The 117,824-nt window shown below is 43.4% G+C and overlaps 4 protein-coding genes across 6 annotated transcripts; 2 read left to right on the top strand and 2 right to left on the bottom strand.

The window, feature by feature from the left end:
- The first annotated feature begins 10,981 nt into the window (after positions 1 to 10,981).
- Positions 10,982 to 37,509, top strand: CA11 (carbonic anhydrase 11). Its single transcript, XM_060780365.2, has 9 exons — positions 10,982 to 13,174; positions 15,560 to 15,634; positions 26,042 to 26,184; positions 27,330 to 27,515; positions 31,736 to 31,831; positions 31,944 to 32,016; positions 32,798 to 32,952; positions 34,999 to 35,164; positions 36,495 to 37,509. The coding sequence occupies exons 1-9, from the start codon at positions 13,111 to 13,113 to the stop codon at positions 36,527 to 36,529; spliced, it is 993 nt and encodes a 330-aa protein (XP_060636348.1). The 5' UTR covers positions 10,982 to 13,110; the 3' UTR covers positions 36,530 to 37,509.
- Positions 37,510 to 53,156: 15,647 nt separating this feature from the next.
- On the bottom strand, positions 53,157 to 88,301 carry SULT2B1 (sulfotransferase family 2B member 1). Of its 3 annotated transcripts, none has more exons than XM_060780363.2 (7): positions 87,937 to 88,301; positions 70,222 to 70,455; positions 67,989 to 68,197; positions 61,332 to 61,458; positions 61,110 to 61,204; positions 58,285 to 58,465; positions 53,157 to 53,461 (listed from the first exon to the last, which is right to left on the bottom strand). In XM_060780363.2, the coding sequence occupies exons 2-7, from the start codon at positions 70,355 to 70,357 to the stop codon at positions 53,346 to 53,348; spliced, it is 864 nt and encodes a 287-aa protein (XP_060636346.2). In that variant the 5' UTR covers positions 70,358 to 70,455; positions 87,937 to 88,301; the 3' UTR covers positions 53,157 to 53,345. The 3 variants fall into 3 exon arrangements, with proteins under 3 accessions (XP_060636346.2, XP_060636343.2, XP_060636347.2); XM_060780360.2 differs by having other exon boundaries at positions 88,116 to 88,301; XM_060780364.2 differs by lacking the exon at positions 87,937 to 88,301 and adding an exon at positions 78,978 to 79,066.
- Positions 88,302 to 100,337: 12,036 nt separating this feature from the next.
- LOC132779489 (uncharacterized) lies at positions 100,338 to 104,416 on the top strand. Its single transcript, XM_060783174.2, has 3 exons — positions 100,338 to 100,436; positions 102,168 to 103,017; positions 103,804 to 104,416. The coding sequence occupies exons 2-3, from the start codon at positions 102,439 to 102,441 to the stop codon at positions 104,134 to 104,136; spliced, it is 912 nt and encodes a 303-aa protein (XP_060639157.2). The 5' UTR covers positions 100,338 to 100,436; positions 102,168 to 102,438; the 3' UTR covers positions 104,137 to 104,416.
- A 1,274-nt stretch (positions 104,417 to 105,690) lies between these two features.
- RPL18 (ribosomal protein L18) lies at positions 105,691 to 115,703 on the bottom strand. The gene is made up of 7 exons (XM_060780359.2): positions 115,607 to 115,703; positions 111,225 to 111,311; positions 109,704 to 109,811; positions 109,090 to 109,188; positions 108,325 to 108,448; positions 108,142 to 108,211; positions 105,691 to 105,833 (listed from the first exon to the last, which is right to left on the bottom strand). Exons 1-7 carry the CDS (start codon positions 115,607 to 115,609, stop codon positions 105,758 to 105,760), a joined length of 567 nt encoding a protein of 188 aa, XP_060636342.1. The 5' UTR covers positions 115,610 to 115,703; the 3' UTR covers positions 105,691 to 105,757.
- Positions 115,704 to 117,824: the final 2,121 nt, after the last annotated feature.

Here is a 117,824-nt window from a genome sequence, read left to right as displayed (position 1 = left end):
ATATATCACTCTTTCGCAACCTTCCTAATCCCGCAACACCTTAATACAGTTGCTCATGTTGTAGTGGCCCCCAACCTTAAAAATATTTTAGTTGCTACTTCACAGCTGTTATTTTGCTACTGTTATGAATTGTAATTTACATATCTGATATGCAGAATGTATTTTCATTCACTGGACCAACTTGGGCACAAATACCTGATACGTCCAAATTTGAATACTTGTAGGGTTGGATGGGGGGACTGACTTTGTCATGTGGGAGTTGTAGTTGCTGGGATGTATAGTTCATGTTGTGGTGACCCCCCAACCATAAATTTATTTAAGTTGCTACTTCATAACTGTTATTTTGCTACTGTTTTGAAACGTAATGTCATTATCTGATATGCAGGATGTATTTTCATTCACTGGACCAACTTGGGCACAAATACCCAATACTTCCAAATTTGAATACTGGTGAGGTTGAGGGGGATAGATTTTGTCATTTGGGAGTTGTAAATGCTGGGATTTATAGTTCACTTACAATCAAGGAGCATTCTGAACTTCACCAATGATGGAATTGGACCCAACTTGGCACACAGAATTCCCATGACCAACAGAAAATATTGGAAAGGTTTAGTAAGCATTGACCTTGAGTTTTGGAGTTGAAGTTCACCTACATCCAGAAAGCACTATGAACCCAAACAACAATGGATATGGACCAAATATGACACAAATACCTGATACGCCACAATTTGAATACTGGTGGTGTTGAGAGGGATTGATTTTGTCATTTGGGATTTGTAGTTGCTGGGATGTATACTTACTTACAATCAAAGAGCACTCTGAACCCCACTAATGATAGAATGGAGCCAAACACAGAACCCCTGTGACCAACAGAAAATACTGTGTTTTCTGATTGACTTTGGAGACCCCCACCCCCACGCAACCCACCCATCCTCTCGCAACCCCCCCCCCATGGGTCCCGACCCACAGGTTGAGAAATTCTGCCTTATAGAATTGCAATGGAGCCCCCAGTGGCGCAGTGAGTAACGGCGCTCCATGCAGTCATGCTGGCCACATGACTTTGGAGGTGTTTACGGACAACGCCAGCTCTTCAGCTTAGAAACGGAGATGAGTACCAACCCCCAGAGTCTGACACCACTGGACTTTACCTTTACTATAAATTGCAATATGAGTAGATTATAAACCTGAGGGCAAATTAACATTTTGCAAGCCACTCTGATTGCCTTTGTATAAAAATAACAATGAAATATATGTAGACACAACAAAACCTTACGTGTGTGTGTGTGTGTGTGTGTGTATAATTTATTGCTTATTTGACAGATTTAGAGTTTTCTTGTTATGTTCCCTGCAAGGAGAAACACACCTGCAAACTACAGCCAACACGCTAGCATGGTACGACACATAGCTTGGAAAGCTCTGTTTTACATAATTAACAACAGCAAGCAGTTACAGACAGAAGATATGAAGCTAAGTAATAAAGCTGGTAATGTGGGAGACTTGCTGGTGAATGCTGGAAGTGGTCTTCCCCAAAAGTAACTTGCCCAAACTCTGTTCTGGTCGTGCCCCAGTTTGTCAGTATCCTACTCAAAATGTAGGGCATGATGGCACAGACTAGAGTGAAACTCTTACTTTTGATCTCTGCTCCGTGCTTCTTTTAATGCAGCTTCCGAAAGTGCATTAGCTTCATAAGGGCCGCATCATATTGCTGGCTCATGTTCCGCTTGTGTTCTACAAAGACACCTGGAACCTTTTCACTTGTCTCGCTGCCAAGTTGGTCCTTTCACCGCTCTGCACTCCCACCTTTGACGTTTTGTACTTAAAGTGGGACGCTGACATTCCCACTGCTTGAGCTATATATGCAGCAGAATGTGGGTTAGGAATAATCTGGCAGAATCTGTGAGATGGTGAAACAAATGCTTTGACTTAGCACTGCACAGGATTGTTCGAGACTACCAAATTCCCTGCAAGGAGAAAGATACCAGACTGGGCTGCAATCATGGTATTGATATGCCATTGTTCCTTGTTTACGAGGAACCTTCCAGATAATGCAAAGATGAGTCACACATGCCCTAGAGCAGTCATGGGCAAACTTTGGCCCTCCAGGTCTTTTGGACTTCCAACTCCCACAATTCCTAACAGCCGGTAGGAATGGGCAAACTTGTGGTTCTGTTCTTCTGTGACATGTTGGGGGAATTGGTAAGGCAGGCTTACATGTCCCCTTTTCTCTCTGTTTTGCTGTTTTCTGCTTCCCTAGAGACTAGGATGCGGAAAAATGGCTTCAAACTACAGGAAAAGAGATTCCACCTGGGCATTAGGAAGAACTTCTTGACTGTGAGAGCTGTTAAGCAGTGGAACTCTCTGCCCTGGAGTGTGGTGGAGGCTCCTTTTTTGGAGGCTTTTAAGCAGAGACTGGATGGCCATCTGTCGGGGATGCTTTGAATGTGATTTTCCTGCCTCTTAGCAGAATGGGGTTGGACCGGATGGCCACAAGGTCTCTTCCAACTCTATGATTCTATGGTTCTATGATTCTATACTGGTTCCTATATGTATCAGTTGGCTCAGACAAAAGCAAACTCCTGTAGCCTATCCTAACTTGTGCATCCTTCCATGTTCATAACTTTTGGCATTTTGACCACTCCAGGCCTTTTGAAATGTCTGAGGGTATGTCTTTGCCTCAGGCAGAAAAACAACTTGAGCTGGTGCAAAATGTTTTGAGTGAGCAAAAACATATTGAATGATATCCATGCACACTTGGACAATTAATGCTGGAACCCTTAATTCCAAACTAACTTATCAAGTAACTCTGATCTTTCCTGCTACATCTGATCATACATTCATTCCCCAAAACCAAGCCTCATTCTGCTGTTCAGTCCCCTGCTCCCCATCTCAACAAGACTTCTGTGCCTTTGACAGATACGCATGATGAAATAATCCAACAGGTTCAACTATTCTTTCCTTCCTCCTTGCATAGACTTGCAGGGTCAGCAAACAATCTGAATGTCTGTTAGTTATACTACTGCTAAAGCCACAGGAGCTCTATCAAAAAGCACATTTGGCAACCCTGCCTTATTTCCCTCTCAGCTTGTTAGAACATTCAATCTAACTTCTAGAAGCCCTGTCTTTCATCTTCGCTGTAATCTATTCCTCTCTGCATCTTGTTTTTCTTTCTTTCTCTTGACCCCAACCCAACACCTGTTTTAACCCCTTCGACACCATTATTTCCTTGATATGAATCTCTTCTAGGCAATGTTTTTCCCCAGCTCCTCTTTCCTTGTAACATCCCAGCTTCTTTCCTAAAACATTACTGAATCCGTGGCTTTCTCATCCCTTTTCATAACCTACTAAATTTCCCTTCATTCCCAATGGACCCAGGAGTCCTGATTTTGTGATAACCAATCCAAGGAGGGCAACATTGGCAGGTTCGTCATAGATGCTTTTCGCCATAGATGCTTTTCGCCATAGATGCATTTTGCCATAGATGCAGGCGATTCACCATAGATGCATTTCGCCATAGATGCACATGATTCGCCATAGATGCAGGTGAAACATCAAGAAAAAACACTTCTGAAATATGGCCATACAGCCCAAAAAACTTACAGTAACCCAGTGATTCTGGCCATGAAACAGATAGATATAGATAGATAGATAGATAGATAGATAGATAGATAGTTCGACAACAAATAGATAGATAGTTTGAAGCATTAAGACAATGCCTGAGTAATTTCCATGTACTTCCTCTAATTCTCCAATCCATTCAAGATTCGTTTGGCGTAAGTAAACACAAGTAAGCGTTTGAATTAATTAGAACAGAATAGATCAAATCTGAGATACTACCAGCCGTCTTCAGCAGCCGGCTCCTTTGGGCTTTGTTTCTCACCCCAATTGTCATCTTCTGTCTACTTGGAGAAACACCTCAGCAAGCAAGAATCCAAATGTGGAAGGTTAAAACCTGGCACCTTAATCAGTAGCTGAGACCTGTTGAGAAACTCCCTCCTGGGCACACAGAAGATTGGGCAACGTGGCAGGTGCTGAACAGACTGTGCTCTGACACCATGAAATGGAGAGCCAACCTTAATAATTGGGGCTATAAAGTGGAGTCCACAACATGCGAGTGTGGAGGAGAGCAAACCACAGACCACCTACTACAATGTAGCTTGAGCCCTGCCACATGCACAATGGAGGGCCTTCTCACAGCAATACCAGAGGCACTCCAAGTGGCCAGCTTCTGGTCAAATGACATTTAGCATAATGCCGAGTTTTTAAACTTTGTTTGTGTTTTTAAATACATTATAACTGTATTGTCAGCTCTCCTCTGACACAATAAATAAATAAATAAAATATTCTGTCTACTTTTCCTTCTTTCCTCTTCCCTCCCCATCCACCTTTTCTTTCGTATTGTGTCTTTTTTAGATCATAATTGCCTTGTTTTCTTTTGACACGTAAATATTTGAGAGATTTTCCAGGTAGAGGGCAAATTTTAAAGACTCAAAGCGCGTAATTAGCTGCCGCTTATTTTGGCTCGGAATCAGTTCCACACATTCGAATCTGTAATCTCCATAATAAAAACGCAATAAAGCAGTAGGGAAACATTACTTTTTGTTAGCTTTAATTATGATTTCTGTAGAGTGTGATGGGAAAGCTAATGCGGTACCGTGGTTAAAATATTGATTTTGTCCCATTAGCCCCAGCGAGTGTGGTCAGTGGTCAGAATAATGGGCTGTGGAGTCCAACAACATCAGGAAACGCCACAGGTTCCCTGCCCCTTGCTACAGCATTGGATTAAGTCTAGGAAGAATTGTATTTTACTCCTCGCTGAGTCATGAAAATCAATGGATGATCCAGGCTAGCCCCTATCATGCAGCCTCAAAGGGTTGTTATGAGGATTAAATGTGTGCATTGGTGGTGAAATCTGTACTTCTTGCAATAATTGGGGGATAAGAAAGGTTGGTTTCAAATGAAATAAATGAGTGAATAAAGCCTTCGACAATACAAAAAAGAGGAGAAGCTTAACAAGACTTGAACCCACTCGCTACACAAAACTTCCACAGTAGGATATTTTGTAAACGTAAATAAAGATTCACACACATTGATAGAACAGACTCCAGAATGTGCATGGGCAGATTTTGGTCCTCCGGGTGTTTTGGACTTCAACTCCCACATTGGAGTCCAAAACACCAGGAGGGCCGAAGTTTGCCCATGCCTGCTCTAGCCGCAGTAACATTGTGGTAAATGTTGAAAATGCAGACACTCATAATGATATTTGCGACAGTCTCAAAAACAGCGACAACTGTGTGCTGACCCATTACTCCATTAACAAAATACTTCTGCAGTTTTTATCAGTACTTGGGACTAGTTGTGTGCGTTCGGGGTAAACCTTGGTTCGTTTCATGTCTCGGCTTTTGGTGCCCCCCCCCCCCCAATCTGTTTCTACTGAGCCTCCTGAAATTGTGAGGGCAGATATTTGTTTTCAGGTGGCAAAAGATTCATTTTCTTTTGGCTCATTATTAGAGGGGGGGGGGGCTTCTCATCCAGGCTCTCTTTCCCAGCGTGCACTTTTGGACGGGGTTTACATCTTCATCTGGGGAGTCGAAGGGATCCCTGGCTGGGACTGAAGACCCATTGTGTTTACTGCTGGTAGCCTTGCTCCGCAACCCAAAGCGTAGGCCCAAAGTGCCCGGGCGTATAAGGGCCTGCACCTGAACGCTGAGTAAGCAGCGCACCTTACTTGGCACTCAGGTGCAGGCCCTGGCAGGCTCGGGTACTTTGAGCCTCTGTGTACAGCAATGGATCCGAAAAGCAGGCTTAGAGCCAGTACCCGCTCCCATCTGCCTTTCGTGTCGAGTTTATTTTTGTTCCAGGAGGGGCCTTCCCATTCTGTGCCATTTGAATGGATGGAACAAAATGAAAACACAAATCAAATGAATGATACAGATACTGGACTCATGACTACTAGGGACAGGCCCTTAAGTTAAGGGATCTTGATCCCCACCTTCTCAAAACCAACCCAACTTTGCATTACAATAATAGCATTATCACAGCTTAAGCGGCTGAAGGGGAAAAGGAAAGGGTCTGAGGCTGTTAGGAATTGTGGGAGGTGAAGTCCAAAACACCTGGAGGGCCAAAGTTTGCCCATGCCTGGTATAGATACAACCCACAACACTATCAAACCATCTGTTTGATGGCATAACAACACACCCCATACTGAATTTGCTGTGTTGGTGGTTCTGAATGCCTGGCACAGAAGAAGCAATAGGCCATTGCCTTCATCCCTGCCACATAAGCTACCTCTTTGGCCACCAAGAGAAACAAGGCACTGGGATACAAAGTCCCATGAGGCTCATCCAAATGGATGTAGGATTTTATGGACAAGGAAGAGATTTATTTATTTATTTATTTATTTATTGTCAGGAGTGACTTGAGAAACTGCAAGTCGCTTCTGGTGTAAGAAATTTCGCCGTCTGTAAGGATGTTGCCCAGGGGACGCCCGGATGTTTTGCTGTTTTATCATCCTTGCGGGAGGCTTCTCTCATGTCCCTGCATGAGGAGCTGGAGCTGACAGAGGGAGCTCATCCGCGCTCTCCCCAGATTTGAACCTGCGACCCGTCGTTCTTCAGTCCTTCCAGGACAGGGGTTTAACCCACTGTGCCACTAGAAGAGAGGAGCACAGCTAAACAAGCCTTTCCTGGAAACGGTGTGTACTAAATTTCATCCCCATTTGCCACCCTACAACTGCAGGCTGCTCTTTTTCCTAATCATGCGCACATGTATCATGACCATTAGGCAAAATGCAGAGACTGCCTCGGGCAGCAGGCTTGTGCCATAAAGGGCAGCACATGTTTAGTTATTCACCCTGTTATTACTGTATTTTTAATGCCAGGGATCGGGAGAGGAAACGGTGGACTTTTCTCATGTGCCAAAATAACTTGGCTGGCTTAGGAAGCTATGCAGCCTGATGGGTTTGTGTCCACATGCCGTTTGCTGCTGGACCTGGAGGAGGAAAAATAATATGCCTTTGTGTTTAGCGGAGTTTACCCTGCCTTCAGCAACACCAGGACCACAATTTATTCTTCGTGTTGCAAGCAGGGCTTGGGAAATGTCTTAGAAGAAGAATGGCTCTAATGACGTGCTGACCCCGTGGATAACCAAGCGGTGGAAGGATCCCACAGCATCATCCTGCCGCTGCTTCAGTTTAAGGATGTCTTTGGTGTGTTGTTACACTCGCTCTTCTTAAAAATAACCTTCCAAGCACTGATTCTAAGTGTGTGTGTCAGGATATGCCTTCGAGTTGCATGTTGGCTTATGGAGACCCTATGAATTCCATAGGGCTTCCTTAGACGAGGTGATTTTTGCCAGTTACTTCCTCAGAAATATAGCCTTCAGCACTTGGTATGTGTTGGCGGTGAATACCACGAGCTTTAGCTAAAGTAATTGAGGGGGGGCGCATGGGGGGGCAGGTCCATGTTAAAACCAGTTGCTGGAATCCAGTTTCTTAATTTACTACTTCTTGCACTCAGATCCTTCAAGGACATATAGTTACATTACGCAGAGATATTTGTCCATTTGATGCTCAAAATCTTGTTTTCTCCATCATGGAGTTATACAGCATGACAGAGTCTCTTTCTTTGGAGATTGTTGAGCAAAGGCAGCATGGCCATTTGTTGGGAGTACTTTGATTGTGTTTTCCTTAATGGCAAGGGGTTGGATTGGATGGCCTTTGTGGCATCTTCCAACTCTATAAGTCTATGTATAACCCTTGTTGCAGTTTCTCAAGTTGCTCCTGACATGACAAAAAAAACCCTTGTTGTTGTTATTGTTGTTTATTCTCTCCGTTGGTTCTGATTCTTCGTGACCTTTTTACCAGCCCATGCCAGAGCTCCCCATCGGCTATGGCCACCCCCAGCTCCTTCAAGGTCAAGCCAGTCACTTCAAGGATGTGATAATAATGGTCCCAGTGGTGATTGGCGCATTGGATGTAGTGCCTAAAGACCTTGGCCTGCACTTAAACACAATTGGCGCTGACAAAATTACCATTTGCCAGCAGCAAAACGCCACCTTACTGGCAGCTGCACGTATTATTTACCAATACATCACACCATCCTAGACACTTGGGAAGTGTCCCATGTGTGATCCAACACAACAGCCAGCAAAGTGACCTTGTTTGTTGTGGACTCATCTTCTTGTGTTTCAAATAATAATAATAATAACTTTATTTTTGTACCCCGCCTTCATCTCCCCGAAGATACTCAGGCAGCTTACATGGGGGCCAAGCCCAATCAGGACAGTTACAACGTAACTCATTAAAATATATAACAACTGTATAAAACAAAATAAAACAACATTGTAACAATATAGAACAGACAGCAAAATCAAAAACCAATTACAAAATTCAGTTTATCATCACGAGTGGGCAGACTGGTGCAACAATAACTTAAAGGATAGGGCTAAATAGTAAAGTGCATGGGTCATCTACCACCCATCCATCTTGCCCTTGGTCGGCCCCTCTTCCTTTTTCCTTCCATTTTCCCCAGCATCATTATCTTGTCCAAGCTTTCCTGTCTTCTCATTATGTGGCCAATGTTCTTCATCTTTGCCTCTAATATCCTTCCCTGTAGTGAGCAGTCGGGCTTTATTTCCTGGAGAATGGACGGGTTTGATCTTCTCGCGGTCCGAGGCACTCACCTCCAAGACCCTTACTGCTCCAGATTTCCTGGTGGACCATTTTGAGAAACCAACAGGAAATAGTGGGTGGAGTGGCATGTTTTAATCTCTCACCATAAACTCATTCTCTTTGTGGCCCCTAGATATTGCTAGCTGATAGCTCTCATTATCAACAGACAGCTTGGGAGTTGTAGTCCAATGAGACCTGGAAACCCAAGTCTGGAAACCAATGAGGTAGGCCAGTCTTACTCAACTGGTAAGGAGCCACGGTGGCACAATGGGTTAAACCTTTGTGCCAGCTGGACTGCTGACTTGAAGATTGGGTTGCTGACCTGAAGGTTGCCATTAGGCAGGGTGAGCTCCCATTGGTCAGCTCTAGCTTGCGTGGACATGAGAGAAGCCTTCCAGCAGGATGGTAACACACCTGAGCGTCCCCAGGCAACATCTCTGTATACAGACAATTCTCTCACACCAAGTATGTTCTCAAGTCACTTCTGACATGAGGAGCACCGGGTGGAGCAATGGGTTAAACCCTTGTGCAGACAGGACTGAAGACCGACAGGTCGCAGGTTCAAATCCAGGGAGAACACAGATGAGCTCCCTTTGTTAGCTCAAGCTCCTTATGTGGGGACATGAGAGAAGCCTCCCACAAGGATGGTACAACATCAAAACATCTGGGCATCCCCTAAGTAACGTCCTTGCAGACGGCCAATTATCTCACATCAGAAGTGACTTGCAGTTTCTCAAATCGTTCCTGACACACACACAAAAACCTTCCGATACAATTTAAAAAGCCTTGCTTGGTGATCATAGAATCATAGAATCAAAGAGTTGGAAGAGACCTCATGGACCATCCAGTCCAACCCCCTGCCTAGAAGCAGGAATATTGCATTCAAATCACCCCTGACAGATGCATCCAACCTCTGTTTAAAAGCTTCCAAAGAAAGAGCCCCCACCACGCTCCGGGGCAGAGAGTTCCACTACTGAACGGCTCTCACAGTCAGGTAGTTCTTCCTCGTGTTCAAATGGAATCTCCTCTCTTGTAGTTTGAAGCCATTGTTCCTTGTCCTAATCTTCATAGAAGCAGTAAACAAGCTTGCTCCCTCCTCCCTGTGGCTTCCTCTCACATATTTATGGCTATCATATCTCCTCTCATCCTTCTCTTCTTCAGGCTAAACATGCCCAGCTCCTTAAGCTGGTCCTCATAGGGCTTGTTCTCCAGACCCTTGATCATTTTAGTCGCCCTCCTCTGGACACATTCCAGCTTGTCAATATCTCTCTTGAATTGTGGTGCCCAGAATTGGACACAATATTCCAGGTGTGGTCTAACCAAAGCGGAATAGAGGGGTAACATTACTTCCCTAGATCTAGACACTATGCTCCTATTGATGCAGGCCAAAATCCCATTGGCTTTTTTTGCCGCCACATCACATTGTTGGCTCATGTTTAACTTGTTCCCCACGAGGACTCCAAGATCTTTTTCACACGTACTGCTCTCAAGCCAGGCATTGTCCCCCATTCTGTATCTTTGCATTTCGTTTTTTCTGCCTAAGTGGAGTATCTTGCATTTGTCACCGTTGAACTTCATTTTGTTAGTTTTGGGATGATGAAGGGCACCAGCTTGGGACCATGTATTCTAAAGGGCATGCTGGTTGGGGGATTCTGTTAGTTTCTGTCCTGAAAGTGGGTGGGGATTCTGGGAATTATCATATAAAACAACATGTCCCATCCTTTATATCTTTATGATCATGAATCAAAGTGTACATGGAGACATAGGGCCCCTCCATATGGCCATATAACCCAGAATATCAAGGAAAAAAATCCCACAATATCAGCTTTGAACTGGTATCTGAGTCCACACTGCCATATATATGGCAGATAATGTGGGATTTTATTCAATTGTGTGGAAGGGGTCGTACTCGAGCCCATCTCAGGTATAATATTTGTGTACAATCTGAGGCACACAAAGCTGCTGCTGTGCTTTGCAGGGCGGTAGAGCGCCTGGAAATATGAATGTGAAATTGGTTGTGTCAACTTATTAGGTTATCTTCTCCTGGATCAGGGAAATGTGCTCACAATGCTTCAGTGCAGGTAGGCTGATGATGATACTACAATTAGGTTTCATTTTATTTGAGGGTGATTCCAGATATATTCCTTTTCCCCCTCCTCAATCCACCTTAAAACATTCTCTTTTCCTTCTCTGGCTCTCTCTCTCTCTCTCTTTCTCAATTGCATCTCTTTGGGTCCCTTGGGAGCCGGGAAGGGAAAGTGAGAGAGAAGATCTGTGCATTTTAGAAAAGGAGGAGGGGGGAGGAAAAAGGGGGGAAAGGGAAGCCGAGGCTGGGAGATGCGGAGCAGGAGGAGAAGGAGAAGAAGAAGAAAGGAGAGGCAAAAAGCAAGCGAGGGAGGAAGAAGAGGTGCCTAGGAAGGGAGGGAGAGGGGATGAAGGGGCCAGCCGGGCAGAGGAAGGCTGGGAGAGTTCAGAGGAGAGAAAGGTAAAGAGGAAAGGTACCCCAAAAAAGAGGGAAGAGGGGAAAAGGGGGTGAGCACAAGAGGACAGGGAGAAAATAGAGGAAGAGAAAGGAGGGAAGGAGAGTTCAGAGCAGAGGAAGATAAAGAGAAAAGGGGGGAGGAAGGGGAAAGGGGGAATAAGAAGAGGACAGGGAGAAAAATAGACTGAGGAAGAGAGAGAAAGGAGGGAAGGAGAGGAGAGTTCAGAGAAGAGGAAGGTAAAGAGAAAGGGGTCCCCCAAAAGGAGGGGGAAAGGGGGTGATCACAAGAGGACAGGGAGAAAAATAGATTGAGAACGAGAGAGAAAGGAGGGAAGGAGAGGAGAGTTCAGAACAGAGGAAGGGAAAGAGAAAGGTTACCCCAAAAGGAGGGAGAAGGGGAAAAGAGGGTGAGCACAAGAGGACAGGGAGAAAAATAGACCGAGGAAGAGAAAGATAGGAGAGGAGAGTTCAGACCAGAGGAAGGGAAAGAGAAAGGTTACCCCAAAAGGAGGGAGAAGGGGAAAAGAGGGTGAGCACAAGAGGACAGGGAGAAAAATAGACCGAGGAAGAGAAAGATAGGAGAGGAGAGTTCAGACCAGAGGAAGGGAAAGAGAAGGGGGGGTCACCCCAAAAGGAGGGAGGAAGGGAAAAGGGGGTGATCACAAGAGGACAGGGGAAAAACAGACCAAGGAAGAGAGAGAAAAGAGGGAAGGAAAGGAGAGTTCAGAAGAGAGGAAGGTAAAGAGAAAGGGGGTCACCCCAAAAGGAGGGAGGAAGGGGGTGATCACAAAAGGACAGGGAGAAAACAGACCAAGGAAGAGAGAGAAAGGAGGGAAGGAGAGAAGAGTTCAGTGGAGAGGAAAGTAAAGAGAAAGGGGGGTCACCCCAAAAGGAGGGAGGGAGGGGAAAGGGGGTGATCACAAAAGGACAGGGAGACAAGAGACCGAGGAAGAGACAGAAAGGAGGGAAGGAAAGGAGGGTTCAGAGCAGAGAAAGGTAAAGAGAAAAGGGGGTCACCCCAAAAGGAGGGGGAGAAAACAGACTGAGGAAAAGAGAGAAAGGAGGGAAGGAGAGGAGGAACAGAGGAAGGTAAAGAGAAAGGGTCCCCCAAAAGGAGGGAGGAGGGAGAAAGGGGGGGTGTTCAAACGAGGACAGGGAGGAAAAATAGACCGAGGAAGAGAGAGAAAAGAGGAAAGGAGAGTTCAGAGCAGAGGAAGGTAAAGAGAAAGGGTCCCCCAAAAGGAGGGAAGAGGGAGAAAGAGGGTGATCACAAGAGTACAGGGAGAAAATAGACCGAGGAAGAGAGAGAAGGTGGTGAAAGAAAGGAGAGAAGGAGGAAAAGAAAGAGTGGAGAAAAGAGAGAAACAGGAAGGGAAGCGAGGAGGAGGAAAAGAAGTGAAGTTCGGGGACTCCACAAAGAGCCATCTCCCTTGGCGACTTCTCATTTCCCTTGGCGACTTATCATCCACAGAGAAATCATGCAGCAGGGGGTCCCACAGATCCCCGATCCTTTTCTTTAAAGGGGGGAAGGAATCGAGAGAGAGAGAGAGAGGCTGGATGTGGGCACCCCTTGAGGAGTGATCCTACAAGCCCCCTCCTCAGAACAAAACAGCCCACCCTTTTGCCTTGCCCACCCCATCCTTATCTCCTTCCCCATCTCCTCCACATTGGGCGAGGGAGGGGGGGTCCCCTGGAGAGGGGGCGGGGGGAAGATGGAGGGATGGAGGAGGAAGGAGAGGGAGGGAGGAAGGAGGTGAGATAGAGAGGGAGATAGAGGGAGAGAGAGAGGGCATGGAGGAGGAGGTCGGGGGGCTCTCAGGGGTGGGTCCGAGGGGGGCTTAAGGGCTCACCGGACCCGCGCGGACACGAGTGGGGCGCCTTCTCTTTCCACGCGGGATGCTGAGAAAGGGGCGCCTCCACTTCTGACTAAGGGGGCTCCCTTCTCTCCCCACGCCCCACGATGAGGACCAGGATGCTGGGGGTGCTTTGCCTGTTGGGAGTCCTGACAGCAACTTGTATGGCTGGTAAGAGAGAGAGAGAGGGATGAATGGATGGATGGGGGGAAAGCACGCGTGGGTGTGGGCTGTGGGGCGGGGGGACGGGGTGGGGAGGCATCTCTCCTTGTCTGGGGAGCTAGAGTTGCAAGGAAGGGGGAAGAAGAAGAAGAAGATTCCTCAGAGAGAGAGAGAAAGGCAACTGGGACAGCTCTCCATCCATCCACCCATCCATCTCTCTGCCCATCTCTCCATCCCTCTCTCCATCTCTCTTCCTCCCCATTCACACACTCATGCTGTGCATTCATCTTCATAAGCAGGCAGATCCTCCTGATGAATTATGGAGATGAGCTAATCTGTATACAATCCTGAATCCGCCCATTCCTCTTAGATCTAGCCTCCTGCATTCACTCTACCTGTCTTAGTTTTGCACCTATTCTTCTATACCAGGCATGGGCAAACTTCGGCCCTCCAGGAGTTTTGGATGTCAATTTCCACCTTTCCCAACAGCCTCAAGCCCTTTCCTTTTCTATTACTTTTTCCACCCCTCTGGTTCAATCCCCATCAAAACTATGACTTATGAGCTGCAACAGTGCCTCTGAGCATGTGCAGGGTGCCTCTTCACCCAGAGCCAGGTCAAGTGGATGCAAGCAGGTGAAATTTCAATGTGCTTTTCACCTGCCAGACCACCTACTTTCTATTATTTTTAACTATCTGGTTCAAGCCTCATCAAAACTATGATTTATGAGCTGCAACAGTGCCTCTGAGCATATGCAGGCTGCCTCTTCACCCAGAGCCAGGTCAAGTGGATGCAAGCAGGTAAAATTTCAATGTGCTCAACACCTGCCAGACTATCCACTTTCTATTATTTTTTCACCCTTCTGGTGCAAACCCCATCAAAACTATGACTTATGAGCTGCAACAGTGCCTCTGAGCATGTGCAGGCTGCCTCTTCACCCGGGACCAGGTCAAGTGGATGCAAGCAGATGAAACTTCAATGCACTCTCCACCTGCCAGACCACCTATTTTCTATTATTTTTTCACCATCTGGTTCAATCTCCATCAAAACTATGACTTATGAGCTGCAACAGTGCCTCTGAGCATGTGCAGAATGCTTCTTCACCCAGGGACAGGTCAAGTGGATGGAAGCAAGTGAAACTTCAATGTGCTCTCCACCTGCCAGACCACCCACCTTCTTTTATTTTTTCACCATCTGGTTCAATCTCCATCAAAACTATGATTTATGAGCTGCAACAGTGCCTCTGAGCATGTGCAGGCTGCCTCTTCACCCAGAGTTAAGTCAAGTGGATGCAAGCAGGTGAAACTACAATGTGCTCTACGCCTGCCAGACTATCCACTTTCTATTATTTTTTCACCCTTCTGGTTCAATCCCCATCAAAACTATGATTTATGAGCTGCAACAGTGCCTCTGGGCATGTGCAGGCTGCCTCTTCTCCCAGGGACATGCCAAATAGATACAAGCAGGTGAAACTTCAATGCACTCTCTACCTAGCAGACCACCCATTTTCTATTATTTTTTCACCACCTGTTTCAATCTCCATTAAAACTATGATTTATGAGCTGCAAGAGTGCCTCTGAGCATAAGCATCCTGCCTCTTCACCCGGGACCAGGTCAAGTGGATGCAAGCAGGTGAAACTTCAATGCACTCTCCACCTGCCAGACCACCCATTTTCTATTTTTTTTTTCTCCATCTGGTTCTTCTATTATTATTTTTCACCATCTGGTTCAATCCCCATCAAAACTATGATTTATGAGCTGCAACAGTGCCTCTGAGCATGTGCAGGCTGCCTCTGCGCCCAGAGCCAGGTCAAGTGGATGCAAGCAGGTGAAATTTCAATGTGCTCAACACCTGCCAGACCATTCACTTTCTATTATTTTTTCACCCCTCTGGTTCAATCCCCATTAAAACTATGATTTATGAGCTGCAACAGTGCCTCTGAGCATATGCAGGCTGCCTCTTCACCCGAGGCCAGGTCAAGTGGATGCAAGCAGGTGAAATTTCAATGTGCTCAACACCTGCCAAGACCATTCACTTTCTATTATTTTTTCCACCCTTCTGGTGCAAACCCCATCAAAACTATGATTTATGAGCTGCAACAGTGCCTCTGAGCATGTGTGGGGTGCCTCTTCACCCAGGGACAGGTCAAGTGGATGGAAGCAGGTGTAACTTCAATGAGCTCTCCACCTGCCAGACCACCCGTTTCATCCATTCAGGTGTCTTCTGTGAAATCCGTCTCGTGCACATTGATTGTCCATTCAGAAAAGGGAGGCGGAAGGTTTTCCAAGCAGAGATGGATGTTGGTGTTGCACGCTTGTGCCTCCTTTTCTCGAAGCCCTTTGATAATTAACCCTTTCCCTTCCCTCTCTCACCTCCTTCCTTTTTCCTTCTCCAGTGCAGTTTGTCCCTGCAAAGACCTATGAGGACTGGTGGGCTTACAAGGAGACCCTTCATGGTAGCTTTGTGCCAGGTACAAAACTCTCACTGGTTATTATTACGATCCTGCTTTTCTGTCTTAATTGAGACTCGTCGTGGCAAGGGTGTTTATCTTGATTGCGATGATGGGGAGATTCAAAGATTGAGTAATGACGCCCCAGTCTCATTATTCTTGCTTCCCTTCTTCATATTTCCAGCCCAAGCAGCTCTTTAAGTGTTATGGTCGTTTAATGCAGCGTTTCTCAGCCTTCCTAATGACCCCTCAATACAGTTCCTCATGTTGGGGTGACCCCCAACCATATTTTTGTTGCTACTTCATAACTGTAATTTTGCTATCAATCGTGATGTAAATATCTGATATCCAGGATGTATTTTCATTCACTGGACCAAATTTGGCACAAATACCCGATATGCCCAAATTTGGATACTGGTGGGATTGGGGAGGGGATTGATTTTGTCATTTGGGAGTTGTAATTGCTGGGATTTATTGTTCACCTGCAATCAAAGAGCATTCCGAACTCCACCGATGATGGAATCGAACCAAACTTGGCACACAGAACTGCCACGGCCAACAGGAAATCCTGGAAGGGTCTGGTGGGCATTGACCTGGAGTTTTGGAGTTGTAGTTCACCCACATCTAGAGAGCACTGTGGACTCAAACAATGATGGGTCTGGACCAAACTCTGCATGAATACTCAATATACCCAAATGTGAACACTGGTGCAGTGTGGGGAAAATAGACCTTGACATTTGGGAGTTGTAGCTGCTGGGATTTACAGTTCACCTACAATCAAAGAGCAATCCGAACTCCACCAACGATAGAATTGGGCCAAACTTCCCACATGAGACCCCCATGACCAACAGAAAATAAAGTGTTTTCCGATGGTCTTTGGCGACCCCACTGACACCCCCTCATGAGCCCCCCAGGGATTCCGACCCGCAGATTAAGAACCACTGTTTTAATGGCTAATATTAAATATCTTTCTTTTGCTTACTCCTGTGAAACAAAATGAATATGTATACACATGCATGTGTGCATGTATTTATAAATATGTAAGAATATATGTTGATCAGGTTAACTTTGAAGGCTATCAAACACAACACCCTATTACCTAGTGTCTTTTGGAACTCATTGCCACAAGATATCATGAATTGCAGAACATGTGTTGGTCTTTCCACTCAAAATAGGACGACTTGGGCGTCCACATCTGCTTTGCTATTGAGTGGATCTAGGTCCAATTCCTGGCATATTCAGATCACAATCATACTTGGGGAATGTCATGTCAACCTCAGACTAGAGGAGCAGACAAATGGCTTGTTTTAAGGCCCAAATGTGAATACTAGAGGAGTTTGGGGAAAATTGACCTTGGCATTTGGGAGTCGTAGTTGCTGGGATTTATAGTTCATCTACAATCCAAGAGCATTCTGAACTCCACCAATGATGGGATTGAACAAAACTTGGCACACAGAACTCCAATGACCACCAGAAAATACAGGAAGGGTTTGGTGGGCATTGTCCTTGGGTTTTGGAGCTGTAGTTCGCCTACATCCAGAGAGCACTGTGGACTCAAACAATGATAGATCTGGACCAAACTTGGCATGGATACTCAATATGCCCAAATGTGAACACTGGTGGAGTTTGGAGAAAATAGACCTTTGACATTTGGAAGTTGTAGCTGCTGGGATTTATAGTTCACCTACAATCAAAGAGAAGTCTTGGCATACAGAACTGCTATGACCAACAGCAAGTACTGGAAGGGTTTGATGGGCATTGAAGTTGAGTTTTGGAGTTGTAGTTCACCTACATCCAGAGAGTACTGTGGACTCAAACAATGATGGATCTGGACCAAACTTGGCACGAATACTCAATATGCCCAAATGTGAATACTAGTGGAGTTTGGGGGAAATAGACGTTGACATTTGGGAGTTGTAGTTGATGGGATTTATGGTTCATCTACAATCCAAGAGCATTCTGAACTCCACCAACGATGGAATTTAACCAAACTTGGCACACAGAACTCCCATGACCAACAGCAAGTACTGGAAGGGTTTGGTGGGTGTTGACTTTGAGTTTTGGAGTTGTAGTTCGCCTACACCCAGAAAGCACTGTGGACTCAAACAATGATGGATCTGGACCAAGCTTGGCATGGATACTCAATATGCCCAAATGTGAATACTAGAGGAGTTTGGGGGGAAATAGACCTTGACATTTGGGAGTTGTAGTTGCTGGGATTTATAGTTCAAATACAATCAACCCCCCCCCCCTTGCGACAACCCAGGGTTCCCAACCCCCGGGTTGACGAACAAGTTCTCATTCCTTTAGAACCAAAGATGGGTTATACAACACTTGTTTAGGTGTTATTTATGTAAATCTTAATGAATGGGAGAAAGAACCGTGAGTGGTTGATGGGCATGACAAGCTGAATGAAGTCTGCATAATGAGAGGAGCCTTGCCTTTGAATGCTGAATCTTGGGAAGCAAAGAAGAGAATATGATAATGGTGCTGTTATTATTACGTCATGTCAAGCCTGAAAACTTACCAGGACTCCTCAGGGGTGGAAGCAGAATGCCACACTAAAGGAAACCTTCCTTTGATTTAGCTGAGGTCTGAGGAATGGGGAAGAATGAATGGAGGAGCAAAAACTCCTTTTCTAAGCCAGAACCTGAAAAAGTTATATTTTTTGGTTTGTAATTCCCCAAATCCCCCATCGATCATATCATTTCTCTAGGTTCTGGGCATGGCATAACATGTAGCGTGGCGGGTATATATTATTAAAGGGCAATGTGGTGAATAGTGATCTAAATACACTAAAGCAAGCATGGGCAAACTTGGGCCCTCCAGGTGTTTTGGACTTCAGCTCCCACCATTCCTAACAGCCTCAGGCCCCTTCTTTATCCCCCTCAGCCACTTAAGCGCTTAATCGGCTGAGGGGGAAAAGGAAGGGGCCTGAAGCTGTTAGGAATGGTGGGAGCTGAAGTCCAAAACACCTGGAGGGCCCAAGTTTGCCCATGCCAGCACTAAAGGCAACAGATTCTGTCTGATCTCAGGGTTGTAAGTGACTTGAAGACACATACACAGGTGTATGGTGGCCTATATTGGGAAAAGGATGGAATAAAAAAGGGAGCTGAAAATAGGACAGAGTGGAGGATCAAAGGAAGCTTCCTTGAGACAGGATGGTTCCTCAAAGCCTTTTCAGCACCTGTGAACATTCATGTATTCCTTCCATTAGTATCCTTTTTTGAAGAATGGATTGGGATCACCTTTATATAACTGGATTGCTTTGCACATGTTGGCTGGTACAAATTTGGGTAGTAGTGCTGCACCTTGCAAGGAAAAAACCCAAAACAATTATTATTAATCGAACTGCAAAGACTGTGGCACAAGCCAGTAAAGGTGGTCCCAGTGGTGATCGGCACACTGGGTGCAGTGCCTAAAGACCTTGGCCTGCACTTAAACACAATCGGCGCTGACAAAATTACCATCTGCCAGCTGCGGAAGGCTACCTTACTGGGATCTGCACGCATTATTCGCCAATACATCACACAGTCTTAAACACTTGGGAAGTGTCCGACGTGTGATCCAATTCAACAGCTGTGGACACATCTTGCTGTGTTTCAAATAATAATAATAATAATAATAATAATAATAATAATCTTTATTTATACCCCGCCACCATCTCCCCAATGGGGACTCAGGGCAGCTAACATGAGGCCAAGGCCCCCCAGCGTCTGATGTGTGATCCAATTCAACAGCCAGCAGACTGTCTGCTGTGGACTCATCTTGTTGTGTTTTTTCAAATAATAATAATAATAATAATAATAATAATAATAATAATCTTTATTTATACCCCGCCACCATCTCCCCAATGGGGACTTGGGGCAGCTAACATAAAAATACAGTACAACACAATACAATACAGATTTCAAAAACAAAACTTACATCAGGAAATAATTACAATAGCAACGCAAAAGAATAAAACAAATTAACACAATATAAAAGTCAGACTGGAAGGGCAGGCCAGATGAACAAGATAAAATGATAATATGATAAAACCCTGGGTGAGGTAGGAATATAAAATGTGTAAGTAAGGGGAGCCCAGGAAAGATAGTCAGTGGGTAAGGCTGGGTTGCTGTGAGTTTTACCAGGCTGTATGGCCATGTTCCTGAAGCATTCTCTCCTGATGCTTTGCCCATATCTATGGCAGGCACCCACAGAGTTTATTAAGTCTGTTGGAAACTAGCAAGTGGGGTTTATATATCTGTGGAATAATGTGCAGGGTGAGAGAAAGAACTTTTGTCTGCTTAAGACAAGTGTGAATGTTGCAATTAGCCACCTTGATTTGCATTGCATAGCCTTGCAGCTTCAAAGGGCTGTATGGCCATGTTCCAGAAGCATTCTCTCCTGGCGTTTCACCCACATCTATGGCAGGCACCCAGAGAGGTTGTGAAGTCTGTTAAACTAGGCAAGTGGGGGTTATATATCTGTGGAATAATGTCCAGGGTGGGGGAAAGAACTCTTTCCTCTGCTTGAGGAAAGTATGAATGTAGCAATTGGCCACCTTGATTAGCATTGAATGGCCTTGCAGCTTCAAAGCCTTTGATGACACAATTCACTTGGTCTTCGTTTAAAGGGAAACATGTAACTAGTTCTCATTGAGGACACAGCAAAATGGTTGGCTGAGTGTAGACAATGCCTACTGAAAGTTGGATGGGTTAGAATTTTCCTTGCCAAAAGCTCCAACATCTACATTTACTACTCATGGAGCCTTGATAATGTTGTTGTTGTCTAATGTATATGTTTTGATTTTATTGCTGTATTATTTTGTCTGGGCTTGGCCCCATGTAAGCCGCACCAAGTCCCCATTGGGGAGATGGTAGCAGGGTAGAAATAAAGTTTATTATTATTATTATTTCAAACACTTAGGGCCCTTCTAGGGCCCTTCCACACAGACCTATATCCCAGAATATCAAGGTGGAAAATCCCACAATATCTGCTTTGAGCTGGGTTATCCGAGTCCACACTGCCATATATTCCAGTTCAAAGCAGATGATGTGGAATTTTATTCAGCTGTGTGGAAGGGTCCCCAGACAGGCCTTATATTCCAGGACCTGATCCCAGGTTTTCTGCTTTGAACTGGATTATATGAGTCCGCACAGCCAAATAATCTGAGATAAACAGAAAACCTGGGATCAGATCTTGGGATATAGAACCTGTCTGGAATGACCCTTACTTCTCTCATACTTCTCTTGCCTTGTCTATTTTGTTGTTGTTGTTGTTGTTGTTGTCGTCGTCGTTTTCCCCACCCTAACCTCATGTTAATTATTTCCACATCTTTTTAGCAGACAGCATATGTTTGTCCTCCTTTCCTTCCTTCCTCCCTTCCTTTCCTAGGCTTTGGCTCCTTCAGAAACTTCTGCCACATGCCAGCGGTGTTGGTGGGCAAGCAGCAAATGTTCTCGGTGTTGCTCTCTAAATAGGCTCAGCCTGATTACAGAGATGCATGCAAATAGGGGGTCGATTTGCATAATTTATTCTGAGCTCAGGATTTGGGGGGCTTCCTTGGCAAGGCATGTCGGCGGTGGTTCCAGGCGGCCAATTAGATTCCCTTGGACTCCAGATGGGGGAAATCTATGCCTCTCTCATGACCCCCTGCGTCCAAGGTTGGGGATGACTGGTGGAGTCCCAAGGGTGAATCACTCAGTGGCTGGGTGGGCAGGTGGGACATCCCCATCAGCCCTGCTTCAGGAAAGAGCCCACACTGATACAGGAGACTGCTGCGCCGTTCCAGCTGTACGCAGTGCTGATCCTGGTTGGGGAGGGTGGGAAGGCTGGGCTTAGCTCAGCAACTGCAAGAGGCTGCATTAATATTTAATATCTCCCTTGCCCGCTCCAGCGATGCAGCGAGCAGCACAGAGAAACAGGGCCACAGTGTGTGGGTGTACATGTGGAAGGGAGGGTGAGCGACTGGTTACGTGGAAGCCACAATGTCCTAGGCCTCCCTCCCACTGTCACTCTATTTGGGGAGCACAGGAGAGGAGAGGGGAAGTCTGCATCCCCTATTCGGAAGGAAAGGGGGGGGGGAATAATTAAGTGTACACATACAGATGAGGCTACAAAGCGCGCACACACAGAGCAGCCACAGAGGGATGAGAAATGAAACAAGCCAGCGAGTGCAGAGAGATGAAGGAACACCCAGGGAAGACACTGAGCAGATATATTGCTTTGCTCAATTGCATATATACCAACGCCGCCGTCTAGGTAGAACCCTCTCTCGTCTTTATTAAATTGCAGAGAGAGAGAGATTGAGTGAGAGAGAGACTAATAAACTCCTACATGTCCACATCTGTACCTAGTTAAATGTGACATCTGCACACGCATTTGTCAAAACAGGCACACTGTTTAAATTTGCATGCCGTTGAAAGGGGTAGAACACATAAATATGCACACACAAGTAAATCCAGAAGACAGCACAGCAATGGCACTGGGAACCAGAACCCCATGTTTAGCCTTTGTGAAAGAATGCTGTTTGCAGGCAAATCAAAACACAGAGAGGAAGAAGTGGGCTGGATCAGATCCCAGATCTCTCAAGTTCAGTGTTTCTCAACCTGGTGGTTGGGACCCCTGGGGGGGGGGGTCGCGAGGGGGTGTCAGAGGGGTCGCCAAAGAACATAAGAAAACACAGTATTTTCTGTTGGTCATGGGGGTTCTGTGTGGGAAGTTTGGCCCAATTATATCGTTTTTGGAGCGCAGAATGCTCTTTGATTGTAGGTGAACTATAAATCCCAGCCACTACAACTCCCAAATGCCAAGGTCTATTTTCCCAAAACTCCAGCAGTGTTCACATTTGGGCATATTGAATATTTGTGCTAAGTTTGGTCTACATCCATCATTGTTTAAGTCCACAGTGCTCTCGGGATGTAGGTGAACTACAACTCCAAAACTCAGGGTCATTGCCCACCAAACCCTCCTAGTATTTTCTGTTGGTCATGGGAGTTCTGTGTGCCAAGTTTAGTTCAATTCCATCATTGGTGGAGTTCAGAATGCTCTTTGATTGTAGGTGAACTATAAATCCCAGCAACTACAACTCCCAAATTCCAAGGTCTGTTTTCCCCAAACTCCAACAGTGTTTGCATTTGGGCATATTGAATATTTGTGCTAAGTTTGATCGAGATCTATAATTGTTTGAGTCCACAGTGCTCTCTGGATGTAGGTGAACTACAACTCCAAAACTCAGGGTCATTGCCCACCAAACCTTTCCAGTATTTTCTGTTGGTCATGGGAGTTCTGTGTGCCAAGTTTGCTTCAATTCCATCATTGATGGATTTTAGAATGCTCTTTGATTGTAGGTGAACTATAAATCCCAACAACTACAATTCCCAAATGACAAAATCAATCTCTCCCCAACCCCACCAGTATTCAAATTTGGGCATATCGGGTATGCCAGTTTGGTCCAGTAAATGAAAATACATCCTGCATATCAGGTATTGACATGACGATTCAGAACAGTAGCAAAATGACAATTATGAAGTAACAATGGTTGAGGGGCACCACAACATAAGGAACTGTATTAAGGGGTCGTGGCATAAGGAAGGTTGAGAAATACTGCTCTAGTTCATCTCTGTGTTCTCATGATGGCATGCGAAGCATATAAAGGTGAGACAGGAGGAATGTGTGCAACAGCATCCTCCAACACATGTTCATGAGCAAAAGTGTCTCTGCCAAAAAGCTAGAAGAAGTGGCAGCTTCAGGCATGAAACTGCTCTGTATTTTTCCTGCCAGGGATGGGGAGAGGAGCTTGAAAGGTTTTCCCTCTCATGCAGTATGTTGACTTGTTCACCTTGACATTTCCCTTTCCACCTCTCTCTCTCTTTCTCTTTCTCAGCAAAATGTCTGGAGCTGGCCCTGGCTCTCAGCAACCAGTCCTGGGAGGCACTCATTGCCTCTAACAGTACCACAAATACTTGGACCTCATGACTAATAGCCATTTATCTTCCTACTTTACATGACTGTGCCTCAGACTCTCTTTCTAGGTTGGCACAATGGCCAACATCCTATTGACTTGCTGATGGAGCATTAACTGCTAACCTAGTGTTTCTCAATCTTCCTAATGCCACGACCCCTTAATACAGTTCCTCATGTTGTGGTGACCCCCAACCATAACATTATTTTACTTGCTATTTCGTAACTGTAATTTTGCTACTGTTATGAATTGTAAAGTAAATATCTGATATGCAGAATGTATTTTCATTCACTGGACCAGATTTGGCACAAATACCCAATACACCCATATTTGAATACTGGTAGGGTTGGGAGGGGGGTTGATTTTGTAGTTTTGTAGTTGTAGTTACTGGGATTTATAGTTCACTTACAATCAAAGAGCATTCAGAACTCCACCAACAATGGAATTGAACCAAACTTGGCACACAGAACTCCTCTGATCTACAGAAAATACTGGAAGGATTTGGTGGGCATCGACCTTGAGTTTGGGAGTTGTAGTTTACCTACATCAGAGAGCACTGTGGACTCAAACAATGATGGATCTGGACCAAACTTGGCATGAATACTCAATATGCTCAAATGTGAACACTGGTGGAGTTTGGGGGAAATAGACCTCGACATTTGGGAGTTGTACTTGCTGGGATTTATAGTTCACCTACAATCAAAGAGCATCCTGAATTCCACCAACGATGGAATTGTACCAAACTTGGCACACAGAACTCCCATGAAAAACTGAAAAATACTGGAAGGATTTGGTGGGCATTGACCTTGAATTTTGGAGTTGTAGTTCACCTACATCAGAGAGCACTGTGGACTCAAACAATGGTGGATCTGGACAAAGTTTGGCATGAATACTCAATATGCCCAAATGTGAACACTGGTGGAGTTTGGGGAAAATAGTCCTTGGCATTTGGGAGTTGTAGTTGCTGGGATGAGCCGGCGTTGTCCGGAGACACCTCCAAGGTCATGTGGCCAGCATGACTACATGGAGCGCCCGGGCAGCCTCCCTTGGCAGGCCCGATGGGCAGCGTGAGCCTGCCAAGGGAGGAGCAGCCCCGCGCGGCTTACTCGCGCGTAAAGCACCTCGCAAGGTGCTTTACGCGCGAGTAGGCCACACGGAGCAGCTGCCCTTGGCTGACTCACACTGCCCATCGGGTCTGACGGATAGCATGAGCCTGCCAAGGGAGGGGCACTGTGGGGGGCACTGTGGGGGATAAGTGCCCTTGGTGGGCTGAAAGTGGCCCGCGGGCCGTAGTTTGGGGAACCCTGCTCTAGCATAAGCAGGTGTTATGGCAGCATAAGTCATGCTACCCCTCTATTCTGCCTTGGTTAGACCACACCTGGAATATTGGGTCCAATTCTGGGCACCACAATTGAAGAGAGATATTGACAAGCTGCAATGTGTCTAGAGGAGGGCGACAAAAACGATCAAGGGTCTAGAGACCAAGCCCTATGAGGAGCAACTTAAAGAGCTGAGCATGTTTAGCCTGAAAAGGAGAAGGCTGAGAGGAGACTTGATAGCCATGCATAAATACGTGAGAAGAAGTCATAGAGAGGACGGAGCAAGCTTGTTTTCTGCTGCCCTCAAGACAAGAATGTGGAACAATGGCTTCAAACTACAAGAAAGGAGATTCCATCTGAACATAAGGAAGAACTTCCTGACTGTGAGAGCCGTTCAGCAGTGGAACTCTCTGCCCCGTAGTGTGGTGGAGGCTCCTTCTTTGGAAGCTTTTAAACAGAGGCTGGATGACCATCTGTCGGGGGTGCTTTGAATGTAATTTTCCTGCTTCTTGGCAGAATGGGGTTGGACTGGATGGCCCATGAGGTCTCTTCCAACTCTGTGATTCTGTGATTCTAAGCCACCAACAAGGTGTGAAAAATATAATGCAGGAAGCAGCCAGGCTTTGAAACTGCAATGCCATTCATTGCTAATCAAGGTGGCCAATTGCATCATTCCCACTTGCCTTAAGCAGACAAGAGTTCTTTCTCGCACCCTGGACATTCCACAGACACATAAACCTAACTTGCGTAGTTTCCAACAAACCTCACAACCTCTGAGGACACCTGCCATAGGTGTGGGTGAAACATCAGGTGATAATGCTTCCGGAACATGGCCATACAGATCAGAAAACTCACAGCAACCCAGTGATTCTTTCCATGAAAGCTTTCAACAACACAGTGCTATATTTTCTTTATCGTAAACCGTCCACCTTTGTGAGATGTTAGTGTCACTTGCCTGCCCTCTCCAATGAGACGTAGCCTGGGCAGTTGTGAAATACATACACAGGCATTTTCTGACTTTCCATCCCAGCACTCTTTTCCTCCCTCCGCTCTCTGTAATTGTACCCCAGGGAATAAATATAGCATTTCAGTGGCTCTTACTCAAGGAAGCAGCAGGATGCAGTCATTGAATCCGCTTATTTTCTCCTGCTCTCTTTGCAGGTCCCCCCTTTTGGGGTCTCGTGAATTCCGCCTGGAGCCTCTGTGCCATTGGCAAACGTCAGTCACCGGTGGATGTTAACACCAGCCAAATGGTGTATGACCCTTTCCTTCCTCCAATTCGACTAAGCACAGGTGGAAAGAAGGTGGGTATCTCTGTGTTTATTAAAACTAGGTAAGGTAAAGGTTTTCCCCTGACATTAAGTCCAGTTGTGTCCGACTCTGGGGTGTGGTGCTCACCTCCATTTCTAAGCCAAAGAGCCGGCGTTGTTCATAGACACCTCCAGGGTCATGTGGCCGGCATGACTGCATGGAGCGCCCTTACCTTCCCGCCAGAGCGGAACCTATTGATCTACTCACATTTGCGTGTTTTTGTACTGCTAAGTTGGCAGAAGCTAGGGCTAATAGAAGGAGGTAACACCACTCCCCAGATTCGAACCTGTGACCCTTCAGTCAGCAAGTGCAGCAGCTCAGCGCTTTAACCCACTGCGCCACTGGGGGCTCCTATTAAAACTATTGGTGCTCAATATATTGTCGAAGGCTTTTATAGCTGGAATCACTGGGTTGTTGGAGCCCCCGGTGGCACAGTGGGTTAAACCCCTGTGCCGGCAGGACTAAAGACCGTCAGGTCGCAGGTTCAAATCTGGGGAGAGGCGGATGAGCTCTCTCTATCAGCTCCAGCTCCTCATGCGGGGACATGAGAGAAGCCTCCCACAAGGATGATAAAACATCAAATCATCCGGGTGTCCCCTGGGCAACGTCCTTGCAGATGGCCAATTCTCTCACACCAGAAGCAACTTGCAGTTTCTCAAGTCGCTCCTGACACGACCAAAAAAAACCTGGGTTGTTGTGACTTTTCTGGGCTGTATCGCTATGTTCCAGAAGCATCCTCTCCTGACGTTTCACCTGCATCTATGGCAGGCATCCTCAGAGGTTGTGACGTCTCACAACCTCTGAGGATGCCTGCCATAGATGTAGGTGAAAAGTCAGGAGAGAATGCTTCTGGAACATAGCCGTATAGCCCGAAAACTCACAACAACCTATTGGTGCTCATTTTCTGGAAATAAATAACGACAAGTAAGCCTAGAAAAAAATCCAAATTTTAGAAGTTTTACCAATCTGAACTGGCAATACTGAGTTGCGTTATATTGACCCAATGACAGCTCTTGGCTCCAATGTCAATGAAGTAGCAAGTCCACTCTGGGTTTTAGTATCTACCTTAAAGGAGTGGTCAATATTTGGGCAGCTTCCCATGTACTAATGGTGCTTATCTCTCCGTCTTATCCTCCAGATCAGCGGCACCATGTACAACACAGGGCGACATGTCTCCTTTCGCCCAGACCCATTGCAGCTGGTTAATGTCTCTGGAGGTCCGCTTTTGTACAGTCACCGGCTCCAGGAAATCCGCCTGCATTTTGGAAGCGAAGATGGGTTCGGCTCCGAACACCAAATTGATGGCGAGACCTATTCTGCTGAGGTGATCTCAAGCCTTCTTAATAGTGGGCCTTTAAGACCAGTAAAGACCTATAATGACGTAATAGCAAGCCTCTGTAGATGTTACAGAGCTGCCCAATTCTAATATCCATAGATGCTCTGTATATGCTCATGTATAAGTCTACACCAGGGTTTCTCAACCTGTGGGTCCCCAGATGTTTTGGCCTTCAACTCCCAGAATTCCTAACAGCTGGTAAACTGGCTAGGATTTCTGGGAGTTGTAGACCAAAACACCTGGGGACCCACAGGTTGAGAACCCCTGGTCTAGACGTTTCAGTCTCTTTCTGATATGATATCTGATTTGAAGGACCAGCAATACTTTTTATGATGTGTTAGGGCCACACTTCTCAATCTAGAGTTTGGGACCCCTGGGGGGTTGTGAAGGGGTTTCAAAGGGGTCACTAAAGACCATCAGAAAACACACTATTTTCTGTTGTTCATGGAACTTTGACCCAATTCTGTCGTTAGTCGGGTTCAAAATGCTCTTTGATTGTAGGTGAACTATAAATCCCAGCAACTACACTCCCAAATGTCAAGGTCTGTTTTCCCCAAATTCCACATTTGAGTATATTGAGTATTTATGCCAAGTTTGGTCCAGATCCAGCATTGTTTGAGTCCACAGTGCCTTCTGGATGCAGGTGAACTACAAATCCCAAACTCAAGGTCAATGCCAACCAACAGTATTTTCAATTGGTCATGGGAGTTCTGCGTGCCAAGTTTGGTTCAGTTCCATCATTGGTGGAGTTCAGAATGCTCTTTGATTGTAGGTGAACTATAAATCCCAGTAAGTATAACTTCCAAATGACAAACTCAAATATCCCCCAATCCCACCAGTATTCACATTTGGGTATATTGGGTATTTGTGCCAAATTTGGTCCAATGAATGAAAATACATCCTGCATATCAGATATTTATATGACAATTCGTAACAGTAGCAAAATTACAGTTACAAAGTAGCAACGAAAATAATGTTTGGGGGTCACTACAACACGAAGAACTGTATTAAGGGGTTGTGGCATTAGGTTGAGAACCACGAAGCAAGTCTATACATCCCTTTCCTGCAGACTCCTAGGAATTCAAACCTTGAGGTTTCAGATTCAAAACTTGAGACCTCTTGTTGTGTCACAGGAGGTGAGACAATCCATAATGTCATACAAAGGATGTGTGTACATGCTTTCAAGTCACCCGATGACTTATGGTGACTGTGAATGTCATATGCAAGGAGTACTCAGAGGTTGTTTTGCCAGTTTCTTCCTCTCAAATAGAGCCTCCAGCACCTGGCATTTACTGGTGATCTCCCATCCTAGTAATAACCAGGGCTGATCCTGCTCAGCTTCCAAGATGAGATGGGATATAGTGCAAACATGAAGCATTTATGGCCGCATAATGCTACATTACAAATCTTTAACTGCAATACAGAGTGCCAGCTGGTGGGTATTAAAAAAATGAATGGCATATACAAAATATACTATTCAATAAAAAAACAGCTGGCATCCTATATTACAGTTAAGGATTTCGCAATGTAGAGTTATGGATGCGTAATTGCTCTGTATTGAAAGATGCTATGTATTCACATCCATGGTGCTCCTGCCTCAATTGAAAATGCCCCCTCCCAAACCTAGCTTAATACCAGTAGTGACACCAAAAGATGGAGGTTGGTTCAGCTGGTGAAGGGGATGCAGCATAATGACATTTCCGATTCCCTCTCAGCAACGAGAAAGGCTGCAATTATCAGAAGCGATTCCTTGTTGTAGCCTTGCTTTGCTGGAAAGAGTGGGCTGGGTATGCCATCTTGAGGCACCTATTCAGCTGGCATCTTGATGATTGCCAGCTGAATAGAACTCTATTGATCAATGTGGCTGGCGGTTGTTAAGGTCTTGGGCCAAGGGATGTTATTTATTTACACGTCCATAAATAAATAAATACGTGGTGTAGGATCTTGGCAAACAAATCTTAAGTAATGAAATGCTCTGCCCCACATTCACATGCTTTCCAAGGCAGTGTTCTCACCCTGAGACTCCTTCCCCTTGTGAACTAGAGGAAAGGGTCTACATCAGGACTAGGCTATAGCACAGCTAGTTGATAGCTAGCTGCATTAAATCACTACTGACTGAGAGGTCATGAGTTCGAAGCCAGCCCGGGTCAGCATGAGCTTCCGGTCATTAGTCTAGCTTGCTGACAACCTAGACTGTCAAGTAGGAAATTTAGGTATGCTTTATGCGGGGAAGCTAATTTAACTAATTTACAACGCCATAAAACCTTCCAGCAGCGTGCAGAAGAATGAGGAAATACTCCATCAAATGATTCGGTGTCACAAATAGACGGTGAAGCAGCAGCTCTCCCTGTGGCCAGAATTGAGCATACCCTCATGAAACCGGAAAAGCTGGAATGTTAAATTGCCTCAGTGTCTGTCTCTATATGTTGTATGTCTAATTAGCATTGAATGTTTGCATGTATATGTGCATTGTAATCCACCCTGAGTCCTCTGTGTGTCTGAATTCGGAAGTACCAGAGTTGTTGTTGTTGTTGTTGTTGTTGTTGTTGTTATTATTATGACAGACGAGAGCTCACCCCACTCCCTGGATTCGAACTGCTGACCTTTCAATCAGCAATCCTGCCAGCACAAGGGTTTAACCCATTGCACCACTGAGCCCCCAGTGGCGCAGTGGGCTAAACCCCTGTGCCGGCAGACTGAAGACCGACAGGTTGCAGGTTCAAATCCGGGGAGAGGCGAATGAGCTCCCTCTATCAGCTCCAGCTCCTCATGCAGGGACATGAGAGAAGCCTCCCACAAGGATGATAAAAACATCAAATCATCCGGGTATCCCCTGGGCAACATCCTTGCAGATGGCCAATTCTCTCACACCAGAAGCAACTTGCAGTTTTTCAAGTCGCTCCTGACACGACAAAAAACAAAACAAAACACCGAGATAGGAAACATGGGGCTGAGGGTAGTGGCAGTGCTTTGCTTTTGCTGCTTCGTAACTCTGAGGTCCACACCAACCCCTGCTGTGGGCTGTATCTGGCCCCCAGGCCACATATTGTGCAGGCCTGCGCTAGGCCTTATAAAAACCCTTGCTTCCAAATCTGCTCCTTCCAATGAACAAATTGCCCATGTACTTCTTTCTACATCTGACCTTTGATCATGGAAATAGCCTCAGGCTCTGTGAAGCCTTGTTTGCTAGTAACAGGATCAGCCCAGGTGTGTTTCAATGCTCCTACATCCAACAAAACCTTCTGCATAGAACATCAATGAAAAAGCTAGAGCAATCATTTTGTTTTGAAACAATGAAATATGTAGGGGCTGTACTTCCTCTCCAAACATGCTCCAAGCCATAAAAATGCAAGCTTCTACACATGTAGTCCAGCCTTTCCTAACTGAGTGATGCTCCAAATGGGTGGGGCTACACCATCTATCATCCCCGACCAGGTCGCTGGAGATGTAATTTAACACAGTGGTACTTAAAAGCGGTCGACCTTGGAGTGATGCTGGCCCATGAGCCATTGGCTGTCGACAGAGAGTTTTTAGTAGAGAAAAAATCAACTGTAGCTAATGTGCACAAATAGGGTGCCAGTCCCTAACACATTAGTTCTCTACCTTTCTAAAGCCGCAACCTCTTAATACAGTTTTTCATGTTGTGGTGACCCCCAACCATAACATTATTTTCGTTGCTACTTCACAACTGTAATTTTGCTACTGTTATGGATTGTAATGGAAATATCTGATATGCAGGGTGTATTTTCATTCACTGGATGAAATTCAGCACAAATCCCAATAGAAAATACTGTGTTTTCGGATGGTCTTTGGTGACCCCTCTAACACCACACCTCGCGACCCCCCCCCCCCCCCGGGCCTTGACCTCCAGGTTGAGAAATGCTGCCCTAACACATCATAAAGAGTATTGTTGGTCCTTCAAGTCAGATATCAGAAAGATACTTAAACTTCTAGACTTATACATAAATTAGAATTGGGAAGCTATTTTAAATCTATATCTAACGAAGGCCTGCTATTACATCTCGACCTACAGGTTGAGAAACACTGGACTTGCTGATCGTACTTTGATGCACAGTTCAGCTCTCCAAACATCCAAGGTCGCAGAAGTGTGACAAATACATGCATTGTTCTACACCTGCGAAACGCAAGGTTACTTTTTTATCACCCTGGTGTGAGTATCCTGTTTTCTCTTTTGCATTCACCTTTAGGTTCAGCTGATCCATTACAACCAAGAACTCTACCCCAATATCTCAGAGGCCTCCCGCAATCCCAACGGCCTGGCTGTCATTTCAATCTTTGCCAATGTAAGTCCTTCTTTCTCTGGAATAGAGAGTATAGCCTTCCGGCTGGGTCAAGATGGGAAAGAGACTGAATAAAGAAACAGATTCAAAGCTTTTGTGTGTTTTCTATTTGTAGATTGGACCAAGTCCCAACCCATTCTTAACCAGACTGTTAAACAGAGAGACCATCACCCGAATCTCATATAAGAGTAAGTATAATAGCTTATGAGGGAGGCAAGGAGAGAATGATGCTGAGTGCAAAAAAAGAACGTTTCCAAGCTATGATGGAGGGTTGCCATAAGATGTAGTGGTGGCGCAGTGGGTTAAATCCTTGTGCCGACAGGACTGCTGACCGAAAGGTCGGTGGTTCGAATCTGGGGATTGGGGTGAGCTCCCATCCATCAGCTCCAGCTTCTCATGCAGGGACATGAGAGAAGCCTCCCCCAGCATGGTAAAACATCTGGGCAACATCCTTGCAGACTGCAAATTATCTCACACCAGAAGCGACTTGCAGTGTCACTCCTGATATGAAAAAAGCTACTGTCTGAAATGGATTCAGAATGGAGAGCAATTTAATGACTGAATTATTCATCCACTGGGTTCTTGTAGTTTTTTCGGGCTGTATGGCCATGTTCTAGAAGACCTCACAACCTCTGAGGATGCCTGCCATAGATAAAGGTGAAACATCAGGAGAGAATGCTTCCAGAACATGGCCATATAGCCCAAAAAACCTACAACAACCCAGTGATTCCAGCCATGAAAGCCTTCAATAATATATTCCTCCACTTTCCAAGGCAATACACCTTTGAATACCTTATACTAAGAACAAACAAAAGGGGGCAATTATTTTATATTCATGTCCGTTTCCTGTGCAGGAAGCAATTGAGAGCAAAATGTGGGCCTTGATGGACATTTGATCCAATCCACCAGGGCTCTTCTGGCATGCTTGTTAATAAATAAATATGCACCTGTATATTCCTGATTTGATAGATGATGCTTACCTTCTTCATGATCTGAGCCTTGAAGATCTCTATCCAGAGACATTTGGTTTCATCACCTACCAGGGATCCATGACGACTCCTCCATGTTATGAAACCGCCACTTGGATCCTCATTGACCGACCTATTAACATTACCTCAGTTCAGGTGAGTCTTCTGACCCACTTAATGCAGAACAAGACCTTTTTGGCTTCCTATATGCCAATCCTGAACATGGAAAAATTGCCCATCATACTAGTTGGGGAATTCTAGGAAGCTAGGAAGGAACCCGTTTTTGGAATGACTTACTTTGAGAACTAGTTACTTTTTGAAATAATTTCCAAGGACTAGGTTGCCTTTTTTGGCCTATAATAGCCACAACTGCAATTCACTACTTTTCAGGGAAAATGGAATATATTCTCGATACTTATTATTCTCTCTAGGTACTTTTTTATTTATTGTGTCAGAAGTGCATTGAGAATACAGTTATACTGTATAGAAAAACCACAAAGTTAAAAACTTGGCATTATACTAAATGTCCTTTGACCAGAGGCTGGCCACTTTGAGTGCCTCTAGTGTTGCTGTGAGAAAATCCTCCATTGTGCATGTGGCAGGGCTCAGGTTGCATTGTAGCAGGTGATCTGTGGTTTGCTCTTCTGCACACTCACATGTCGTGGACTCCACTTTGTAGCCGTATTTCTTAAAGTTAAGTTTAGGGTTAGGGCATCTTGTGGTGCTCGAGCGCAGTCTGTTCAGTGCCTTCCAAGTCGCCCAGTCTTCTGTGTGCCCAGGAGTGTTGTATTCCAGTCCAGGAGCACCTCTGACTTTAAACACCACACTACTTTGGTAAAATCAGCAAGCTGTTTTTGAAGGATATATGTAAACAAAACAGTAAAATGGTAAAAACAGTAATCTCCAAAACAATATAGTCCATGGATAAAAGATAGTCCATGAGATACAAGGCACAAAGGTAAAACAAGGTAAAACATCAGATCCAAGGATGCAAAATCCAAAGAACTAGGCAGCATGGAAATCCAATACACAAAACAGGAGCCTGGCAAAACTGAAGCATGAAACGAGGAATATATTTGGAAACAAGACTGTCATGAAGATTCAGCATTGATTGACAAGACTGAAGTAACTCTTTCCCTTGTATCAATAAAAAGCTTTTCCTGACCCCAGAACCGAAAGGAAAGCATTTCTCTTGCCCTTACAACTAAATAAGGATTTCTTATCTCTTTTTTCCTGGAGACAAATTGACCTTCATTATACCTGAGAACTTTGTATCTGTTTACAAAAGTAAACTTTTGTATCTTCTATCTTCACTCTCATTAAATTCTGTACTGGACAAATCATCCTCTGAAGACAGTTTCTCAGAGAAATACTGTTGAGGGCCTCTCTCAAGAATGTGACCTTGTGAATCTGCAGGAGAAACAGACTTCTCACCTGGGCTTAACTCAGGGCCAGGAAAACCCTCATCGACAACAGACCCAGGCCTAGAAAACCCTTCATCCCCAGTGGCATCATGAACATCAGACACAATTACAGGCTGAACTACAACAAGGAGGGAGTTTCTCATCTGGTCTCAGCCACTGATTGAGGTTCCAGGTTTTGGCCTGCCACTTTTGGACTCTCTCTTGCAGAGGTGTTCCTGCAAGTGTCTCTGTAGATCTTAGGAAGCTATTTCTTGATTTAAGACATTGGCAGGCTGGTTGATATCTGAACAGAGGATGGGCAAGAGAATTCCAATGCTTTGGTCCTTTCAATAGTGACTGCTACTTCTCAGCAGATGTCAGGTGGTGCAATACCAGCTAAATTTCTCCAGCGGTGTAGGGTGTAGACATCCTGTGATAATGCAGCATGTCTCATTAAGAGCCACATCCACTGTTTTAACGTGGTGAGATGTATTCCACACTGGTCATGCATATCTCTAGGTACTGACTTTAGGTAAAAGTGGAAGGGAGGATCTTTTACATTCTTACAAATTCCAAAGTGCAGTATATGAATTGGCAATTCGATGGTACAAGGTAGAACAGCAGTAATATGGTAGTAACATCCCAATTTCGTTGAAAAGCTTAGGCTTTTCCCAACTAAGAAAATTCAAACAACTTCGTTCCTGTATGATTTCCCCCCACTGTATATGTTTGCTTTCCCCCATCTGCATCAGCCTTGCAATCCTCGCCATTCTTCTTTTCCCATCTTTCCATTCTCCAGATACACTCCCTTCGCCTTCTCAGCCAGAACCTCCCTTCCCAGATCTTCCGGAGCATGAGCGACAACTCAAGACCCCTCCAGCCTCTCTTACACCGAAGCCTTCGAGGCAACCGAGACCCGCGGCGCCCCACTCGGCGTTGCAAAGGGGGCAACTTTAGGCTACACGGTATGAAAACCCAAATCCCAGAAACAGAAACAAAAGCAAAAGAATGTTTTTTAAAATAGACAGTAGAAACTGTCCTTGGGGGAAAGGAACAAGTTGGAACAAATTTTCCCACGGGAGATAGGGCGGGTTATAAATGTATTATTATTTTACTGACACAAAACCACAGGATGTCACAACAAATGAGATCTATATGCTGGATTTCATATCAAAAAATCACAAGTCGAACACTTCCCAAGCGTCTAGGACTGTGTGATGTATTTTCGAATGATGTGCGCAGATCCAAGTAAGGTGGCCTTTTGCAGTTGACAGATTGTGATTTTGTCAGTGTTTATTGTTTCCAAATGCCAACTGAGATCTTTCGGCACGGCACCCAGTGTGCCAATGACCACTGGGACCACCTGTACTGGTTTATGCCAGAGCCTTTGCAGTTCGATTTTGAGGTCTTTGTAACAGCTGGGTTTTATCTGTTGTTTTTCCTCAGTGCAGCTGTCACCTGCTATAGCAACATCAATAATCCAGACTTTTTTCTTTTCCACAATCATGATGTCTGGTGTATTGTGTTCCAAAACTTTGTCAGTCTGCATTCGAAAGCCCCACAGTATTTTTGCATGTTCATTTCCCACAACCTTTGCAGGTTTATGATCCCACCAATTCTTTACTGCTGGGAGGTGGTACTTGTGACATAAGTTCTAGTGAATCATTTGGGCCACTGAGTTGTGCCTCTGTTTGTAGTCCATCTGTGCGATTTTCTTGCAACAGCTAAGAAAATGGTCCATGGTTTCATCAGCTTCCTTGCACAGTCTGCATTTTGAGTCATCAAAATTTATTATTATTATTATTATTATTATTATTATTATTTTACTATAATAAAATAAAATAAAAACACAGTATGACACAGCAAATGAGATCTATATGCTGGATTTCGTACCACAAAATCACAAGTCGAACACTTCCCATGCATTTAGGACTGTGTGATGTATTATTACTTATTTTATTATGTGTGATATTATGTGTGATGTATTATATTACTGGGTTGTTGTAGGTTTTTTCAGGCTATATGGCCATGGTCTAGAGGCATTCTCTCCTGACGTTTCACCTGCATCTATGGCAAGCATCCTCAGAGGATGTTTGCCATAGATGCAGGCGAAACGTCAGGAGAGAATGCCTCTAGACCATGGCCATATAGCCCGCAAAAACCTACAACAACCCAGTGATTTCGGCCATGAAAGCCTTCGACAATATTATATTATTAATGTTAATATTAATATTAGTAAATGGGATGTAGGAAATAATATCTTCAGCAAATCTTTGTTTATCTTCTCTTTTGCAGTGGACGGCACACGGCCTCCCAAAACGGCTGCGTAGCTGAAATCTGTCGCTGGAAGTTGTGTCCCGTTGAATGTTTGAGGGCGGCTGTCGCTCCTTCAAAGCGTGACGTCTGAGGAAGCTACAGCCTCCCACCTCTGGGTGACTCAATGGCCTCCCACCATGAACCGGGGATTAGTGTACAGTGTGAATCCACATTTGAGTTTTCATCTCAAGGGTGCTTGGAACACACATACTTACCCCGGTGTGGCTTCCAGAAGTTTACCAAAACATGACCAGGGCTATTTATAAGCAAAATGTGGCATGCTTCCCATTGAAGAGCCATATCTCAAAAGGAAATGGGAGCCCTCCTGGGCGCTTGAGGACTAGGCTCTTCCCCAATGGCATTGTTCCCTGAGTTCCCAATCACTTGTGTTCTGGACATCTAGTATATTTGAAACTTCTATGGGTCCCAAATGTTAGGGAGAGAGAATGTACCCCAAATTTTGGGCAGATCGGCCACGCTAGATTGTACTTTAAATGCTGCACTTACCTCAGAATGTTTCCTTAGGCAAAGAAAAAAGGGAGACTAACAAACCCCAAGATATTTGTGGGTATCCTAGAGAACTCGGCGCCCATAAGGCATGAAAGTCAAAGCAGGATGGTTCTTCCCTGCGGATGTTAATGTCCCGAACTTCAGAATGTTTGTGGGGGAAATGCAGAGATACCGTGGGGATAAATCCACAATCCTGGATTTCTTTCAATACTTGCAGAGGGGAGGGGACACTCACTTTGAACTTCACCCCACTAGTTCGAATTAACCAAGGGTGGAAAATACCAAACGGTATATCCCAAATCTCAGTGTTATCTTGGGAAGTTTAGGGAAATATAGAAAGAAATACCCTATAATCATTTCCAAATGGCCTTCAAGACCCTTAGCTGGGAAGCAAGGGAAGGGAAACATTTTATTGCCAAAAGAAATCGACTATTTGAATATGGATTAATATTATTAATTAAAAAAAAACAGTTTTCAAAACAAACTCTGGCGTTCCTGGAATGAAATATTTTGAAAAGTTCAGTTTGGAGTCAGCTGACTCAGGTCCATGTGTGGGTAAGTGTTTAAAGGAAGCCAAGTTTGTTAGGAAGAAGCAAGGGAAAATATACTTTCACCGTGTCATCAAAGGCTTTCATGGCTGGAATCACTGGGTTGTTGTGAGTTTTCCAGGCTGTATGGCCATGTTACAGAAGCATTCTCTCCTGACGTTTCACCCACATCTATGTTAGGCATCCTCAGCGGTAGTGAGATCTGTTGGAAACTAAAACAAATGAGGTTTATATATCTGTGGGATGTCTAGGGTGGAAGAAAGAACTCTTGTCTGTTGCACGCAGGTGTGAATGTTGCAATTGGCCACCTTGATTAGCATTGAATGGCCTTGCAGCTTCAAAGCCTGGCTCCTTCTTGCCTGGGAAAATCCTTTGTTGAGAGATGTTAACTGGCCCTGATTGTTTCCTGTCTGGAATCCCCCTGCTTTTTGGGGGGGGGGGGGTTTGCTCTTTATTTAATGTCCTGATTTTAGAGTTTTTAATACTGGTATCCAGATTTTGTTCATTTTCCTTTCTGTTGAAGTTGTCCACATGCTTGTGGATTTCAGTGGCTTCTCTGTGTAGTCTAACATGGTGGTTGTTAGAGTGGAGGAAACTATGAAAGTGAACAAAATCTGGCTACCTGTATTTAAAAAAAACCTATACAATCAGGACAGTAAATAAAGAGGGGAATTCCAGACAGGAAACAATCAGGGCCAGTTAATACCTCCCAACAAAGGATTCCTACAGGCAAGAAGCAGCCAGGCTTTCAAGCTGCAAGGCCATTCAGTGCAAATCAAGGTGGCTAATTGCAACATTCACACTTGTCTCAAGCAGACAAGAGTTCTTTCTCCCACCCTGGACATTCCACAGATATATAAACCTCACTTGCCTACTTTCCAGCAGACTTCACAACCTCTGAGGATGCCTGCAATAGATGTAGGTGAAATGTCAGGAGAGAATGCTTCTGGAACATGGCCATACAGTCCAGAAAACTCACAACAACCTATGTTTTCATCAATCCTAGGTTGAGATCCATATTTCATCGTCAGAATCCATTGTTGTTATGAAACAATCCAGATATTGCAGTCCAAAACCTAAAAACAACCAGAACAGAACGTAGCCAAAAGGCTTCCTGTCTTATCATGCTTCCTAGTTTCATTTAGTGACACCGTTCTCAGATAGGTGCTTCCTGAGATATTTGTGGCAAATGAGAGGCTGCTGTAAGCAAAAGCATTCTTCCACCTGATCATATCCAGAACTGCCTTGCTAAACAGAAGAAGAATATGACTGATCACCTGACAAGTGCTGAATTTCTTTCCTGCTGGCCAGGAAAATCTGTCTCTTCATCTGGTGAAGAACCCCCAAATGTAGGGAATGACAGCTGTGTAGACCACATAATGAACAGACTGTTCAGTCAAAATGGTGCAAACACACATTGCATAGAGAAGAAAGATTTGAAACTTTAGGAATTTTTGACTACAACTCAAAATGTTCAGGGTGATCTTAAGATGGAGAAGAAAAATCAGTGGGAAAATTATTGTAGCCATGACAGACCTGAGCCACTTTTACAGTGGCCATCCTGAACTAGAGTATTCTGGAAACTGAAGTCCAAAAATATAATTTCCAAGCTCTGGTCTAGATCTCCCGATAGACCAGTAGTTCTCAACCTTCCTAATGTCGCGACCCCTTAATACAGTTGCTCATGTTGTGGTGACCCTCAACTATAACATTATTTTCGTTGCTACTTCATAACTGTCATTTTGCTACTGTCATGAATCGTAATGTAAATATCTGATATGCAGGATGTATATTGATTCACTTTGGCACAAATACCTGATATGTCCAAATTTGAATACTGGTGAGATTGGGAGGGGGTTGATTTTGTCATTTGGGTGCTGTAGTTGCTGTGATTTATAGTTCACCTACAATCACGAATACTCAATACGCCCAAATGTGAGCTCTGTTGGAAAATAGACCTTGACATTTGGGAGTTGTAGTTGCTGGGATTTATAGTTCACCTACAACCAAAGAGCATCCTGAACTCCACCAACGATGGAATTGGACCAAACTTGGCACGCAGAGTTCCCATGACCAACAGAAAATACTGGAAAGGTTTGGTGGGCATTGGCCTTGAGTTTTGGAGTTGTAGTTCACCACATCCAGAGAGCACTGTGGACTCAAACAACGATGGATCAGGACCAAATTTGGCACGAATACTCAATATGCCCAAATGTGAACACTGGGATTTATAGTTCACATACAATCAAAGAGCATTCTGAACCCCACTAACGGTAGAATTGGACCAAACTTCCCACACAGAACTCCCATGACCAACTGGAAATACCATGTTTTCTTTTTTTTTTAATTATTTATTCAAATAGACATACATTTGCAAGTGTTTGTTGCATATAGTTCAATATTGTGTTTTCTGATGGTCTTTGGTGACCACTCTGACACCCCCCTCATGACCCCCCCCCCCCGGGCTGAGAAACGCTGTGATAGACCAGTGGCTCTCTACCTGTGGGTCCCTAGATGTTTTGGCCTTCAGCTCCCAAAAATCCTAAACTGGCTGGGATTTCTGGGAGTTGTAGGCCAAAACACCGGGGAACAACAGGTTGGGAACCACTGCATTAGACAATGATGTCTCACAGAGCACGTCAGCACTTATGATATAAAGAAACAGCAAACGGGTAACCAAAACCCGTTTGCTGATCCAAAGTTGGCTCAAAAAGTTAGCCTTCTCCAAAATGCTACCTGTTCCATATTCCGGGCCAGATAGACAGGTGCCAGTGAGAGGTTTCAAGGTGGGCATAAGGCAGTGAAGCAGAGAATAGAGATTTGGATTTGTTGGGCACAAGGGGGGCATCATGGAACAAGATAGGCCTGTGCAAAAGAAATGGTCTCTCCTTGAATGGAGACTGAATCAAACCGCTCGCAATGGACATGAAAAGAGTAGCTTTTAAACTAAGCTCTAGGGGACATTTGCCTGGAGCGGGGATCCATCCAGTTTGGGCTAAATCACCCCTTTGGGATGAAAATGAAAGCGTTTGTGATTGCCCAACTAGGGATGGAATGGAAATAAGATGGCATTAAAACACGACAGCCAAAGAGACCTAAGCACTGAGGTGAGGAGAAATGTGTGCACCATAGACATAAAGGGGGTTCAAATGGGTGTTTCAATGCTAATGCTAGAAGCCTCTGAGCGGAAATTTGAGCGTTATACAGCTTGGTTTTAAATTAGCATAACATAGCGAGGATAACTTGATGGGACAGAAAATCAGTAGGATGCGGTCCTTACAAACTGAAAAGAACAGGAAGGAGGAAATGGAGATGGCATTGCTCGCCGTAAGTCAGAAACAATTTACGGGCAAGTAGCAACAACAATCACTTCATATATCAGAGGGCAAAGCGTTAGACCAAGCAGCAACTCGAGAAAGAGTGGGGCCACGGGTGACAACTCTCATGCTTCGAAAGTAATTTAATGCTGGAGCCATGCAGTTATCCCCCTGATCAAAATGCTGAGTGTGATATTAAGCTGCTGGATGAGTCCAGGTTGTCCACGGGAGGAAAGTGTTGTAATAATAAGGGATGGGACCCACCCTCTCATTGACCAGGTATAAAATGCATGTTGCAATCATTACGGAGGTAATATAAAGCACTAATCTGGAATAGATGGCCCCAGTACTGTCCAGAGGGCAGTAATGGAATCCTAAATGTTGTTGTCAGAGATTGCAAAGCAAGGTGTGAGTGTTCTTGTTGAACCAAGTAGAAACAGTCACCTCCGACGTGCTCAGATTGAATTTATATGTTGAAGGGGGAAAGGTGAGAGAACCTGACATGATCACATTGGAAAGGAGGAGTGAGTACAAGTGCAGCTGGAATGGAACATTAAGGAGATTACAACTCTCCAAATGTAGGCAAGTTAACCTATATAAATAAAAATGTAATGTTCGTTTGTGGGATTAACAGAACTCAAAAACCACTGGACGAATTGACACCAAATTTGGACACAAAACACCTAACAACCCAATGTATGTCCTTCACTCAAAAAAATTGATTTTGTCATTTGGGAGTTGTAGTTACTGGGATTTATAGTTCACCTACAATCAAAGAGCATTTTGAACCCCACCAATGATGGAATTGAACCAAACTTGGCACAGAGAACTCCCATGACCAACAGAAAATACTCGAAGGGTTTGGTGGGCAGTGTCCTTTGGTTTTGGAGTTGTAGCTCACCTACATCCAGAGAGCACTGTGGACTCAAACAATGATGGATCTGGACTAAACTCTACACGAATACTCAATATGCCCAAATGTGAACACTGGTGGAGTTTGGGGAAAATAGAATCCTGACATTTGGGAGTTGTAGTAGCTGGGATTTATAGTTCACCTACAAGCACAGAGCATTCTGAACCTCACCAACGATAGAATTGGGCCAAACCTCCCACACAGAACCCCCATGTGGGCCACAGCAACACGTGGCAGGGGATGGCTAGTATCGAAAAAAAGATGCTGCCCTGGAATGTTTACTGCTGGTCAGGAAGAACAGTATGAAGTTCAACAGATTTTCTTTTATCATGTCAGAATTGAATTGAGGGTACAGTTATAATGTATTTAAAAACACAAGCAAAGATTTAAAAAACTTGGCATTATGCTAAATGTCCTTTGACCAGAAGCTGGCCACTTGGACTACCTCTAGTGTCGCTGTGAGAAGATCCTCCAATGTGCATGTGGCAGGGCTCAGACCCAATTTTAGTAAGTGGTCTGTAGTTTGCTGTTCTCCACAATTGCATGTCGTGGACTCCACTTTGTACCCCATTTCTTAAGGTTAGCTCTGCATACAGGCAACATCTGGAATGATTGCATCAGCGACTGCCTCCAAAAAATCCTGCAAATCTCTTGGGAAGATAGGCAGACAAATGTCAATGTGCTGGAAGAAGCAGAGACCACCAGCATTGGAGCAATGCTCCTCTGTCATCAACTCTGCTGGACTGGCCACATTGTCCGAATGTCTGATCACCGTCTCCCAAGGCAGTTGCTATTCTCCCAATTGAAGAACGGAAAATGGAATGTTGGTGGACAGGAAAAGAGATTTAAAGATGGGCTTAAAGTCACTTAAAAACTGTGGCATAGATACAGAGAACTGGGAAGCCCTGGCCCTTGAGCACTCTAACGGGAGGTCAGCTATAACCAGCAGTGCTGCAGAATTCAAAGAGGCACAAATAGAAGGCGAAAGGGAGAAATGTGCCAAGAGGAAGGCGCATCAAGCCAACTCTGACTGGGACCACCTCACTGTGGGAGAACATGTGGATCAAGAATAGAGCTCCACAGCCAGCTATGGACCCACCGCCAAGACACCACACCTGGAAGACCATCATCCTCGAGCTACAAGGGATCGCATAAGTAAGAAAGTAAAGTATCTCATGGTACCAGAGTGCAGTCTTTTTAAGACCTTCCAGATTGCCCAATCTTCTGTGTGCCCAGGAGGGAGTCTCTCCTCTGGTATCAGCCACTGATTGAGGCTCTGGGTTTTAACCTACTATTTTTTGGATTCTCGCTTGCTGAGGACTTCTTGCAAGTGTCTCTGTAGATCTTAAGAAGTTGTTTCTTGATTTAAGGCATTGGTGGGCTGGCTAATATCCAAACATAGGGTTGGTCAGAGATGTCAATTCCTTGCTCCCCTCTTTACTGGCTGCTATTTCCCAATAGATGTCAGGTGGTGAAATACCAGCTAAACTGTGTAATTTCTCCAGTGGTGTGGGGTGTAGACATCCTATGATAATGCGGCATGTCTCATTAAGAGCCACATCCACTGTTTTAATGTGGTGAGATGTATTCCACACTGGGCATGCATACTCAGCAGCAGAGTAGCAAAGTGCAAGGGCAGATGTCTTCAATGTGTCTAATTGTGATCCCCAGGTTGTGCCAGTCAGCTTTTGTACGATATTATTTTAGCACCCTCTTTTTGCGTGATAGTCAAGCATTGCTTCTTGTAAGTCAGAGCACAGTCCAGGGTAACTCCCAGGTATTTGGGTGTGCTGCAATGCTCCAGTGGGATTCCTTCCCAGGTAATCTTCAAAGCTCGAGATGCTTGCCTGTTCTTAAGGTGAAAAACACACATCTGTGTTTTAGATGGATTAGGAATCTGTTTTCCCCTGTAATAGCTAGTAAGAGCATCTAAAGCTTTGGAGAGCTTCTGTTCAACAATTTCAAATCTTCCTGCTTGAGTGTTGATGGCATGATCATCAGCATAGATGAAACTCTCTGTCCCTTCTGGAAGTGGCTGGTAATTTGTGTATATGTTGAATATTGATGAAGCAAGTACTCTCCCCTAAGGCAGGCTGTTCTTCTGTTCTTCTGTTTTTGCCATCTGCTTCTCTGGCCCTAGAACTCAACAAAAAAGCTCCTGTTTTGTAGCATATTTCCTATGAAGGGGCTGAAGTGGTAGTCCTTTGTAATATTATACATTTTTTTCAGGAGAAGACGATGATTTACAGTATCATATGCTGCTGGCAGATCTAAGGAGACAGCTCCTGTAATCTGCTGCTTTTCGAAACCATCTTCTATGTGCTGAGTCAGATTCAAAATTTGCGATGTGCAGCTTTTGGCTTTCCTGAAACCAGCTTGCATAGGTCTATTCTTTCCATAATTCTGTACAAAATAAGTCTCTCCACAACTTTGTAAAGATGGCACAAGGAGACTGGTCTCTATAGCTTTCTGCCCTGTTCAACAGGCTGTATTTTATGACTTTCTGGATCTTTAGCTATGTTGTGGAAATGCAAGTAAGCCCTATTACTGGATGCTCACCTGAGGACTTTTGGTCACTTCTGGAGTGAGAGAATCAGCTGTCTATGAAGACGTTGCCCAGGGGATGCCCGGGTGTCTTGCAATCCTGTGGGGAGGCTTCTCTCATGCCCTTGCGCCATGCTACTCTGCTGCTGAGTATGCATGCCCAATATGGAACACATCTCACCATGCTAAAACAGTGGATGCGGCTCTTAGTGAGACATGCCGCATTATCATGGGGTGTCTGCGCCCTACACCACTGGAGAAATTACACTGTTTAGCTGGTATTGCACCACCTGACATCAGCCGGGGAGTAGCAACCAGTAGTGAAAGGACCAAGGCAGTGACATCTCCGTGAGCCCGAGCGCGGCTGAGACCCCCGCCTTCAAATTGGTGTGAACCGCAGCGGAGAGTTCCGCAGTTCCTGGGAGCCAAATTTGGGACCAACGGATGAAATGTGCCCCAGCAGCTAGCTCAAAACCAGGAATGCCTGCAGCTTTCCTTTGCTTTCCCCTTCTCCCTACATTGTAACCTTCCCCTAATAAAAGTACTTGAAACTTGCAACATTTAATCTCTCCGCTTGATACTTTTGTATCTTTCCCTGCCTCAGACTAATCCAACATTAAAATAAACCTTTTTCCAGGCTCCGGAGAGCTGTGAGCCTGCCAGGGGCGCCTACTGGCACCTCCGGAACGCCGGATCTGCGTTCGTTTAAACCGCGGATACGGAAACCGCCATTTTGGACCCCCGTATCCGCTAAAACAACAAAATGGCGGATCGACGCCGTTCCAATTTTGTATTTTTCTGCTATCAATTCTAAGACTAACTGCTATCTCCCTTTCCTCATTTTGGACTCCTACACCCAGGGAATAATTGATTTGTTTAAAGTATTATATTTGACAGAAATCAGCTGTTTGTCAGATTTTGCCGGCTTCTTTCAAGGCAGCCTGTTTCTTTCCAACACCGCCTGCTCCTGCTTGGCCCCAGCAGCCGGGGACTCACTATGGTCACCCATGGGAGGCTCCGAGAGGGCGGCAAGGCAAGGATCCTGGGCCCCGGAGAGAGACATAGTTCCCTAAAGGACGGACAATGGACTCTGTTGCTATCCAACCCAGCACTCATCGTCGGACTTCCTGCCTTCTCTTATTGACTCCCTGCCTCATACACTGGACTGTTTTGCCATATCCCTGGACACGAACTTCCTGGCGATGCCTGCCCTGAAATGCAAGCAGCCTCCATTTCCACGCGCCTTCACCAAGGGACCATGAAATCCCCCATCTGCTTCATAATAAAGATCAAATGTTATAATAAACTTTCCTGAGCTGGGGATGGGGTTTTGCTTTATGAAATGTATGTAATGAAATGTTGTATGGAATATACTGTATCCCCTTTTTTCCCCCGCCTTTCCTGTTGACCCTTGCCCCACAAAATGTGACCTGAAGATTACTGTGATGCCCTGGGGAGGAGTTCCTCTGTTTTCCCCAAACCCTTCCTGATTGACTCATCAGCATGAAACCATACCTGTTGATTCCCACTCCTCACCCTCTGAGCATGTCTAGTGAGGGGAGGAAGTCAACAGAAACTTGGATAAAAGATTGATTAACTCAAACAAAGACAATGTTGATCCCCCTTTGAGGTCCGTTGTCTGGCCGATATTCTTTTCCCCAAAGCCATTCCAAAACAGGAAAACCTTTGTTTACAATCACAGCTGGCCGGCCGTAATCCCATCACTTCTCCATTGTGAAAGCTCATCCCACCCCCTCGCTCCTGATTGGTCCATCCTCGGGAGTGAGAAAAACATTCCAATTGGCCCCTAGGAGGCGGAGAAGCACGCTGATTGGCTCGGAGGCGGGGCGAGTCGCCAAGCCTCCTCCCAGCTGTACCGCAGCTAGCCAATCAGCGCGAAGCCGGCCGGCAGAGGGCGGGCGGGAATTTTGAATTGTTTTCTTTGTGTTTTCCCCTATAAAAATGTCTGTAACCATCCTAGCTTTATGCTTGCAGTGGAATTATTCCTGCTTAGCATCCGATCACAGCTGGATCGCAAATAAACTTCGGTCGCTGACTTCTTCCGCCTTGTGTGGTATTATTCATTATTTTAAACTATTTTATCGTGGATTGGCATCTTCGCTGGCCTCACCAAGGTTTTCCAGGGACTCTCTTTGGTGCAGTCCCCGGGGAGCCCTCTCTCGAAGGGAGATCCCCCCCCCCCCACAAAAGAGCTCGATATCATCCAGCCTACCCCGTTTGGGTATCAGCCAGCACGCCAATAGCTTAAATCAAGCAATAGTTTTTTAAGATTTACAGAGACACTCGCTGGAACACCTCAGCAAGCGAGAGTCCAAAAGTGGCAGGCTCAAACCCAGAACCTCAATCAATGATTGATACCAAATGAGAGACTCTCTCCTGGGCACACAGAAAACTGGGCGGCTTGGAAGGTGCTGAATAGACCGCGCTCTGACACCATGAGATGCAAATCCAACCTTAAGAAATGGGGCCACACAGTGGAATCCATGATATGTGAGTGTGGAGAAGAGCAAACCACAGGCTACCTACTGCAATGTAACCTGAGCCCTGCCACATGCACAATGGAGGACCTTCTTGCGGCAACACCAGAGGCACTCCAAGTGGCCAGCTACTGGTCAAAGGACATTTAAAAGAATACCAAGTCTGCAAACTTTGTGTTTTGTTTGTTTGTTTGTTTTTAATGCAATACAACTGTTTTGGTTCGCTCCTGACACGATAAATAAATACCTGAGGACTTCTGATCTGTATTGGACATTCCTATTGTGTTCTGGTTTTTCCAACTTGGTGTTCACATGAACACAAGGGAGTACTCAAATGCACATCAGTACCCACTGCATATCAGACCGTTATGCAACATTAGGCACCCCGTTGCCTACTTCTGAGAAATGAACAGCCATATACAGTGTGTGTTGTAGCAGCCCTTCAGCGAATACTCAATTCAGTTCTGTGTACATATAAGGCTATTTGTGAAAATGTAAATCCCAAACAGAATCCCTACTGATATCCTCAGCGTGGTTAAGAAGAAACACCCATTTAGGTGTAATAGAAGGTAAGGAACCCTCATCCCTGGGGAACTGGAACTGTTTACAAACAAGGAAAAGAAAAATGAACACAAAGGATAATGTAAAAAGAGGGTGTGAGGGTTTGTTTTGAAAGGAAAGGACTTGAGGAGTGTGCTGTGAATATCAAGAGCAACAATAAAGAATTCTTTATGTACATCATAAGAAGGGAAATAAACATGTATCACCATGGAGTAAAAGAAAGAAAGTGTACAGCAAGTAAACCTATTATCTTCATTGATGGTGTGTGTGTGCGTGTGTGTGTGTGTGTGTGTGTGTGTGTGTGTGTGAGGAATGACTTGAGAAAATGCAAGCCGCTTCCAGTGTGAGAGAATTGGCTGTCTGCAAGTAAGTTGCCCAGGGGATGCCCAGATGTTTTGATGTTTTACCATCCTTATGGAGGGAGGCTGAATCAGTTGAATGCAAACTACTATTGTATTCTCGGTTTGCAGCAGCTGAAGTAAGCCATGGATGAAGGAGGAAAGCTGGGGAAAGATTCCGGGACATTTTAAAAGCAGCTGGAAAATGGGATAGCAGAGGATTCAACTGCCAAATGGAGATAGTTGAGGATATGATCTGTATCCTCAACTTCCCATCAACCCCATCCCAAAGTTCACCCTTTGGCTCATGGCATTTTTTGGTATTCAAGCAGATTTAATTGCCTGGTTGTTGTAGGTTTTTCAGGCTATATGGCCATGTTCTAGAAGCATTCTCTCCTGATGTTTTGCCTGCATCTAAGACAAGCATCCTCAGAGGTTTTGAGGTCTCACAACCTCTGAGGATGCTTGCCATAGATGCAGGTGAAACATCAGGAGAGAATGCTTCTAGAACATGTCCATATAGCCGAAAAACCTACAACAACCCAGTCATTGCAGCCATGGAAGCCTTCAACAATAGATTTAATTACCACTGGAAGAGTCCACAGTAGCTGCTAGCCAGTGGCACAGTAGGTTAAACCCTTGTGCCGGCTAGACTGAAGATCGACAGTCGTAGGTTCAAATCCGGGGAGAGCGCGGATGAGCTCCATCTGTTAGCTCTAGCTTGCCATTCGGGGTCATGAGAGAAGCCTCCCACAAGGATAGTAAAAAATCAAAACATCCGGACGTCCCCTGGGCATCAGACGGCCAATTCTCTCACACCAGAAGTGACTTGCAGTTTCTCAAGTTGCTCCTGACACACACACACACACACACACACACACAAAAGCATTACAAAGAGGCGGCACATACAGCTTCAAGATTTGAGTTCTCCGGAACAGAAATAGATGGCCAGAGTGACCTTATCAAACACAGCTCCCTTGGGGATAGCCTTTCCCAGTACAAAAGCCTGGAACACAGAAACTGGGGCATCCGAAATAATTATAAAGTGCAAAGTTGTTACCAGGTAGACGTAATTACCTGCAAAGGGGAAGGAGGGAGTGCGAAGTGTGAATAGAGCTCACAATTCAACCCAGCAGGTGCTGAAGCAAAAGAGGTCCAACTGCCCCCTGGCGGAAACCTTCCTTTAACTGTGCCACAATAATTGAATCCAGCCACAGCAGCAGGAGGCAAAGATGCTCAGTGGAAGGAGGGAGGGAAGGAGGAAGGAAGGAAGGAAGGAAGGAGGAGGAAGCAAATATTACTCAGCCCTATTTTCATGTGAAGGGCTTCACTTGCTGAGAATGGGGCCTGCAGTTCTGAAGCTGATCCATAAACATAGCCATTCTTTCCCCATTCACTCCCTCCTCTCTTTCTGCTTCAGTCTGGAAACTGGAAACGTATGGAGGACTACAACTCACAGTATCCTCTATTCTAAGTCAGGGATTTTGGGAGCTGTAACTTTTCTGAGCCCTTCCAGTGGGTTAAACTCTTGTGCCGCAAGACTGAAGACTGACAGTCGCAGGTTCAAATCCGGAGAGAGTGTGGATGAGTTCCCTCTGTCAGCTCCAGCTCCCCATGCAAGGACATGAGAGAAGTGTCCCACAAGGATGGTAAAACACCAAAACATCACAGGAACCCAATACAGCATATTATTGGATTTGATTCGCTTACAATCCCTTACCAACATTTCACAGGGGTTTTGTGTGTGTGTGTCAGCAGCGACTTGAGAAACTGCAAGTCGCTTCTGGTGTGAGAGAATTGGCTGTCCTCAAAGACATTGTCCAGGGAATACTCTGGTGTTTTACCATCCTATGGGAAGCTTCAATCATGTCCCTGCATGGGGTGCTGGAGCTGACAGAAGGGACCTCACCCTGCTCTCCGGATTTGAACCGCTGACTTTTCGGTCAGCAGTACTTCTGGTACAAGTGTTTAACCCAGTGGTTCCCAAGCTTTAGTCCATGGACCATCAGTGCTCCACAAGAACTAAAATATAGTCCTTGGCCTCACCATCACTACACCTTTGCAACAAGAGCAACTGGTCTCGTGAAACCCTCTTATAGTATTGAGGCTTCTTAAATGCTAGCTGTACCAGCAATGTGTTGCTGTGGCCAACCTTCCCTCCCTCTTTCTCTCCTTCCTTCTCTCCCTCTTTCCTTCCTTCTCTTCCCTTCCTTCCACCCCTTTCCTTTCCTCTTTCTTCCCTTTCTTCCTTCTCTACTTATTCTTGGACTGCAACTCCCAGCAGTCCTCCAAAGTTCACTAAAAAAGGATCAATCTATCTACCTGCCTATCTAACTCTATCTAATCTATCTTATCTATCTGGAGGATTGCTGGGAGTTGCAGTCAAGGAATAGGAAATTGGAAATATGCAGGGATTGGGATACTCTCAAAGAAATCCAAGGAGAAGAAAGCTTGCAGCTTGGAAGCAATGCATTTGGATCATCCTCCTCTCCTAAAGGCCCTTATCTAGGGGATACTGGGAGCTGGAATTCAGAAGAGAGTGTGGATATGCTATTGTGTGTTTTGTTTGTCAGGGGAGTTGTTTTGTGCATGCATTATAGCATCTTTTTGCTTTTTTTTTTTTTTTGGCTTTTTAGGTCCCTTTTTCTGTGTTTTTCAGTGTTTTTATGAGTGATGGTTATTCATTGGCCTGATAGATGTATTGTGTCCAAATTTGGTGTCAATTTATCCAGTGGTTTTTGAGTTACGTTAATCCCACAAACGAACATTACATTTTTATTTATATAGATGGTTTTCTGCAGGTGAATAGATGGAAACTACTGGATGGTATATGTTCTGCATCAGAAACTAGAGCTGATATGGTCTGTCCAATGCCATTTTCTGAATCAGCATCGCAAATAGCCAAATCAAATCTAAAGTTCACTAAAAAAGGATTCGTAACCCTTTTGGTACTAATGTTGGAGAGTGTTCCCTGTTCAAAGTGGTCCCTGGTGAAGTGGTCCTTGGTCAAAAAAAGGTTGGGAACCACTGGCTTAACCCATTGCCCCATCGGGTGAAAAATCAGGATGTATGCATGCATTGATATCAGAGTGTGGTCAAGAGGGCAAAAGATACGAATGATAAAGAACACAGAAACTGGGAGAAGCTGCAGGAGTATTTTTGCCTGAACCTATTGGGAAGAGCAAGCTTTGACTCCCTCCTCTCCTTTTTTTGAGTTGTTTTGCACTGGGAACTCTGTTTGCAGCAACCGACGTAGGTGGACGAAATAACAGGAGGAAAGAGCAACCAGGACAATTTAATAACAACTGAAAAAGTGGGATAACAATGGATTCACCAGAAATGTCGCTGCCAAATTGAAATAGTTGGAGGCTATGCCAGAAGCAATTCTACCTGGGGTTTTGGAGATTGAAGTCCAAATTAGCTTTGGTTCACAAGCCCTGTGTCCTCCCACCTCCTGTGCCATAGGAATTGTTTTCCTGTCGGGCAGAACCAATTGACATGCCCTTTTTTGTTTAAAAAAATACCAGTGTTGTTCAGTATTGGCATTGAGAAAAAAGCAGTTTATCATCCACTGGCTTTCACTGCTTTCTGTGGGAACAGGAACTACAGTAGAGTCTCGCTTATCTGACCTTCGCTTATCCGACATTCCATCTTATCCAACGCTCTTATCTGACACCCCTCTTTTCCTTCAGCATTTCTCCTTCAATTAAAGGAGCCCTCCCCAACTCTCTCTCCATTCCCAATAAGGAGAAAATGCAAGAGAAAGAGGAGGAAGAGGGAGGAAAGGTGGAAAAGAGGCAGGTCTGAAAACGGAAGCGTCCTCCCTCCTTTCCTCTGTGATTTCCATGCTTCTTTCTGCATCCGGGCACTTCCTGCTGGGCCGCTCTAGCCCTGAGACATTGCCTTGCCTTAACCTTTGAATCCCTGTTGTTAGTATTCTAGGTGTCTACCACCACATCAGATGGGTAATAGGAGACTTCGTATTATCCGACATATTCGTTTATCCGATGTTCTGCTGGCCTGTTTATGTCAGATAAGTGAGACTCTACTGTAGGTTCACGGAAAGAGCTAGCTTCAAACACTAATGGAATAACGAGAGTTACTCCAATATCAATTTACGAGGGTTGAATGAAAAGTAATGCCTCCACCTTCGTAACTCCTCAACAGATGGCAGTACTGGTATGCGGCAAGTACTGGCTTGTTCAGTAGACTCTCCTCTATAGTTCCGAGAGTTACTCCAATATCAATTTACGAGGGTTGAATGAAAAGTAATGCCTCTACCTTCGTAACTCCTCAACAGATGGCAGTACTGGTATGCAGCAGGTACTGGCTTGTTCAGTAGACTCTCCCCTACAGTTCCATTTTGGCGGCAAGCCTTAGCATTGAATGGTTGTGTTGTTAAAGTGCAAAGTATGGAACCCTGCACAGACAGTCAGCTAATGCGACTTAAGCAACATGCAGTCATTGCATTCTTGACAGCAGGTGCCACCCCAAAGGAGATTCATCAGAGAATGCAAGCTGTTTAAGGTGATTGTGTTGATGTGAGTACTGTGCGTTGTTGGGTGAGTAAGTTTAAAGATGTTGAGATGGGAATATCTGACTTGCGTGACAAACAAAGAGTTGGATGTCCTGTGACAGCAACCACCGAGTTTCACAAGCAAAAGGTTGACAGATTGATTCAGGATGATCACCGTATCACTCAGAGAGAAATTTCAAGCATAATCGGCATTTCACAAGAACATGTGGGTCACATTATTGCTTTGCTTGGCTTTCGGAAGATCTGTGCACGAAGGATTGCGGAAACAGAGTGTCGACTTCTTCCGTGACAGCTTCAGAAAATTTATTCATTGTTGGCAGAAATGTATCCAATTGTCTGGTGATTATGTGGAAAAATGAATAGTGGTAGTTAAAGAGCATATTCTAAGGATTATTTCTGCGTTTGATTTATTAAAATATTCCCATCCAAACCCAAGTAACAAAGGTGGAGGCATTACTTTTCATTCAACCCTTGTATATATATTTTTAAAACCACTTAATAGTTTGTTTTTCTTAATAATGTTTATTATATTTACACCTCATCTCTCTTCTTGCCATGGAACTTCAGATGATAAACAGAGGACTGCAGTCTTCTATCCAGATACTGGCCACATATAGGCTGCTGAAACATGTGCCTTCAAACCAATCCCAGAGACCTTTATGGCTTCAGAGCAATAGTTTAGACACCTTTGGAACTAAACACACCATTCCAACCCTGGTCTCCAGTTCTTCTGATCCAGGCATGGGCAAACTTGGGCCGCCTGGATGTTTTGGACTTCAACTCCCACCATTCCTAACAGCCTCAGGCCCTTTCCTTTTCCCCCTCAGCCGCATAAGCTGAGGAAGGGGCCTGAGGCTGTTAGGAATGGTGGGAGTTGAAGTCCAAAACACCCAGGCGGCCCAAGTTTGCCTATGCCTATTCTAACCCATTCTTCTCCCAAGGCTGACTCCTTCCTCACTCAGCCCAGATGTTCCTTCTAATCTACAAGGTGTTTTACTAGACAATTAGTATCACGATGAATCATTAATCACAAAGGAAAGGAATCGGTACAGAGAAAGACAGCTTCATTCTTTGTCCCAGGGAAATGTAATGCTTAAGTCTTGCAAACGCTCCTGATAGATCTGGTCAAAACATTCACTCTGAAGAGGGGTGAGATGGTTCTTCCAGTCTCCAGAGATCCCTGGAAATCAATAGAGAAGTAATAGACCATTAGATGTGGGACAAATGTGGTGGAGGAATTTTTATGACTAATAGCCATATTATAAGTATGTTGGCAATAAAAATTGCATAATAATAATAATAATAATAATAATAATAATAATAGGATTTAAAGATCGAACTGCAAAGACTCTGGCACAAGCCAGTCAAGGTGGTCCCAGTGGTGATCGGCACATTGGGTGCAGTGCCTAAAGACCTTGGCCTGCACTTAAAAACAATCAGCGCTGACAAAATTACCATATGTCAGATGCAAAAGGCCACCCTTCTCAGATGTGCACACATTATTCGTCAATACATTACACAGTCCTAGACACTTGGGAAGTGTCCGATGTGTGATCAAATACAAAGCCAGCATAGCGATCTTGTTTGCTGTGTACTAATCTTGTTATGTATCTAATAATAATAATAATAATAATAATAATAATGAAAAAGGAGACGGAGAGCCTGATTGTAGCAGCCCAAGAACAAGCCATTAGAACTAATGCCATCAAAGCCAGAATTGAAAAGTCAACGACAGATTCCAAATGAAGACTCTGCAAGGAAGCAGATGAAACAACAGATCACGTCCTCAGCTGCTGCAAGAAGATCACGCAGACAGACTACAAGCAGAGGCACAAGACCGTTGCTCAGATGATTCATTGGAACTTGTGCCACAAATACCATCTGCCTGCTACAAAGAACTGGTGGGATCACAAGCCGGAAAAGGTTACAGAAAATGAACATGTCAAGCTACTCTGGGACTTCCGAATTCGGACAGACAGAGTTTTGGAACACAATACTCCTGACCTCACGATTGTGTTAAAAAACAAAGTATAGATTGTCAATGTTGCAATCCCAGGTGACAGCAGGATTGCAGAGAAACAACTGGAAAAGCTGACACAATATGAGGATTTAAAGATCGAACTGCAAAGACTCTGGCACAAGCCAGTCAAGGTGGTCCCAATGGTGATCGGCACACTGGGTGTAGTGCCTAAAGACCTTGGCCTGCACTTAAAAACAATAAGCACTTACAAAATTACCATCTGTCAGATGCAAAATGCCACTCTACTCGGATCTGCACACATTATTCGCCAATACATCGCACAGTCCTAGACACTTGGGAAGTGTCCGATGTGTGATCAAATACAAAAGTCTGCATAGTGATCTTGTTTGCTGTGTACTAATCTTGTTGTGTATCTAATAATAATAATAATAATAATAATAATAATAATAATAATAATAATAATGTTTATTTATATCCTGTCCCTTCTACCCAGAGGACTCGTGGCAGCTTACAACATAATAATACAATACAAAAAGGGCAATTGGCACTTTAACTGTAAAATATGACCCCCATATCCATAGGGCTGGTATTTGCAGTTTCATTTATCCACATCTGATGAAATAAGTCCTATTTAGGCATTTTATGGGTCCTCCAGCATGAATTTGGAGGGTTTTGTGTATTGACACAAAGTCAGGGAATGTATGCTAGGATTGTCATAAGTCAAAGTTGATCTGAAGGCACATAGCAACAATGTTTTTGGTTCTTGTGAGTTTTCCAGCCGTATGGCCATGTTCCACAAGCATTTTTTCCTGATGTTTCACCCACATCTATGGCAGGAATCCTCAGAGGTTGTGAAGTCTGTTGGAAACCAGGAAAATAGGGTTTATATATCTGTGGAATTCCAGGGTGGGAGAAAGAACTCTTGTCTGTTTGAGATAGGTGTGAATGTTTCAATTGCCTGCCATAGGTGTAGGTGAAATGTCAGGAGAGAATGCTTCTGGAACATCGCCATACTGCCTGGAAAATTCACAACAACCCAGTTATTCCGGCCATGAAAGCCTTCAACAATACATTGAACATTGTTTTTGGCTATCAGATGCTGAGGGAAATAAGCTTGGATTTTTTGTTAAGAGCAATTGCTTGGTTGGCTGTAATGTTGGATTTCATGGAATTTCAGTCTGGCTGTGCATGCATTATTACCATGCATTGCAAGCCACCCCGAGGATCATTTGTTTGAAACGTAAGACACAGATGTTATAAACAATTAATACACCAATTTATCTCTAGTAAGGAGAGAAAGCAATGCATGTTCTTGCCAGAGCCTATTGCTAAGAGCATAAATCTCCCCACTCCTCTCTTCTCCTTCTGGCTGAGTCGATGGAACATAAACTATTTTAGTGGGTCAGTTTGCAGCAAGTGACATACACTGAGGACAAAAGGAGAAGTGAAATGAAGAGGACAAACAGAATATTTTAAAGCCTCTGAAATCTGGGATGACGGAGGATGAATCGTTGGCAAATGAGGACAAACTGAAGGATTTGCTTAGCACAGCAGAGGCCGAGCTTAGCACAGCAGACTAAACTGCTGTGCTGCAGAAAAATCCTGCCAATCAAAAGGTTTGAGCCCAAGTCAGGGTGAGCCCCACTATTAGCCCCAGCTCACCTGGCCACCTAGCAAAAGCAAAAATGTGAGTAGATAAAATAAGTACTGCTTTTAATAGGGAGATAATAAAGGCGTCCTGAGGGACATCTGTCATGTATGTGGTTGGTGGTGGCACGCTTAAAGGCGATAATGGAAGTCTTAGTTCTAAAGGGCTGAGTAATCTGTAAGTAAGAGTTTACAGGTGAAAGTAATTAAGGGTGGAGGCATGCCAGGGATAGGTTTTCTGGACTGGTTTTTGACTATGGTATAGACCAGCATTTCTCAACCTGGGGGTCGGGACCCCTGGGGGGGGTCGAGAGGGGGTGTCAGAAGGGTCACCAAAGACCACCAGAAAATGCAATATTTTCCATTGGTCATGGGGGTTCTGTGTGGGAAGTTTGGCCCAATTGTATCGTTGGTGGGGTTCAGAATGCTCTTTGATTGCAGGCAGAGACGGCCCTAGGTAATTTTCAACTGTAAGAAAACAGTATTTTGGCGCCCCACCCCCACCCCCCAACCAATCACTGGGAGTTCAGTTCCATCATTGGTGGAGTTCAGAATGCTCTTTGATTATAGGTGAACTATACATCCCAGTAACTACAACTCGCATATGTCAAGGTCTATTTTCCCCCAAAAGCACCTCAAGAGCGCCCCTGGACAAAATCAACTCTACTGCAAATGGTTACTTTGCGTAATGGGTTGAGCCGCCCCTGATTGTAGGTGAACTAAAAATCCCAGTAACTACAACTCCCAAATGTCAAGGTCTATTTTCCCCAACCTCCATCTTTGTATATGGAGTATTCCTGCCAAATTTGGTCTAGATCCTTCATTGTTTTAGTCCACAGTGGTCTCTGGATGTAGGTGAACTACAACTCCTAAACTCAAGGTCAATGCCCACCAATCCCTTCCAGTATTTTCTGTTGGTCATGGGAGTTCTGTGTTCCAAGTTTGGTTCAATTCCATTTTTGGTGGAGTTCAGAATGCTCTTTGATTGTGGGTGAACTATAAATCCCAGCAACTGCAACTCCCAAATGACAAAATCAATCCCTTCCAACCCCACCAATATTCAAATTTTGGAATATTGGGTATTTGTGCCAAATTTGGTCCAGTGAATGAAAATACATCCTGCATATCAGATATTTACATTACAACTAATAAAAGTCATGAAATTACAGTTATGAAGTAGAAACAAGAATAATTTTATGGTTGGGGGTCACCACAGAATGAGGAACTGTATTAAGGGGTAGCAGCATTAGGAAGGTTGAGAACCACTAGTATAGACTCTTAATCCTTGGACTTTACTCATTGAACTCTCGGTGTCTGGCCACTGGACTGGACCCTTTGACTATGGTGTTCTCTTGAAATGCATCAGCATTTGCTATCAGTCTTTGTTTTATATTCTGTGGGCTGAGTATTATCTTTATAGTACGAGGCTGTGGCACAGCTAGTTAGTAGCTAGCTGCAATAAATCACTACTGACAAAGAAGTCATGAGTTTGAAGACAGCCCGGGTTGGAGTAAGCTCCAGGCCATTAATAGTCTAGCTTGCTGTTGGCCTATGCAGCCTGAAAAGACAATTGCATCTGTCAAATAGGAAAATTAGGTACCGCTTTATGTAGGGTGGTTAATTTAACTAATTTATGACAACATAAAACCTTCCAGCAGAAGAATGAGGAAGTACTCCATCAAAGGACTCAATGTCACAAGTGGACGGTGAAGCGGCAGCTTCCCTGTGGCCAGAATCGAGCATACCCTCATGAAGCCGGAAAGCTGGAATATTAAATTGCCTCTGTGTCTGTCTATATATGTTGTATGTCTAATGACACTGAATGTTTGCCATATATATGTGCATTATTATTTGCCCTGAATCCCCTGCAGGGTGAGAAGGGCGGAATATAAAAACTGTAAATAAATAAATAAATAAATTTATGTTTTACATTTGGACTAAGAAAACAGCTCAAAAGTAAGTGCTGATTTAATTAAACAGTTTGACATGAGTTGGGTGGTCATCTCTACCTGTGTACCGGCAGAGCCTTGGCAACGTGACAACATGCTTTCCTCCGATCAATGTTGGAAGATGGAGCGACAGCACCCCCCCCCCCCCAATGGCTGGAGTCGAGCACAGCCTCCAAGGTGCCAGAAATAAAATATCTTATTTCTGGCCTTGTTAATTGTATCACTGGCATTGAATGTTTGCCGTATGTGTGTTTTGTAAGCCATTCTGAGTTCCCTTAGGGCTGAGAAGAGCGGGGTATAAATACTGTAAATAATAATAATAATAATAATAATAATAATAATAATATGCTAGTATTGATGGCACAAACCGCTGCGCATTGAGACCCAGAGAAGATTCCCTCCCTCCCAACCCTTTTCCGCATTCACCTTTGCGGAGGAAAGCGCTTTTCTTCTGGTTCATGAGGAAGCGGGGCGAGAGTGAGAAGTTTGACATCTTATTGCTTTTCATGGCCTCGAAGGAGGCATTTGCCACTACGGAGTCGATGGCAGCATCGTCTAAGTCCTTGCCAAGGAACTGGCAAATGCGGGCAACGCTCCCCCGCAGGTCCTGGAAGAAGATAAGGGTGATGAGACAGAGAGGATGTGTAAGTGGGCACACAGCTTAAGGGGAATACTCTTAGGTACCTTTATGCTTCAAACAGAAACCACTTCAAATCTAGTTTAGCAGACATGGCTCTTCCAAAGTAACACATATTCCCAGATCACTTTTTGGCACAGTAGTTCCAGGCAGACATGGCATTCCCAATCAAATGAAAATCTGTAGCTTGCTACTCTGTCTTTCTCTCCTTAACAAAATATTTTGCAATTTTGTTGAAATCATGGTAGTCTGTGATACACTGTGTACTTCACCCATAGTAGTTTGCGGATGACGCAGGCACATTAAAAGCCTCCCTGCCAACATTCCTTTGGTTTTCTGCCACAATTATAATTTCCAAATTGGAACCATATTCATGAGAGCATCATGGCACTTTAACTAATTTAGAACTTGGTTGGATTTGTTTTGTTCCCTTAAATTACCACTTTTCACTCCCATTTAAAGTAAACCTTGAGTTTTCAGTTAGCTGTACCTTAGAAAAAAAGCAGTTTGACATCAACTGCCAAAGAGTGCTGCTGCCTCACCAAACTACCAACTCCATGATTGCTGAGGCTTGGAGAGTCCCTAGAATCATTACTTCCTATTAGACACTGGAGTCAGAAGATCCAAACTACAGCTTTATTTGTGATCAGAGCAAAACTGAGGGTGACCAGCAAAGAAACATTTGTGCCACGAGGCTGAGATGCATCTCGGCCCTTTTATAGTCCAAACTTTGTGAGCATTTTCCCTTCCCACCATTCTCCTTCTTCAGCAGTCACAAAGATTTTTCAACACCTTGCATTCCTTCTCAGTATCTTACCACTTCATCACATTGAAGCAGGGAAGTGTTCTGCTCAGTCTTACTCGGTTTTTAAATGAAACAGATGATTTCCCTTCCTTCATCACACTGTTAAATGTATCTGTGGTACTCTGCATTCTTTCAATATATTTGCCATCACACTTGAATCATTAGGCACCATCCACCATCCCTCCTCCCTTCTTTGTGGGGAAAAAACCTCTTCTCTTTGAAATGTCGCTGTTAAGTGTCTTCAATTCTGGAAGCAATAAAGCAGGAGGGAGGAAATTGTAGGAGTTGAAGTCCAAAACACCCGGAGGGCCAAAGTTTGCCTATGCCTGACCTAATCTGAGAGATATTGACAAGCTGAAATATGTCCAGAGGAGGGCAACTAGAATAATCAAGAGTCTAAACAAGTCCTATGAGGAGCGGCTTAAAGAGCTGGGCATGTTTAGCCTGCAGAAGAGAAGGCTGAGAGGAGACATGATGAGGGGTATGTATAAATGTGAGAGGAAGTCATAGGGAGGAGGGAGCAAGCTTGTTTTCTGTTGCCCTGGAGACTAGGATGTGGAGCAATGGCTTCAACTACAGGAAATGAGATATGTACCACCCAGGCCCGTAGCCAGGATTTTGATTCGGAGGGATCTGAGTTTGATTCGGGGGGGCTGAGTCTGAGTGAAAGAGGGTCTACCCTAGCAAACATTTTGTACTGTTACCCCAATACCCCCATGCATATGGGATATATTGAGCATAGTGATCAGATCATGATATGAATAAACATAACAGTTTAAATAATGTATCAGTAAGGCCTTCTCGCGGACCACCATGAGAATTTGGGGGGGGGGGCTGAAGCCACTCAAGCCCCCCCACCCCCTGGCTACAAGGCTGGTACCACCTGAACATTAGGAAGAGCTTTCTGACAGTGAGAGCAGTGGAACTCTCTACCCTGAAGTGTGGTGGAGGCTCCTTCTTTGGAGGCTTTAAACAGAGGCTGGATGGTCATCTGTTGGGGGTGCTTTGAACACGATTTTTCTGCTTCCTGGCAGGGGGTTGGACTGGATGGCCCAAGAGGCCTCTTCCAACTCTATGATTCTATGATCCCTATTCTGGTCCTTTGTTCCTCACACCACTTTGATTTAGGCAAGACCATTCCTCTCAACTGAAATCCACCATTATCAGTTTTTGGTGAAGCTAACTAATTAGATATTGTAAATGTTTTCATTGAAAATGAGTCTAGCCACTATGAATAAATGTGAAATAAAGAGGTACTGGCATCGCCATGGCTGTGCTTGGCAAAGTTAAGACTATACTTTCCATATTGGCTGGGGGATTCTGGCAATTGTTATCTATTCGGTAACATTCCCAAGCTCTGAATAGAAGCGCAGGAAGAAAATGATGTGCCTGTGTACATATAGTCAATTACTAGAAAACTCTTTAAACTGATATACCGGTAATTATGTTTGCTTGAAAGAGAGAAAGGAATGTCTAACTCATAAGCAGAGCTAGAAAACAGCAAGTTAGACCATTTGGAAGAGAGAGAAAGAGACAGAGAGAGTGAGACAAAAGGTATTTGAAGTTCATATTTACCACATTCGAACCTTGGAGGCAAAAAAAATGTGCCAGACTGAAATACAAATATGAAACCGCAACGACGACACATCCTGCATGCCATAGAAAGGGATAGTCAGAAAATTCCCACATTTTTAATGACCTTCAGATTGCTTGTGCCAGGAAATATAGATACATTCTGCTTCCAATGGACATATCCCTCCTTGCAAAACGTAAACGCTGTGTTAACTAGCATAATAACATAATAACCACCTCTTGCAGCTCCTCGTATGTGATGAAGAAGATGTTTTCCTTGTCCTTCAGGTTCATCCAGCCTTTAATGTGGTCAAACCAGGATCCAAAAGGCACTGCAACCACAATAGGCAGAGAAAAAAAATAGAAATTCATACACGATATGTTGTAGGGGGGGAAGGAGAAGAACATGACTTATTCTGCCCCAAAGAACATGACTTATTTTCCGATGCATTTACTTACCATCTCCCTTTAGGAAGACATCAAGGAACTGGTCCAAGGTGCCAGGGTCCTTATAGGGGCGAAACATGGAGGCAAAATGATAGAGGGATACCAGGACATCTTTGGGGTTCCTCACTGTGTAGATGATCTAGGGACAGAAAGAAGGAAAATGGGGCTCGATGTCAGAGAATGCCTGGAGGAGCAAGTCTCCCTATACTTAAGCTTTGGTGGGGAGGGCCTTCTCATTACACATATCCTCATATGGGAAGCAAGAGAAGGGACTTCTCTGTTGTGGCACCCCATTTACGGAGCATGGAGATGTGACCAGCATCAACTTGCAACCAGATCAGGACTTTTTATTTTTTTATTTATTTACTTACTTACTTATTGTATTTATATACTGCTCTTCTCAGTCCTCAAGCGACTCAGGGCAGTTTACAATGGCAACAATTCGGTGCCCAAAAACACCATAAAACATTTTAAAACATTAACATATAATATAAAACCATAACAAGAATATTAAAAAATAGATCATTTGCGTCTCTTAATAAAAAAACATTGTCCCATCTCATCCTCCAGTCGTTCCAATTCCTATGTCTTTTACCTTGCATTTTTAAACGCTTACTCAAACAACCAAGTCTTGACTCTTTTCCGAAATGTTAAGAGGGAGGAGGCCAATCCAATGTCCCCAGGAAGGGCGTTCCATAGCCAAGGGGCCACCACTGAGAAGGCCCTGTCTCTCATCCCCACCAAATGCATTTGTAACACAGGCGGGATCAAGAGCAGGGCCTCCCTGGACGATCTTAAAGTCCTCCCCGGACGATCTTAAAGTCTGAGGAAATTGAAAGACTTTTCCGTTTCCTCAGACATTTTAAGTGCTATTCTACTCTATAATTACTTGAAAATTGCCTTTTATTGATTTCATTCTAGTTTGTGGTGAATGGTCTCTTTACTATTACTGTTATTATGATCATTGCTACATTTACTGTTTTCTGTCTGACGTCTTTGGGTTCAGCAATTTATAACCTGTTTGGCTGGCTAACTGATTATCTGATTTTGCAATTAACTGATTATTCAATTGCATTCTCCCCTCCCTACGACCCTTTCCATCATCTTCCGAACTGCATAGATAACACAGCTGCAATGGTTTGAGCACTGGACTATAACTCTGAAGACCACAGGTCAAATCCTTGCTCTACTATTAAAGTCACGATCTCTCAACCTCTGAGGAAGTCAAAAGCAAACTCCTTCTGAAAAAAATTTGCCATGAAGTGAGAAAAGAGAGGAAAAGAGGTGGAAGGGGAGTTAGGGGGAAAGGAAAGATGGGAAAGAGGGAATGGACGAGCAGAAAAGAAAGTATAGTTAAAATAAACTATGATGATTATTGGAAGGATACGAAGCACATTTACATTGAAGAAGGTTAGAATAATGATTTAATCAGAGTTGGACAGTCTTATCTTACGTTGTTGTAGGTTTTTTCGGACTATATGTCCATGTTCTAGAGGCATTCTCTCCTGACGTTTCGCCTGCATCTATGGCAAGCATCCTCAGAGGTAGTGAGGTCTGTTGGAACTAGGAAAATGGGTTTATATATCTGTGGAATGACCAGGGTGGGACAAAGGACTCTTGTCTGCTGGAGCTAGGTGTGAATGTTTCAACTGACCACCTTGATTAGCATTTGATAGCCTGGAAGTGCCTGGAGAAATCTTTTGTAGAGAGGTGATTAGATGTCCCTGATCTTATCTTAGATGTCTAGTAATGTCTACTAACCTACTAATGCCTCAATTAATATAATTTTATTGATATCTATTTTTATTTTACAAATTTACCAGTAGCTGCTACATTTTCCCAGTTTTTTGTGTTAAAATTAGGTGCCTTGGCTTATATTCGGGTCGGCTTATATTCAAGTATATATAGTATTTTTCTCCCATATAAACATCTCTAAAAATTGGGTGTGTCTTAGTATTGAGAGTGCTTATATATCAGGCATGGGCAAACTTCGGCCCTCCAGGTGTTTTGGACTTCAACTTCCACAATTCCTAACAGCCGGTAGTTAGGAATTGTGGAAGTTGAAGTCCAAAACACCTGGAGGGCCGAAGTTTGCCCATGCCTGATATCTACCTCTCTCTGTGTGTCATATATATACTGTATGTATATATATATATAGAGAGAGAGAGAGAGAGAGAGGGAGAGGGAGAGAGAGAGAATATATATATATAGTTGGTACATAAATTATGGAATATCTTAGAATCCAAAAAATATGGCATTGCAAAAAACATTCTTTAGAAAAGGTTAAGGGGTTATCCAATTTTAGTGATTCAAAAATAATGTATTAATAACATATGTTATTCCCAATCTAAACTCCTCATTTATAAAGCTACCGTCGGCAGTGATGTTTTATTAATGCACCGTGCTACTTGCAATTGAAACTTGTCACTTCAAAATAATAACCTTGACAGCAACATATGAATAACCCTGTTACGTTACTCACACATATAGAAATGAATGACAAACAAGTAACACATTACTTTTTCAAGTGCGTACTCTCTCCAAGGCCTGATAACACACCCCACATGAAATACCACTGAATAACAAGAATAATACGCAGAGATGAAAATCTAATGAACCGATGTGTTCCAACCCTACGGCTATAATTCAACAGTAAGGAGGCTCTCCGGTAGATATGTAGGACACGGTGTACGTAATTAGTACAGATTCCGCTTGCAGCCAGATTTCAGTGTTGTTCTGCAAAGCCCTTCACTTTGTGATGAAATGGTGAATTTGGGAAGAACACAGTGACGTTTGGCCCGGAGGCATAAAGCATCCAGAGCTGCTCTTCCCTGGAAGATCAAGCACCCCACTTCTTCCCCAAAGGTTCTTGCAGCATCTAAATCAAGAACCCCGTGTGAAATTATGGAATGGCCTAGTAGAAAAGGTTGCCTATAGCAAGCTGTAAAAAAAGGTGACAATTCAGAAGGAGGAGCTTGTTGAACTGGCTACACCTGCCACAATGACAGTTCCTTACAAATAGTAAAAGTGCAGATGTTGGAAAGAGCAACCTTCCAAGCCTCCATTGTTGTGCTGGTACAGCCGTACCAGAAGCTCCCACTTTATTTGCCTTGTATTAAGTGTTTGCTTGCAGCTCAAGGCTTGGGATTTTGCAGAAGGGTGGCTTCCTGTTAAAGTTTGCAGTTATAGGGCAGGCCACCTGTCCATCATCATTAGGTTCCTTAGTTCCGCCCCCTTTTGGGTTTTGAGAAGCGAAGGGAGCCATTTTTAGTCAGTCACACACAAGGAAGCTAGTCTATAGGACGCAGACAGCTCGTCCCATAGGAAATCCTTCATTCCTCAGAATCATCCGGGGATCATTCAGGGAAATAGAAACAGAAGGAAAAGATCCCAAAGGCTCTGGCTGAGAGCTCACAGCCCCTCAGCCTCACAGCACCAGAGGGGGAAACAGCCCTGAAGTTCCCACAGGATAGCTTTACAGAACCACTGAGTTCCAGCTGAAGTATCTTCAAGCCATGGCTGGTAGGTTTACTTGATGTCCAGACACATTTGGGATCGGTAGTAAGACCCAAACCAGCGAGGCCCAGATAATAGACAGCCTGGGAGATATTATAAAGGGTTCTTCCTCATGCTGAGAAAGTACAGTTAATCCAACTCAGTGCCAGTCTCTTAAAGACTAGAATAAGAAAACCTTGAAGTGTTGTTTGAAGATTTGTTATTTGTTCCTTAATAAAGACTTTGTTGTACCATTAAAGACTCCAAAAACCATCACTTCAGGAATTCCCTAAGAATCTCTCTTTGAGGCACCCCGGCTTCCCACTGGGTTTAAAGTATACGTCCTATAGAATAAAGACAATTTGTTGAGACCCAGTTCGCGACAGAACAATTGTTGTTCATTCGTTCAGTCGTTTCCAACTCTTCGTGATTTCATGGACCAGCCCACACCAGAGCTCTCTGTCAGTTGTCACCACCCCCAGCTCCTTCAAGGTCAATCTAGTGACTTCAAGGATACTATCCATCCATCTTGCCCTTGGTCGGCCCCTCTTCCTTTTTCCTTCCATTTTCCCCAGCATTATTGTCTTCTCTAAGCTTTCCTTTCTTCTCATGATGTGGCCAAAGTACTTCATCTTGGCCTCTACTATTCTTCCCTCCAATGAACAGTCAGGCTTTATTTCCTGAAGTATGGACTGGTTGGATCTTCTCGCAGTCCAAGGCACTCTCAGCACTTTCCTCCAACACCACAGTTCAAAAGCATCTATCTTCCTTCGCTCAGCCTTCCCTATGGTCCAGCTCTCACATCCGTAGGTGACTACGGAGAATACCCAGGGGCGGCTCAACCCATTACGCAAAGTAAGCATTTGCAGTAAAGCTGATTTTGCCCAGGGGCGCTCTTGAGGCCCTCTTGGGGGAAAATAGACCTTGACATATGTAAGTTGTAGTTACTGGGATGTATAGTTCACCTACAATCAAAGAGCATTCTGAACTCCACCAATGATGGAATTGAACCAAATATGGTACACAGAACTCCCACAACGAACAGAAAATATATATCAGTGATTGGTTGCGGCGGGGCGCCAAAATACTGTTTGCTTATCGTTGAAAATTACCTAGGGCTGCCTCTGGGAATACCATTAACTGTTTGTAAATGTGTATACAATAGAGTCTCGCTTATCCAACATAAACGGGCCAGCAGAACGTTGGATAAGCGAAAATGTTGGATAATAAGGAGGGGTTAAGGAAAAGCCTATTAAACGTCAAATTACATTATGATTTTACAAATTAAGCACCAAAACATCACGTTTTACAACTAATCGACAGAAAAAGCAATTCAATACACAGTAACGTTATGTAATAATTACTGTATTTACGAATTTAGAACCAAAACATTGTGATGTATTGAAAGAGCAGTGGATCCCGGCAGGAGGCAGACGGTTGGATGATACAGATGAGGGAAGGTTGGATAAGCAAGACTCTACGGCATTCCATGCAGTCATGCTGGCCACATGACTTTGGAGGTGTCTACGGACAATGCTGGCTCTTCGGCTTAGAAATGGAGATGAGCACCACACTCCAGAGTCAGACACGACTGGACTTAATGTCAGGGGAAAAACTTTACCTTTACCTATTGCATGTACATTTTAGTTTGCCAGCTGCAAGCTTTCTTCCCCTTGGATTTCTTTGAGAGCATTCCAGTCCATGCATATTTCCAATTTCCTGGATATTCCTGGATTGCAACTCCCAGCAATCCTCCAGATAGATAGATTAGATAGAGATAGATAGGTAGTTAGGTAGGTAGTTAGATTGATCAGGAGGACTGCTGGGAGTTGCAGTCCAAGAATAGGTAGAAAAGGGAGAAAGGAGAGAAGGGGAAAGGGAAAGAAAAGGGGGGAAGGAAGAGGAAGAGCAGGGAGGAAAGAGAGAAGGAAAGAAAAAAGGAGGGAAGGAAGGAAAGAGGGAAAGGAAGGAAAGAAGGAAAGGATAGTAAGAGGGAGGGAAGGTTGGTCACAGCAACGCGTGGCGGGTACAGCTATTATTTAATAAGCCTCGGTACTATAAGAGGGTAAGATAGGTAGATAGATAGGTAGATAGATAGATAGACAGATTAGATAGAGATAGATAGGTAGGTAGACAGATTTATTGATCAGGAGGATTGCTGGGAGTTGCAATCCAAGAATAGGTAGAGAAGGAAGAAAGGGGAGAAAGGGAAGGAAGGAAGGAAGGAAGGAAGGAAGGAAGGAAGGAAGGAAGGAAGGAAGGAAGAAAAAAAGGGAAGGAAGGAAGGGGAGAAAGAAAGGAGGAGAGAAAGAGGGAGGGAAGGTTGGCCACAGCAACGTGTGGCAGGTACAGCTTATATCTCCTCAAAGAGATAGAACAGATTATAAATAAAATGTATTATTATTATTATTATTATTATTATTATTATTATTATACAGGCACTTCCCAAATTAGACATGTGACTTACAAACAACCCATAATTAAGAACAGGGGTGAGACAACAGGAAGAGGGAGAAATCTACCCCTCAGAAGGGAAATTCACTCCTGAAAGAGTTTTCATGGGGAAAAGGTGCCTCAATTCAAGCTTTATCACCAATCCTTGTTTCCGCAACAAGACAAATGCTTCAAAATCCAATTATCACAGTTACAGAAAGGAAGGGGGGAATCTTCTGAACAGGGACACAGACAGCAAAATATATACCACAGGGGTGTTAACTCTTCCTTATGATATATGTGTGTTTGGCTGGAGATACACTTAAAAATGTTCCTCTTCCAACTTACATAAAATTCATCTTAAGAACAAACCTACAGAACCTGTCTTGTTCATAACTTGGGGACTGTGTGTACATCATTAGTATGAATATAGGGATATTTGATTGCTCTATAAATTAATACGATTTTCTTGCTCAATTGCTAGCCCCTATTTGATTAAACTAAACAAACCCATAGCTGAAAAGTAAGCTACGGCTGTATAAATTCCATTGATTCCATAGGGATATTCTCCTCGGGGCCAGCAATTGGATCAAGGCATTTTAAAGTCATTTTTTCACTGCTGTGTAATTTAGGCTTCACTCCAGGAAAGCAGATATCGATCCTGCCTGGGTTCACTGTTAGAAAGGAGGATGACGAAAGCCACATTAAGGAGAGGTGTATCTCAGCAACAGCGTCTCTTACCTTGGCTTTCGATTTGAAAAAGGACTTTGCAAAGAGCTGCACTGGAAGGTGGGAGCTAATAATACGTGGTGACTTGCTGGTCTGAGCTATCCGGTATCCCAGCACCGTCTCAAACCAGGGCCCCCGGTCCCAGTTGGGGACTGTTCGGCACCAGTTGGGGTCACCATTGTTTCGGATCAGACTTAAAATCTCCAGCATCCACACAGTACCTAAAGAAGAGGACACAAACCCATCTCAGAAAGCAGACTTAAGTTTGTAAAATATGGCCCCCAACATGCACATATGCTTCGTGTATGTGTGTGTGTGTGTGTGTACATACATCTTCATGCATATATAGAAAAGTAAAGTAAATGTTTCCCATTACATTAAGTCTAGTCATGTCCAACTCTTGGGGGGGGGGGGTGATGTTCATCGCGTCTGGTGGGAATGAGAGACAGGGCCTTTTCTGTGGTGGCCCCTTGGTATGGAACTCTCTCCCGATTGAGATCAGATCTGCTCCCTCCCTCCTGTCCTTCAGGTGGCTGGTGAAATCCTGGCTATGAAAGGAAGCATTCCCAGAGTAATGGTTGAAACAGGCTACAGAACAAAGTTATTGACCAAACATACGGACTGAGTTGGACATGATTTTATCTTGGCAATTTGGCTGATTTGTAATTTTAATCAATATGTATTTTAACTCATTATTATATGATGTTTTTAGATTGCACTATTAGCATTGAATCCTTGCTGTAAGCCGGTCTGAGACCCTCTATGGAGGCTGAGAAGATCGGGATATAAAAGTTTTTAATAATAATAGTCATATTCATGCTCATCATCATCATCTCCATTTCCAAGCCAAAGAGCCAGCTTTGTCCGTAGACATCTTCAAGGTCATGTGGCCAGCATGACTGCATGGAGCACCATTACCTTCCCACAGAAGCAGTACCTATTGATCTATTTTTGAACTGCAAGGTTGGCAGAAGCTGGAGATAACAGCAGGAGCTCACCCTACTCCCCAGATTCGAACTGCCAACCTTTCAGTCGGCAAGATCAGCAGAACAGCAGTTTACCCCACTGTGCAACACACACACACACACACACACGGAAGGTGATGCATACTTAGAAATATTTACATCTTCCATCAAACCCATGAATGAAAAAAAGCACGGCTCCAATATTTTTGACACTTCAGAACTTTGCTCAGAAGAACTAATCTGTAAAAAAAGACACATACTTTTTCTGTGCAGAAAACATGCTTCTTAATAAAATATATAATATGCAAAATACACTACTTCATGTGCAAAATTATTAATTTTGTGCAGTAATTGGTGTATTTAAGTAGTGAAGTAGTCTGTTCGAAATTTAGGAAAGTCCAACCAAATTGTTTGGTGGAAATTCCAAGGCTTGGAGATATAGCCCAGGAAGTAGGTTAATATTTGGCAAAATCACATACAAAAATAGGAATAAGGGAAACATATTTGCAACTACAGGGCCATGCTGGCGCAGCAGGCTAAACCACTAAGCTGCAGAAAATGTTGATTGGAAGGTCGGCAGTTCGAATCCATGGGACAAGGTGAGCTCCTTTTGTTAGCCCCAGCTTCTGCCAACCTAGCAGTTCAAAATGTGCAGATGTGAGTAAATCAACAGGTACTGCTCCTGCAGGAAGGTAATGGCGCTCCATGCAGTCATGCTGGCCACATGACCTTGGAGGCGTCTACAAACAACGCTGGCTCTTTGGCTTAGAAATGGAGATGAGCACCACACCCCAGAGTTGGACTCGACTAGACTTAATGTCAAGGGGATATCTTTACCTTTCCTATCTGCAACTACAAGGGAATTATCATATGAGTTTTTAAAGAAACGAAAACTTGTGAGAAATTGAATGAAACTTAAGATAGGGTAAAAAATAGAAACTGAGGATGAAATAGATATTCAGCAAATATGCATACCCAAGAAGTAACCCATTTCCCATCCAACAAAATAATTTCCTTAGATGTGACTCCTAGAGCAAGCACGCTTGCAAATTAAACCTCTTTATTTATCTTCTATTTAATGACTAATCACAAAACAAAGAGCACAAAATGCAAAGCGAGGGAAAGCATGAGCTACAGCAAACAGACAACTTTCACTATTGTTATAAGAATTGACTATAGTCTTGAGTCCAAAGAAAACCAGAACTAACAGGTTTGTTATGTAGAATATACCCAAGTTTATTTTAATCTACCCAACCCATGCAGCTTCAGGAGTCGTCTACCTGATTTCTGGTAAGTAACATTGAAAATATCATCATCTCGGACTTGGAAATTGTTTTCCACCATCTGCAGCACCTGTTCAGAGTAGATTATTTGAGGGAAGCTGATGCCCTTATACTGGAAATATTCCTTGAACATCCTGGAAACCAGCAGGTAATGAGAAGGGCATTAACTGACGGTTGAAAAGTTGGACCCAAATTAATGCCTTCTGTGTTGGGGAAATGCGAACGGATCCTCTGAAAAGCAGAAAAGATTAAGGGGATGATTAAATGTGACTGTAAGAAAATACATCACTCTGGGGTTGTAATGGATTTAAACTGCATAAATGAGGATTAGAATCCTAATCATACAGATTACATTCACTTACCTACTACAACACACTTGGTTTTCTGTTTCGGCTTTGTGTATAAACCTTGTCAAGTAAAACCCTACAATTTTGTTATCTTGAGATCAGCATAAAGGCCCTTAACAATAATAATAGTAATAACACTTTATTTATATTCCTTTCTATCTCTCTCAAGGGGACTCAGAGAGGATGACAACATACACAAATAGGCAAACATTCGCTGTCTTTAATACAGTGAAATAACAGTGACACACAAATAAACAGAACAAAGGTAAAGGCTTCCCCTTCCATCTCCGGCTTCTGGAGGTGGTGCTCACTCTGGCCATGGGGAGGTGCTCTTTTTCCATTTCCAAGCCGAGGAGCCTGTTGTCTGTAGACACTCCTGGTCGTGTTGCCGGCATGCCTGCATGAGCCCCTTTATTACCTTCCCACTGAAGTGATACCTATTGATTTACTCGCATTCGCATGTTTCCAAGCTGCTAGGTTGGCAGGGACTAGGGCTAACGGCAGGAGGTCATCACAATCTGCGGCTTTGAATTGCCAACGTTCAGGTCAGCAGATTCAGCAGCTCAAGGGTTTAACCCATTGTGCCAACCACGGACCCTAACAAACACTAACCTGGTGGTTTCAACCTTCCTAATGCCGCAACCCCTTAATACAGTTCCTCATGTTGTGGTAACTCCCAACAATAAAATTATTTTCATTGCTACTTCATAACTATAATTTTGCTACTGTTATGAATAGTAATGTAAACATCTGATCTGCAGGATGTATTTTGATTCACTGGACCAAATTTGACACAAATATGCCATATGCCCAAATTTGAATACTCGTGGGGTTGGGGGAAATTGATATTTGGAGTTGTAGTTCATCTACATCCAGAGAGCACTGTGGACTCAAACAATGATGGATGTAGTCCAAACTTAGCACAAATATTCAATACGCCCAAATGTGAGCTCTTTTGGAAAATAGACATTGACATTGGGTGAACTATAAATCCCAGCAACTACAACTTCCAAGTGACAAAATCATGAATACTCAATAAGCCCAAATGTGAACACTGGAGGTTTTGGGGGAAAATAGACCTTGACATTTGGGAGTTGTAGTTGCTGGGGTTTATAGTTCACCTATAGTCAAATAAATCCCAGAAACTACAACTCCCAAATGTCAAGGTCTATTTTCCCCCAAAACCTCCAGTGTTCACATTTGGGCATATTGAGTATTCATGTCAAGATTGGTCCAGACCATTGTTTGAGTCCACAGTGCTCTCTGGATGTAGGTGAACTACAACTCCAAAACTCAAGGTCATTGCACACCAAACCCTTCCAGTATTTTCTGTCGGTCATAGGAGTTCTGAGTGCCAAGATTGGTTCAATTCCATCATTGGTGGGGTTCAGAATGCTTTTTGAAGTTGGGTGAACTATAAAGCAACTACAACTTCCAAGTGACAAAATCAACACACACACCCCAATTCCACCAGTATTCAAATTTGGGCATATCAGGTATTTGTGCCAAATTTGGTCCAGTAAATGAAAATACATCCTGCTGCATATCAGATATTTACATGAACACCTCTCTTAGGAATCTGTATGTGCAATTCTGTGATCAAATTTTAGTGGAAATCAAAGAGGACTCTGAAGTTCCTACGTAGGGGGGTGTTGTAGGCAGTTAAAAAAGGAGTAACATTTTACTTAAATCTGGCTACCATTATTTAAAAAACTACAAAATCAGGAGAGTAAATAAAAGCAACACTCAAAAAGCAGCGGAATTCCAGACAAGAATCAATCAGGACCACTAACACCTCTAAACAAAGGATTCCCCCAGGCAGGAAGCAGCCAGGCTTTGAAGCGACCATTCAAGGCTTATCAAGGTGGTCAAATGCAACACACTTGCCTCAAGCAGACAAGAGTTTTCTCTCCCGCACTGGACATTCCACAGATATTTAAACCTCACTTGCCTTGTTTCCAACAAACCTCACGACCGCTGAGGATGCCTGCTATTGATATGGGCGAAACGTCAGGAGAGAATGCTTCTGGAACATGGCCATACAGCCTGGAAAATTCACAGCAACCCAACTTTTACTTAGTTTTTTACTTTCATGGGAATCCTGTTCCTTTCACCCCAGCAAATGTGAAGGGCTAAGTTTAAATTGCAATTTAAGGCTTCCAATTACATAGAGCCGTGTGGGAGTTTTTCCCTCTTCCGTCGACAGAGACATGGCAAAAGCTTGAGAATATATGTTTCAAAAGGCTTTGCATCTGTCGTAAACACAAGATAAGGGCTGGCAAGTTGATAAGGTACTCACAAGAATTCTTTATTCTTTTCATACAACAGATAGATCTAACAGACTCTCGGCTCCACTCCTCTTTTTATTATCCCTCTTCCCTTCCAAAAGTAATCCACATGGTCCTTGCCATACCAGTGGGAATATCCTGCCAATCCCAACGATTGTTGGACCTCTCTCTTAGTTCAAGATCTGGGACGTTGAACTACTTGATAAACCTTTTTGGGCACTGGTCTAATTCACACACCCCCCCCCCCCCACCTACAATGTAAGCTAATTAGGGCAACTCAGTTTGCACCACTTTACATTTCCTTGGAATTAGCTGTGAGACTGGTGTGCTATCGCACGTTGGGACTGAAATAATGTCTGTTTACAGGACGTGCCTTCTGTATGCCCAACGGGACGCTGGGGTGCCTCAACTGAAGGGCCCCTTAGATTTCCCAACACAAAGTTCTATTGAGGCTCAAAATAAGTTTAACAAAGTTCCTTATTTGGGCTTAAATCTTTAAACAATAAATTAAACGCTTTATAACCTTGGAAACCTGGTAGCTTCCTCAGTCTGTAAACAAGGGCAGGCAACTGGTGGTAAACTGTTCCTTTCTTCCTTAGGGAAATCTTCTGACCCCTCCTTGGGCAATCTTTCTCTATCTTGCTGGTGTGAGGCCCCTACTCCTGGCTCCAAGCTACTTATGGATAGCCCGAGTGGTCCCTTACCAGACAAGGTTCCTGTAGATCTGCCAAGCTGAAATTGTGTCCTTTAGTTTTCTCCACGAAGGCTGTAGGAACTGTCCTGTTGCCCCAGCAAAGTCTGGCTGTATTCCCCCAGCAAAGCTACATGGAACCATTCCTTTACTCCCCCAGCAGAGCTGTGGAACTATTCCTTTACTCCCCAGCAAAGCTATGAGTAACAAATCCTTTGTGCAGGCGGGATAGAGAAAGCTATATGTCCTGCTGTTAGGCTCCAAAAGTGAGACTGAACAAAAGTCCTCCTTTCCCTCCAAAACCCTGGGAAAAGGGCGGGTCTAAAGACTCTAACGATGATTGCCAGGTTGCTGGCCCTATGACTGCAACCTGGGGAAGCTACCTGATTGCAAAATGCATGGTTTAAATGAATTCATACAAACTAGAAGTAAGAAAAAGAAATTCAAATCTCCTGGCACTACCGTACCAGCACAACCAGCCTTTTAAGAGCCTGGAGAATGTTATCAAACCCTGTGTAAATAGACCAGGTGGGCTTCCCATGAGGGGCTGAAAATAATGATATCATCAATATACACAGCAGCATAGTCTTGTACTCGTCTTAATACAATGTCAAGCAACTGTCGCTGCTCCATGTAATCCAAAAGGCATGAAGGTGAAGTGACAAAATCCCCTAGGAGTGGCAAAAGCAGTCTTTTCCTGTGACTCCTTTGTTAAAGGAATCTGGCAATAACCTTATGACAAATCTGGAGAAGTGACATTTTATGCATTTCCCAGCTTATTCAATAATTCATCAACTTGGGGCATGGGGCAAGCACTGAATTTGGAAATTTCATTTAGCCTACAGAAATCTATGCAAAAGCACACACTGCCAACAGGCTTGGACACCAATACTGACTGACTTCTCCAAAGACTATGAGACTCTTAAATGATTCCTAATTTCAACATGGCCTCAACCTCTGTATTGATGGCATCTTTTAACTTTTGAGGCCATACTCATTCCAGACTCTTTACTATCTTCCCAGGCATTGTATCTATCTAGTGTTGAGTTAAACCAGTTTGTCCTGGCTTGGTGGAAAAAACATCAGGGTATGTCCCTTCAAGATTTCTCACCTGTCTGCCTGTTTTGGTGTCAGTTGCTCCCACAGAGCAATGGGCGTGTGCATCTCTTCATCTCCTAAAGTGGGGCTAAAATCCTCTTCCTTCACATCTGCCATCAGTACTTCTCTCTCCTTCCGTTCTTTTAACACAGACATGGACAAATCTCAGTCCTCCAGGTATTTTGGACTTCAACTCAGACAGAAAAAATGAAAGGCAAAGAAACAGAATGGGGGATGCGTGGCTCGAGAGCAGTAAGTGTGAAAAAGATATTGGAGTCCTCGTGGACAACAAGTTAAGCATGAGCCAACAATGTCATGCGGTGGCAAAAAAGCCAATGGGATTTTAGTTTGCATAAATAGGAGTATAGTGTCTAGATCCACGGAAGTCATGTTACCCCTCTATTCTCCCTTGGTTAGACCACACTTGGAATACTGTGTCCATACTTGAGGGGAGATGTTGACAAGCTGGAATGTGACCAGAGTAGGGCAACCAAAATGATCAAGGGTCTGGAGAACAAGCCCTATGAGGTGCAGTTTAAAGAGCTGGACATGTTTAGCCTTCAGAAGAGAAGGCTGAGAGGAGACATGATGATCATGTATAAATATGTGAGGGAAAGTCATAGGGAGAAAGGAGAATGCTTGTTTTCTGCTACCCTGGAGACTAGGACACGGAACAATGGCTTCAAACTACAAGAAAGGAGATTCCACCTTAGCATTAGAAAGAACTTCCTGACAGTGAGAGCTGTCCAGCAGTGGAACTCTCTGCCCCAGAGTGTGGTGGAGGCTTCTTCTTTGGAGGCTTTTAAGCAGAGGCTGGATCACCATCTGTTCAGGGTGTTTTGAATGTGATTTTCCTGCTTCTTGGCAGGTGGTTGGATTGGATGGCCCATGAGGTCTCTTCCAACTCTATAATTCGATGAATCTGTGATTCCTAGAAATCCCAGTCAGCTTACTGGCTGTTAGGAATTGTAAGAGTTGAAGTCCAAAAAACCCAGAGGATCAAAGATTGCCCCTGCCTGCTTTAATAGATTGGCATGGAAGTTTAGAGTCCCTTGTCTCCGACCTTCTAGTGTAATCTCATAACCTACAGAGCCCACCCTCCTAATTTTTTCAAAGGGTCCTTGACACTAGACAAACAGCTTCTGGTGAAGTTGTCAAGAAACAGTCCTGGCTGAAACAGTCACAAGTAGGTTCTTTGTTCATAATAGACTTCTGAGTTGCCTGGGCCTTTTCTAAATGCTCCTTGGCTATATGGGACACTATCTTAAGGTGTTCCCATATCTCTAATACATGCTGCATCACCCAATGAGTGGAAGACGTCTCTTCTTCCCAACTCTCCTTAGCCAGGTCCAAAATTCCTCTTGGATGCCTCCCAAAGAGGAGCTCAAAGGATGATAATCCCGTTGAAGCTTGCAGAACCTCTCTGATGGCAAACAAAACAATGAAGGCAACAGTTTGTGCCATTCCCTAGGCTTAGTGCCTGCCTACTAACTTCCTGCGCATGTGATTCAAGAGATTAAACCTCTCTACTAACCCATTAGCCTGAGGATGGTATATGGAGGTGTTTCTATGTTTGATCTTTATGTGTCCTAAATATGTCTCATTAGCTGGCTCTCTGATCTGTTAAAGTCTCCTTTGGGAATCCCACTCAGGCAAAGATGGATAACAATTCTTTAGCAATGGCCTGAGAGGTGGTGGGTCTTAAGGGAATGGCCTCAGGGTATAATCTGTTAGTACCAAGATGTTAGTATGACCTTCACTGGACTTCTCCAGAGGTCCTACCAAATCCAAAGTGATTACTTCAAATGGAACTGCTATCACAGGTAGGAACAGGGCAGAATTCCAGCAGATATTCACATTTTCTGACACTCCAGACATGTGTCACAACAACAATGAACTTCCTTATGAAGCCCAGGCCAGTAGAGTCTTTGGAATATTCTATCCAAGGTCTGTTCTGTGACTAAATGCCCCGCCCAAGGTTTATCATGACCCAAACTCATTATCTCTAAGTGTAGAGCCTGAGGAACCACTAACTGCCTACTTTCTCCCCCTATTCCTTCTGTTTTGACCACTCTATAAAGGAGTTCTCCCACTATCTTAACATTGGGGGATTTAGGATATTTTTGCTGCTTTGTTTCTTGGCTTGAACGGGGCCTGCTGTGAGCCATCACATGACGCATGGAAGCCTCTCCCCCCCACAACATTTCTCCCAAAGTCCACTTTCCTTCCCTTTTCCCCATATGATGGGGGGAAAGGTCAAAGGGGCAACACATTGCCACATGTTGCCGCCCTTTCTCCCATCTGATGGGGACAGGGTGCCAACACATCCTGTCCTGTCCCCACCGTATGATGGGGGAAGAAGAGAGGGCGCACGAGGCATGAGTCGCCCTGCGCATCTTCCCTTTCGGCAGTGAAACGGCACAGGCCAAAAGGGCCATGTGAAGAGGTCCAAAGAGTCAGCTGTCCCCTGTGCCCGAACCTGACTTAACGCATATATTAAAGAGGAGTAATTTGTTGTCAAGGCACTAACTGGGGACAAGTTACCTTGGCCACATCCCCAATGGGAAAATTATCCCTAGAGGAACCATCCAGATCTTCAGCTAAACATACTGGGATCACACCCAGAATCTACCAAAGCTGTTACCTTGACCCCATCCACCTCGGCTGGTGTTACCAATTCAGCCTGGGAACAAAACATCCCCCGTGATTAGTCAAGGTGCATTTCATAAGTAGACATTACCGGCATATGTGTCCCTCTTGCCCACATTTATATCATAACATGGAATTACTGCCTTCTCCCTCCTGAGTATTCTGGGTCCCTGATACATAGGAAACCCATGCAATCCACTGACTTTTTCCAACATCTTGTTGGGATAAAATTGTTTACAAATTTTAATATTTTATTATGTTATATTTTAGGTGTGTTTGTGGCTGTAATCTCATGTTATTATCATGTTCATATCTATGTATTGTCTATTTGATGTGTGGCACTTTGGAGTGCTTTGTGAACCACCCTGAGTCCCTTCAGGGGGATGGTGGCGGAGTACAAATAAATTATTATTATTATTATTATTATTATTATTATTATTATTAGATGGATAATCGAGTTGTTCTTTCACACCTCTTGGCTTGTAGTTGGCATCCTTTCATTGACTGTAACCTAGTGTCTGCTTGCCCTCGAGATGCATCAGGCCGATGGTGTTGGCTCTCAGCTTCGTCTGCCCCCAAAAAAATCTTCAATCAACCCCTCCGTGGCCTCCAGTGTCTCTGACTTATGGCACCTTATCCAACAGTGAGCTTCCAAAGGTATAATATTTATACATTGTTCCAGCATTATTTGTTTGGCCAGCTGCACAGCATTCCTAACAGCTGGCTTCAGCCATCTCAGTCCATTCGCTCTCAATTTCTGAGCCACAGCCCTTGGATGCATGCCTAACTGATATGGTACTTCCCTAATCCATCAATGATATGTCTTCTCCAACACATTCATGGTGCTCAAAATTGCTTCCTTCACCTTCTCATAATCACCAGCCTCAGTTGGTGCCAAAGATTTCAACAATTTCCTGAGCAAGTCCAACACTTGTGAGCACGGTCACCTGGCCGCAGTACCCACACTTTCAAAGCTGTTTATAAAAGTGGGTTGCTGTGAGTTTTCCAGGCTGTACGGCCATGTTCCAGAAGCATTCTCACCTGACGTTTTGTCCACATCTATGGCAGGCATCCTCAGAGGCTGTGAGGATGCCTATGATAGATATGGGTGAAACATCAGGAGAGAATGCTTCTGGAACATGGCCATACAGCCCAGAAAACTCACAGCAGCTCAGTGATTCCGGCCATGAAAGCCTTTGAGAACATTTTTGTAAAAGTCTCAGGATCATCATCTTTACTCATCTTATTTAGTTTAATTGGGGGAGAATGTGGAACAAAGGCATCTCAACTTGGAGACTTCCGAATCCCTCTTTGAAGGTGAGAGGGTCGGTATATAAAACCTCGAAATAAATAATAAATAAATAAATAAATAAAATAAATCTACTGGTATACATAGCTACCAGCTGCTGAATCAGTTAACATTGAGACCGATGCCGAGTCCTTATTACAGCAATCTGGATTGCTGCATTCCTAATAGGTGCAAGAGTTCTTTTGCTGCTCTGCCAGCCACAAAAACACCTGCTGTGTAGGGTTTTGACCCTTTGTAACAGCCCCACGTTGGGGCTTTTTTCCCTCTTTCCCTTGACAGAGCACAGCAAAAGCTTGAGAATGCATGTTTCAAGAAGCTTTCCATATATCATAAACACAAGATAAGGGCTGGCAAGCTGATAAGGTACTCACAAGAATCCTTTATTCCCTTCATACAACAGTCAGATCTGCTGTTTCGGAGCACTCTTTTAGCCAACATCTTCTTTTCCCTCTACTTTAAAGGAACAGCTCCTTCCAATGCCTCCACGCTCTCCATCTTACAAACAACTAAAGGAATAAATCAATACTTGTGGGTGTTTGGAGGTGGCGGAGCATTCAACAATGCTCAGGATGTCTTAATCAATCTTTGGGAAGACACATGCCTATTGAAATTATAGAAGTTATATGTAAATTTGCTTGCTATGTACAGCCCTGTCATTAATAGAGTGAGTGAGGTGACTGGCCTCAGGCAGCAGCTGCTGGGGATGGCAGAAGCAACCTCCTGAACCTCTTGGCTGTGAGCTTCTGTCTGAGGACACAGCTATGTGTTTTATGTGACTTGCCCTATGCCCCCGAGGCTAACTTCTTCTCCAGAGCTTGGAAATGTTACTTTCTTGACTTATAATTCTCAGGATCTCACAGGTTTTCAATAATTACTGCTTGTGTTATATTTAGATCCAACAGTCAAGTCTTACTAGATTCTGGAACGGGGAGGGAGAACACTTTTTTATGTTTGCCTTAGGCAGAAAAATACGAGGGATATCTGGAAAGTAAGGTTACAAGGAGTTTTTTTTAATACAAAGAATGAATATATTTTAATATAACTTACATGGATTATAGCAAAGGTATGACATTATTTTTCCACATCATCACCATTCAGTTCAATACATTTTGTCATCTGTGGAACAAATTTTTGATGCCTGTGTCATAGAAGTTTCCCTCCACCTTTTTCAGCCAGTTCGTCACTTTAATTTTCACTTCGTTGTTGTCGGAAAAGCGTTTTCCATGAAGGTGTTCCTTCAATTTAGTGAACAGATGATAGTCACTGGGTGCAAGATCAGGGCTGTGAGATGGGTAGCGTAAAACATCCCAACCAAATGAAGTCAACAACTCTTGTGTTGCATAAGTGGTGTGCAGATGCACATTGTCATGATGGAGACAGATTCCCACCATCAACGTCCCACGATGTTTGTTTTCAATGGCTCTGCCAAATTTCTTCATGGTCTCACAATATCTTGCAGCATTGATTGTTTCACCTCTTTCCAAAAAATCCCAAAACACTGGCACCACAACTTTCTTGCAATGAATCACAGTAGCGTTCATGCCCTTAGCGTTTAAGTAGCGTATTACAACGCGAGCTTTGCACTTGACGGGAAACGGAATGAGGACGCTCATCTCTAACCTTCACCACAACACCAGTCAATGAGCTACTGATGACTAGCACTGCTCATTCACTTTCGCTGACTTCCCACTATGTGGCAATGATACCAACTTCCCCTGCAAAAATTCTCCATGAGCTAAGTGCATTGTAACCTTACTTTCCGGAGAACCCTCTTATATTTAACTAATTCTATTTGTTTGGAGTAAGGAGCAAGCATGGTGTAGTGCAGAGCTTTCCAAAATGTTCATGCTTGTTAGACATGCATCCTTTAACTATTCAGTTTTACTAGCAAACCAGGGGTTAATACAGGCATGGGCAAACTTCGGACCACCAGGTGTTTTGGACTTCAACTCCCACAATTCCTAACAGCCTCAGACCCTTTCCTTTTTATAGTTTAGACACCTTTGAAACTAAGCACACCATTCCAACCCAGGACCCCTGGTCTCTTGTTCTTCTAATCCAGGTAGTGGCAAACTTGGGCCCTCTGTGTGTTCAACTCCAACACAATTCCTAACAGCCTCAGGCCCCTTCCTTCTCCCTCTCAGCAGCTTAAGCCGCTTAAGTTCAAAACACCCAGAGGGCCCAAGGTTGGCCATGCTGGGTTAAACTAACCCTTAAAAGAGTTTCATACAATTATAAATTATATATATACACACATGCGCGCGCGCACACACACACACATATATGCTTCATATTTTCTTTACTGTATAAACAATGCTAATCAAGGTGGCCAACTGCAACATTCACAATGCAGAAATAGACAAGAGTTCTCTCTCCCACCCTGGACATTCCACAGATATATAAATCCCGCTTGCCTAGTTTCCAACAGACTTCGACACCTCTGAGGATGCTTGCCATAGATGTGGGCAAAATGTCAGGAGAGAATGCTTCTGGAACATGGCCATACAGCCCAGAAAACTCACAACAACCCAGGATAAAAATAAATACACTATCATCATCATCATCATCATCATCACCATCATCATCTAATTTCAGCCAAGATCTTACACACTTCGAATATTGCCTAAATATACACCGGTATTGTTAACACAAGATCCCACAGGTGTGCCATGAATGATAAAACAGGATTAGCAAAAAGATGGACAGATTTGTGTATCAGCAACCTATCAAAGTATACTTATATAAGTAACCTCTCCTGGCCTGCTTCCCTAATCCTAATGGAAATGTCATACATCCATATTCTTATCACTGGTAGAACTGACACTCTACTCCTCCATGCATCCGTTGCCTGGTAAAGTAAGTTGTGGTAGAGTTATAATAATGGCAATAGTGTCAAAATCATGTCTAAGTACTGATCATAAATACAAAACAGTTGCAGCAAATTGAGGTAACTGTTCCGTATTCATAATCACTTTGCTATATACCTTCAGGTCATTTCTTATTTATAGCTTGTGTTCATCTACACTGTGGAATTAATGCAGTTTGACGCCACTTTAACAGCTGTGACTCAATACTATGGAATGAAAGGAGTTGTAGTTTTACAAGGTCCTTAGCCTTCTCTACCAGAGTGCATTAGGGCCTTACCAAACTCCAAATCCCATGATTCCATAGAATTGATGCATGACACTTTGAGTGGTGTCAAACTGCAATAATTCTACCATGTAGATGTATCCCTTCTTTGGAGGGTGCGGGAATTCCTTTGCCTTCATCTGAGGCTGAGAGTGTGACTTGCCCAGTGTCACCCAGTAGCTATCCATGGCTGAACAGGGATTCGAATCCTGGTCTCCAGATTTGTAGCCCAACACTCAAACCACTATACCACATTGACAATATTGACACGATTGCCTTGACCAGGAGAAATTACTTGCCATGGTTAAGTAAACATAACTAAGTAGCCAACAACACATAATTGCTTCACACTACCGGTCTCTATATGACAGTCATTTAAGTTGCCCTACTATATAAGGTGTTATAATTGCTACCTGACATATTCCTCAAGTTCATTGTATTTAAATAACAACAATTACATGGACTATTTGGCAATATTTAATAACACCAATGCAAATAGGAGCAGAAATGTTAGCTCTGAAAAAGAGGGCATGTCTGGGAAAAGGAGGACATACGATAACTCTAGATAAGGTCATGAGGTCACCAGTTGTGCCACCATCACAGAGCTTCCCATCAACCCAGTGAAATGTGGAGAACACACAGTTACCGTAAATGCATGTGTTTGCAGAACAATGAGTTGCAGTATGGATTGTGGTTACCTCTGGGAAATTGCAACCACTTGCCCAATGGCTTCTGGCATTGATCCAGTGTGAATGAGGACTTTTGGACTGGGAATGTCCTATGTCTGCCCCTGTATCCCAGGAATAGCATCCGGACAACAAAGGTAGCCTATCTAGATCCATTTATTAGTATCTACAAAGGGTTGTTGTTGTTATCATCAGACCTCCACATTCCTTGTCTAGGAATTTCTGGATCTTCCAGTACAATCAACTTTTTCTGGAAGATGATCATAGAATCGCACTGTGAGACTGGGTTATTCCAAGAGAGGCAATCTCTCTAAAAAAATCTCTGGGTCCTCCTGCTATATAACCCAGAATATCAAGGCAAATAATCTACAATATTTGCTTTGAACTGGGTTATCTGAGTCCAGTTCAATGTGGATTTTATACAGCTAGAATGTTTAAACTAAAATCCATGGGTTTGTGCCTCTGAGGTCACATACATTCATCCCTGTTTACTTTTTCAGCTGAAAGGAGGAAATGTGGCCATTATTATTATTATTATTATTATTATTATTATTATTAGGAGCCCCCAGTGGCGCAATGCTGGGCTGCTGAACTTGCTGATCAAAAGGTCGCAGGTTCAGATCCAGGGAGTGGCGTGAGCTCCCGCTGTTAGCCCCAGCTTCTGCCAACTAGCAGTTCAAAAACATGCAAATGTGAGTAGATCAATAGATACCATTCCGTTGGGAAGGTAACAGTGCTCCATGCAGTCATGCCGGCCACATGACCTTGGAGGTGTCTACAGACAACGCCAGCTCTTCGGCTTAGAAATAGAGATGAGCACCAACCCCCAGAGTCGGATACAACAGGACTTAATGTCAGGGGAAAACCTTTACCTTTACTTATTACATTAAATCTTTAAAAAGAATAAACAATTGCTTATTGTATTGTTTTTACAATGTAAACTAAACCAGATTAGAGTGCACAGCCTCATTATCACATATAAGCCCCTCCAAACCAGTTATGAACCTCCTTATTTTCACAAACATTCAACAGCCTGGTTGGCAAAGTCATTCAAACCAATATAACACACTGGCTCTCAGGTTAGAATGACCAACATTGAAAATAGATCAGGAATCTATGCATCAGAGCTTGGAAACACTGCTTCTTTGGATTTCAGCTTTCAGCTCTCCCTTAGCAAGCATAGTCATTGGCACTGGTGGGATTCTGCGAGCTGTACCTCCCAATAAGTAACTTTTTATATCTCACACATAAGCAGGCAATGGGCCAACTCTAATCATGTTGTCTTAATTCTACAGTGTGGTTGCACCTATCATTATCATCTTAGTTTCACAATATACCGGATGTAAACTGACTGGAGTTTTGGATTATCACTGATTCAGAATCTGTATAAGAATCTAGCACTTAGTGAAGGGTCATCAGATAAAGCGGCACATTGTGAGTAGCATCACTTGTAATAATTGTGCTATTGGAATCTTACCTATGTGAATGTAATTGATTTGTTTTGTAGTCTACTTGGAATTGTGCTCAGAGCATCTATGGGCCCTTCCACACAGACATATAATCCAAAAGATCAAGGCAGATAATCCACATTATCTGCTTAGAACTGGGTTATCTGAGTCCACACTGCCATATAATCCAGTTCAAAGCAGATAATGTGGATTTTATACAGCTGTGTGGAAGTGGCCTCTGACCCCTGGAACATCACCTCTTTCTGACCCTCTTGGGACTTAGCCATTTCATATAATGGATGCTATTATATACAATGGGAGCTGAACACCCACAGATTTCAGTATCCATAGTGCAGTATTTCTCAACCTGGGGGTCGGGACCCCTGGTTGGGGGGGGGGGACAGGACAAGGGGGTGTCTAAAGGTTCATCAAAGACCATCAGAAAACATTTTCTGTTGGTCATACCGGTTCTGTGTGGGATGTTTGGCCCAATTCTATCATGGATGAGATTCAAGGGGCTCTGCTTGTAGGTGAACTATAAATCTCAGCAACTACAACTCCCAAGTGTCAAGGTTTATTTCCCCCAAAATCCACCAGTGTACACATTTGGACATGTTAAGTATTCCTGCTAAGTTTAGTTGAGATCCATCATTGTTTGAGTCCACAGTGTATCTGGATGTAGGTGAACTACAACTCCAAAACTCAAGGTCAATGCCCACCAAACCCTTCCAGTATTTCTTGTTGGTCATGGGAGTTCTGTGTGCCAAGTTTGGTTCAATTCCATTGGTGGAGTTCAGAATGATTGTAGGTCCCAGCAACTACAACTCCCAAATGACAGACTCAATCCCCCCAATCCCATCAGTATTCAAATTTGGGCTTATCGGGTATTTGTGCCAGATTTGGTCCAGTGAATGAAAATACATCCTTCATATTAGATATTTACGTTATGATTCATAACAGTAGCAAAATTACAGTTATGAAGTAGCAACAAAAATAATTTTATGGTTGGGGGTCACCACAACATGAGGAACTGTATTAGGGGGTCACGGCATGAGGAAAGTTGAAAGCCACTGCCATAGTGGAACATGGAACCAAACCCCAGTAGACCAACTTTAAATAGATGAAAAGTGGAAATAAATATACAAAATGATAGCCAGTATTTTAGTTCAGCTATGCAGTAAAATAATAAGGCTCAGTACAGTTATATTATTTTACTAGGTAGCTTATGGAGAATACTGGCCATCATTTTATATATGCAAATTAATTTCTGATCTATTTGCACCAATATTTCCCTGTAATGTCGATTGGTCTGTGCAATGTGCATGCCCTTGATGAAGGTGAGATTTCTTTTACTATGGACTTTGGGATTTACAGAAAGCTCCCCTTTGGGGAAAAGGGAGGTTTCTCAAGACAAAGTCATTGCCTTCTCCAATTATAAAGTGCCGCACAGCTAAAGCAACCAGGCAACTTGCCCTCTTGCTGCTGCTGCTACTATTCCCTGGAGAAATTAGGAGCTAACCTACAGTAGTCAAAATAAACACACCACACACCACCGGCTCTATTTTTATCTTTGCAGCTCCCGAGCACACAAATGTTTGCTAACATCTCCCTAACTTGCTCGCTTGACGAAAAAGACTCTTACACTTGGGCAGGCAGCTGGGTGCCAAGGTTTGCCTCAAAGGGAGTGAGACAGTTACAAAAACAGATGCACACCAATAATAAAGACTTACAATAAAGCTACAAGGCCATTAAATGCTAATCAAGGTGGCCAATTGCAACATTCACACTTGCCTCATGCAGACAAGAGTTCTTTTTCCCACCCTGGACATTATTCCACAGATATATATTAACCTCACTTGCCTAGTTTCCAACAGACCTCACAACCTCTGACGATGCCTGCCATAGATGTGGTGAAACGTCAGGAGAGAATGCTTCTGGAACATGGCTATACAGCCTGGAAAACTCACAGCAACCCAGTGATTCCAGCTATGAAAGCCTTTGACAATACAATGAAGACTTTTGTTAAATTAGGTCCCTATTCAGCATCACCTAAATAGGAAAACAGGGACTCAAGGACAACATACCAAAAAGATTGCACATAGGATGTTGTGGAAGACAACCTGTTGTAGTTGATGCTCCACCCGATAATGACGACAGTCAATGAACTGAAGCTCACGAGTCAGACGCACTATCTATAGGTAGCTGGGTGTAAACAGGGTTCCTGATTAATGATTTAGAGCAGGGATGAGCCAGGTACTATTCTGGGTCCTCCTGCAACCACTAAGTCTGTTTCTGAAGCTTCTGACCGCCCTAATTTCCACAGACTTAAACAATATTTTTTTACAAAAAGCAAAAATAAGGGTTGGGCTGCCTTTCCTGGAGATGTTTTTTACCTTTTAAATATGGTGTAAGCCTGTGCAAAAATAGTTCAAAGCTTCTATCCACTCCTGTCTCAGCATTGTTGCAAATTGTGAAACCCCAAAACATCCTTAGGCAAAAAAAATAACCCCTAAACCAGGGGTCCTCAAACTTTTTAGACCGAGGGCTAGCTAACAGTCCCTCAAACTCTTAGAGGGCCGGATTATATTTTGAAAAAAAATATGAATTAGAAAGAGATAAATGCTGGATCTACATTATCTTATGGCTCTGATTTAGAAATAAGTGAATGGCTTGTACAAGTTGGTTCAGGGGCCTCATCACATAAAATCCGGTTTTTGCCTCCTGCAGAATTCTGGGGTTTGTAGTTTAGGAAGGAGCCTTTAACAGCCTCACTAGACTACAAACCCGGGAATTCTGCAGGAGGCGGAAAACGGATTTTAAGTGGATTTTTCTCTAGTGTGATGAATAAGTTGGTAAGGAGGTATGCTGATGGTGGTACTTCTGCTCAATATTTCTTGTAGTAGTAGTAGTAGTAGTAATCTTTATTTATATCCCGCTTTTCTCCCTAAACGGGACCCAAAGCGACTTACAACATTATATACAAGACAATACAAAACAATATGTATATGTAAAACAATAACAAATTTACAAAAATAAATAAATAAACATATTTAAAAACATTTGTCTAATAAAGTGGTTCCCAACCTTCCTCATGCCGCGACCCCTTAATACAGGTCCTCATGTTGTGGTGACCCCCAACCATAACATTCTTTTCATTGCTACTTCATAACTGTCATTTTGCTACTGTTATGAATTGTGATGTAAATATCTGATATGAAGAATATGTTTTCATTCACTTAACCAAATCTGTCACAAATACCCGATATGCCTAAATCTGGATACTGGTGAGGTTGGGGGGGGGGGGGATTGGTTTTGTAATTTGGGAGTTGTAGTTGCTGGGATTTATAGTTACCCTACAACCAAAGAGCATTCTGAACTCCAGTAACAAGGGAATTGAACCAAACTTGGCACACAAAACTCCCATGACCAACAGAAAATACTGGAAGGGTCTGGTGGATGTTAACTTTGAGTTTGGGAGTTGTAGTTCACCTACATTCAGAGAGCACTGTGGAGTCAAACAGTAATACATCTGGACCAAACTTGGCATGAATATTCAATATGCCCAAATGTGAACACTGATGAAGTTTGGGGAAAATAGATCTTGCCATTTGGGAGTTGTAGTTGCTGGGATTTATAGTTCACCTGATATCAAATAACATTCTGAACCCCACCAACAAGAGAATTGGACCAGACTTCCCGCACAGAACCCCCATGACCAACAGAAAATATTGTGTTTTCTGATGGTCTTTGGTGACCTCTCTGACACGCCCTCACGACCCCCAGGGGGTCCTGACCCCCAGGTTGAGAAACACTGATCTAATACAATTATTGCAGGCAGGCAACTCAACAAGACAAATGGTAAACATTAGCACGACTCAATAAAAGTCTTCTTCTCCTTCTTTGATCCCATCTACAGTTTCTGAATCCAAATTATCTGCTTTGAACTGGATTATATGAGTCCACACTGTCAACTTATACAACCTGTGCACTTATTTCTAAACCAGACCCTGGATGCTGCATAGTGCATACCCATATATCCCATCAACCCATTGCTTGCCAAATCATACCTTTGCAAGAGCCAGCCTTTTGCCCCTTCCTACAGGTATGCACCTGTTGCTCTTTTCCGTGCCTCTTCCTAAGAAACACAGGGCTTTCTCTCTTTGTATTCCTCTTCTGAGTTGCTGGCAGGCTTGTCTTTCCCCATCACAGGTATATACACACAGAAGCACACCTGGGCATCTCTTACCTGGATTTTTCACAACTGTTCCTCCAGCTGATCCCTGGAGTTATCACAGTCCAAGGATTTCCCCCTAAGGTGATGCGGCCGGATGACTCACCCGAGAGGGTGTTGAACTACAAGGCGGATGCAGGGTTGGGCATCTTAGCATCTTGGGACAGAGATCAGAGCGCTGCTTCCCACGTCAGGTGACACACCGGCTGAGAAGACACACAAAGCCACTCTGAGCCACATCCCACACTCCGGAATCCAGCTCCAGGGAAATTGGAGTGGGTATGGGTAACTTTTTAAAAAACATTAAAATAAATTAACCTCCCATTGTTAGTGAAATTAAGAGGAACAGATTCTTCCAGAGGGAATAATTGTAATTTGTAATTACATTGCATGTAAGTCAAATAGTACTATACCTTGGGAAAGTTTGGCTCTCAGCCTTTATAATTAGGATAAAAAACTGGAGCAACAGTTGACTGAAATGTGTCACCTTCCAATCTCCAATCTAAGAGCCTCATTTCAAATCACCTCGACACCACTATATTTATCATAGTAAACAGATCAGATGGAGATAGACAGAGCTGGAATATTAATCAGGTTAATGTGAACACCTTTGTTGTTTATTTGCTCAATCACTTCCAAATCTTCGTGACCTCATGGACCAGCCCACGCCAGAGCTCCCTGTTCGCCATCACCACCCCCAGCTCCTTCAAAGTCAAGGCACTCACTTCAAGGATACAATCCATTCATCTTGCCCTTGGTCGGCCCCTCTTCCTTTTTCCTTCCATTTTCCCCATTGTCTTCTCTAAGCTTTCCTGTCTTCTCATTATATGGCCAAAGTACTTCATCTTGGCCTCTAACATCCTTCTCTCCAGTGAGCAGTCAGACATTATTTCCTGGAGTATGGACTGGTTTGATCTTCTCGAGGTCCAAGGCACTCTCAGAATTTTCCTCCAACACCGCAGTTCAAAAGCGTCGATCTTCCTTCGCTCAGCCTTCCTTATGGTCCAGTTCTCACATACTACAGGGAATACCATTGCTTTAACTATGCGGATCTTTGTCACCTAAAAATGGGTTTATGTGGAGGGTCTTCTTTTAAAAAAACAACTCTGCCTTAGGTTGCTGTAAGTATTTCGGGCTGTATGACCATGTTCCAGAAGCATTCTCTCCTGACGTTTCGCCTGCATCTATGGCAGGCATCCTCAGAGGTCCTCTTCTGGAACATGGCCATACAGTCCGAAAAACTTACAGCAACCCAGTGATTCCAGCCATGAAAGCTTTCAACAATAAACTCTGCCTTAAATCCAATTCCTACCAGAAGTAGAACTATTCGGTCCATGAATATTGTGTAAATGGTGAGTTGTCTCATTTCCAGTGACTCAAGTCTGTTTCCTTTAGCTTGTACCAGGAAATGGATTTAGGTTTCACATTTAGTGGGGTAGGAAATATATGGCTCTCCAGATGTTTGGCTGCATCTCCCAGCATAGGAGCCCTTGGTGGCACAATGGGTTAAAACCTTGGGCTAGCAGGACTGGTTGATGGACAGGTTGGCGTTTCAAATCCGGGGAGCAGGGTAAGCTCCCATCTGTTGAACTCTAGCTTCCCATGTGGGGATATGAGAAAAGCCTCCCACAGGATGGTAAAATATCAATCATCCGGGCATCCCTTCAGCAACATCCTTGCAGACAGCCAGTTCTTTCACACCGGAAGCGACTTGCAGTTTCTCAAGTCGCTCCTGACATGAAAAACAAACAAACAAACCACTGGCTAACTAACAGGAATTGGCACCCAGCTACATTTAACTCTGGTCACCCCTGTTGGAAAGTTATCTATTTGGGATGGTTTCCACGAAATCTCTAGCCAACATGGACCAAGGTGTTGTAGTCCACACAAAAAAAACTACACTAAATTTGGCTTTGATTTCATACTCAAATAGATCCTTAGTTATTAAAAAGACTGTACTTAAGACATCAAAATGTGCATGTGGAAAGGATGCAAGGCAATTGACAGAATGCCAAATGGCTGTAGAAATATAGCCGAGATTTGGCAGTGACAGTCGCTATTAATCCTCAGGCCCCTTCTACACTGTCCTTATATCCCAGGATCTGATCTCAGGTTATCTGCTTTGAACTGCATTATATCCACACAGCTGTATACAATTCCACATTTTTGCTTTGAACTGGAATATATGGCAGTGTGGGCTCAAATATCACAGTTCAAATCCGAAATTGTGGATTATATGGTTGTATGGAAGGGCCCCGAGTCTTTATTGCCATATAATCTGGGATAAACAGATAATCTGGGATATCATATTCTGGGATGTAAGGAGCCTCAGTCATCTCGTAGTAGTTTGCATTCAATTAACACAATGGAAGAGGCAGAGTCCGGCCCTTCCCAGTAGGCTCCAGCAAAAGCAAACTGCTGCAACTTTTCCTAGCTTGTGCGTTGTTCTAATTAATACTTTTTGCTATCTTGACTACATTCTTTCAGTATGCTATATAATAGCGGTTTATACCCAGAGAAAAGGCAAACATTCAATGCCCTACAAAAATACAAACTTTTCAAAAATAATACAAAATAATGATCATGAACTTATGACAATAGAAAAATTAACATCAGAATGAAAAACCAAGTGCACATAATCAAATAAGTAATTATACTAATAACATAAATTAACAATTAAGACATGAATCCTGAGAAGACAATTAAAATACATAAAAATAGCTATCATGGTAGTTCTTGCCACTATGGCAAAGTATCGCTTTTGTAAAGCTCTAGATCTCAAAAGTGTGTTTGTAAATGACACATTTAGCATTATGTCTACTGTTATAAGTATGAGATTCCACTCCTTGGAGGAAGGATGTCCTAAAAAACTGCAGGTACATAACCAAAACAACAGATTCTGCAAGAGACAGCAAAGGTGAAGGAATGAGGATGGATCTACACTGATTTATGTCCCAAGATCTGATACCAGATTATCTGATTTGAACTGGATTATAATGAGTCTCCATTTCCAGATAATCTGGGATAAACAGATAATCTGAGGTCCGATCCTGGGATATATGGCAGCGTAGATCCAATTGGAGAGGGGTATGGAAACTAAGGCCCCTTCTACGCTGCTTTATAAAATCCAGCTTGTCTGCTTTGAACTGGATTATATAGCAGTGTAGACTCACATAATCCAGTTCAAAGTGGATAATCTGTTTTGATATGAGCACAGCACACCTAACGTTTCTCAGTGCTAGTTTTTGGAAGGGATCACTATTAACTTTTGATCTCAGATCTGTTTGTAGTGATACCTGGTATAATACTACAATTCTACTTTCAGTTGAGTCAATCTCGGTGACAGGCAGACAAAACCGAACTCCATTATGGCTTCAGTTATTACCTGCATCCCCCATAATATTCACTTTCATCCACTTTGAACATGGATGGTTGGAGTTGGAATTGTCACAAGGTTAGTATGCTGTGAAATTAAGTCTTCTTTAAAATTGCTCACTTGTATAAAAGACTCACCTTTAGTTCAGACCGTAATGCGCACACCCTTTTATCACCATTTTCCCAAAGTATCTTGGCTCAAACCTCTTCTCTTTATAAATATACAGACCAGTTGAAAGTCAGAGATGGCTGAAAAGGCTTGCACATGTGTGGAAGGGCAACCCCCAAATCCTTGAGCCTTCATAAAACACAATAGCTCACCGCTCTTTGCGGAACAAACAGGCCAGTCTCTCGGCAAAACCGTACAAATGGGCACCAATCCAGCATCGAAAAATGGCAACATTCAGAAACGAGAGGGAGAACGTTTCAGTTTCCAAGGACACTCTCTTACGGAGGTGAAAGTTACCATTACTCCACGAACAATGCTGAAAGAGATTCCAAGGTGAAATTGCTGAACAATAATGTATGCTGTGGTTTGATTTAATTCGTTTGGGACCAAACTGAGGCCCTTTTTACGCTGCCATATAAAATTAAGATAATCTGCTTTGTACTGGATTATATGGCAGTGTAGACTCACATGAGGCAGTTGAAAGCAGGTCATGTGTACTAGACCTGTCACCTGTAAACCACCGCCTCCTCCTGAGAAAAATGTATAATATCACAAAGGATTACCATCTCACCCGTCTCATAGGAAACCTGCTACAAAACAGGAGCTTTTTTGTTGAGGTCCAGGGCCAGAGAAGCAGATGGCGGAAACAGAAGAACGGCCTGCCTCAGGGGAGCGTGCTTGCTCCATCCATGTTCAACATCTACACAAATGACCAGCCACTGCCAGAAGGGACAGAGAGCTTCATCTATGCTGATGATCGTGTCATTACCACTCAAGCAGGGAGCTTTGAGATGATTGAACATAAGCTCTCCGAAGCTCTAGGTGCCCTCACTGGCTATTACAGGGAAAATCAGCTGATCCCTAATCCATCTAAAACACAGACATGTGCTTTTCACCTTAAGACCAGACTAACATCCCAAGCTCTGAGGATTACCTGGGAAGGTATCCCACTGGAGCATTGCAGCACACCCAAATACCTGGGAGTCACTCTGAACCATGCTCTTACCTACAAAAAGCACTGCCTGAATATCAAGCAAAAAGTGGACACTATAAACAATACCATACGAAAGCTGACTGGCACAACCTGGGGATCACAACCAGACACAGTAAAGACATCTGCCCTTGCGCATTGCTATTCTGCTGCTGAGTACACATGCCCAGTGTGGAACACATCTCACCACACTAAAACAGTAGACGTGGCTCTTAATAAGACATGCCACATTATCACAGGGTGTCTGTACCCTACACCACTGGAGAAATTACACTGTTTAGCCGGTATTGCACCACCTGACATCTGCCAGGAAGCAGCAACCAATAGTGAAAGGACCAAGGCAGTGACATCTCCAGCTCATCCCCTGTTTGAATATCAGCCAGCACATCAACGACTTAAATCAAGAAATAGTTTTTTAAGAGCTACAGAGACACTCGCTGGAACACCTCGGCAAGTGAGAGTCCAAAAGTGGCAGGCTCAAACCCAGAACCTCAATCAATGGCTGATACCAAATGCGAGACCCCCCCACCCCCGGGCACACAGAAAACTGGGCGACTTGGAAGACTCTATTTATACCCCAAGGGGGATTCAAGGCAGCTTACGTAAAGGTAAAAGTTTTCCCCCGACATTAGGTCCAGTCGTGTTCGACTTTGGAGGTTGATGCTCATCTCCATTTCTAAGCCAAAGAGCAAGCATTGTCCGTAAACACCTCTAAGGTCATGTGGCTGGCATGACTGCATGGAGCATCGTTACCTTCCCACCAAAGTGATACTTATTGATCTACTCAGGCCAGGTCGGAGTGAGCTTCCGACCAATTTGTGTAGTTTGCCGTTGACCTTTGCAGCTCAAAAGACAGTTGCATCTGTCAAGTAGCAAATTTAGGTACCGCTTATGTGGGGAGGCTAATTTAACTAATTTACGATGTCATAAAAATCTCCAGCAAGCCTTCAAAGAATGAGGAAGTACATCAGTGTCACAAATGGATGGTGAAGCAACAGCTCCCCTGGTGGCCAGAATACCCTCATGAAAGCTGGAATGTTAAATAGCCTCTGCGTATCTGTCTATATATGTTGTATGTCTAAATGGCACTGAATGTTTGCCATGTATATGTACATTGTAACCCGCCCTGAGTCCCCTGTGGGTTTGGGGGGGGGTTGTCATGTCAGGAGCGACTTGAGAAACTGCAAGTTGCTTCTGGTGTGAGAGAATTGGCCATCTGCAAGGATGTTGCCCAGGGGACGCCCGGATGTTTTGATGTGTTACCATCCTTGTGGGAGGCATGAGGAGCTGGAGCTGATATAGGGAGCTCATCCGCGCTCTCCCCGGATTCAAACCTGCGACCTGTCAGTCTTTAGTCCTGTCAGCACAGGGGTTTAACGCACTGCAGCATCGGGTGCTCCATCCCTACGGGTGAGAAGAGTGGAATATAAATACTTTAAATAAATAAATACTCACATTTGCATGTTTTCAAACTGCTAGGTTGGCAGAAGCTGGGGCTAATGCCGCTCCTCGGATTTCAACCTGCGTCCTTTCGGTCAGCAAGTTCAGCAGCTCAACGCTTTAACCCACTGCGCCATCGGGGGCTCCTTCAAGGCGGCTTACATATGGCAATTATTCAATGCCTTAAAACAGGCATGGGCAAACTTTCTAACTTGCGGGCCACATGGTGGGCCAGAGTAAGACGGGTGGGCCGGGAGGGGGAGATTCTCCCCAAGCCCCCTCCCTGCCCTTTCCTCCCCTTCCTCTTCTCTTTCAGAGGCAGAAAGTGAAGGAAGGATGTTTGGATCCCAAAAGGTCAGGATGAGATGGTTGACGGGAGAGAAAAAGTGTATCTATGAGACCCCATAGCGTCCTAGAGCTAGAAGCGACCCCCAAGGGTCCCAAGGGCCATCCAGTCCAACCCCATGGAGGGAGGGAGGAGAGAGAGAAGGAAGGAAAGATGGAAGGAAGGAGGGAAGAAGAAAGGGAGAGAGGGAAGGAGAGAGGAAAGAGGGAAGGAAGGAAGAATAGAAGGAGAAAGAGACAGGGAAGGAGGAAGGAAAAAGACAAGGAAGGAAAGACAGGATTGTGAGAGAGAAGAGCCCGGGAAAAGAGGCCAAAGGTCCGCATCTGGCCCCCGGGCCTGGGTTTGCCCATATCTGCCTTAAACACATACAACATTAAGCTTAAAATCAATTTAATTAAAATTAATAGATGTTAAACATTTAAATTACATGCAATCTTTAGAAAAGGTAAACACATACATCATTCAGTTTAAAATCAATTGAATTAGAATTAATACATATTAAACATTTAAATTACATTCAATATTAAAACCACACCATCCAAAAGTCGAAGTCCAAGGCCGTTCCGTAGTCATTGCACATATTCCAATCATATTATATTATTTTACTGCTTTTCCCAGAGCCAGGTTTTTAATCTCCTTCTGAAAGCTGGGAGGGGGGGGGGTGTGATGTAATGTCACTGGGGAGGGAGTTCCACAGCTGAGGGGCCACTACTGAGAAGGCCCTGTCTCTCGTCCTCCACCAATCACGCCTGCGAAGAAGATGGGACTGAGAGCAGGGCCACCCCAGAAAATCTTAATCTCCAAAATGGTTCAAAGGAGAAGATCTGTTTGGACAGGTAAACTGGGCTTGAGGCCTCTTCTACATTGTCATATAATCCAGTTTCTGAATGCAGATTAACTGCAGTGAAGACGCTGGCTGGATCTATGATACTATATAATCCAGATTATCAAAGCAGGCAAACCATATAATCTGGTTCAATGCAGGCCCCAGCTACATTGCTGTATAATCCCATTTCTGAATCCATATTATCTGATTTGAACTGGATTATATGAGTCTACACTGCAATATAATCCAGTTCAAAGCAGATAATCTGGATTCAGAAACTGGATTATATGGCAGTGTAGATCCAGCCTAAGGCTGACTATAGATCTTTAATAGATATAAACCAGATTATGCTGTCCGGGCTTGGCCTCATGTAAGCTGCCCTGAGTCCCCGTTGGGGAGATGGTGGCGGGGTATAAATAAAGATTATTATTATTATTATTAAATAATCATAAAAGCAGATACTAATCGACACAAACAGCAAGAATTGAGCTCCATTCCAATATACGCAACAATGTTAAAAGCAGATAGCTCAAGCTCTGGTCTCCTGAGACACTAGGGGTGTGTGTTTACACTATAGTATGAATATGGTGTGACACCAGTTTAACAGCACGACTGGCGGGGACGAGAGACAGGGCCTTCTCAGTGGTGGCCCCTCGGCTGTGGAACGCCCTTCCCGCAAACGTTAGATCGGCCCCCTCCCTGCTGGCGTTCAGGAGAAGAGTAAAGACCTGGCTCTTTGAACAGGCCTTTAATTAAGCAGTGCAACCAACTGATTGATCTTGGAACTTGGAATAATGGACGAGGAGATCGGATTATGAATTTACCGTTGAGACGTGATGGATTAGTTATATAGATGTATAGATGCTATATTGATGTTTTGTTGTATTGTTATATTGACGTAGTTGATTTAGTTACTGTTTTAAATGCTAATGTTGTGCACCTTGTATATTGTCCTGGCTGTAAACCGCACTGAGTCGCCTATGGACTGAGATAGTGCGGTATACAAGTAAAGTAAATCAATCAATCAATCTTGGGTACTGGAGTTTTACAACAACTTTAGTCTTCTCTCCTAATGGCTGTTGGTACTCACCAGACTATAACTCTCACAATTCCATACTATTGAGGCACTGCAGTCTAGAGGGGTACCAAACTACATTAATTATAGAGTGTAGATGCAACCTAGGTTTTAAATTTATTGCATGACTTTGGGGTAGTTTCTCACAAGAAGGCAATGGCAAACCTTCTCTAAACAGGTTCACCATAAGTCACATAACAGCAACATAAAAATGTACCATATATGTACATATTTATAACAATATAACAGTGACAATAACCCGTATAAATCTGTTCCAGCAAAACAGCTTTTGTCAATCTGGTTATGAGACAAATCTAGAGGGAAAAGTGTTTGGCACTCCAAAAATATATATAAAAAGAAGAGCTTTCCGTTCTTCAAGAATCATTGGAGCTTCTCAGGAGAAACCTTTCAAAACTATAATCACATCACCATCATGAAGCTCCAAATAAATTACAAAGCATCTCAGGTAATTGCTCTTGCCACTCAAGAGGCCTGAAAGGAGTTTGCTCGTCTTCCAAAACTGCAAACCAAGCCTTGAATGTTTAGTACTAAAACAAATTGGAGGAGGCTTTGGAGTTTGAACAACTTTTCTTCTTGTTGCTTGGTGAATTGATACATGGATAATAAGAGTATTTTTGTAAGATTATTTGAAACCATCTGGACTTTTTGGCAGTAAAAAGTGTGTTTTTGGAAAGGCTATCTTAAGAATACAAAAAAACATACACAGAATATTTATCTTATTTGTTTACAAACTAGAATACATTTTTTTCTGTGGATTTCTACATGTCTCAAATCAGTGCTTTGAGATTTCCTTCTTCCTTTAATGTGCTGCAAGACTCAAAATAATCATATTGTTGTCAAGCCCCAACTCGACCCCCCTCAGGTCAAAATATTAAATTTGTGAACTCAGTACTGCAGCAGAGAGTTCTGCAGGAAGTGGGAGCCTGGAGTTCCGCATCCGGAGGTATGGAGAAACCCAGCAGCAGCTACCAGTACCCAGGATGCTTTTTGAAACAATCCTTCCCGATTTGACCAGGTATATTGCTACCTAACCTCTAAATAAATGTGCACCTTGGTGCGTTATCCTCCCCTTCTGCTTCTTTGTATCTCTTTCTGCCTCTTGAGTCTTTTTCTCCCGCTTTCACCCTCTGCAGATGGCCCTGGTGGCCACAAGGGCCGCATGGCCCTCACGGCCCCCATGGCCCTCCCTGGCCCTCAGAGCAGGGGTTTCCTTCCCATTTTTTCCCCTGCATTCACCTCACATTTACCCCAATAACTCAGTGTCAACTCCAAACCCCCATAGGTGCCCTGGTTTCCATTCGTTAGGTTCCCCTCGATATCCATGTGCTCCCTTGTGTATGTGCTCCTCTTGTACACCAGAGCAGTAACACTTTTTAAACACCACATCAGCTCAGAAAAATCAGCAAGCAGTTTATAAAAAAATAAGTAAATGAAGCAGTAAAATTAGCAAAACAATAAAGTTCCATAACAAAAGTTAATCCATGTGTTTCAAGGCAAAACATGATCCATAGGTATAAAAAAATCCATGAAACAGGCATGAGAATCATTAAAACAAGGCAGCATGAAAAATCCAAAACACAAATCAGGAGTTTGGCAAAAACTTGGTACATAAAACTAAGAACACTTGAAAACAAGACAGTCATGAAATTCCAACGTTGACCCAATGGAGGCAACTCTTTCCAATGAATCGATTTTCCAGATCCCAAAACCAAAAGGAAAGCATTTCTCTTGACCTTACCACCAGATAAAGGTTTCTTATCTCTCTTTTTCTGTACATGAACTGATCTACTTTGTGTCTGAGCACTCTGTCTCTGTTTACAAAATGTTCTATCTACATTCTCATTAACTTGACTCTCATTAGCTTCTTCACCTGACAAATCATCTTCAGACAGTTGCTCTGATAAAGACTGTGAAGGGCATCTCCCAGGAATGTGACCTTGTGAAACTTCCTGAGACAACTCAGGTCTCTTGTCTGAACTTAACTCAGGCCCAGGCAAACCCTCATCCTCACTGACAACAGACCAGGCCCACCATCAATAACATCACCCCCATTCCCATCATGAACATCAGACACAATCACAGGCTGAACAAGCTGACATGCAACAGCTTCCCTGCTCCATGGATGCCCAGGTCTCCGTATGCTGGGTCTACCTTTGCTCTCCACAGACCCTCCTATTTGTCTATTTAATGTGTTATGTTTTATATAAAATATAAAATCTCTTTGGAGAAGTATGCCCCCCCCCCTTTTTCAAGCCTCTTATGCTTTCAGAGTCTCTGGCGGTATGTCCATGCAAACAAAAGCCAAGCAGTTATTTCAAAGGAGAACAGGAGACCTTTGACTGACCTTTCGCCAGCCCAGGGAACTCCATCCAACTGTATTCCTGGACATCATCAACATATGAAGGACTCAATCCCCCACCCCCCACGGGTCAGTCCATCTCTACTGGCTTCATAAACCCCGACTGTGCAGAGGATCACAGAATCCATTCGCAGGGTCACCTGTTCTGTCTCAGTCACCTGGATACCTGGATATTACAATAATATTCATCATATGGCATGACTATCCATTCACCGGGCAGTCATGCCTTGTTGTTCCACAATTACATTTCCCTTTTCCCAGGAACAAACTATTTAATCCCATCAGCATAGGCAGTATTCCATTTTTGGACTCAATGGACAGCAGTGCCAGAGGCACTGGACCCCTTCGCTGGAGACTCATATCGCAATTATCTTCACAATAAAATACACGGGACCTGATGGCACCTTTCGTTTGTGCCTCAGCTGGGACCCAATAATCCATTCAGAACTCTTTACACTTTCTTTGTCTCCTGGACCAGCCTGCTCCCCCCCCCCTCCCCCAAATCAGCCATTGGAGAGCGGGAATCTGCATTGGAAGCAGGGAACACTTTCCTATTGGCTGGTAGGTGCCACAGTCCCGCCTCTACAGGGAATCCTGCTTAGCAGATTGTGATGTCAATGGAGCTCAGCCAATCGTGGTAAAGCCGCCTCCAGCTAGAGCGAGAGTGGGAATTTCAAAGGGTTTTACTGCATAAATATGTCTGTTTTTCAATGTTATGGCATCTCAGCTTCCTTTGGCTGATTACTGCGAGCTGGCATCCACTTCAGCTGCATTAATTCTATAGCATAGAGCAGGGGTCCTCAAACTAAGGCCCGGGGGCCAGATGCGGCCCTCCAAGGTCATTTACCCGGCCCTCGCTCAGGGTCAACCTAAGTCTGAAACTACTTGAAAGCACATAACAACAACAATCCTATCTCATTAGCTAAAAGCAGGCCCACACTTCCCATTGAAATAAGTTTATATTTGTTAAAATTGTTCTTCATTTTAATTATTGTATTGTTTTTAAGTGGTTTTGCACTACAAATAAGATATGTGCAGTGTGTATAGGAATTCATTAATGGTTTTTTTTCTCCAAATTATAATCCGGCCCTCCAATAGTTTGAGGGACTGTGACCTGGCCCTCTGTTTAAAAAGTTTGAGGACCCCTGGCATAGAGGTACATGTTCAGTTATATCAATATAGGTACAGATTTGAATATCACTTACCCCCTAAAATTGGGACCAGAATTATTCTGTATTTTGATTTTTTTTTCTGATTTTGCAATACTTGTTTATACAGATTGAGATATCCTGAAGATGGGACACAACATTTATCTGTGTTTCATATACACTTTATACACATATGGTGTGTATTGGAAATAGGCACAAAGTACATCCTGGAAGCTTTACCGGATTCCTCAACAGACAAAGATGTTTTTTTTTTTTAAATCACACAGGACAGATTCGCTGTTTGGATTTTTTAAACATATATATATATTTTCAAGCTTTGGATGGTTGAATCAATCGATGCAGAATCCGTGGAATGCACTAAGCAAATTTACTGTTTACGCAGCAGCAAGGACCCAATTGCTGGCGGAAGTTCTGCTTTGAAATCTAAGGTCCTGCCATCTTGGTTAAGGGCAATGCAGATTGCTGCTGCCTCTCCTTTAGATGTGTTTATAGCTAGAGATAGGGCACTTTCACAGTGGAGGCCATATTGGATTGGGAAGGAGGCTGCAATAGCTGTTCCTGGCAGGTAATGAATGAGCTCTGGGTGGAAGGGCTGAGCCAATCTGCCCTAGATACTGAATATTATCTCTCTGTATATCTAGGAAGCCATTTTCATTATCTCCTCCCCAAATAATCATAATGGCCCAAATAATTTATATATTTATAAAATTTATATTATATTATCTATATCATATATGTGTGTGTGTTGTCCCAACAATTGTGGGAGTTGGAGTCCAAAACACCTGGAGGGCCCAAGTTTGCCCATGCCTGCTTTAAACCCTCCACTTCTTTCCCCATCAGGAGGATACTGTATACTTATTGTCCCTCCAAAAACAAAACAAAGACTCAAGTTCCAGGTTAACTTTGTAGAAGTTTAGAGTCAGCGTATGTAAATTGTTGTTTCCAATATTAAGATCATGGTTTGTAATCTGATTTATTAATCACAAGTCCTACCAGGAATCACCCCTTTAGCAGCCTCCATGAAATGGTGCCACCTAAGAACAAATTTCACACAGTGATTCTCCTCCCGCAACAGTGAGAAAAACGTGTGGATTTGCTGCCCACTACTGTCTGCTAGGAAGAAAGGAGGAAAAGAGTTGCTTTGCTACTAACATAAGAATCACCTGCTGCAGATATAGGTTGAGTTTCTCTTATCTGAAATGCATGGGTCCAAAAGTATTTAAGTTTTTTCCAGATTTTGAAATACTTGTGTCTGCATATGTTGTCCCCTGACATGAAGTCCAGTCGTGTCCAACTCTGGGTGTGGTGCTCATCTCCATTTCTAAGCCGAAGAGCCAGCGTTGTCCGTAGATACCTCCAAGGTCATGTGGCTGGCATGACTGCATGGAATGCCATTATCTTCCCGTTAGAGCAGTACATATTGGTCTACTCACATTCGCATGTTTTTTAACTGCTAGGTTGGCAGAAGCTGGGGCTGTCAGCGGAAGCTCATGCCGCTTCCCGGAATCGAACCTGCAACCTTTCGATCAACAAGCTCAGCAGCTCAGCGCTTTAACCCAATGTGCCACCGGGGCCTCCCATATCTACATATACATACATAATACTTCGGAGATGGGACTAGAGCCTTAACATGAAATTCATTTATATACACACACACAAAATCCATATTCATATCCTTGGGGAGATAGAGCAAAATATAAATAAAGTGCATTATTATTATTATTATTATTATTATTATTATACAGAGCTTAAAGGTAATTCTGCTATGGTTGTAGCACATCAAACAAACTTTGTATGCACTGTACCATCATAGAATCATAGAGCTGGAAGAGGCCCTACAGGCTTCCTAGCCCAACCTCATTCTGCCATGCAGGAACACACAATCAAAGCACTCCTGTCAGATGGCCATGCAGCTTCTGCTTGAAAACCTCCAGAAGGGGGCTCCACTGTACTTTGAAGCAGCATATTTCACTGCCAAACACCTCTTGCCATCAAGTTCTTCCTAATGCTGGTGGAATATATTTCCTGCAATTTTAATCCATTGCTCTGTGTCGAAATCAGAAGTGCCACTATCTCAACAATCCATGTCGACATTTCATATTAGAGTATTTTGGATTTCCCCATAAGGGATACTCAACTTGTATCTGCCTCTCTGACACCTCCATGAGGACTAGCAACACAGATTTGTTTTACATTCAGGCTTCCACTTCAACCGTAGATAGGCTGGATATGGTTTCAAAGATGAATTCCGTGTTCTAGCAATGCAGCTGAAACACTTGGGTTTCTCTCTCCACAGTGGAAAGCACCCCTGCTCTTAGTGACCTGGTCTTGGTAGCTGATCAGATGAAAAACACCAGACCTCCTTGTGAGTTGGGTGATTCCTAAATGGCTATTGTACATGATCACAATGCATATTGTATACCCGGGGAAGCAGCCGCACTGAAGGTCCTTGTGACAGATTTGAAAGACACGGTGCACCACCAGAGTGAGCTTCTCCAAAAACTACAGGGCGGAGAAGCCAGGCAGAAAGAATGTCAGGAACTACAGGTGAGGGGTAAACACATAGTATGGAGAGGGACTTGGAATGGCAATATAACCCAATGCAAATGTCAAGTTTTCTTCTCACACAAGAGCAGGCAGATGAGAAGAACTCGACCCTTCTCTCTGAACTCAGAGAACATGTCTCACAGCTTGAGGCAGAGAACTGTAGCCTGCGCTTTGAGAGGGAGCAGCTGGAGTCCACGAGCCAATGCTATCGGAAGGAGCTGGATGCCCATGGTGCCACCGTCCTGTTACTGAGCAAGCAGCTGAGAGGGCAGCGGGAGGCTGAGGCCCACCATGGTGCCTTCTCTCTCGAAACTGTCAAAAGCAGTGCCAAGTGGCTGAGGTTCTACACAGGTTTTGATGAGTACCCCCGCCTTATGGCCTTTATGGCCTTCCTTCTCGATAATGAAAGGGAGCAGGGCAGCCAGGACAGGAGCCTCCACAGTGCCCTCAGCCCTGAGAACCAGCTGTTTTTGGTCCTTGTGCGCTTGCGTCTGGGGCTACTTCTCCAGGATCTAGCCTTCCGGTTCCACATCTCAGAATCCACAGCCTCCCGCTATTGGCTCAGTTGGATAGAGATCATGGAGAGGAGGATGAGACAGGTGAGTAGTCAGAGATTCTTCCTTTTATTTTTCACATAGTTCCTTTAAGTGCAGTTGAACTGTTTTGTCTTATGATGCATATTTGTGAAGCATCCAGACACATAAAGTATATAATAGGTATTTAAGGTCACTGTAAGTCAGAAACTATGTGAAGACACACAGCTACAGTGTCATAGTCATGCTGTCAGTGGCACTGGCCTTCCGATATTAATGGATTCACATCTTTTCAAGGATAAGCACAATTGCTTTCCACAACATCTCGATAGTTACTGCAGCATCAAGGTTTGGGAAATAGCTCTGGATGGGGGATTGTAAATCCTATCAGCCTCGTCTAATGAGGATCTGCATTGCAGTCCAAAAACTGGACTGCAACATAGCCCTATGTAAGACTTGATATGTGGGGCCAATATATTCCAGGCATCCTCAAACACTGGCCCTCCAGCTGTTTGGGCCTACAATTCCCAGAAGCCCTAGCAAGCTTGTTCAATGGTCAGGAAGTCTGAGAGTTGGAGGCCCAAACAACTGGAGGACCGACATTTGAGGATGCTTGGAATATATTGGCCCTACATATCAAGTCTTACATGGGGCTAGGTTGAGGATTCCCAATTATGTGCTGTCATGGCCTCCTGTTCTTGTATTGTGAGCCTTTCCCTCTTTGGTCCTGCTCTTTTTTATTTGTTTGCTTCTTTTCTGAGACATGTGGCAAGTACCTTGCTTTGAAATGAGATTCACCCTCTTCATTCTGTCATCAGCCAAGGCAAATTAATATTTCTCTCACACCTACAGATTCCAGTTGCCTACAGCCAGCATTACATAGACACCTTCAAGCCACAGCGGCTACTCAACCATCAAGACATGTCCCTGGTGGTCCTGGATTGTGCACAGCTCTTTTTTGAAGCCCAGGGAAGAAAGCAAGGCAAAAGTTACGGTCCCTGGGGTCCTAGGACTCGCTACTCCGTTTGTGGCTATGCTCTGGCTGCTCCCAGTGGCTTTCTAACCTTTGGTGCTGGAGCAGGTGAGGGGCTGCCCACTTTGCCTCCATTCCTGCAGCCAAGACCTGTGGAGCTCACAGTCCAGCAGGAGACGGCCAAGAGACAAGTCCTGAGCTTACGCAACTGACAAGGCATTCAGCTTCCGCTTTCTACGTGTTATCCATCCGCAGAACATGGAGGACCAAGTCTGTGGGGCATGGACCATTTCCTGCTATCTGGCTTGCCTCCTCCATGAACCCATGGGGCTCAGCTAAGACAAACAGTTCTAACCCACCGATTGGAACAATGGTTTTCTCTTAAATTCTAAACTACCTTTATTAATGCTGCCACCCCAGCTTTGCTCCAATGCAGTTTTATCACTGGGACATTGGGTTCTCCAAACTGAAATTAATATAGCTTCAAACTCTTATGCTTTTTTTTTTGCTTTTTTTTTGTTTTTTGCCTGGATATTAGATGAACAACCTGCATGAAATTCAGGTAATCTTTTGGTAGACCACTACCAAACATTTAACAAATGAATCACAAGAAGTTCACTAATTCTGGCAAGTGGGTAATCCATATACCATCAGCAAAGCTGTTTTTGAGAGATCTTAGGTCTGATTCTCTTCCCCACCCCCTCTTTTAAGGCGGGTGGTTATAACAAGACACTACTGAAGGCTCCCTTTTCTACCTTACAGACTTGAGCATTCACAGCTTTGCAGTACAATTGACTAACCCATTGGAGCCTGTCGTAAGATATTTTTATACAGTTGGTCCATGGATTCTGTACCCATAGATTCAACCATCCACAGCTTGATTTTTATTTTTAAAAATTCTAAAAAGCAAAATGGCTTTGTCATGTTATATAAGAGATGTCATTTTATTATGCCACTATATATAATGGGATTTAAGCATCCGGATTTTAGTATCCACATGGATGGTAGTGCACTGAAACCAAACCCCAGCAGACATCAAGGGCCACTGTGCTGGGCAGTGCAAAGGCAGTGTCCCATTCTTTTACACATGACTCCAAAAGCATGTTTATGTGTAGTTTCAGCTAATCTATGGCTTCCAGATTAGTACTTAACTAAAAGACTAAGTTACCAGTTCCTGATAAAACCTCCTATCAAACTTTAGAATCATTTGAAATTTAAACCTTTCAAATGGTACAATTCCCTCAGGAAACAAAAAAAATCCCCCAACATTTTACATTTCCAGCTATCACTTATTTTCCAAATTAACATACTTGATCTTTGCTTTTATTTCCACAAACCCTTTAGGTTTAATGCCCCAAATGTACCTGTTAAAATTTAGCCTCCAATTTTAATAAGTGTATCCTCACATTATCATAACGGCGCTCCATGCAGTCATGCCAGCCACATGACCTTGGAGGTGTCTACGGACAACGCTGGCTCTTCGGCTTAGAAATGGAGATGAGCACCACACCCCAGAGTCAGACATGACTGGACTTAATGTCAGGGGACTACCTTTACCTTTTATCCTCACATTAATCTGAGATGCTTCTCTGCCTGGTGCTACCTTGTGCTCAGAAATGAACTGCGATTTCCAAAATCCTTTCCCTGGTGTGGAAAGTCAGAACCCATATCTGGGAAGGAGGTTACTTAAGCAAAACATACATTGTTGGTAAACAGCAGGCCTTCCCACCACTGGATTGCTGAGCAAAGAACACAGTGTCATGGTGTTTATTTATATTCAGAATGGTAACTTTAATCCCATACATCTGAGCTCTCAAATATTTTGTAACCAATCTAGTTTTTGTAGCCTCGACTGGCACGGCGACCTCGAGCCCGTTCAAACTTACGGCCCTTGGATCGGACGTATGGCCTAGAAAGTGAAAAATGGAAGAGCTGTCAGTGGGATAAACAGAAGTGCATTATTACACAGCAGACAGATCATTGTGGGAAAGAGATATATACCCAACAGCCCTGGAATGCAGAAGATACACTGAATCTGAGGATGGTGTTCCTCCCAATGTCTCTCCTCAACCTACCTTTTATTTAGGTCCAAAGTAATTGCTCCCCTAACTCTGGCCCCTTCCACACAGCTGCTTTGAACTGGGATATATGTCAGTGTGAACTCAGGGCCTTCCACATATCCATCTAATCCAGAATACCAAGGCAAATAATCCAAAACATCTGCTTTTAACTGGGTTATCTGAGTCCAAACTGCCATATAATGTATATTTTATACAGATGTGTGTAAAGGGGCCTCAGATATTCCAGTTCAAAGCAGATATTGTGGGTTATTCTGCCTTAATATTCTGGGTTATATGGCTGTGAGGAAGGGCCCTCTGGTGCTTTACCATTTCTCAGTAGTGAGAACTCCCATGGCATACTCTTTTCAAATTTCCACTTCATACCACCTGAGTAGTTTTCAAAATAAATTTTGGAAAATACTCCAGAAATGCATTTAAGCCAAAATCCAGCTCCCCATTCCTAGAGCTCAGAAGATGCAAATTGTGTCCATGACCATAATTTTATACTATTCTGATTCTTCCTGTGACAGAATTTGCAAAAGTTTCTGTTCCATATACTATGTAATTTTTATGTTCAAGCCTTTCACAATGAATGTTAACCAGCTCAATGCCTTTCTCATATAAACAAATGAAAAAAAAATTTCAACTTTCCAAAGAAGATGGAAGAATTTATTTTGGAAAGAGCTTAGAAATAAATGGTTAAGAGATGCTGTAGTATAAACACCAAGAGGAAATGCACACAAGCAGTGAGCTGCCTCATATCAGGTTTAGACACCTGCTGATCTAGTTTAACACTGATCAATAGCTGGTCTATGGGATTAAATAAACATAATAATAAATATTTCAGGCAGGAATCTTTTCAAATTGTGCCAAGTAAAGTATTTCCTCCAAGCCTGATCCTATAAATACTTAGAAGTCTTAAAACAGTTCAAGCTTACTCCCAGGGAACTGGAAGAAGCAGTACTTGGCCCTTTTTCAAGCAACAAAAAAGGTTCCTGGCTTCTATTTCAAGAACAAGTAATTGCATGCTAAAGTTTGTTGAAGAACGGCACTGTAAATGTGTAGTGCCTTCAAGACATTTAGGCCTCAATTAAGAAAATCTGCATGACATTCAAGTCCTTTGGAATAAAACTTCAGCACCTGCACCAAACACTCCGTATCTCCTATACGAAGGCTCTAATTGGTTCCAGCTTTCCACTTCACTGTTCAAGGAATGGAAATGCTCATCAATGACAAGCATTACTTTCTATAGGGAAGTATTTGAGCGTAAAATCATTAACTCTTTCTCTCAGTAGTTCTTAGGATCCCCAGAAGATCCCCAGAGGATTCAGGATGGCATAACAGCAGATGCAAGTTTCTATGTTCTGAACAGAGAATTGTCTAGAATGCCCCTTTCAAATTCAATCTTCTCCACAGCTTTAACAGAGGGCATTAGGGGCCTTAAAAGTGCTGTTTGCACATCTTCATAGTTCATAGGTTGGCTTAATGGACTACATGACCACAATAGTTACAGGAGGTAGTACAATACTACGAGAGTTGCTTGGGAGAACATACAAGAGAAAATCAGGATACGGAAGGGAAATACCACAGGCAAGCCCAATATATAGATGAAAAAGCAGATTATACCAGAGCTTAGATAGAAGACTTGATAAAAGTGAAAACACAATTTACATTTTTTTTAAAGGTGACATTATTTTTGAATACTGCACATCTTTAAGCTGAAGTAATGGGTTCAAATTACAGGAAAGAAGATTCCACCTGAACATTGGGAGAAACTTCCTGACAGTGAGAGCTGTTCAATAGGGGAACTTTCTGCCTCATGAGGATTTTAAACAAAGGTTGGATAAACATCTGTCTTGGGTGCTCTGATTGTGCTTTTCCTGCATGGCAGAATGGGGTTGGACTGAATGGCCCTTGTGGTCTCTTTCAACTCTATGATTCTAAGTAACCACAACTCTCAACTCTATGAATTCAACTCTATGAATTATTTTTTATTTATAACTCCCAACAGCCATAGCCAGCATAGCCAACGGAGGATTCTGGGAGCTGCAATCAAAAAAGCAACTTGCTCCACAGTTATCAACCTCTGGATTCACCAAATACTAGTAAAAGTGAAAGAACAAGTAGGAAAGGAGGAAGAGTATTGGTGGCACTCACTTAGTATGGCTGTGCGGGGTGCCAGGAGCCTTGCCAAAATGCCGGTAGACTTCCCGGGCTTTCCTGGGACCTGTACAAGGGAAAGCCAAAAGAGACACGTCGGACACATTGAAATATTGGGAGCCAATGAAGATCAAAGAAAGCACCAATGGTTTGAAAGTAACGTATTTTTTTTCGACTCACCAGAAAGCAATACTGTTCCCTGGCCTTTAGGGGCAGCCATAGCTAACTGGTCAAAAGTCATGATTTGTCCTCCAGATTTTAGGATTCGGGTGCGGGCACCCTTTGTCACTCTAAGGGCGCAAATCTTGGAGGCAAAAGAAAACAGGTTTCAGGTCATCAATTCCCACAAATCTGTCAGTCAGTATTTTAAAAATCCAGTTTTATTTGTATTTAACCTATAATTATTATGTGTAGCATGTAGCAATTAATTAACGGTTTAATCCAAAATTATAACTAATAAAGGTACCTCATGATCCATCAGGTAGTACATATTTGAAACAATTTCATAGTATTATAGACGCAAAACAATGAAAGAGGAAATGTGCCTTTGAATATGTTGTTAGATAACATCATTTAAAACAACTGAGCTTTTTTCCTTTTCAGAAAGTGTCAAGTGCAATTTTTGTCAGCTTCCTAAATGCTATAGTTTAACAAAACCAAACAGGTGGCATTATAATTTTTAATCTGTGATTAAGTGCCCACATAAGTGCCACCCACTGTGCAGTTGATTACTACTTAATATTTATTAATCAAATGTATTATACATAATCCAACTGGCATACAAAAACTACAAATGCCTCGCACCCACATGCAACCTGTCATGAATTCTTGAACTTATCAGACTGCCACTAATTACAAATCCCCAATAGCCCCCTCCTTGCTCTCTGCCTGTTGACCTCCAGCCCTTTCCCATCTGGATAACTTTGATAATAGCAGCTGGACTACCTTCAGTTTGGGGATCTCCTGGATGCGGACGTCATCTGTCACTGTACCCACCACAACAGCGGTTTTGTTTTCCCGCCCTGGGAGCTTCATCTTCCGGATCTGGAAGGGGAGGAAGAGAAATTTGTATGATTGTGATTGAACTAATCATAAAATAATAATTTACCTTTTCATTATTAAAAGCAAGCATCTTTTTGCATACAAAGTAGGTGTCTACTGACTGGAACAGAAGCAGTGTGGTTATGTTGTCCCTATCAATTTCCACAATGTCACATGAAGGTTCTGTGTCTCACTAGGTTCATAGAGTCTATAATACCAGAACCACCTACTGCTTTTAGTAAAAGGTGTATTACTGTTGCTTCTTCTCTTGGGGAAGAATATGAGTCATAGAGGCACAAAGTCCTATTCCTTTCCTTCCACATCTTGTCTTGCCGCACTGCCAGCGAAGTCAGATCAGGGTGGTTCTGTTCAGTCCATCATTTGGGACAGGAGAAGTCATATAATGATGCAGCTTAAGAACACTTGCCACCAGAGTCTCAGGATGATGATTAATAGGTGGGCATTTGTGGCGTTGGGGAGGAATCAAGAAAGGGAGTGTGGGGAGAAACTCCACTTACCAAGCGGGACACCGACAGTGGAGGCCGGTTGGTGCGGCTCATGAACAGTCGCTTGAGTATCACCTTGTTGAACTTGGCATTGGTCCGTCGAGCAAGAAATCTGTAGAGCTGAGGAGATAGCAAATGGGTTCAGAGGGTATTCCCAACTCTTGTTAAGTTCTTTCATTCCTCATTACAACCAATGGATGGCTGCTACTCCAAGATTGAGACCACAAACCAGCTTCCATTATAATAACCACCTCCAAATACAATTCATTCGTATTTCCCCCTCAAAGTAGACCTGGTCTCTGATTCATTAGAATCAAAAAAACATCTGAGACAGAAGAGGCACTGAAGGTCTACTTAAAGGAGAAATATTCAAATTTTAAGATCCATGTGGTCTTCCAGATGTTTGGGAGGTGCAACTTCCACAAACTCACCCATCTACAGTAAAGCAGTGACCACCATTTCCTAATGCAGTTTCTCTCATTGTCAAACAGAGGTTTCTCCCAATGTTCAGCTAAAATGATCTCTCCACTACCTCTGGAGCAGGTATGGGCAAATTTTGGCCCTCCAGGTGTTTTGGACTTCAACTCAGGCCTTAAGCAGCTGAAGGGAAAAGGAGAGGTCCTGAAACTGTTAGGAATTGTGGAAACTGAAGTACAAAACACCTGGAGGGCCAAAGTTTGCCCATACCTGCTCTAGAACTACCTTCTGGAGGAACAAACAACATGATTTTGGGTTCACCTTCCAGATCATAGTCTTTTGTCAACATTTCAAGAAACCATGTTCCCACTTCTCCACGCTAAACCCAACCAGCTCCTTATACTACTCTCAAAGTTATTCCTTGTGCCATTCTGTTTCCCTTCTCCACACATGCTTGTTTGTAAATGTAATTCCAAAAACATGGAGTACAGAACCAGACGCTGGTTGAGATTCTATACACTTTTAGAACACTGTAAATATATGTTGGCATAATTATGTTGTATCCCAAAATTATGCAAAAAGATAATAGCCTTGAGTTCACCAGGAGCAAAAGTCAATTGGCTCCTTCCATACAAACCCTAAAATGAGAGGGCAGTGTGTGTACGCCTTCAGAATGATTGCCTTCCCTGGTGACTTCATTTAAGTAACTTCTAAGAAGCACAGTTCCCTGCCTAAGGATTTTTATGCCGATTCTGACCTTAGTATTCCAGATGTTGCCTCGCTAGTATATGATAATTAGAAACTATTAGTTCTTATGGATTTGGCATTTCCACATTATGGACATGATATGGCATTACATTTCCAAAGACACACAGAGGACCACAGATACTAGTGCAAATTCAGCTTGCCATTCTGCATTTTACCCACACACCATTGGCAAGTCAAACCTCCCTCTAGGTAGATAAATGACTTTGTCTTTATTTTAAGTTACCACGGATTCCAGAATCCCATCACACAATTAAATCCAGCAGATGGCAGGGGATGGGTGCCTTCCCACAAATTCTGGCTCTTAACTATCCCTGGAAACCCCAGACCATTGATCACCCCGCTTCTTACCTTGACCAGGAGACGAAGGTAAATATCTTGGCTCTTGGGCTCCTTACGCCGAACCTTCCGGTCCTTGTTGTGACGAATGTCGACTCCCTGGCAACAAAGCAGTGAGAAGGATTAAAACTCTCTCTCTCTCTTTTAAGTATCAGGAGCAACTTGAGAAACTGCAAGCCGTTTCTGGTGTGAGAGAATTGATTGTCTGCAAAGACATTGTCCAGGAGACACCCAGATGTTTTACCATCCTGTGGGAAGCTTCTCTTATGTCCACGCATGAGAAGCTGAAGCTGACAGACAGGGGTTCACCCCGCTCCACAGATTCAAACCGCTGACCTTTCGGTCAGCAGTCCTGCCAGTACAAGAGTTTAACCCAATGCACCACCGGGGACTCGCTCATGGGAACATATCAGGCAAATATGAACTGTATGCTAAATAATGGACTTTCTACAGTCACTGTATATATTCGAGTATAAGCCTAGTTTTTCAGCCCTTTTTTAAGGCTGAAAAAGTCCCCCTCAGCTTATACTCGAGTCAAGGTTATTTATTATTTTCTCTGTTATTATTCTGATTACATTTATTATTTTACTCTATATATTACTATATTTATCATTTTACTCTTATTACATTTATTATTGTTGCTATTATTACATTTATTATTTTACTCTATTTATTATTGTTATTATATTTATTATTTGATTCTTTTATTATTGGAAGTATACGTAAGCACATTTACATTGAAAAGGTTTAGAATAATGGTTTAATCCGAGTTGGACAGTCTTATCTTATATTACAATTTTATGTAAATATTAAAAAACATTTAACCTACTGATGCCTCAATTAATGTAATTTTATTGTTATCTATGTTTATTTTGAAATTGACCAGTAGCTGCTCCATTTCCCAGTTTTTTGTGGTAAAATTAGGTGCCTTGGCTTATATTCGGGTATATATGGTATATATATCCCTTTATAAAAAGGGAAATGAGCAGCTTTTTGGGAGGCTTTTTGGGAGCCAGAAAGATCAATTTGTATAAAATACAAGAATACTGACTGAACATTACTGTTATTTTGCAACCATGTTGTATCACCTCCACTGGTTTCCAATCTGCTTCCAGATTCATGTCAAAGTAATGGTTTTGACCTATGAAGCCTCTGGTGGTTTGAGACTACAATATTTAAGGCCACTTCTTTCTATGTGTGTGTACTTTTCTCCTGCATTCCGAGTTTGTATACACTAATTATATTTTGTATTTTATATAAGATGTGCTACATTTAAAAAAAAATCTCCGAATACTGAAACCAGCAACTTTTCCAAGCTCAGGTCTTTCCCAAGACACACAGACAATGCTATAGGCTGCAAACTTCCATTAATAATGATGATGATGTGGCTGACTAATGAAAATGCACTAATTTTTTTCATCTCAATTTTACTCACAATCGAATTTCTTACAGACTGGGCCAAATAATGACGTCTCCCATAGAGGGATTGGGAAAACAATAAAAACATAGATGGTGCATGTTGTATAACTGTGATGTCACTATAAACTAGTTGAAAAGTATGCCAAACACAGGAAAACATAATATATGTACAGTAGTGGACTACAAGAAATATTCTGACTTTGAAAACAGGTTAGTTATCATCTCCTTGTGTAACGTGCTTTCTATCCTACTTCATGTTACTGGGGAGGAGCTTTCTGCCATTTAATTAACAGTATCCAAATTCACACATTTTATTTCAAATTGCCAGTCTTTGCCCACAAGTGCACTGCATCGCAATTATACTTTCCAAACAGCACATGCCAATCACTCTACTGCTCAAAGCAAAACCATTTTGGCCTGAACCAGTTATAGAATTTGTAACTGAAGCTCCATCTACACTGCCATATAAACCAGTTTTGAATCCAGATTATATGGCAGTGTAGACTCGTATACACAATTCAAAGCAATTAATCTAGATTCAGAAACTGCTATATGGGTGTGTAGCTCCAGCTTGAGCAGGAACTTTGTAGAAGACTCAGTATGCTCTACACCAGGGGTACTCAAACTAAGGCCCGAGGGCCGGATGCGGCCCTCCAAGGTCATTTATCCGACCCTCACTCAGGGTCAACCTAAGTCTGAATCGACTTGAAAACACACAACAACAACAACAACAACAACAACCCTATCACATCAGCCAAAAGCAGGCCCACACTTCCCATTGAAATACTAATAAGTTTATATTTGTTAAAATTGTTCTTCATTTTAACTATTGTTTTGTTTTTAAGTGTTTTTTGCACTTAAAACAAATAAGATATGTGCAGTGTGCATAGGAATTCATTCATGTTTTTTTCAAATTATAATCTGGGCCTCCAAGAGTTTGAGGGACTGTGACCTTGTCCTCTGTTTAAAAAGTTTGAGGACCCCTGCTCTACACACTGTAGACTTAATACAGTTTGACACCACTGCCGTGGCTCAATGCTATGGAATCATGAGAACTGTGTACTTCTACAAGGCCTGTAGCCTTCACTATTGAATAATAAGATCTCACCAAATTGACTCATGGGATTTCACAGCACCAGGCTATGGTTAAAATAGTATCAAACTGCACAGATTCTAGATTGTAAGTGCATTCTTTGCCCTCCCAGTCAGCTGTCTGGCCAACTTTCTAAACACAGTACATAAAGTCCAGAGTTTCAGAGAGTAAAACAGTAGCTTTGCTTTTTTTTTTCCTCATTGAGAACATTTGCCCTCTTGTTATCTTTGTACATGGTTTGAACGAAATTCTGATGTTGTTTGAGCCACGTGTCACTAAGTTTTCATCTATGAGATGCTGGAGTGTATATAGTTAACGCTCATAAAAATTAGCACTGAAGTTGAAAAGTTGAATTAATTCTGTTTTATTAAGATATACTAACCAAATCCTGATATTGTTTGAGCTACATGTCACTAAGTTTACATCTATGCGATACTGGAATGTATGTAGTTAATGCTCATAGAAATTAGCACCATGGAGTTCAATTAATTCTGTTTTATTAAGATATACTTAATGTTCTGCAAAGTGTAGCATTTTAGCACCTCTATGACAATAAAACAGTTCTGGGCGCATCTATACTGTACAATTAATGCAGTTTCACACCAAGAATCACTCAAGCTGTAGTTTAACAAGGCCCTTAGCCTTCTCTGATTAAGTGTTACTTGGAACCTTCGGGTGCATCTATATTGTAGACTTAATGCAGTTTGAAATTAGACTTAATGCAGTTTGAAATTAGCAGCCAATAGTGAAAGGACCAAGGCAGAGACATCTCCAGCCCATCCCGTTTGGGTATCAGCCAGCACGTCAACGACTTAAATCTAGAAATAGTTTTCTAAGATCTACAGAGACACTCACTGGAACACCTCAGCAAGCGAGAGTCCAAAAGTGGCAGGCCCAAACCCAGTACCTCAACCAATGGCTGATACCCAATGAGAGACTCCCCCCTGGGCACACAGAGGACTGGGCGACCTGGAAGGCACTGAACAGACTGCGCTCTGGCACCACGAGATGCAGAGCCAACCTTCAGAAATGGGGCTACAAAGTGGAATCCTCGACATGCGAGTGTGGAGAGGAGCAAACCACTGACCACCTGCTGCAATGCACCCTGTGCCCTGCCACATGCACAAGGGAGGACCTTCTTGCAGCAACACCAGAGGCACTCCAAGTGGCCAGATACTGGTCAAAGGACATTTAATCAACTCTCATACTCACAAATTTTGTAATCTGCTTGTTTGCTTTGCTCTGTTAGAAATGTAATATAATTTGACTGGTTGTTCTGACACGACAAATAATATATATATATATATATATATATATATATATTGTTTGAAATCACTTTAACTTCCATGGCTTAATGTTATGGAATGATGTAGGCCAAGGAATGTTGGTACTTCACCAAACTACAACTCCCAGGATTCCATAGAATTCAGCCATGGCAGTTGAACAGCATTAATTCTACAGTGTGTATCAGTCATGGGCAAACTTCGGCCCTCCTTGTGTTTAGGACGCTTAAGCGACTGAGGGGGAAAAGGAAAAGGCCTGAGGCCAGGAATTGTGGGAGTTGAAGTCCAAAACACACGGAAGGCCAAAGTTTGCCCATGCCTGGTGTAGATATACCCTATTTGGACTTCCTTCCTCTGTCCCACTTCAGGCTCCTACTAGGCCTAAACTACTGTCCCTCTCCTAGGCCTAAATCATGCCAACTCTTCCACGACGGCCTACTCATGCCTCCCGAACCTCGCTATAAACCGCCAATACTACGCCCCCCGGAAGCTCTGGGCCCTTCCCCACGCAGCCGCCACACTAAACGGTGTGCCCGAGGCCTCTCCACGGAGGATGGGATAGGATTCAAGGCTCCCTTCCTCTCAGTCTCCGGACTCACCATGGCGGCGTCGGCGGCGCCCGGAAAAGAAAGGAAGTGGCCGCGGCCGCGCGAAGAACGATGGGAAGGAGGCGGCGGAAGAGGCGTGGCCTTGTCGCTGCTGAGGATTCTGAGGTCGAAGGAGGACCGGAATTGTATGATGTTTACAGAGTGATTTCACTCTTTGTCCCTGGTTATTTTCACTATAGAATGAATGGAGCTTGACACTTCTTTCACTGCCATGGTTCTATACTGTGGAGTTGTAGTTTACTGAGGCACCAGTGCTCTTTGACAGAGAAGGCTACAAAGGTCTTGTAAAACTACATTAATACATGGCTGTTAAAGTGATTCCAAACTGCATTGAGTCCACAGTGTAGATGCAACCCAAGGTTCGAAGTAATATTAGATCATCATCTTCTATATAAATAAAAATGTAATGTTTATTATTTATTTATTTATTTAAAAGATTTCCACCCTGCCCTTCTCAACCCCCGAGGGGGGACTCAAAGCGGCTAACACTGGTAACAATTCAATGACGCAAATATCACAGTAAACAACAATATAAAACCATAAATACACAATAGAGTAAAAACAATAATCTTAGTTATACAATCATATAGCCGTTTCCATTATTAAAACAATCATACGGTCCAATTCAATGCCCAAAGTGCCGTTATGCTTGCTTAGCGAAAGGCCTGGTTCCAAAGTCACGATTTCAATTTTTTCCTAAAGGAAAGAAAGGAGGACGCCAATCTAATCTTGCTGGGGAGCGAGTTCCACAAGCAGGGGGTCACCACAGAGAAGGCCCTGTCCCTCATCCCCACCAGACGCATTTGTGAGGCTGGTGGAACCGAGAGCAGGGCCTTCCCGGAGGATTTTAAACTAGGCAACGGAACATATAGGGAGATACATTTCGACAAGTAAGCTGGGCCAGAGCCATATAGGGCTTTATAGACCAGGGCCAGCACTTTGAATTGTGCTCAGAAATGGGCCAGCAGCCAGTGGAGTTGACATAGCAGGGGGTGGTATACTGCCTGTTCGTTTGTGGGATTAACATAACTCAAAAAACACTGGACGAATTGACACCAAATTTGGACACAATACACCTATGAGCCCAACGAGTGACCATCACTCTTGAAAACACAGTGGAAGAGACTTAAAAAGCCAAAAAATAAAAAATACAATGCATGTGCAAAAACACAAACACACACACACACATATATATATACATATATAAACACACAAAGTACATATACACAGACTGGGCCACAGCAATGTGTGGCAGGGGACAGCTAGTATTCTATATAGAATTAATGCAACCAGACACCACTTTTATCAGCCATAGGTCAATGCTATGCAACATTGGAAACTGTAGTTTAGTCAGCCACAAGCATTCTTTGGGAAAGAGGAATAAAAACCTTGTGAAACTACAAATCCCACATCCTCTGAGGACCTCGCAACCTCTGAGGATGCCTGCAGGAGAGAATGCTTCCGGAGCATGGCCATACAGCCCAAAAAACTTACAGCAACCCTGCGATTCCAGCCATGAAAGCTTTCAACAACACATTACAAATCCCATTATTCCATAGCATTGAATTATGGCAATTAACGTGACATCTGATGGACTTGTAGACAGCTATGGAGAAGCCTACAGAGGCCTGATGATGTTTTGGAGGGACATTATGTGATTTTTTAAAAAGTGAAAACAAAGGTGCATTGTCACTGTAGAATTAATGCAGTTTTCCACCACCTTTTCTGCCATTGCTCTATGTTTTGTAATCCTGGGATTTGTAGTTTTACAAGGTGTCTAGGCTTCTCTGCCAAAAAGTGCTGGCACTTCACCAAACTACAACTGGGTCCTATAGAATTGAGCCATGGCAGTTAAAGCAGTGTAAAATTGCATTAATTCTAGAGTGTAAGTGCATCCCAAGACAGATTGTCATAACATTTCCCATTATGTGCAGAGAAATGTAAATTATCTGGGAATTATCTTGATGGCTTTCTCCACTGTGTACCCAAAAATACATACTCTATATACTCTTTGACAGCTGACAGCACACACCCGGCAAACTTGCCCCCTCCGGGTGTTTTGGACTCCAACTCCCACAATTCCTATCAGCCTCAGGCCCCTTCCTTTACCCCCTCAGCCACTAAGCAGCTGAGGGGGAAAAGGAAGGGGCCTGAGGCTGTTAGGAATGGTGGGAGTTGGACTCCAAAACACCCGGAGGGGCCAAGTTTG

Source organism: Anolis sagrei, chromosome 6 (genome assembly GCF_037176765.1).
Source record: "Anolis sagrei isolate rAnoSag1 chromosome 6, rAnoSag1.mat, whole genome shotgun sequence".
In the NCBI taxonomy this organism is placed as follows: Eukaryota; Metazoa; Chordata; class Lepidosauria; order Squamata; family Dactyloidae; genus Anolis; species Anolis sagrei.
The sequence above is the reverse complement of the archived record's forward strand: the minus strand, read 5'-3'. Positions and strand labels throughout refer to the sequence as shown.

Bases quoted from the DNA above. Each gene is read 5' to 3' on its own strand.
- CA11 (XM_060780365.2), top strand. From the start codon at position 13,111: ATGAGGACCAGGATGCTGGGGGTGCTTTGCCTGTTGGGAGTCCTGACA. The intron at 13,175-15,559 runs GTAAGAGAGAGA...TTCCTTCTCCAG, and splicing joins GACAGCAACTTGTATGGCTG to TGCAGTTTGTCCCTGCAAAG. The intron at 32,953-34,998 runs GTGAGTCTTCTG...TCCATTCTCCAG, and splicing joins TTAACATTACCTCAGTTCAG to ATACACTCCCTTCGCCTTCT.
- RPL18 (XM_060780359.2), bottom strand. The intron at 109,812-111,224 runs GTAAGAAGCGGG...CTATCTCCTCAG, and splicing joins ACCTTCGTCTCCTGGTCAAG to CTCTACAGATTTCTTGCTCG. The intron at 108,212-108,324 runs GTGAGTCGAAAA...TCCCTTGTACAG, and splicing joins GGGAACAGTATTGCTTTCTG to GTCCCAGGAAAGCCCGGGAA.
- LOC132779489 (XM_060783174.2), top strand. From the start codon at position 102,439: ATGGAGAGGGACTTGGAATGGCAATATAACCCAATGCAAATGTCAAGT. The intron at 103,018-103,803 runs GTGAGTAGTCAG...TCACACCTACAG, and splicing joins TGGAGAGGAGGATGAGACAG to ATTCCAGTTGCCTACAGCCA.
- SULT2B1 (XM_060780363.2), bottom strand. From the start codon at position 70,357: ATGTTCAAGGAATATTTCCAGTATAAGGGCATCAGCTTCCCTCAAATA. The intron at 61,205-61,331 runs GTAAGTAAATGC...TTGTGGTTGCAG, and splicing joins TGTCTTCCTAAAGGGAGATG to TGCCTTTTGGATCCTGGTTT. The intron at 53,462-58,284 runs GTGAATGCGGAA...ATTGATTTCCAG, and splicing joins AAGCGCTTTCCTCCGCAAAG to GGATCTCTGGAGACTGGAAG.